At 43.9% G+C, this 144,179-nt stretch overlaps 2 protein-coding genes across 3 annotated transcripts in view; both read left to right on the top strand.

Moving 5' to 3' along the window:
• The first annotated feature begins 61,812 nt into the window (after positions 1-61,812).
• On the top strand, positions 61,813-126,564 carry CNOT2 (CCR4-NOT transcription complex subunit 2). Of its 2 annotated transcripts, XM_066633271.1 has the most exons (16): positions 61,814-61,874; positions 87,811-87,880; positions 94,376-94,498; positions 98,951-99,017; positions 102,492-102,639; positions 105,392-105,574; positions 109,439-109,518; positions 113,498-113,623; positions 115,497-115,621; positions 116,046-116,166; positions 116,277-116,433; positions 120,843-120,904; positions 121,011-121,060; positions 122,668-122,768; positions 124,008-124,152; positions 125,432-126,564. In XM_066633271.1, exons 3-16 carry the CDS (start codon positions 94,388-94,390, stop codon positions 125,516-125,518), a joined length of 1,563 nt encoding a protein of 520 aa, XP_066489368.1. In that variant the 5' UTR covers positions 61,814-61,874; positions 87,811-87,880; positions 94,376-94,387; the 3' UTR covers positions 125,519-126,564. The 2 variants fall into 2 exon arrangements, with proteins under 2 accessions (XP_066489369.1, XP_066489368.1); XM_066633272.1 differs by lacking the exon at positions 87,811-87,880 and having other exon boundaries at positions 61,813-61,874.
• Positions 126,565-139,395: 12,831 nt separating this feature from the next.
• Positions 139,396-144,179, top strand: part of KCNMB4 (potassium calcium-activated channel subfamily M regulatory beta subunit 4) — a 21,974-nt gene continuing 17,190 nt past the window's right edge. Inside the window, exon 1 of the mRNA XM_066634229.1 lies at positions 139,396-139,740. Within this exon, the coding sequence (XP_066490326.1) occupies positions 139,405-139,740 (336 nt within the window). The 5' untranslated portion in view covers positions 139,396-139,404. The remainder of the gene's footprint in view (positions 139,741-144,179) is intronic.

Genomic DNA, 144,179 nt, shown 5'->3' with positions numbered 1-144,179 from the left:
GCAGAAGACCCAGAATTCCGTCCTGCCAGAATCCCAGAAACAAAGTTGGCAACCTTGTCAAGAGAGTCAGTTTCCTCTATGGAAAGAAGAGTTTGTAATTTAAATGAATCCTCCCAGCCCTGCATTTTGTTCAGCAGTGGAGCCAGATAGATCTTACGAAGGGTATCATGGAGTGGGCAGTAAAAAAAAATATGATCTAATGTCTCCACACAATTCCTGTCACAGGTACATCTTCTTTCTGAGTAGGGAATGCCACAAAACCTGCCCGCTAGCAGAGCTGATGGAAAGGCATTGCATCTTGCAAGGGAGAATGCTCTGCGAGCCTGTGGGCACTGCAGATGATAAAGGAAAGAAGCCGGCTTCCCAAAGCTGACTGGGATGTGCAGATGAGAGGGGAGCAAATGGTGTTAGCTGCACAGAGTAGCTCTTGACGCTCAATATCAAGCAATCTTTCCTTGATAGTCCTGTAGGCTTTGCTTAAACCAATCATACCCAGGCTTGCTGTGTCTAGTCCTATCGATTTAAGTTTGGTGAGTAAATCCACAACCTCCACAGGCAGTACTGGATCAGCCAGAAGCTTGTACATTAGCCCATATGGGGCAGCATTGAAGAGGATTGCAAGCCAAAATTTTACTGATCTCAACCAAGTCAATGTTTTGACTCTAATAAAACCCACTTCAAGACACATAGCAGAGTATGGAACACATCTGGGAAAACCCAAGATCCTCCGCAGGAGGAGGCCTGTATGCTCTCAGTTGAATGATTCAAGGCTTTATGTCAGATTGGACAGCCATAAAGAACTTGCGAAAAGTACCTTAGCCTTGAATACCTCTAAAGTAGCAGGGACATATCTGTTACCTTGGCTAAAAAAAACCCGGGAAATTGCAAGGATTTTTGATGCATTTAGGACTGCATTACGATGAGAAACCCACGAATGCTTATAGTGGAAATTAATGCCTAAATATCTGAGTGTCTTTACCTGTTCCATTTTGTTGCCCATAAATGACCATTTAAATGGTTTCCAATTGTTGACAAACACCATGATTTTAGATTTAGAGTAGTTAATCTGTAACTTGTTGGATGTAAAATACTCTATAGATTGATTAAGTAGACGTTTTAAGCCAATTCTTGTTCGAGAAATAAGAGCTGCATCATCCGCATACAGTAATAGCAGCACTGGATGGGACCCAAGTATCGGGCAGTGACCATCCACTGTCCAAGGCTGGGGCTAAATCATTCAGGAATAGGTTAAATAGCATGGGAGCCAAAATGCATCCCTGCTTAACCCTTTTGTTTATAGCAATGGGGTGTATGATGCTACCACTCCTGGTATATCTAACTTTACATGATGTGAGAGTATAAGATCTTAATTAACATCAATAGTCTTTTATCAATCCCCATGCTGGCTAATTTAGACCAAAGAAGATCTCTATCAATGGAATCAAACGCAGCTCTTAGATCAAGGAAAGCCACATAGAGTTTTGCCTTGGCTTTCTTAATCTGTTTATAGACTAGGTGAGATAAAATTAAACAGTTATCATTGTTGATTTGCCCTGACAAAATCGTGATTGCTCAGGACCTAGGATATCCTTAGAGTTGGTCCAGGTAAAAAGCTTATTATTTAGGTATTTCGCATAAATTTTGCCTATTACAGAGAGCAAGCTGATAAGCCGGTAACTCGCAGGGAGCTTAGGGTCACCCTTTTAAAAACTGGGATGATTGTTGCCGAGACCCAATCTTTGGGAACTAAGCCAGTCCTATCGATCGTTGTGAAGAGAGGTGCAAGCAAGTGAGCCCACCATTCAGGGTCACATTTTAAGAGTTCAGGAGGTATTAGATCCGGTCCGCAGCTTTCCCTGATTTCAATTGATCTATTATCTGTATAATCTCCATGGGCATCACAGGGGGTCAGGTAGGTAGATAAGATGAATTGAAGTCGGGTTGGGTATCTGGGGATTTGCACTTATCAAAAAATAATTCTGAAAAATGTTTAATCCATACAGAAGAAGAGATTACAACTGGGTCATCCATTTTGGAGCTAAGAGAGCTGATACCACGGCCCAAAATCGTTTGTTATTTTTTTGCTGTATTGCTTGCAACAACTTGATCCATTGAGCATGGGTGTACTTCTGCTTTTTATCTACCAGTAAGGCATTAAATTGTTTTTGTAGAAAAAATATTTAACTGCCTCACATGGAGCGTTAGACTTTCTGAAGGCCAAATAGGTTGCTTGATCAAAGCCTTGAGGTCTCTGCATTCTTTATCAAACCAGTCCTTTTTATCGGATACACCATGTACAGTGCTCCGCTTAGGGTTGGAACCCAGGGTCCTAAGGATGTGGTCAATTAGGCATTCAAATGACTGGATTTGGGCAAAGGGGTCAGGCTCCTTCAAAATGGATGATAATGAATCTATATTTTGTTGATTCCCTAATTAACAGATGGAAATTTAAAGAAAGGGTGTTGTTCACTATGATTTTGCCACTACTCTCTGTATTTACTTCAACCCCTGGGTGTGCTGGTGTTCTCCCTGAGTGTAGATCAAGCACCAGGGTTAGAGGGAAGTGATCACTAATAGTAAGACCCCGATGTCAAACTCTTTCACATGTGATTTCAAAGACATGGACACGAGAGCATAGTCTACGACGCTTGAACCACGGGGGGGGGGGGGGACGGGACAACATGTATGTAAATTCACCAGCATTGGGGTACTCCTTTAGCCCATTGAGCCAGAGCAGATTAGAAATAACAGAAAATCTTGCAAGGGCCAAGCCATTAGCATTGTAATGAGGATCCTTTGACCATCTATCTAACTTACAAAATGAGGGGAAAGAATCTTCTTCATCCACCATCCATGCTCTAGAATAGATTTGATTAGAGTTTCCAACCCTGGAATTCAGGTCACCCAGCAAAACAACCTCAGCTAGAGGATGATTCCTCTTGAAGTCATCTATACCAGTCAAGAGGTCACTCCAGAGCTGGGATCTCTGAGAACTGTTAAGTATAGGGGGGATATAGACGTTAATACATAATAAGTCAATAGCTTCACAGGATATCATTAAAGCTTGCATCTTACAACACCCCAAAGTTGTGACTAGGGTGCAAGGTTTAAGATGCTCTGCCACCAGTATGGCTAAACCTGCTGATGGGCACCCACTAGAATTAGGTTTAATAGCAGGGAGCAAAAAAGCTTTATATCCATTAAGATACAATTGGCCCTGGACCCATATCTCTTGCAACATAATTACATCAAAGGTTCTAAGATAACTTAAAAAATCGGTGTCATTTTCCTTGCTCCTCTATCCTGCAATATTCCAGGAAAGGATTCTCAAAAAGGGAGAGACCAAGTCAGGAGAAGGGTTGATCAGTCAAGCTTCATTCATGGGCAGGTTCTCAATTTCCAGGGGGGCATGAGACACATAGCTAGATGAGGCTAAGTTTGCTTCCATGAGTAACACAGAATCTCTTGAACTAGTAACATGTTCCCTGGGTGAAGTAGTTTCTGATTCAGGTTGATGGCCCAAAGCTTGCTCTGGAAGAACAGAAGGATGTGTTCTGCCAGTCAGAGTTTCCTCTTAGGACTAATAAGTTCTGCTCTAACTTTATCCAGGCATTTTATTACGTTTGCTTGTTCATCCTTGGAAGGCTCTTGAGGCATTTATAGCTCCTTCCACAATCTCATCTTCTTCTAGAGAAGGGGAGGGAGGCAAATTTCCTCCACCTGGAGGCTCCTGATGGATCTCAGCCTGGATGGGCAGCTTCCGAAGGGGGTCTGCTTCTAGAGATGATGCTTGAGGGTCTCGTGGAGATGAATTCTCCAAAGATGTAGAAGAACATTGGGTCAGAATAATGTTTGTTAATTCCTGCCAAACCATCTCAATTTTTTTGACCATCTGTAACTGCTTTTGTTGAGGGAGAGCTCTGTATGCCTCCAGAGCCTCTCTGGTTAGCGTGTCCTCGTCTATATGCCGTTGGAGCAGCAGGTTCATGACTGGGAGCTTGTATCACCGCTGTGAGGACTAGTATACTGAGGAGACGTTATAGCTTGTGAATCTGTGATATCACCAGTGTCTGAGATCTCTGAGCTGAACACAGAATTCCTCAGAAGATGATTCCTGACACACACTGTGTCTGAGGCAGGCAACTCATCCTGTACCTCTGTGGATGAGTTTGTAATCCTCACAGGGCAACTAGGAATGGCAGGCATTGTCTCCATTGGGCAATCTATTTCTGTGTGTGCACTGCTGACGTCCAAAGGTGCACATGCTTTGCAAAGAAGGTCATTTGGTCTACTGATGCAATTGGCTCCAAGGATACAGCAGCTCCAGTTGTATTCTGTCCGTTCAGAGACCCGTGCAGGTCCTCTTGGGTCTGAAGGTGATGGCAAATTTACTGGTACCTTGGGTGGAGGCTTGGGAACCAGCAATTGATACATACATACAGGCGGGCCGCCTAGTAGGTTATCTCTGCCGGCTGCTCCTAGTCGTTTCTACATTTTTTTCTTTCCTAGATAGGACCTCTGGTTTACTTCTTCTCTGGGAGGTCTCAGTAATTGTCCCTGAACCGAAAGGCACTGGCAGCTCTGTTTTTGCTTACAATTACGCGTGGATTACAGTGGATGGTTATTCCAAATCTTGAAATGCGGAGACCATGTGGAAAAAGAGGAGACAGAGAAACCATTCAGAACATGGTAACTTCCCCGGCAAGTCCTCAAAACAGAGACGCCTGGATGAACTCTCCTGGAAGCAGCATGTGAGTGAGCCTAATTTTATCTCCTCTAATAAGCTTTCTGTCCTTGATGTCCCAAGACACTGCCGTGGAGTCAGAAGGGGGAGACCAACTGCCCCCCTCCCCCCAGCTGGGAGATATCTATAACTCACAGTCGCCACATTCCCCCGCTCTACAAGACAAGCTCTCGCTACAGGAAGAGAGTGCTACTAGTAATCAGTTTTTAACTGTTTTAGGAGATTATTCCATAACAATGGGGAATACGATTGTATACATCTGCCGGCAGTTCAACTCTGTTTTATCAAAGCTGGACTTTGTTTTATCAAAGCTGGATATCAAAGGATATCCAGAGCCCTCCTCTCTCACCCCCCCCAGTCCTGCACAGCATTTGGGCACTCACTTCAGACATCCAAGAACCCACTCTTGTCTGTAGAAAGGGGTGAGTCCAGAACCCCATGTGAACTTGGCCCATCACTTGCTGAGAAACCAACTGATGCTAGTGATCTGGCACACACCCCTTAACTGGGGAAATGGACAAATAAACCACGAGCACTCGACTCACTATCCAGGCTACTCTGTCTCGACATACACGACATTGATTTAATTGAATTGATTAGGCTGCCTCGGTGGCACCAAATGCCACAATGTTCCTGCATCTTGTTGAAATTCAAGACTCACAGGATTCCTCGCTTGCTTCATGAGAGGAAGTACATTCTTGAAAAATACAGTATCTTCCAAAACCGGGTGTTTCATGAAACACATACTACTCCACTACTCCAGAGAAATCATTTGAAGCCTCCATTATCAGTCTCTTCTACAGTTCCAAGGCTGGCCAATTTTGGCCAGATGCCCAGCCCTCAGTCAGGTGATAAGTGTAATCAGCTTGCTGAAAACATGCTGATCCCTGGTCCTCATTACACTTGGATGTTATGTCAACAGTCTCTGATCTAAAAGCGGCCACTGACAGCTTTGCTAGTCTACTACTGAAGTTAAAAGCCTCACTTCCAGTGCAACAAGGCAAAGCACCCAAGGATGCATACAGCCTACCTAATGTCCAACACTTAAAAGCTGGGAAAGGAATGACTAAAAGGAAGAGCCCAGCATCTAGAGCAGCTCCCAGGCTCAATCCCTGCCCCTTGTATAACAGTCTCACAACGTAACTCTGTTGAGGGTTGTGTTCCCCAGGTAAAGCTTCGTAAAACTTAGTGAGGAACTGTTCGTCCTCCAGGATATCAAACTCCGAGGGACCCAAACGTCCTGCCGGATTGGCCTCCGGACCCCTACCCCCGTTCGGCCTATGGGTAACCACCTTTGCGTACAAGAAAACTCCCGGTCGCAGCCCTGGACGCTGCCCACCTTTTTCTCCCCTTCCGCAGATTTTGGCCCGCTCCCTTCCCCCATACACCCCTGGCGACCTTGTACATCCCTTGACCTTTGTTGATCAGCCAAAGTCCCATCCAAAGTTCCAGCCAGAGCGCCGGCCTTCGCTCGTTCCTGCCGATGTCCGTGACTCTCTCCCTCTGTCCCTTTGGGATCATGTCCCACACTGTCCGGTCCAGAGTTCTCTTTACCGCTGAGACTCCCCAATTCAGATCCCGCGGTCACACCTGCAGTTCACTCCGGCTTCCGCTCCCTCTCTGGCAAGAGATCCTTTTTCCGCCAATTGTATGGGTGTTTCCTTTACAGAGGGGACATTAACAACAGAGCCAGTACCCGGTACTCGAGGACTAGCGTCTCCCAACCCCTCCTTTCCCCCCTTCTCCCCTTTTGCCATTTCGTTTCTTCCTCTTCTTCCCCTCTTCCCTCTCCCAATCTCCCCGTCCGTCCCCTTCCATTTCCATTTCCATTTCTGAGCCCCAGCTACTCTTCTTCCGTGTGGATTCTTTTTCATCTTCCCCTCCACCCTCTCGGTTTGCCTCCTGGTTTTCCTCCCCTTCCCTGAACAAACCCCTCCTAATGCCCGGCCCCTCAGAGTCAGCCCCTACTGGTTCCGAAGATAAAGCCAGGCCTGACACCGTAAAGGTCCCCCTCCCTGCGCTTCCAAGCTCACCCATTTGCGGGGACATCCCTAGAACAGGAGATGCCCCCTGGTTGCTGCTACCGGCTCTTCCATTCCCTTCATCATCGGTGCTGTCATCGATCGCCTCACTCCATCCGTTTCGGGAATCCTTTCCTCCCACTCGAGCGTGCGGTCTCATCGATCTAGGCGATTCGTACGTGGTTTTCGGTGGTGACCATCCCTCCCTTCTCAACTCCTGCCTTCTCCGTTTCAAATAGGTCACTAGTTTCGTTAGCCAGTCCATGAATTCTGCCGCTTCCATGACGGAGTACGGATCTCTCGGATCTCTAAGAAAAAGGGGTCTCAGGTGGGGAGGACCCCCCGCTAACTTCTCCCACTGCCGTACAAGCTCCTGGAACATACAGATCATCGCATCCTCCTTCAACCACTCTGGGTATCTTCCCTTCTTTTCCTTTAATTTCTGCATGCAAATGATTTTCCTGATGGCCAGTAAGGTCAGAGCCCTGAGCCTACTGGCAACGTTATAGGACATACCCGATTCCTGTTTTAATACCTGAAGCAGATACATCTTTGTCTTAGTAAGGATCACAAAAATCTTCTCCTGCCCATAACTACTCACGTCCTTGCTCCAATGGACTTTGTTCAGGGCCAAGTGTGCTGCCACATAACCCCATAACTTGACCATATCGTCCTCCTCAAAGGGAGGGTAGAGTAGCCATCGATGGATCTCTTCTACAGAGTCTTGCAGTTGTTCCTCCCATATAAGGATCCTGGGATCACTTTGAGGGTCGGGTCTTTGAACCAAAGGAGTGGAAACTCCACTGCCTCGTTCGGAGTCTCCCTCACTCAAAAGCCCCTCATTAGAAAAAAACTCAGAAGCAGAAACATAAGGATCGGATTCAAAACCTCTAACCCGTGGTCCTCATTTCTCCTTTCCTCTGTAATTGGACTCTAGCTCCTATTCGGTGGATTCCTCTTCAGCCCCCTGTCTCCAGCACCTTCTCTTCCGAGGGTATCTGTCCGGTGGGCAAGTGGGGAAAGTGAGGGACCAGCCTTTCCTCCATCCCTCCTCTTCGGCTTCTTCGTTATTCTTTCTAAATGCCTTCAGAGGGGAACGATCCCTATCCTTATCCAGGCATAATCCAGGGCTCCACTTTGCCGCATCCTGGCCTGTTGCCTTCCTTTTACACCTATCCTTTCCTTCAGAAAAAGCCTTTGCAATACCAGGCAAAAGGGGAAGGGATTGTGCCACTGCCTCAGGCAAGACCTTGTCTAGGTCTGTGACAGGCCAATCCAATTCACTCTCTTTCTGGGGGGGCCCCTTCACAAATTCGCCAGAAATTTCTCGTCCCATCTCTTCCCCAAAGTGTTGGGCATCCATGGTAACAAGTTTCAAATTCTCCGACGCAGGATGGGGGTGGATGGCAGCGGATTCTGCAGCCTCCCCATACTGGGCCTTTACTGACTCACCCATGATGGCTTACTTCTCCTTTACAGGAAGAAAGGCCGAATTTTCATCTGTACAAATCAGCTCAATCCTGGATGTTGGAGTCTCCGTTTTCACCTCCACAGGGGCCGCGGATGTTCCCCTCCATGGACCCTTCTTTTTTGTCACTTTGTCCCCCATTTTTACGCCTCAAAGGGGAGGTTTTTCCCCCCTACCCCTGGGAGCTGGAACAAAGCATGGCCTCCTGCTCAAGAGCTAGGGTTAGGGTTTAGGGTTAGGGTTAGGAATATAGATTTTAGGAATATAGATTTTTTATTGATTTAAATACTATCCTACAAATTCACAATACAAAGATTCTTCATACAGAGAGCATAAAAGACACAATTTGCTCCTTATACGAAAGGACAAATCACTTAAAAACAACATTACAAAGATACAAACATACAAAGCTACATATTACAGTCATATTACCCTACACATTCGTATACATGTCTATGTATTCCTATACCTTTATATATTCAGTATACCTCTAGTACTCTTTGTAACCCTTATAAACATTTTCTTCACATTTTACATTTTTCATTTTACATTTTACATACTTTATACATACTTTATATGCTTTCCATACTCATTACATATTCATTGCAAAAACTTTACCCCTTACATACACTTTACATACACATTACCTACTCTTTGGAAGTTCCCTCTGCGTTCTTATAACTCACCCATAGTAAATTCTCTCTTGAACAGCTGGTTCCACTCACCACGTGTCAATAGTACCTTGCCTTTCATTCATTCCTTACCCTACTATAGTGTCTTTACAATAGTTTCTTTACAATAGTGTCTTTAAGCTTCCATCCCTTCTACTATTTCTACCCCCCTCATGAATGGTGTCTTGAGGTGTAGCCCTACTGTTGTCTTGAGGTGTCAAGACACCTCATGAATGGTGTCTTGAGGTGTCAAGACACCTCATGAATGGTGTCTTGAGGTGTAGCAACCACAGAAGAATCTGTGATGCTCCCCCTTGTCCCCCCGGGATCAGATTGAAAGCTCCCTTCTGTCTGAGACTGCTGGGTACGAAACAGTTGCTGGCTTTCCTCGCTCGGTGTGTCGTAGCTAATCATTATTTCTAACCGAGTTGCATCTCCCTCTGCATGAGTTTTCCCTTGAATTTCTCCTAAATATTCGCTTACTCCATGACGATCATTTACTGGTTCTCTATATATCACCTCCTCCCCTGTCGTCTCTTCCGCACCAGTATGGCTTTTTGGTGTCATAGGATTCATTTTCATTTTTTCCCTTTGTTCTTTAGGACTCTTTTTCCCCAGACCCTTATTTCCTGGCGAGTATATTCCTGACCTCTCTCCCCTCCTTTTCCTTGTAACATAAGAACATAAGAACAGCCCCACTGGATCAGGCCATAGGCCCATCTAGTCCAGCTTCCTGTATCTCACAGCGGCCCACCAAATGCCCCAGGGAGCACACCAGATAACAAGAGACCTCATCCTGGTGCTCTCCCCTACATCTGGCATTCTGACTTAACCCATTCCTAAAATCAGGAGGTTGCGCATACACATCATGGCTTGTACCCCATAATGGATTTTTCCTCCAGAAACTCGTCCAATCCCCTTTTAAAGGCGTCTAGGCTAGACGCCAGCACCACATCCTGTGGCAAGGAGTTCCACAGACCGACCACGCGCTGAGTAAAGAAATGTGTACTATGCCTTTGTCTAAAATCTCCTTCCTCTCTGCTTTCATCCTAAGACACAGAGTCCTCCTCAGATATGTGCTCCTTCTCCATTTCTGTTCTTAAGACCTGGTACTTTGAAGGTCCCACCTAATCCATATCTGCATCATCTGTATCAACTCTTCCCTTTACTTTGTCATAATTCTTATTAGATTCCCTTTGTCTCTCCTTTTGTCCTTCCTTCCTATAGGAAACCATTTTCCACTCTCCGACACCTTGACTACCACTTTCTTCTTCAAAGGACTCCTTATCTCTATGCCCCCCTGCTTGTTCTTGTTGAACCCCTTCTTTTCCCTTCTCCGACAAACTCTTACGCTGATCACTACCACTTTTACCTCTACAATGCGTCTCTGCTACCTGCCTCTCCTTTTCCTTCACCGCTTCTTCTGCTTTTCTTAATTCTCTTTCAAAAGCTTCAGGGTTTGCAACGTTTATGTATGACTCAGGACACAACCGATATGTGTGTCCTCTGCTCTCACAAAGCGTACATCTAACAGGTCTATCGCACAGTGTGGTCCTATGTCCTCTGACACCGCATCGGGAACACAACTCCGATACACAAAACTTTCTAATATGATCAAAGGCACCACACATAAAACACACTGGCGGTTGCCCACTGTAGCGTGTCACTCCCCTGTCCGCTCCCATAAAAAAGAACTTAGGCAGGTGCTTCAATCTTCCTGTGTATGGGTCCCTCTGCAAAGCTATGACAGCCCGGTATTCCCCTGTCCAATAACCCCTACTATCATACTTTTTCTCTGGGTCCATCAGGACCGTGCATCTGCGGCCAAGCCACATCCTCACATCTTGTTCCGGGACCGTTGTTGTCCTAAAGAATACAGTAAGTACCTTCGTTTCCCCTGTAAACAAAGGTACCAATACAAATTCTTGGGAATATCTTTGGTCAATCTTGTAGGCCGCTCTTGTGGCCTCCCAGAACAAATGATAACCATGTTCCGTTTTCATGCTGATATCAATTTCCAGCAGACCTGGGGGATCGATTATTACCAGCACCTCACTTTTCGGGAAACTCAAAAATCCCTCCAAAAAATTTTTCTCTACAAAGTCTCTATCGAATTGTTCCCTTCTCTTGTATATTGTTCCCAATATACTTTACTCTAACCACAAATCTTTGCCTCGGGTTTCTTTCTTGTGGTTTATCGGCAAAAAATCTCTTCAAAAACTCATCGTCCTCCCAAATCGCTTATTCGATGCGATCTCTGTACACCTGCTTACTTCTTTCACCATCCTATCTCTTTCTGATTGGTCCCTCAAACCCCCTGCTCCCCTTTTTTGTCCTACTACAGCGGATGCATAAGTAGGGGCTCGTCTAAGATCTGCACCTACATCGGAATCTACGTCTGACCAAGCTTGCTTCCTATTATCTCCTGTCATGCTCCCTGTCATCCTCCCTCTTATGTCTTATATTCGTCTTATTGCCTGTAATCGTTCTTTAAAGGGGTTTTCATCCATCCGTTCTGCCTGAGGCTCGGAAGGATGGAAACCCCCAGTGTCATGCATTTTACTACTCACTCCCAACCCAGTGTCCTCTTTGTTTTTTCTTTTTTCCTTTCTTTTGCCCCCCCCGGTCTTCATTATCTTGATCCAAAGTCGTGGGTTCATCATTCCTCCCTTTCTGGAAAGCTGAGTCCAAATCCAAATCGTTATCCAAGTCTTTGTCCAAATCCTTGTGAACGTCCAAATCCATCCTCATCTGGTGGGATCGAAGTTGTTCCAATGGTCTATTGAAGCTCTGTCCTGTTTCTCTCGAAGACGACACTGTCCCTGAGGTACTCGGACATGACTCAGGCACCATAGTGGAAGATAACAAAGGAAAAGAAGAGGACAAGAAAGCAGTATCGTGTTCCACAATTTCGTGCCCCACAATATTATCAGACATTTCCTGAGAATCCTGTTGTTGTCTTTCCCCTTCTAATATGTTCTGCCCCCTCCCATGTTGTGACCTAGCATCACTCAAATCCATTTGTGACCCCCAATTCTTAGATGTACAAAAAGATGTATTAATGGACAGACCGTCCTCAGATTCCTCCTCAGAATCCGTGTCCCCTGTAAAACCTCCCTCTTCTTGTGCCTTTTGTGTCCATATCAAGCGTCGCGAGACACTCCCATGAACCTTCTCACTATCCCTCCCCTCAGTTGACATAGTCGTTCCCAACTGATACTTGATCTTACCCATTTGCGGGGACCTCCCCTTAGGAATAGTCCCCTGTTGCGTCAAATGGCTCTGCGTATATTGTCGCCTCTTTGGTACCGCTCCTTCCTGAAGGCCTCGTTGTTTCCACAGAGAGTTTTGGGGAGTTGGATCCATCTGATCTTGTGACAGGAATTCCTCCTTCCGCCTTCTGATTTGCCCCTCCGATTCCAAGGTTTCTGCGAGAGCCGTCAGATCTTCCGCAAAACACCTCCCTGACAGGTACAGCACAGCCTCCCCTTTCATATATCTGAAAGGTGGTAAGTTCTCCTGCAGTCCTTCTTGGTCCCGAGAAAGACACCTTACCCTAGTGTTCCAATACTCAGCAATATCTCGAAACATTTTTGCCAGACCCTTTTCCGTAAGCCAGTTGGGGTAAATACATTTGGGATTTTTACACTTCCTAAAACTCAATATTTTTCTTGCCATCAAATTAGTATCCCTTATGCTCTGGGCTACTGTTTTTTCCAAAACCCGAACAGATTCAGTCAACACTTGAATAATAATGTCTTCAGCTCAAGTAAATAATTGCAATATTTTTGCCTGGCTAAATTTGGTCAAATCTTTATCCTTAGCTTCAATATCTGAAAAAGTAATGTTGTTCACTATTTCGGCCCATAGGATAATTAAATCACTATCCTGCCACTCAGCATTTCGAACAAGCTGAATGCAGTCCTGCAACGTAGTGACTTCAATCTGATTCCGCTCATTTTCAGTATGCACAGTCTTTATAGTTTCCCCCTGTTCCACCTCTTGAAGAACCACTGTGTCTGAGTCTAAGGAGTTTTTCTCAGAGAGTTGATCCTCCAGATCGTCTCCTCGTATAGCCTGCACAATTTCCACATCTGAATCATCACTATCAGCTACCAATCCTCCATGAGGTTCCTTCACTATTCCTATCTGCTCAGACCCATTCCATTTCTTTAAAGATTTTAAAAGCTTTGAAGATGTCTGGCCTGTACAGGCCAAAGAGGCCTGGGGTTTGCTTAATGGAGTTTTCCCAGATACAGATCCCTGTTCTTTTTGGGACTCCAGGGGGGGAGTAGATAAATCCTGCACCTCAATACAGCTTCCTAAGGGAACCCCTGAGTCTTGGGGTGAAATCCCACTCAAAGATTTCCCCACATCCCGGCCCTCCAGCAGGATGTTTGTGGATTCTTCTAGGGCCCCCAGGCACAGCTCACCCAACTGCATGGCTGATCTTGTTAAGATGGCTGCCTCCTCCTCAGCAGAGAAGAAATCCATGTCTTCCTCCTCGATCTTCTTCACAACCCCGCTCCTCATGTTGCTCACTTGGACACCATCAGGATCCCCTGAGGTTCCCCTACATTTTGGGGGGCTTTCTTCCACAATCCCCTCCATTTTTCTCCATCAAAAGGCCCTTTTCCCTGACTTCCAACAGGAGCTCAAACAAAACACAGCCTCACCCTTCGATCAATAGGGTTGGGTTGGGTTGGGTTGGGTTAGGGTTAGGGTTAGGGTTTAGGAATATAGATTTTTTTAGAAATATAGATTTTTTATTAAATAAGTACCATTCTACAACACAGCATACAGTGAAATACAAAAATTAGCATAGATACAAAGAGCATAACCAATTACATATCAAATACCGTGGATTAATTATACAGAGACCACGAAAATTTTCCGATACTACAGCTTACCAGTCCATACATACACGAAATCATTAATACATAAAAAACAGTAATACACCAATACACAAATACATTAATACATCAAAACAATAAATGCACAAATATCCGAATACATTAACAGATTGCTACACTCACACATTAATTCACTAATACATTAATACACTATTACACTGGTCAACAAAAACCTTCAATACAACATAGCATAGCAAAAACCACTTTTACATAAGCCCTCAGCCCTCCCTTTAAACACTTCATAAAGAACACCCCTTTTCCCTACACTATTCTGTACCTCATTCCCACCTTATCTTTCCTTCTCACCTTCTCACACGTCTATACGTTATGCACCTGCCATAACCTCGTGTACCTTGAAACCCGGGTCACACTTAGTTTTTTCCAGGGACTCAGCTCTCCCTTGTTGCAATACCATTCCACAATTCAGCAACCCCATCTCTTACAAAAGGATGCTAATTTTTCCAGGGACTCAGCTCACCCTTGTTACAATACCAACCCACAATCAAGCATACCAGAGAATGCCATGAATTATAACCATACTGTAAATACAATAAACCACTACAATCCAGTACAACTTCAAAAATACTCAAAGAACTCAGCCCACCCTTTTAACACATTGTCTAGAACACCCCCTTCATTTCAATATTCTACGCCAAATACCCCCCTCATCCACACCCATAACCTCATTTACCCCGTTTACCTCAAACAATTGCCATAACCTCGTGTACCTTGAAACCCGGGTCACACTTAGTTTTTTCCAGGGACTCAGCTCTCCCTTGTTGCAATACCATCCCACAATCCAGCAACCCCATCTCTTACAAACGGATGCTAATTTTTCCAGGGACTCAGCTCACCCTTGTTGCAATATCATCCCACAATCCAGCATACCAGAGAATGCCATGAATTATAACCATACTGTAAATACAGTAAGAACTACCTATCAGAATGCAATGGATTCTACCATTCCATTCCATTCCATCTACCAATGGATTCAATGAAAGGCTAACCATTCCATCGGTACCTCAGTACACCAGTACAACATGAGCTCGTTATTACATTCCAAACCACCCTCCATTACCACTTTCTGTGCCAAATTCCACCCTCTTCTACTTCCATAAACCCGTTTACCTTGAACACTGGGTCACATTTAATACTCCACCTGCTACTGACGCTCACCAGCAGCCAGAACAAAGTCCTCTTTACTATGAGGTATAAACCCCTCCTCAAAACATTTCTAGCTTTCCTCAACCAGCTTTTAGTATCGCATCTTTCCTCCTGTAAGGCAGCCCATAAACTTCTGTTGGACCCCCCAAGAGGAAAGAGGCTCATCGACACGTCTTCCCCCCGTAATTCCAAGGGCTCTGTATCCCTCCTACCTCCACCCCTAAACCCTCCAGCATACGAGAGTCCAGGTTTACTAGAACGTCCAGGTGTCTTTTGCGAATTCTGCAGCGTTGTCTGAAGTTTTCCTTTTTCTCCACTTCCGGAGGGAGGAACAGAGAAGCGTCCATAGCGTGTTGCATCTTCCATCTTCACAGAGTTCATCGAATTCCGAACAACTGTCCCTTGCGCATACACAGGAAAAGCCTCGCCCGGTATCACCAGTATCTTATTCCCCTGCCGTACAGCGTCCAACTGCCGACCCGCCCAACTCGTGGCCGCCTCCTCCGTGTTCATCACAGGCTCCTTAAAATACTCAGGGAACAAGAACATACTGGCAATATCTCGTTCCATAGCCAACAACACTTTCGAATCCAGCTTCTCACCCCTCCGTCCTACCTTCTGCTCCCCCAAACACACCCTTCCCCCTCTGCTCCATACATCATACCCCTCAGTACCCTCTCCCAAATACATTCCCTGTCCATCCACCTGAGAACCCTCGTACTCTTCTCCCTCCACCCCTCCTTGCACCCCTCCTTGCAACTTCTTGGAAAACACACAAACATGCTCCTGGGACCCACAATCATCCTCACCAGTTTGTGGGGAGCCCCCCGAGAGGGCGTCCCCTGCTGAATTTGAAGGCCGAAAACACCGCCGGAATCACCTCTGCCATTGCCTCCGTGATCACTCCTCATCTCCCACCTTCAATGCAGACTCCACTCCCCTGCACCTTAGGGTTAGGGTTAGGGTTAGATTTTTTTTTTTTAGGAAATATAGATTTTTATTAAATGAACTATCATACTACAACACCGCATACCATAGAAAATTAGCATAGATACAGAAAGCACAGTCAACTACATATTGTCTGTTCAAACACCTACCACAGGCTACATAAACATTACAGCAGATACACGTTACCTTACATCAAAAGAAATCCCTTTGCATTATGGTACAGTATATTACATTATGTTACAGGATATTATGCCACATTACATTTCGTTTATATAACTTTATATGACTGTACAGAGATCATCATATCATCACATCATCACTATCATAACACATCACACAGTATTACACAGTAGTATATTATATTATATTACACAGTATTACACAGTATTACATTACATTTCTATTACCTTATGTTACATTATCTCACAGTACAGTACTGTACTGTACATTCCTTGATGGTCCCTCGATAGTCCCTCCCTTTCCTTGACCCCAACAAATTGCAAATTGCAGACTGCAAACAACCCCCTATAACTATCTGTCCTGCTGTGAAATTAAAATCGTAGCAATGGCCTTTATCAAGCTGCAATAATCCTATCCACAAAAGTCGAGTCGACCAGAAGGTCACCCTGCTCCTGCTCCTCCATCATCTTCCGAATCATAGAGTCGCAGTCCAATTCGCCCCCAAAAGCACTCTCCAAAACCCTCTCAAAGTCGCTTTCAAAGTCACTATCGCTCTCCAAATCGGTCTCAAAAGCACCCATCCCACTGGGAAGATCTTTCCACCTTTGCTTCCACAGGCATAAAGCATAGTCTTCCCAGCCGAGCCCCCCGCCCATACACAGTTTACTGTTATTTACATGGGCCCCCTGGCTCTCCTTAAACCCCCCCAAGAGTAAGGGGTTCTCTCGAATCGATTCCTCCTCTTGCTGAACCGATTCTCCATCAAGCCTTTCCCATTTAACCTCCTCCCAATGTGCAGATGAGACTTCTTTCTTTTCATCTCTTCTTTTCCTAAAAAACTCCCCCCGGTGCTCCCCAATTCCCTCACTGCGAACTGCCTCTTCCCTATCCGAATCAGCCCACTCCCACTCCTCCTCTTCCTCCTCTTCCTCCTCCACTTGCTGATCTGCCAGAGCCTGAAAAATGCTGTTCCAGTAATCTTCCGAAAAATAAGGTTCCTCGCTCCCCCGTCCTTCCGCCCCTCGCTCCTTACTTGCCTTCTCCCAGCCGTCCCCTGCGGACGCCAGGTCCACCGACCCCATTCCCTCCATTCCACCTGCGGAAGCCCTCTTGCAGCCCAACCGCCGTTGGAACCGAGGCCTCTCCCTTTGGTGTTCCCTCTCCTGTGGACCGCTCATTTCCTCACGGAGTCGCAATTCCCTCGCTCTCTGGAGGTCTCTCTGGAAAGCTCCAGGAAACCTTGTGTTCAAAGCGGACCTGGCACAAAACTGATAAGGGTGTCCAACCCTTGCGCAGAGATTGCATCTGACCCCCCTATCACAGTAAATCGTGCTGTGCCCCCTCACCCCACATCTGGAGCACAGTTCAGCCAAGCAATGATTCCGGATGTGGTCGAAGGCTCCGCATCTGAAACATGCGAGAGGCTGACCGCTGTAACTCATCACGCCTTTGTCGGCCCCCATAAAGAAGTACTTCAGTACGTGACGAGTCCGCCCCCGTAAGGATCCCGCCCCAGGACTATGATCGCGTGTACTCGCCCGTCCAAATGCCCAATTCGTCCCTCCTCTTTTGTGGGCCTCACAACACCTTACACTGCCTACCTAACCACACCACAACGTCTTCTGAATAAGACCGTTAGCACCCTGATGTCTGCCTCAGATAACGGGACAATCTTGACCTTCTGGAGAAAGTGAGAGCCCAAACTGGAGGCCGCCCTGCACAGGTCCCAGAACCTCTGGTAGACAGCCTACGTTTTGAAGCAGACATCTGTTTCCCTGCTGCCTGGTGGGCAGACGATGGTCAATATCGCCTCTTTGGAAAAACAGAGGAAATGTTCCAAAAATTCCAAAAATTCTGATTCTAAATTTTCGTCAAGAAACTCACTCTCGTCTCTACCCCTATGCCTTACCCGCACCGCATACCTCTGCCTCAGGCCACTTTCTCAGGAAGGTGGCAGAAAAATTGTTCCAGGAGTACAGCATCTCCTGCACCTTTCGCATCCGACTTCCTCTGTCTAATCCCTTGAGAGTTTCCCTCCATCCCCATCCTTCTCTCTGCTTCCACTTCCTCCAATAGAATTGAGTCATTAAAATGCAAGGGATTCCACCTCAAAAAAATCTCTATCTCCTGACGGAGGAAACCTTCTGGGGGTTGCCCGGTGTCCTGCGTTCTCTACTGACCCGGCGCCGAAGGCTGGGTCTCCATCTGTTCTGCTTTTTCTACTCCCTCAGGAGAGCCCTCCCAAGGTGTAGCCCTACTTCGCGGCGACGCAGGAGCTGGCAAACCCTGTCCCCCGAGCACGGGTCCGGTCCCTCTGCCCCGTCCGGAGCGAGAGGAGGGTCCAAGGTTTGCCCGTGGTTCCCCTCATTGCCTTCCGTGTCCTTAGCGGCCACCCCCACCTGTGTGACCTCCATCCCTTCTTCCTGAGTGTTTTCCCTCTGTCCTTGAGAGGGTGACACGTTATGCTCCTTCTCTTCCCCCTTCTCCCCTGCCTTCTGCTTGGCGTTCTGCTTAGCTTGAGCCCCTTCAAGCCAGAGGTCCCTGTTCTGAGCACTCAGCTGACCCATGAGCCCGTCCCACTCCTTCTGTAGGGACCAGATTTCCCTTTTCGTCTCTGCAGAGGGGGATTCCTCCATCTTCCTCATCTGAACATCCAGGAAGCTCTCCACCCTCAGGAGCCGAGCGAACACGCTATCCCTCTCCTTGTACCTCTCGGTCTGGGGACCTCTTCTGTCTGTTTCTGGGACAACGAGCCCACCCGTACCTTTTTCCTCTCCTGCTTCCCCCGGGCGTCTCAGAGGGGAGCCCCCCGGCGATCGAAATCGCTCGTTGGGGAGTTAACGCAAAGGTCCCCTTGATGTTTCCTGCCTGTCATTTGCTCTTTGACGGGCTCCTCGCCCCCCCCTTCCACTCCGTCAGTCCCCGTCTCCTGGAACTCTTGGAGCGCCCAAAAGCTGTTCTCCCACGCTCCTTGTTCAGGTCTCCCTCCCCGGTTCCTGCCTCTCCCGGCTCGCCCACTTTTTGGCCTTCTCGAGACCATCGACCACCCTTCAGCACCTCCTGCGCTTGAAGATCTCTCCCCCGGGTCTTCTCCTCCTCCGTCTGCTCCGCCGCTCCCGGGGGCCTCCGGTTGGCTTTCCTGAGACCGTGAAGCCGGCAGTCGGCTCTCCGCCACCGCACTCGTATCCTGCCTCTGGCCGCGAGCCCACCTCCTTGCCTCATCCCTGGCCTGCGTCTCTCTGGCCCTATCCAAATGCCTCTTGAACACCTCCAGGAAACTGTGATTAAAAGTTGACTCGGGACAGAACCAGTAAGCATGGCCCAACGTCCTGCAGAGGCTACAAGTCACGCCTTATTGCAGACCACCATTCTGTGTCCCCTCACCCCACATTTGGAACAGAGCTCTGTCAGGCAATCCTTCCGGATATGGTCAAAACCTCCACACTGGAAGCAGGCGGGGGGCTGGCCGCTGTAGCGGGTGATCCCCCTTTCCGCCCCCATGAAAAAATATTTCCGGAGGTGCCTGACTTGGCCGGTGCAGGGGTCCCGTTCGAGGGCAACGATGGCCCTGAATTCACTGGTCCGCACTCCCCACTCGTCCTTCCTCTTTTCGGGTGGGAGCAGAACCTTGCACCTCTGACCCAACCACATCGTCAAGTCCTCCCCAGGGATTGCCGTCGTCCTGAACGACACCATCAGGACTTTCGACTCCCCCCGGAACAAAGGTTCCATATTAAAGCCCTTTAAACAATCAGGCCGCACCTTGACGGCCGCCCTGCACAACTCCCAGTAGAGCTGGTAACCCCTCTCCGAGATGAAACAAATGTCTATTTCTTTGATCCCCTGGGGGATAATCACCGCCAGGATCTCGTCCATGGGAAAATTTAAAAGTCTCCCCAGGAGTTCTTCCATTACGTATCTCCTGGTCAACTTCTCTGGGTCCTGGCTGCGGTACCTGAGGCGAGCGACAAAGCGCTGCCTCGGATCGCTCTCCTCTGGCATGCAGGCATAGAACTACTGAAGGAAAGCCTCATCGTCCCAGAACTCCTTGCCTAAGTCTATCTCGTCCATGTACTGTTGTCTGCGAGGATCCCCTCCCGCACCCTTAAGTCCCTTCAACGCCGCCGAAGCGTACAAGAAAGGCGGTGGGGGGTGCGTCTGTCCCGGTGTGAGTCCCGGTGTGAGTCCTGGAGGTTGCCCCACTTCCTCCATCGGCTGAGGGAGGAACGGGGAAAGCTCCATCATGTGGTGCGTTATCTGTACTCATACTATCCGTTTTGTCCCACAGCCGTTGCTTGCTCCTGGCTCGTGTCCCGGGCCGCATCCGGTTCACCCGTCGCTTGGGCCTGGTCCCTCTGCGCTGGAGTCACACTCACCGACGCTAGAGTCACAGTCTCGTCCAATGCTGCCTCCGCGGCTCCGGCTCGCCGGGTCCTGTCTGGCTCGGTTCTCGGCTCGGTTCTCGGCTCGGATCTCGACTCTGCCGCCGCCCTCTCCTCAGACGCATGCTCCTTGAACAGCATGGAAGTGGAAAGGAGACTGCCAGTAACGCGTTCTCCCCAACACCCATCCAAGATGCCGCCCACCTCTTCCTTCTCTCCTCCCTCCTCCATCTCCATTTGGGAACAATCTGCCCCTCGCCTTTCGCCCCGTTCCCTCAGGTCTGCTTGGGATCCCCAACTCAGGGGCCTGGAGTGCAGGGACTCTGTGTCCGAATCCCCCTCCACCCTCCGGGACGCCTCCCCGCTCCCCTTTCCTGCCTCCCACCACATCAGCTTCCTGGGCAAAGTGGTCTTTTTCTGCTTGCCCTTCGATCAAGGGGGCAGCCTGATCACCCGACCCTCCTCACCCATTTGCGGGGACCCCCCGTAGAGGGTATCCCCTGATTCGTCATCGGGCTCCTCGCTCCGCCACCGACTCCGCCCGCTCGACCTCACCTCTCCTCCTCCGATTCCAATCTGCCGGACAACAGGTCCCTGCCCCCACAGCCATGTTCGATTTGCATCCTCCTCCACTGAGCGTCCTGCTCCATCTCTCTCCTGCGTCTCCGCCGCAAATTGAGCACCTGGATGAACACAAACGACCAGTCCAGGAAGTCGTCCGTCTGCATCCTGGCGCTCCCGTCCTCACAACCAACTCGGAAACACAGGCCTTCCACCGATCCTCCGGTTGCCGAGGACTGCCTCCCCCCTTTCTTTTCATTCCAGTACCACCATACGTCTTGGAGGAGCTTTAAAAATCCTTCCTCCTTGAGCCATACCGGGTACTCAGACTTTGGGGTCTGAAATTTACGAAAGTTGACTACCTTTTGCGTGGCCACCAAGGTGACGCCTTAGGGTTAGGGTTAGGGTTAGGGTGAGAGGAATTTTATCAGGGGTACACAATTTCTTTTGGGCCCCCTCCCAAAGAGGGAGGGGGTGAAACAGACTGGGGGTGGTGGCAATGGGGGTGGGCAGAATGGGGGCAAAACAGGCAGGGGGAAAGTACAAACAGCCAAGAATAGTCTTTGGAGCCCAGGTCTACCAGTCTTCCCCATGCAGAGCTCATTGACAGCTAGATACAGCATCCCGTGTGGGTGCTGAGCCTGATTGAGCTTGGAAAACGGAAGATCCCAGGAAATTTCTGGGCCCCCTCCTTTTGCTCCTGGGCCCCTTTTCCGACCCTGGGCCCGGGTACAAATTACCCCCTTTACCCCCCTCACCTAGGCCCTGGGCAGAGGCACCAAAGTTTCCTGTTCAGTGTCTGCCCCCTGCAAGATAAAAAATAAGGGCTCAAGCTGAAAGCATCATTAAATGTTAATCTTCCAGGGCTCCCTTCATGCCACCGAGGTCAGTCTCTGTGACTGAATGTAGTGACAGATGGAGTGTCCTCTGTAAAATGAGGCAGCTTTGCCAAACGGTCAGTACATGAGCTGTCTGTCATCTTGCACATGTTCTCACCTTGCACCTGATAAACAGGAAATGTGAGCTTGATGGGGAAGCTCACAAAGGTATCATCCACAGAACTGGATTTTCTCATGATTTTCTCGTTACTAGTAGTAGTTGGCAACCCTTCAGTCTCAAAAGACTATGGTATCGCGCTCTGAATGGTGGTTTTGGAACAGTGTCTAGCGTGGCTGAAAAGGTCAATTTGGGAGTGACAATCCCTTCCACACTGGGAGCAAGTGCAGTCTGTCCCTGGTCTGTCGCCCTTGCTATGGGCCTTCCTTCTTTGCCTCTTTGCCTCAGTCTGTTGGTCAAGTGTCTCTTCAAACTGGGAAAGGCCATGCTGCACAGCCTGCCTCCAAGTGGGATGCTCAGAAGCCAGGGTTTCCCACCTGTTGAGGTCCACTCCTAAGGCCTTCAGATCCCTCTTGCAGATGTCCTTGTATCACAGCTGTGGTCTACCTGTAGGGCGCTTTCCTTACACGAGTTCTCCATAGAGGAGATCCTTTGGGATCCGGCCATCATCCATTCTCACAACATGACCGAGCCAACGCAGGTGTCTCTGTTTCAGCATTGCAAACATGCTAGGGATTCCAGCTTGTTCCAGGACTGTGTTGTTTGGAACTTTGTCCTGCCAGGTGATGCCGAGAATGTGTCGGAGGCAGCGCATGTGGAAAGTGTTCAGTTTCCTCTCCTGTTGTGAGCGAAGAGTCCATGACTCGCTGCAGTACAGAAGTGTACTCAGGATGCAAACTCTGTAGATCTGGATCTTGGTACGTTCCGTCAGCTTCTTGTTGGACCAACTCTCTTTGTGAGTCTGGAAAATGTGGTAGCTGCTTTACCAATGCGCTTGTTTAGCTCGGTATCTCGTTACTGGCTATGCACAAATGTGGCCTTTTGGATAGCAAAAGTTTAGGACCTTGCATGTCTTCATTTTTTTTTTCTTGGAAGAACTTGAATACATTTTAAATATGCCTTTAAATAAGGGTAAATAAGACTCATTCCTATGTCATCAAACCTGTTATGAAAGTTGCTGCGGTATCCATTGTACAGATGGGAAACTGAGACTGGGAATTGGGGGCCTGCCCCAGGTTTCCTGGTCACTTTGTGAACTGAAGGTTTTTACTCAGCTAGGACTCCATAGCATAAGGTATAGGAAGTTAATGTTCCATGTTGAACAGGGTATTGCAGAACCCATCACTTCTCTGACCAGATGTGTCCTGGAGTCCTCCTCTGAGGGTATTGACTCCCTGGGGTATGCCCTTATTGGGGGGGGGGGGCTGAGTGTGCCTATCTCGGATGCAACCCTGCCTTGCCTCCACCTCTGGTCAGTGAGTCCAGTAGTAAATCATGGAAATGAGAATGAACTATAGTCGTCACCAAAGATTATCCACATGTTGGTAAATGTCAAATGTTTCATGAGCAAATTAAACTGGATCAGACCACTGGCCTATCTGACTCAGTATTGTCTGTCAGCAGCCCTCAGACAAAAGCACTTCCAAGCCTTACTTGAGGATGGAACTTGGAACCTTCTGTGCACACCTGATGTGTTCTGTCACTAAGCTACAGTCCTTCTCCTGTCACCTGGCTGGCTTTTGACGTTTACAAATGGGGCACAATAAACAACTGTCACCATTTCCTGTTGTCCTTCTAACCAGCAAACGACATTTGCCAGGTTTTGACAGTTCTCCATTAGATCAATTTTGGGATCAGGTCTTGTTTCCTCAGTGGTGTGGTTCCCAGTTTTGCATGGCGGTTTCTGAAACGAGAGCAGTGACACACACTAGGCCACGTTGGAGGGACATGATGGGGTACTTTCCATGCTGCCACTGTAGACTCTCCCTTGGGAGAAACTGATGGCACCTGAAACCAGTGCTGCAGCAGCTGTGCCACCCTGGGTATCACAGGCATGCCCTGAAACATGTTTGCAGTACTCTGGGAGGAGGCTACGCAAGTAGAAAGGCCTCTTTCCACCAGTGCTAGATCTGGAGCAGTGCCTGACGGAGCAGGTAGGAGCTGCTCTGAGCAACACAGGGGTGGGAGAAGGTGGAAAGGGGACAGAAAGGGGTGTAATGGTACAAGGGGGTGGCAGAGAGCATGGTGGATCAGGCCCAGGAGAGGGGGTAGGATTGGCAGCGCTGGCTTATGCTATATCCTTTTTCTTCCCCCACCCCAACACAGGGCTTCTTGGATTTAAGCCAGCAATTTTGCTGGTGCAGATCCAAGTAGCCCCATTGGGCAGACTGGGGCTCCACATGGGGCAAGGGAAAAAATGTGACCTGAAGGAGGCCACCAGTCTGCTCCTAACCAGTGCTGGATACAGTATGGGCCATGCAGCCCCCATGAGCCAGCCCAGGATAGGATTGGGCTCTTTGAACTACGTCAAACTAAGCAGCTTCAGGTCTGGCTGTCCAGTTGTCTTGGATTGGTCTTTCTCTTGAAGAAGAATGGAATGTACTTTGTACTTGATACAAGGTGATATTTTTCCTTGGATGGGTTGGCTGTGCTTGGGAATGGCCCCCACCTACCTCTTAAACTAAAAGAGTTTTTCTTAGTAGCCACTTAACCAGGCTTAAGGAGTTGTTTTCTTTAAAAGAACATGAACGTGGAGCAGGTCATGCACAATTAAATACATAAATATTTCAAGCTCATGGACTGCAAGGAGTGGGAAGCAGAGATGAAAACACTGTCATGGTAAATAGCAGGTGTTTTGGCTCTATATGACACAAGAATAGAAAACTGACCTGTCATGAGAATGGATTTGCTTTCCCCCTAAAATCTAGTTTTAGGTGTGGAGTGATTTTTTTCCCCCTGCTCCACCCCTCTCTTTTCTAACCTAGGGCATTCCGCTCTCTGCGGAAGCACATGTGGCCTCTGGGAAACCAAGTGCCTTGGGAACAAAGTGCCAGGTAAGGCACCGTGAGTTTAGCCTCAGTGCAAAGAGAGGGAGAAGGCAAGTGGACCTCTGAGTTTTGGGAGAAGGAGAGGGAGGACTCTCTGAGCTGTGAAGAGGAGAGGACGACGAGAAAGAGAAGGTAAGTGTACTCTTTCTAACTCTTTGTCTTTCTAACACTTTGTCTTCTAACCTTAAATCACCATTGAAATTTAGCTTTACCTTTAGCTTAGCTTTACCTAAGCTTTACCTAAGTTAGCACCTAATCTAACCAGAGGGAGGGAGTCTAATGTCCAGCAAGTTGGGGCACAGGAGCTAGGTGAGGGCAACAAAAATGTATACATGAATGTGTACATAGGTCTGAGCAGAAGCAGAGTCCTACTCGTGAGTAAGGGCCCAAGGTACAGGCACTTGGAAAAGTAAATAAAACATAGGAAGATAAAGTAGAAAGCAAGTTTTTCTACTTTGTTTAAATTAACCCTATACTTAACCCAAATTAAACTTAATCCAAGTTAGAACATAATCTAAAGGTTCAGTAATTTGGGACACAGGATCTAGGTGAGAGCAATAAATAAATAAATAATTTAAATTAAAGTGCACACTTAATAAAAGCAGGAGGTATAAATTAATCGGAAGCTAGAGCCCAAACTAAACAAAGAAGAGGGTATTAGGGGGAGAAAGTACACTTGGTGTCTGTTTTGTAAACAGGGCAAAACAGGATTTAAACCTTTCTGTAAGTTCTGCCAAGCCCAAAATACTCTTAAACCAGTGCAGTTTAAACTCAAATAAAAAGCAGCTTGAGGTTAAAAAAAACAGTCCAGCCTAAGAGAACTGAATTAGGAGGTTAAGAACCTAGGAAGGGCCCCTTCCCAGCTAGCCAGGGCAATTTAGCTTAGCATAGTCATAAACTTAGCAATTTAGCATAGTCATCGTCCTTTAGGAGGTGATAAGAGCCCCATTAGGCAAATCCAAGCATCCCATTCAGGAGCCTGCAGAGTAGATTAGGCCCATCAGCAGCCTTTTGTCTTCCTGATCTATTGTAATCTCACCTGGGAAGACCAGCCCCCCCTTCAATCAACAAGGAGGGAGGGAGGAGGAGGCAGCTAGGGGTATAAAGCTAGTGCCTGCCACTGCATGGGCCTCTCTGCAGAAGAACATGTGGCCTCTGGGTAACCCAGTGCCTCGGGAACAAAGTGCCAGGTAAGGTACCACGAGTTTAGCCTCAGTGTGAGTTCAGCAGCAGGGCGAGGAAGCCAGGGCCCCAGACACTGTCCTTCTCTTCCCTTGAGAAGAGGGCTGCTAACCAGTGTAGGGTTTTTAAGTACCCCTAAACAAAAAAAGCTATGCAGTCAGGCAGCCGGCAGCAGGGTGGGGGCTATCCAGTGTTTTGCATCTAATGCCACATGTATGATTATATGCCTCTGGGGCATAAGTCATAGGGGTGTCCTCAGTGCAAGGAGCTCCAGGGTCTCAGGGAACGCGTCCGCTCCCTTGAAGCCTTGGTGGCTGACCTGGAGAAGCAGAGGCAGGGAGAGAAGGACTGGGGGGAGACTTCTGGGGACGATCAGGCTTTGTCCCAACCTCAGGCGTGCAGCTCCTCAGCTGCCCGGGTGGGAAGTCTCGGGGCTGGAGGATGTCATCCTGGAGAGGAGGGAAACAATCCCCTAGGAGGGACCCCTTCTCCAGGGGACGGCGCCATATCTGAACACACTCAGCATACTCCTCAGTGGGAAGGGGGGAAGGGGCTTCTTGTAGTGGGGGATTTGATTATCGGAAACATAGAGAGGGGGGTTTGCGATGGATGTGAGGACCGCATGGTGACTTGCCTGCCTGGTGCGAAAGTTGCGGACATCACTTCTCGTCTAGACAGGCTGGTAGATAGTGCTGGGGAGGAGGTAGCGGTTGTGGTGCATGTTGGCACCAACGACGTGGGCAAGTGTAGCCAGGAGGTCCTGGAGGCCAAATTTAGGCTACTGAGTAGAGAGCTGAAAGCTAGGACCTCAAAGGTAGCGTTCTCGGAAGTGCTGCCTGTTCCACGCACAGGGCCAGCTTGGCAGGCGGAGATCAGGGGTCTCAATGCATGGATGAGATGGTGGTGTAGGGAGGGGGGTTTAGATTCATTAGGCACTGGGGAACATTTTGGGACAAGCAGGGCCTGTACAAGAGGGACGGGCTTCACTTGAACCAGAATGGAACCAGACTGCTGGTGTATAACATTAAAAAGGTGGCAGAGCAGCTTTTAAACTGATCCCTGGGGGAAGGCCGACAGGAGCCGAGGGGCATCCGGTTCAGGACTCCTCATCCCTATGGTACGAGGATGGGGAGGTTAGAGAACAACAAGGTAAAGGCAGAGTAGGAGAAGAAATTGGGAATGGTAGTGTGATGGGATGTGATAGACGGTTTGGCACAGTGAGAGGATGTGGGGACAAAGGAGCAAATAAGCAGCCCATCCTGGGGCATTCCATGTACAAATGCTTTTATGCGAATGCCCGAAGTATCCGAGCAAAGATTGGAGAACTGGAATGTCTGGTGACAAGGGAAAACATTGACATAGTGGGCATAACGGAAATCTAGTGGAATGCGGAGAATCAGTGGGATACCGCAATCCTGGGCTATAAACTCTACAGGAGGGACAGGGAGGGGTGTGTTGGAGGTGGGGTGGCCGTTTATGTTAAGGAAGGGATAGAATCCAGCAAAGTAGAGACTGAAGGTGGGTCCGACTCCACCGACTCCATCGGGTCCGGCTCTGTGGGTTAAATTACCAGGCCTGAGCAGTGATGTAATACTGGGGGCGTACTATCATCCTCCAGACCAGAAACCAGAAGGGGACCTTGAAATGAGGAAACAGATCAGGGAGGTGACAAGGAGGGACAGGGTTGTAATCGTGGGGGACTTCAATTATCCTCATATAGACTGGGTCAATTTGTGTTCTGGTCATGAAAAGGAGACCAGATTTCTTGACAAGTTAAATGACTGTGCCTTAGAGCAGCTAGTCATGGAGCCCACCAGAGGACAGGTGATTCTGGATTTAATATTCTGGACAGGACCTGGTTAGAGATGTAAATGTTGCTGAGCTGTTGGGGAACAGTGTTGGGGATCATGCTGCGATCCATTTCGACATGGACATCGGGGGAAGAATACCAGGCAAATCTCTCACAAATACCCTTGACTTCCGACAGGCGGACTTCCTTCAAATGAGGAGGCTGGTTAGAAGGAGGTTGAAAGTGAAGGTAAAAAGAATCTAATTTCTCCAGAGTGTATGGAAGCTGCTTAAAACAACAGTAATAGAGGCCCAGCGGAAGTGTATACCGCAAAGGAAGAAGGGCTCCACTGAGTCCAGGAGGGTGCCTGCATGGCTAACCAGCCAAGTTAGAGAGGCCGTAAAGGGCAAGGAAGCTTCCTTCTGTAAATGGAAGTCTTGCCCTAATGAGTAGAATAAAAAGGAACATAAAATGTGGTAAAAGAAATGTAAGAAGGTGATACAGGAGGCCAAGCGAGACTATGAGGAACGCATAGCCAGCAACATTAAGGGGAACAATAAAAGCTTCTTCAAATATGTTAGAAGCAGGAAACCCACCAGAAAAGCAGTTGGCCCTCTGGATGGTGAGGGAGGGAAAGGGGAGATAAAAGGAGACTTAGAGATGGCAGAGAAATTAAATGAGTTCTTTGCATCTGTCTTCATGGCAGAAGACCTCTGGAAAATACCGCTGCCCGAATGGCCCCTCCTGACCAAGGAATTAAGTCAGATAGAGGTTGAAAGAGAAGATGTTTCAGACCTCATTGATAAATTAAAGATCAATAAGTCACCGGGCCCTGATGGCTTCTACCCAAGAGTTATTAAGAAATTAAAGAATGAAGTTGCTGATCTCTTGACTAAAATATGCAACTTGTCCCTCAAAATGGCCACACTGCCAGAGGATTGGAGGATAGCAAATGGAGGGACCTGGGAAACTATAGGCCGGTCAGCCTAACATCCATACCGGGTAAGATGGTGGAATGCCTCATCAAAGATAGAATCTCAAAACGCATAGACGGACAGGCCTTGCTGAGGGAGAATCAGCATGGCTTCTGTAAGGGTAAGTCTTGCCTCACAAACCTTTCAGAATTCTTTGAAAAGGTCAACAGGCATGTGGATGCGGGAGAACTCGTAGACATTATATATCTGGACTTTCAGAAGGCATTCGACATGGTCCCTCATCAAAGGCTACTGAAAAAACTCCACAGTCAGGGAATTAGAGGGCAGGTCCTCTCCTGGATTGAGACCTGGTTGAAGACCAGGAAACAGAGTGGGTGTCAGTGGGTTTCACAATGGAGAGAGCTGAAAAGTGGTGTGCCCCAAGGATCTGTCCTGGGACCAGTGCTTTTCAACCTCTTCATAAATGACCTGGAGACAGGGTTGAGCAGTGAGATGGCTAAGTTTGCAGATAACACCAAACTTTTCCAAGTGGTGAAGACTAGAAGTGATTGTGAGGAGCTCCAGAAGGATCTCTCCAGACTGGCAGAATGGGCAGCAAAATGGCAGATGCGTTTCAATGTAAGTAAGTGTAAAGTCATGCACATTGCAGCAAAAAATCAAAACTTCACATATAGGCTGATGGGTTCTGAGCTGTCTGTGACAGATCAGGAGAGAGATCTTGGGGTGGTGGTGGACAGGTCGATGAAAGTGTCGACTCAATGTGCGGCGGCAGTGAAGAAGGCCAATTCTATGCTTGGGATCATTAGAAAAGGCATTGAGAACAAAACAGCTAATATTATAATGCCGTTGTACAAATCTATGGTAAGGCCACACCTGGAGTATTGTCTGGTTCTGGTTGCCACATCTCAAAAAGGACATAATGGAAATGGAAAAGGTGTAAAAGAGAGCGACTAAGATGATTACTGGGCTGGGGCACCTTCCTTATGAGGAAAGGCTATGGCATTTGGGCCTCTTCAGCCTAGAAAAGAGATGCCTAAGGGGGGACATGATTCAGACATACAAAATTGTGCATGGGAAGGATAAAGTGGATAGAGAGATGCTCTTTACACTCTCACATAACACCAGAACCAGGGAACATCCACTCAAATTAAGTGTTGGGAAGGTTAGGACACACAAAAGAAAATATTTCTTTACTCAGTGTGTGGTTGGTCTGTGGAACTCCTTGCCACAGGATGTGGTGATGGCATCTGACCTGGATGCCTTTAAAAGCGGATTGGACAAGTTTCTGGAGGAAAAATCCATTACGGGTTACAAGACATGATGTGTATGTGCAACCTCCTGATTTTAGAAATGGGCTATGTCAGAATGCCAGATGCAAGGGAGGGCAGCAGGATGAGGTCTCTTGTTATCTGGTGTGCTCCCTGGGGCTATTTGGTGGGCCGCTGTGAGATACAGGAAGCTGGACTAGATGGGCCTATGGCCTGATCCAGTGGGGCTGTTCTTATGTTCTTAAACTACAATTCCCAGGAAGCCTTGCAGGTCTCTTGTTATCTGGTGTGCTCCTTGGGGCATTTGGTGGGCCGCTGTGAGATACAGGAAGCTGGACCAGATGGGCCTGTGGCCTGAGCCAGTGGGTCTGTTCTTATGTTCTTAACTACAATTCCCAGGAAGCCTTGCAGGTTATCTGGTGTGCTCCCTGGGGCATTTGGTGGGCCACTGTGAGATACAGGAAGCTGAACTATATGGGCCTCTGGCCTGATCCAGTGGGGCTGTTCTTATGTTCTTAAACTACAATTCCCAGGAGGCCTTGCAGGTCTCTTGTTATCTGGTGTGCTCCCTGGGGCATTTGGTGGGCCGCTGTGAGATACAGGAAGCTGGACTAGATGGGCCTATGGCCTGATCCAGTGGGGCTGTTCTTATGTTCTTAACTACAATTCCCAGAAAGCCTTGCAGGTCTCTTGTTGTCTGGTGTGCTCCCTGGGGCATTTGGTGGGCCGCTGTGAGATACAGGAAGGTGGACTAGATGGGCCTTTGGCCTGATCCAGTGGGGCTGTTCTTATGTTCTCAGGAGCAGAGCTTGGGACATCACCAGGTAAGGGGGGCAGGATTTGGCACACTGCTTTAAGGGTCAGAAGGTCTTGAACTGGTCCTGGTTCTAAACCCCTGAAGCTAGTCCCTGCAGGGCTGTAGCTAGAGGGGATACAAAGCACTAAGTTTTGCAGGCTCCTGAATGTGCTGTACAAGTAGCCCCTCCCATTCCCCTTTGGAGCCATTCTGGGCAGTGGGAGCAAAACGGAGGTATTCCACCTCCACTTTGCTCCCACTGCCCAGAATGGCTCGGAAGGGGAGGAGCCTCTTGCATCAGGCGCCTGCAAAACTTAGTGCTTTGCGCCCCTCTAGCTACGCCACTTAGTCCTCATAGCAATCTAGGGAACCAGCATGCAAGCAGAGGCTGAAACTGGTGATGGGAAGAAGAGGCTGTTGCTGGGCAGATACTGGGTCTCATATACCCTCAATGGATGTATATGAACTGTCCAGATTTCCACAGTGTTGCATGTGCTGGGGAGGCAAAGATGTTGAGCTTGACCTCTATCAGGTGACAACAGCAGTTGGCTTGGAAACCATCTCAGCCACTCCCCATGTATTTGTGATAGAAAGCCTATTGCTTTCCGGTGAGCCAAACGGAGGGTATTTGTAGTTAAGTGCTTACGGCCAGAAAAAGGAGGATTTGCGGCACAAGGATTTTTCAGTTCAGTATTAGTTCTGCTTGGAACAGGATTAAGCATGTACTGAGGAAATAAACTCAGTGTCTAGTCTTTCCACAAACAATGCTGCATTTTATTATCTGAGTGACTTTTAAATCCAGCCCCCCCCCCCCCCCGCTGCAAAATGTGACATCCATTTCTGTCTAAATTCTATCTGGTCTCTTGATGGAAAAGCTGCATTCCCACTTTTAATGTCAATATCTCTTGCCACACATTCAATTATAGGACCCTGTCTTGAAAAGTGTTAACACCAATTTGCTAGAAATCGTGCCAGGAATAATCTTGTGTGGTTCATGTTGAAATTAATCCCATATGACCTTTTCCGCTGCCATGAATGACATGGGTGTATATATATATTGTGTATATAAATGTGTGCCTAAATATGCATATATGCACATTTCTGGCTAGAGTCCAGCCTGTACTGTGCTTTGATTGCCAAGAGGAGGACGTATGGTTGAAATCATTCTTGGTCTCATGGTTGACTTTCAGCACAAATGTTTGGAAAGTATTTGGCAAAGACTACTGATTAGGAATATTTGGGATTATAATCCACACAGAAGACATTTCCCTCAAACGTCACCTGGAATGAATATTTGTGGAAAATCGGAGACAGAAATGATCCAAACATTTGAAGCCTGAAAATGCCATGCTGGACCTGTGAATCCTGCAAGTGAGTCTTGCACTAATTAGTTAAAACTCAAGGAGGTCATTTGATTCACAAATTCATTGGCTGGTGCAATGCCTGAAAATGCATTCCTGATGCATGTTTTGAAACTACGCACCCCCCAAGCACTGCTTCCAGAATGACTTGAAGCCATTCCGAACTTGGGTTTATACAGCAACATATCAACAGGGATGCGACTGGTGTGTGAGCTACACCGGGTGGCGCCCTCAGAAGGCAGGGGGCATCACACTGCCTAGGTCTCTGTTTGGCTGGGCCCACTCCGGGTCCAGCTTCTTCAGGCTCTCACCTCTGATCATGTTTTTGCTGCTCACCAGCAAGAACACAAAGCAACTGGGCTTGGAGTGAACCAAAGCGTGCACTCCTAACCCACTTTCCAGCACTGGCATAGCTGTGTCAGTGGGGCATGTGCTGCATCCTGCAGTTGGGGGGCAGTCACAGGGGCGTCCTCAAAGTAAGGCTGTTCCCTCACTTCAAAGTTGCATCACCCTTATGTGATGTGCTGGAAAGTGGGTTAGGATTGCGCCCAAAGATCACCAAACAGAGACAGTCTCTGCTTCACATTTAAACCAATGCTCTAGCCCAGAAGGTCACCCCTGAACTTCTGGAATGCCTCCCTGCAGAAGGTAAGTGCTGCACTAGGTGAAACCAGCTCTCAGGACCTCTCTGTGTACTTATATTTTGAAAAGATCTTTTCAGCTCCTTGAGCGATAACAAAATTATCAAAAGCTATCAAGTGTCATTGTTTCCCAGCACCTAATGATACCAGTGTTTGGGCCATGATTTTTAGTTTAAAACTCACTCAAGTTAGCAAGCCTACTTATCTCACTGCATTGAGAACAATACTTCCCAAGGGCCTTAGCAAGGCCTTCATTCTATTTCTTTTGATGTTGTTTTTCCTGTTGTCTTTTCATTGACTTTGCAAAGTTTCCACTCGCACCCCTGAGCTTTGTCCCTGCCTCATTTTGAAGGTTGCTGTCCTGCATTTTGGAGACCATGACAACAATTCATTTTTGCTATGAATCATACACCATTTAATGTTACTAAGTATAGTTCCAAAATTGTGCATACTCTGGGATTTAATCCAATTCCTTATTTGCTCTTTGGGGATCATTTAACGCATTGCAGGGGTTTCCTACCTGAAGTCTATGTTCCTCTTTTGATGTTAACTCAGGAACTGTATCGGTGTCCTTGCGGAAATTCATGCAATCTTCCTTTTTTGGGGGGAGAGCAAATATATATGGTTATTGGTGGAAATGAAACACAGGTATTAATACTTTAGTGGCATTGACTGATTTTTCCTGTGCTCAGGATTCAAGGGCTACTTTTTCTGGGAAAACTCTAAATTGATTCTCCCAGGAACTACATTTTCTGTTATCTTACTTTTTGCTGCCTCTCCCTACCTGTCAAAATGAGCAGGCTGCTTCTGCTGTCCAGTCTTATGTCCTACAGTCCATACCCTGTAAGGTGGAGAGTGCAAATGGCTATCATCATCAAACATTAAATGAAGTACAGTTGGATCTCAGTATCCATGGGGAATCCATTCCCAACCCCCCTGTGGATATCAAAACTAACAGATATTTAAATCCCCAGGTTGCGATCCAACAGGGCCTCTGGACATGACCAGAACCATGTGTGGCCTGTGTGGGCCTCAGAGGAGCTCCTGGAGAGTGCCTCTGGTTGCATCTGGGAGCTTAGGTCTGGCTCTCCACTGTGGGTTCGGAATCCATGGTGAGTTAAATCCATGGGTCCTGAATTGGTGGATTAAGCTGGACCTGCTTTTCAAAATGAAGCTATGAGAGGAGTGGAGAGGAGAATGGGAGGAAGCCCAGGAAGCATTAGTGGAGGGTTCTTCTGCATTCTATTCATTAGTTATTTTAGGCATTTAAAGAACAATATTATTATTATTATTATTATTATTATTATTATTATTATATTATTATTATTATTAACAGTATTTATATACCGCTTTTCAACTAAAAGTTCACAAAGCGGTTTACAGAGAAAAATCAAATAACTAATGGTTCCCTGTCCCAAAAGGGCTCACAATCTAAAAAGATGCATAAAGATTTGTTAGCATCCATAACCCTGGAGGCCTGCAGGTCAAGCACCTTCTAATTGAGCTTATAAATGTCATACCGGAGTCTCCAGCTATTCAAGAATTGGCAAGGGACATCCCATCTCTCTCTTGCCAAGCAATGTGCCACCTACTTCAAGCAGCAAGCTCACAGAGGATGCCCCCTGAGGCTAGATAAAAGGCTAGATAAAAATCCCCAAAGAAATATTCTTCACAGCATATCTTCAGGAAATATTTTTTAGCACTCATGATGAGTTCCCCATCTTCTGTTCTAGCCTCGCAAGGCCAAAGAGCAGATAGGGGTACAAGAAAGGAAATCTCAGAAGAGGGTGAAACGAGACAGCAGGTTGCAGCACAAGTGCTCAGCTTTATAACTGATTTTATTATTTTATTCTTACCCTGCCTTTCTGTTTAATCCAACACTCAAAGCTGCTAACAGCACAAAGTGATTCTTTTACAAACCAGCCGGTTCTAAAAAGTAGCCAGTTTTCTCCCTCTTTATAACAACTAACAAATTAACCGCTACTCTTACTTTTTTCTATTTGTGCCAGGTTTTCCCATCAAGGTTTTTCCAATCCATCCAAAGCTAATTTATTCAACCCCACCCCAGTATTTTTTCACCTATATCTAAAGCTTAGTCTCCGTGTCCCCAGCAAGCTAATGTATATGTTAATAATCCACAGGCCCAAACTTTGTAGTGGTATAAAATTGATCCCCAACTTAGTAGGTCTCTCCTTTTATTGCTTCTCAGTGTCAGCTGTTGTTGGTAAATAAAATTGGTCAATGTGCCTTCCTTTTTAAGCCAACCACTAATTTGTTCACAGGCCAAAAAGAGACAACTATTCTCAGTGTCTTCCACAAGGAGGAGCCTGATAAAAATGAGAAATGGTTGGATGCCATTTTAGAAGATTCCATTCAATATTCACGTTTTTTTGCATCCTGTATTTCCTGCTGCCCAATGTGGTAAAGTCCAAGGCTAGGGAATTTTGAACCATCCTTTTCTTGCCTTGCCTCACCTCATGTGAACTTTGTTGAAAAGCAGTATAACCAATACTTTTTTAATAATATACTTTTGCTGCTCGCTAAAAACATGTTTTTGTTTTTCACAGTGTCAATAGGCTTTTGGTATGTTTGATGGATTGTATTCTGATTGGTGTAGCCTCTCTGCTGCTTTAATTGGTTTTGATTTTAAATTTTTCAAGGTGTGGGTCAGTGGCGTAGCTAGAGGGGGTGCAAAGCACTAAGTTGTGTAGGGAGCCTCGCCGCAGCGTGCAAGTGGCTCCTCCCCCTCCCCTTTGGAGCCATTCTGGGCCACAAGGGCAAAACAGAGGCATTGCACCCCCTCTAGCTATGCCATTGGTGTCAGGTTTTTTTTATGTTGTTTCATAATACATGTTAGTTTGAGCATTCTTGTTGTGTGTGTGTGTGAGGGGGGGCATTCCAATAATTGTTGCTGCCCCAAGCCTGTGGCTGGCCAAGAGAGGAAAAGGTAACCCCCACTGCCAAAATCATTCACCAATCAAATACCTTCGAATATGTCATCAGTAAATTTCTATGCTAGCCCTGACTTCACTTTCCCCTGCTTCTCAGTTTTCATCTCCTGTGACACTTCTGTTCTTGCCCTTTGCTTCTCTGCCTTCTGATGATCTTCTGACTCTGCCCCTCTTACTTCCTGCTTGGAACTCTCTCCCAGATCACCTCTGAGATGCTTCTCTTATACTCCCTTCAAATCCTTTTCCCAAAACCAGCTTTTCCAAGAAGGCTTTGGCACAATTTTCTTGTCCCTTTGCTCTACTGCAGCAATTGTGGATCACAACCCGCTGGTGGATCGCAAGTCCAAGCTTCGTGATGCGCTATCTGGGCCCTCCCAACCACCCTTGTGCTGGTTTGGCTCCAAATAGGAACCACTCCCGAAGCCCAGTTACTTAGCAGAGCCTCCAGAGGCCTCTCCCGGACTGGCAACCCACTCTACAGGCCTCTGTGGGCCTCAGAATGGCCTTCAGAAGCCTCCATAAGCTACTTCTGGTTTGCTTCCAAAAACTGGATATGGCTTACGGAGGGTTCTGAGGACCATTCTGAGGCCTATGAGTGGGTTGCTGGGCTGGAAGAGGAGTCCAGCATCACCAGGAGTGTTGCAACCTAGTGCAGAGGACAAGGTGGGTCGTGGCACTGCAAAGTTTGGGAACCCCTGCCCTACTGTAATTATGCCTAAGTACATGCACATGAAATAATCACATATCCTTTCCCTGTTGACATTCTCTCTTTCCTCAGTTGTCTGTCTTGTGTCTGTTTCTAGAATGTGAACCCCTTGGGTCAGAGACTTGTTCTCTTGTCTGTTTGCTAAGTATGTTGATGGTACTAGATAAATTATTTCTTCTCCTCCTCCTCCTCGTGGCTTGCTTGCTTAGTTATTTCTGAAATATTTATACCCACGTTTTGGTTCAATGATGGCCGACAACCATCTTAAAAACCCACAACAAGCATTAATAAAACAGAGAGTAAAACAAGAGACCCAAATCACAGCAACAAGACTCAACTGAAAACCAACAGGGGAGAACAGACCAGCAGGACGTCATCCAATCCAAAGAAACAAGTTACAGCTTGTTGCTGGGAGCTCAGAGCTGTTGCAATGATGCCATCCAGTTGCAGCATTATCGGAGGCTATTGCAAGGCAGCTGGCTGGTGATGTGAGATCTTCACTCCAAGGTGCCCTGGGGAGAGTTCACAGTCAGCAATTTGAGCTGAGGCAGCAGAGAGCATTCATTCATTCATTCCACCTTTATTGGCATAAACAATCCCACAAGAAAACAAAATTAAAACATTCAAGGTAGCCACCAATCATTGATCAGGCAAAGAAATACAGAGGAATTTACGCCTCGACAGTGCCTTAAATATACCGTATTTTTCGCTCCATAAGATGCACTTTTCCCCCCAAAAAGTGGGGGGAAAAGTGTCTGCGTCTTATGGAGCGAATACTGGGGGCAAGGTCTGCACTGGGGACAAGGTCCTCATTTGCGCAGGTGCCACAGGGGGAGGGCAGGTCTACTTTAAAAGTAAGTTTTCCTCCTCTAAAAACTAGGTGTGTCTTATGGTCAGGTGCATCTTATGAAGCGAAAAATACGGTATATTTTGCTACATTTGATGAGCGGCACTCATTTCTCCCATCCAACAAGTACCAGACCAAGTCTGTATCTGAACCATGAAAGTTTTCCAGGAATGGATATAGAAATAGATGGCGTAAATCAACATAGTGGGTACAATGCAAAAGTACATGGGTCAAGGACTCTTTTAAGGTCAGGTCGCAAGAACATGACTGGGGACTTTCCAATGGTCTATTAAATCTTGCTCTTAGTACATTTGTAGGTAAGATATTAAACCTACCCAGTGTAAAGGCTCTACGAATCTGAGGTGAACACACGAACGATAGATAGCTTGAACCCAAATCAGAGGGCCATGAAAGACCAATATTTAGAGGCGAACAAGACTTATGGGCTGCAGCTTGCAAATCCTGTTTCTCTAAATCGGCAGAGAGCTTGTGCTGGTGACTGGCAGGAAGGTTGCAAGTTGTGGTTCTGGAGCTGTGGAGACAAAGCTTGAGAAGATGAGGTTGAAAATAGGGCCCCCAAGTTAGATTTCTACCCCTCCAGAAAGTCCATATGTGCAGAGGAAGTGAGTAGTCCTGCTTCCACTGAAAGGCCTTAACTGACAGCAGCTTGGGGTCCCCCCATTAGGGTTCTGCTGGTTCACAGGTGCAGGTTGATGAAATTTCCTATGACTCTGCTGAGCTGTTTTCATCACCCATTATAACAGCATCCTCAGGGATCTTTTAGCAATCATCAAGGGCTATTGCACACGCAGTGCCATCTCCCTGTTGCGGTACTGCCATTTTATACCTGGTTTTGTTAGGGACTGAATTTCTAAATTTAATCTCACTTTTTTTTTGGGGGGGGGGCAGAATCTAGACATGTAATTATCTGCCTCACTGCAATTTTGTCCAACAGTGCTAGTCTCTGTGTAGGTACGAGTGTCTATTTATGTTTCCTCCTTCTAGCTTTGGGGGGGCTCATTTATTAGCAGGCTTCCATATGCTTATGGGTTCTCCTCCCCCAAAACTATCCTAATACATAAAATAAAGGAATGTAAAGTGGAAAAGGAATGGATCGTACAAGGCAGAACCCCAGTGCTCCCATCAGGGACGTGCGGTGGATGGGGAGGTAGGTGAGGCAGAGCCTCCCCATCGGAGTCCTTCGAAAAGCACCGTTGCGGTATGAGGCAGCATGCTCTGCAAGTGGTTTGTGAGTGCTTGTGCGCCTCACACAGTGGCTGTGCTTTTCTGGTGCGGTGTCATGAATATGCGCAGTTCAGGCCTAGTAGCATTGCAAAGCCTGAACCAAAGTAACCCAGTAATATAGAAGTGGCTTGCATCCTAGCTGCAAGGAATTTACAGCTCATGGAAGGCGATAAATGCAGCACCTCAGTAGCCAGAGTGGCGCCCAGGAGTCTCCAGTGGGGAGGGGGAGAACTAGGAGGACTAGCATCCAGCCCCACTTAGAGAAGATTCTGACCCCAAGAGTTCTGATTGGGCAGTTTGAAATGGGTACAGAGTCACCCCATCCTGTTGGCATGAGAAGTATAAGAACAGAGCCCAGGGGGGTGTCCGGGGTCTTCGTCTTTTGGTCTTTGTCTCTTGGTGGAAAAGGTGGTGGGTGCACATCCTGCCCCGCCAGGACCATGTGGCCTCATAGGTAACTGAGGATCTACAAAAGAAGCTGACCCAGGTGAGAGTTAGGAAATAATAGAGATAGCCCGTTAGCTTTATTATTTTATGCTGATATGTTTCCTAGAAGTTTTCATGCCTCTAGCATTTGCTGCCTTTTGTAACTTTTTGTAACCCTATGTACTTAATAAAGTAAAAATCCTTTTACCATGTTGGTTCATTTTGGGGGCAAAGGTTCAGAATCCTGCCTAGCCGTTCAGCAAGCTACCAAAAATCTTCATTGTGGACTAGTAACTTGAGGACTGAGACTTTAAGTAAAGAAAGTGCTCAGTGCCTACAAGGGATATAGTTAAGCCTAGAAGGTCTCAGTGTCCCTGGACTGAGGCACTGGCACATACATGATGGTGGCAGTACTACCAAACAGGGATCTTTGAGGGCTCTAGGGTTCAGAACCAACAACTCTGAGCACCCCAAAACCCTGGGAGTGAGACCAAGTATACAACATTCGGGAGGCTCTCCCCATCCACGGCACATCCCTGGCTCCCACCCAACCTTGGCAAGGTTCTTCATGAAGCTCGTAAGGGTTCACCTCTCAAGATTTGGCTAAACGCTACACTCCTCATTAATTTCTCAAGAATTGCGCTGAATGGGACTCCCTGCTCTCTAACGGGATTATAACAATTAAATGTTATCATACAGAATTGTTTTTTATAGCCTTGTCATGCTGCAGATTTATGAAACTGTGTATTTTTTATTTATTTTTATGGCCATCATCTATCTAGAAGCGCTTTTGCAACCTATTAGGTTCCTGTTGCACAGTAACAAATGCAGACTGCATTAACCCAAAAGAAGAAACACAAAGCGATTGGCACTGATGCTTGTTTGCTGAAAGCTCCTGTGCTGTTTGTTAAAGTCCTATCTACTTCCTCAGTCTTTATGAAAGCTACAGGCGTTTTGATGTCTACCAGACTGATGTGGTGCTGAACTGAGAACGCTCTTGTTAAGCATCTCCTCTGGAAGTGGTGTGCAAAGCAGAACAGGGCTGCCCCAAATCGCTTCTTTGATTTCAGCGTTTCCCCTTGAAGCTTCTCTTTGGGTGCATGCCTAGAAGAGAATTGAAAAGTGCATCCTGCAGTGAGGTAAGAAGAGAGCAGAGCAAAGCAAAGCAAAGCAAAGCAGGAGTGGAAGATCTCTATAAGCTGATCTTCTTTAGCTGTCGTTTGCTCAGGAAGGAAAAGGACACGGGACAAGGGAGGAGTGTCATGTTTAGGGGTCACTCCATAGTTTTTAGCAGCTCTAGCATGCCCAAATCTGGAGTTGTTCCAACCCAGTTTTTCTCTGGGACTCGTGTTCTCACTACCCTGTCATGAAAACTTGGTGTAGATGTCACTAAAAAGACTTGTTACCCAACTTCTCTCAGTAAAATCACAGTTTCTTTTAAATACTTCTTGGGCTGTTAGGTCCCTGAAGAATCCTATGAGGAGCAGGCCAACTAACCCAAGATTACAAAGACAAGGCACAGCTCAGCCTCGTATGGCACAAGACAGAGATTGAACGCCACACAAGACAAGATGGTACAGGTCCACAAACTGACTCAATAGTGGGCGTGGGCATGTCTGATCTGAGAAGTACAGAAATCCACTTCCACTGCTTATCTCCCTGTGGTCACTTTGTAGGGCATGTGAACATAAGAAGAGGCCTAGATCAGGCCAAAGGCCCATCTAGTCCAGCTTCCTGTACCTCATAATGGCCCACCAGATGCTTCTTGGAGCACACAAGACAACAAGAGACCTACATACTGTTGCCACTCCATCGCATCTGACACTCAGAGATAGCCTACTTCTAAAACCGGGAGGTTGCATATACCCATCATAGTATGTACCCTGTGATGGACTTTCCCTCCATCGATCTGCCCAAACCTCTTTTAAAGACATCTCGGCCAGGTGCCATCACAATGTCCTGTCTGTCCACATCCTCAGGCTTTGTAAACTGAAAAGAATTCCAAGTTAATTGGGCAGGCAGTTGCCCAAGGGACATCTATGGACTCTGTCACTGTGAAGTCAAGTCAAAGCCGAGCGACTTTACTTGCAAAGAACCTTGCGAAAGCATCACAGTGGGCTTTAGAAGACTCCCCTTGATTTTCATGTGGTATTATATGTACCAAACCCCACACAATGCAAAACAGCTCTGCTGAAGGACATTCCGCAGCAGTAATGGCAGCAGAGAAGAAAGGCCTCTTTGCTCCATCACTGCGGAGGAATAGTCATGAAGAGGATTCTTGCCTGAGTTCAGATTCACCCTCCATCTTCCTCCGAACAGTTCTAGATGTCTGCGGAGTTGCTTCATTGCCCAAAGCTTTTCCGTAAACCAAGGAGCTGATTGGACTCTGCAACCCGATTTAAGTTGCATAGGGTGATTTATTGTCAGTACCTTTTAAAATTATCCTGAGCATGGAATTGGCCTTCTTCATGGCTGCCGCACATTGGGTCGACACTTTCATCGAGCTGTCCACCAGCACCCCAAGATCTCCCTCTTGATCTGTCACAGACAGCTCAGAACTCATCAGCGCGTACAACGGGCCCTTGGTATCCAGGACTCCCCAGTGATACTAAATTCTGCAAATAATGACATCTGTGGGGGACCTATAAGGCACCACAATTCCTTACCTGTGGGTTGCAGTTGGTCCTCTGGAGGTCATTTGTAGCCTCCCAGTCTCCTCAGAATACCTCCGGATCAACTGGAAGGCACCTGTGTCTGGGACTGTGAGGCACTCTGAGGCCCTCGAAATGTGGACATGGCATCCAAGATATGCACCTCCATAGATATCCTCATGCCAAATCCATGGATAAGGAGGGACCACTGTACCTGAAATTGTGATTTCTTGCCCCCAATATGCATTACTTTTACACTAACTTACATTGAAGCACATCTTCCGTTTTATTGCCCATTGTCCCAGTTTGGAGAGATCCTTTTGAAGCTCTTCACAATCCTCTGTGGACTTCACCACCCAGAAAAGTTTAGTGTCAAACTTGGTCGCCTCATTTCTTATCCCCAACTCCAGGTCATTTATGAACAAATTGATAAACATGTGTCCCAAACCTATTCTTGGGGAATTTGCTTAGGAAGTGCCCCTCTGCCCATCTCTCATGTGTGTGTGTGGGGGGGACGGGGGAACACTGGAAACGGGGGGCACTTTTATGGAGTGAGAAAGTTTCAAGAAAAGCAGGGTAGGAGCACTTGGTTATTGGATTCACAGAAAGGAAACTGCCTGAACAGGTTGTGAAATACTATTCTGATAATTAAACATTGTTGTTTCTAAAAATAACTTTAAGCACATAGTATTTCAAACAACGGAGCTTAGCAATTAAGCTAAGGGGCTGCGATTCTGTGCACACTTTTCTAAGAGGTTCCTCTGGATGGTCTGAGTAAGCCTGCAGATTATTGCACTATAAAATGGGGAGCTGAGGTTGAAGTCCATGTTGAAGTCACATGGTGTGCACTGAAGACCCTTACCACAAAACTCAAACGGGGGGGGGCAGGCTGGTGGCGATTTGGTGGTAAGCAAAATGTATCCAGCACATTCTCAAGGCCTCTCTTTCCTTGGTTGAAAAGACACACGTTTTTGGACTGAGCGAGGGCACTGGAATGGAGCTCCTCCCTGGCAGAAACAGAACGCTGCCACAGAGTAAGTGGAAATGATCTTTTGTTAGATCAAGTGGCTGCCAGAAATCCACAGAAGCCGGTTGGTGGAAGAGATCATATTTTGTAGGGGGAGGATAAGCAAAGTGACCTTTGAGGCCTGTGCAATCCGAGACTGACTTGCAGACAGATGTAGTCATCCTGCACCTACAAGGGAGAGACAACATTATCTAGCCAGGAAACAGAGGGGAGGAATGATGGGCATCAGCATCTGAGCAGAGGGTTACCAGATACGAAAGGGGACAGAGTGGCTATACCTTTAACCATTCTATAGAAGAGGGAATTTAGGCAGCTGCAGCTTTCTAAACTCTTCCATGTGGAGATGCCCAGCTGCATTTGCCTTTCCCAAGTCTTGCTTCTGAGGTTCAAGTATCCTCCCAGGATAAACAATCTACCCCACTTCAACCTACCAGGTCAGCTTCACCTGGTAGGTTATATTGTGGTAGAAGCTTCCTACTCACATTTGTTCATGCATCCTCATCAAGGCGGTGTCAAGGGTCAGTCACTGACCTGGGGCCCATGCCCATGAGAAGACCGGCATGGTTAGGACCCCTGAATCTTCAGTACCAGTGGTAGCAGTGGTGCCCAATGTGCCCATCAGGAAGTGAGTAAGGGCACCATGCAGTTCCGTCCAGGCCTTTGCCCCAGAGTCCCCAGAAACCCAGTGCTGGCACTGATCTTCATGCCATCTTGGAAGCGTTTGAGATGTCCACCCATTTCAAAATATCTAGGGCTATACTGAAGTTTCAGGGTGAATATTTAAAAGGCTTTGAGGAGCGCTCTTGAAATAATTATTTTGTCTTACTCTATCCCACTTGGCTCTGAAGACATTTAACAAAAAACAAATCAACTAGCCTACTAATAGTGTAAGCCAACTTCCAAAATCTTGTCGGACAAATTCTTTTATCTTATTACACAAATATTCACTGCATGTTGAAAGTGAATGAGTGAGATTGATGTAGCTAGTATACAGGTGTCCCCTGGTATCCACAAGTCTGGTATTTTCAGATCTGGTTTGTTGCAGTTCCCCGCACCCTTTGTTTAGGTGGATTACATTCACGTGAAGTGATAAGGTGACTTGCTTGTGCAAATGCTGTAAGCACAAACCTTATAGGAAGATGAGCAGGCACAGTGGCATCACTAGGGTTTGCATCACCCGGTAACGGAAGGCCAGAGCTTCACCCCCATGATGGACTGCCTCCCATGCAGTTGACAGGGCAATGACCTGGGTGGTGGGCGTGGTGATGTTACATTGCTCCACCCCACTGGTTTTTTGGTTCTATACCTTTTGATAGGACACAGATATTTCAACGTGCAGCATTCTGCTGTAAGTTACACCTCGAATGGTATATAACATGATGGTATTATCCCTACAAACTATGATTTTAGTGATTTTGGTCACTAGTGCAAATCACCCCCACCCCGTGTGCATCACCCTGTACGGCCCGCACCCTTCTGAGCAGGCAAGCAGCCTGTGGCCTAGAATGGAGACTAAAAGCAACAGGAAGCAGGAAATGTTTGCTGTTAGTCCCTTTCAGGCTACAGGCTGCTGACCTGCTTGTCTGCCTATAAGCTTTTTGTGTATAGCATTTCTACAAGCAAGTCACCTTACCGCTTCACACAAATGTAATCCACCTAAACAAAGATACTGGGGAATGGGGGGGGGGGGGCTTGCAGAGATAGGGTTCCAATGTATCTGCAGTTTCCTTACCCACACTTGGGGGGCAGGAATGTATCCCCCTTGCATACTGGGGGAACACCTGTATTCTAAACGTATTCCAAAATAAGAAATATTGTTGGATATACACCTAGTGCAGCTATTCCCAAATTCTCAGGGAGAGTTTGCTGTGCTGTAAGTGCTTGCAAGGGAGTAGAGGGGTGGCAATGCCATCATGCCACTGAAGGGAACAAAGAGTTGTTTTTTTTTAACTTATCTGGGGTCACTATGGCTCTTCAGAGGATCCAAGAAACTTGCTTCCCCTCCCCTGCACCTCCAAACTGCTGTAAAAAGCAAAAAAAAGGCCACCGGTTTTCATCATTGAACCAAACCTCCAGACCTTCCGGAGAGCCAAAGTGACCCCCACATAAGTTAATAAAAAACTTTTGCCCCCAGTGGCAGTGGGATTGTAGTGATTGCCCCTTAAGGGGGCAGCAACAGAGGTTCCCAGGCTGGGGTATCGCAATGTCCCAGTTTGGGAACCTCTGGCTTAGCGAAAGCTTAGCTACATTATGTGAAAAAGCTCCTCGAAATAGCATTATTATTTAAAAAGTGAGGACAGCACTGCAATGACTTTTTAGAAACTCTACCCTTGTATATTTATGTTGGTGAGTGCTGTGTTCACTTTTATTGCCTATTAGTAGTTAGTCCAACATATTAAAAGAGTACTATATTCAAGGGTATCATGAGATTAGCATTTGATGAAAAACTACAGGAATTCTAGATTATTCACATGGGACTCAAGTTGCTTTGGCAAGGACTTGACTGTGATGGATATATTAGTAGGTCACTCTGTTCTTTATTGCCCAGTCAATGAACCCGGGGACATCTGATTAAATTAAAGGTCAGTAAAGTTTAAAGGCAATAAAAAGGGATACTGCTTTAAGCTTCAGATAGCAATACTCCTGATATTCTCTATTATAAGAGGTTGCGGAGACTTGATAATGGAGCTCCATTTTAAGGTACCGGTGGAAAAGGAGCCAAAATGTAGGATCATAGCAAGGTATTAATGGAACCCTTGCTCTCTTAGAGGTAGAATCATGTTATGCCCCAGGAAACTGCTTCAGTGCACTCTTGGGGGGGGGGGGAGTTTAGCTCAAGAGGAAAGCCCATGCTTTGACTGAATGCCCCAGGTTCAGTCCCTAGTAGTTCATTTATATTTTGCCTTTCTTCCAGCATGGAACTCAAGGTGACATTGCTGACCCATATCAACCAATAACTTGATAACCAATTTTAAACCCCCCCCCATTCCTGAATTTGTACAGCAGAGGCACCTCTTAAGAACATAAGATCAGCCCCACTGGATCAGGCCATAGGCCCATCTAGTCCAGCTTCCTGTATCTCACAGCGGCCCACCAAATGCCCCAGGGAGCACACCAGATAACAAGAGACCTGCAAGGCTTCCTGGGAATTGTAGTTAAGAACATAAGAACAGCCCCACTGGATCAGGCCATAGGCCCATCTAGTCCAGCTTCCTGTATCTCACAGCGGCCCACCAAATGCCCCAGGGAGCATACCAGATAACAAGAAGACCTGCAAGGCCTCCTGGGAATTGTAGTTAAGAACATAAGAATAGCCCCACTGGATCAGGCCATAGGCCCATCTGGTCCAGCTTCCTGTATCTCACAGCTGCCCACCAAATGCCCCAGGGAGCACACCAGATAACAAGAAACCTCATCCGGGTGCCCTGCCTTGCATCTGGCCTTCTGATATAGAGAATGTCAGAGGATGGTTCAGCCTGAGCTGACCTGCACTGCCCTGTCTCTCATCCGTACTAGGGCCACCTCTGCTAACTTTGCAGCTGCTGCTATCACCGACATCACCATTGCTGATCATGTTGATGTGGGCAGGAAACATCTTCCTGGCATGCTTTCTAAGACAGGCTTGGTTCCAGCCCACAAAGTCCCTTCAAGACCATCTTACTATGAAATGGTTTATTCGGTATCCCAAGAAAGGCAGGCTACTCCAGGAAAGCACTTTTCTATCTAAAAGCATGGCATGCCCAACATGTCTGTGATTCATTTTGTTCAGGGCCGAACCAACAGCACGTGCTCAGAATAGCAGCGCGAGCAATGACTGGGTGCACTGATTTCTTGAACGGACTCAGGCTAAACCCTTCAACTGCCTTGTTTAAAAGCTGATGGCGATTTGAAAATGGAGATAAAATAGGCAGTGGGCCAAAAGAGCCATTTGTGATGCCCCTGTGTGCTAGCCTCCTCCAGCCACGGCAGCATTTTTTATCCTTTTTTAAAATTCAAAATATTTAATGTGGTTGTTAAACTATCTTGCATGCACTTAATGAGGAAGCACTGTGGTGTACGTGAAAGATGATACAATGGGAAAAGTAACCTAAGGAGGTAATTCCAAGCTTTATCGGATCTTTATAACTGGCCGCAGACTTTAAAAGCTGTGAGGATAAAAGTCTGGGGGGAAGGGAACGTTCCAGAAGTTACCAGCATCTCTTTTTAAACTTCCATCATTTTTGTATGACCAAGAGAATGAATGAAGCAATAATTCAAAAAGCACTACCCGCCCCACACACAGACACCCTCTCTCTTGCACTGACGTGTGATATAAAGCAGTGGTTCTCAAACTTTTTAGCACCCGGACCCACTTTTTTGAATTACAATCTGTTGGGACGCACCATAAGTGAGGCAATAAACCTGAAAGTGATGTCATGGCCAAAAGTGACATAATCAAGCAGGAATATGTTTCACACCCCAGATGACAAAATCACATCAAATTAACTAAGTAAATTAAAAGTTTACAATCAGTTTTAAAATTATTTAAAATAAGGAAGTACCCTCCCAAGCAGCTACTGATCTGTTTTTTAAATTTTCCCCAAATATACCAAAGGCTGCAATCCTATCCACACTTATCTGGGAGTAATCCCCACTGACTATCATTCTTAAAAGCATATACATAGTAGCCTGTTAAAAGTACAGCTCTGTAACAACTAGGAAGGCATAGGATGCAGTTTGCATCCACTCGCCTGCTGCCAAAATGGTGCTAATAATACTATCGGCGCAATCCTAACCAGCACCTACATGGCACAGCAACCACTATGCCAGCCTCGGGCGGCGCAAACATGCCAGAAAGCTTGGTGTGATACCCAGCAAGTAGGCAGCATAAATGACCTATTCTCATGTTTGCTTCCTCAAGTCAAGACGTGTTCCAAGATCTTTTCTTGGATTTACTATTTAAGGCAATTGGAATCCTTGCTCAACTACTGCAAGGCTTTGCTTCTTAGGATGTCCATTAAGATGATTAAGAAACTAATTAGTACAAAATACTGTATGTAAGAGCCCAATCCTACTGATGGGTAGAGCCAGTGCTGGGTGTCGTAAAACACTTTTTGGCACCCAGCAAGAAAGTGCACTGGCAGGAAGGACTGTGCCATCCCATGGGTGCAGCATCTCACCCAACAGATGCCGGGACAGGTAGGTCTTGCATCGGATAGCAGAGTGATAGGGGGAGGATTTTCCAGAGATGGAGAGGTGGTGTTTCTGGTCGGGCGGATGGTAGAACAGGGGGTGAATTGGGCCCTGGGACGGCAAAGCAGGCTGCTGCAGCATCCAAACTCCCATTCCTGGCCTGCCAATGTTACACGGGGCTTCTCAGTTCTGCGCCAACCTCTGCTTCCTTGTTTCTGAATTGTCGAATAATTGCTGTAAGACAAAGAAGCTTCATCGCTGTACTTTTGTGGCCAGGGTTAGAATTGTGCTACAAGAGCAACATCTGGATGCTCGATGGGAATCGTGTTTCATGTGATTTTGTTATCAGAGTAACATGAATTTTAAATACGTGGCAAACTAAGATACAACAGCAGATGGTTTTGCGGGAAGGCAATTTTTTTTTTTGGCCTGAGTCCTCGGAGTCTCATTTTCAGCATTTGATGGGCAAAACTGGCCAGAACTAAATTATGGTAGTGATTTTCTTGTCTCCACTTGAAGGCCCAATTTCAGCTGCAGTGATGCGATTTGCTGTGTTTGTGGCTGTAGTTTAAGGGAATTCATCATATCAAGCCACCCAACTAACAGTGTTTTAAAATTTATTCTGCATTTCAGATAACATCGAGTAAAAGGAATGATTCTCCCTGTATGTTGAGTAGACAGAAATATTTTTTTTAAACAAATGCCTCTGTTTTGCTCCCCTGCCCAGAATGGCTTCCAAGGGGAGGGGGAGGGGCCCCTTGCATGCTGCAGTGAGGCTCCCTGCAAAACTTAGTGCTTTGCACCCCCTCTCGCTATGCCACTGATCCGGATGAATGTTTATGCTGTTGCTGCTCTATGAACCAATATATAAATGTCTAAAAGGTTGCACGATGTCTGCAGATGAAGCCTTTTCAAAAAGTGCTAATTAGAGCTACTTTCAATGTCAAACTTCTTCCATAACAAGCTAGACATAGGTTGGGAATTATCACTTCAAGTTCACTGATTAAGGATTATACATCATAATTTTTACTAATTACCATACTGGGTTAGGGTACAACTAGAGATTTTGTAGAGTCTATACATTATCTTGGCCCCCCGTTTCTCAAAAGTTGTTTTTTTTTAATATGTCTAAGGAAATGAGTGTGTTTCTAAATGAATGATAGGTAGTTAATATTAGTTCACACTCTTACCTGAGTGGTGAGACATTCCAGGGGCAGTACTACCTAAGGTTAGTATCTTCTGGTTAACAGCACTGGAAACTTCAAGTGCCTTTGTGATAGTTGCTTTATTGATTAGTAGTATACAAGCTGAACAGAAATGAAGGCAAAAAGGCACTCCTCCAAGGTAGCGTATCTGCTACCCCACATCACATCCGCAGAGAGAAGCTCTGTGTTCCCAAGATGCCTTTATCCAACTCAGGGCCAAATCCTATCCACTTCCCAGCCATGCCAATGGGGTGTGTGCTGCATCTTGTGGTGAGAGGGTAGTTATGGAGGTCACCACAAGGTAAGGGAACATTAGTTCCTTTGCCTCGGGGCTGCATTGCCACTGCACCGGCGCTAGAAGGTTGGATGGGATTGGACCCTTACTTGCCACTCTCTTGTTCTCTCTGCCCTCCAGCCCAATCATATCCACTACTGCCTCCTGTCAGTAAGGATTGGTCTCTTACTCAGTGACTGGTCTCTAACCCCTGCTAACCGCGTAGAGGCACTTTCTTCAAGTGGGTGCTCCTCTTTTTAGCAGGGGGAGAGTAACTGGCCCTCCTCACCCCAGCACTGTCTGTTTTAGTGGCTGCCTGCTGGTGTTCTTCTGCATCTTTTTAGATTGTGAGCCCTTTTGGGACAGGGAGCCATTAGAGCCATTAGCTATTTGTTTTCCTCTGTAAACCGCTTTGTGAACTTTTTTGTTGAAAAGCGGTATAATAATAATAATAATAATAATAATAATAATAATAATAATACTCAGTTGCCCAGCCAATCAGAATTGAAAATGGGCTGTCCTGACTCCCCCAGACATGTACCATTCATCTTAAATGCCCATTTCTACCCTTTTGGTTTGAAGCTGGCACTGTGTACCAGGAGCAGAAGAAGTATATGTATTGTCCTGAATGACTATGCTTGGGAATTATGGGGTGTGTCGCCATGTTTCTCCAGGTTCTGAAGGCTCAGCACAGGGTTGAAAAGTAGGACCATAAGGCTGCAATCCTAGCCACACTTTCCTAGGAGTAAGTCCCATTGAACTCAACAGAACTTACTTCTAAATAGATTGTGCTGTAAGATAGACAAGATAGAGATAAGCTGCACAAGAGCCATAGAGCCCAATCCTATGCATGTCTACTCAGAAGTCCCATTGTGGTCAGTGGAGCTTACTCTCAGGAAACTGGATAGGATTGTAGCCACAGTTTCTCTTTAAAATTCTCTAGCCATGTTCACATGGCATCATGCATATGTGTGGATGTAAAGGATGGAGCCCATGGGTGCTGTTCTGAGCACCCCTGACTGTGTGTTCATTGAACACCTTATATTGAGTGAACAGGGCTTCTATTCACTATCATACAAGTCCTATTTACACGTTATGTTCAGCACATGTACACTCTGGGGACAACGTGCACATGACTGTTGAACCTCATAATGTTATTCCTACATTATATCTGACACATGTACATGTGATATATACTCTAGATTTTCAAGGGGTCCAGTCCCTGTATTAACTTTTAAAATGAATGTGCATGGGTCACATAAAAACACACGTGCCTGTACAACATAATGTGCAACTCACCTTTCTGTGCTTGAGGCTTTGGGCATCTGCAGAGCTTGATGATGGATGGAAACTAACGTCGCAACTGGTTCTGTTGTTTTAGCATAACAGTAATACAATCATTCACAAGAAACAAAACCATCTTACTCAGATGAAGCTCTCGCTTCCCCCTTCCGCCTCTTTACATTCCCATTTAGAACCAAAAGAAAACAAAGACATCTGCAACTCTTGACGGATCAAAGGCAGGGAAGAGAATTACATCGGCTGGTGAAGGTACACGAGAAAGAGAAATGACACCTTAGCATTTTATCCTGTGCTAATTAAGGGTTGAGGATCCAGCCCTGATCTGGTGCCCTGGAAACCTCTTGCTAGCATGTTTGTGTGTCTGAGTGGAATGCTACTTTGTGATCATATGCATAAAATCTGATGGGTGGCTCGGGTCCGGGAAAGGCAGGATTTGCCGGGCCAGTGTGTACTGTATGCTATTCCCCTTCCCAGGCCTGATGTGCCGACATGGATCAACTTGGACTTGTGCCACCATTTTGTTTGCATGGATCCAAGTAGACCTGTTGTGCTGGAGGGGCTTTCCCCAGGGCAAGGGGATCAGTATCTCAAGGAGACCTCCAGCCTGCAAAATTCACCTGTGGGATGCAGTGCAAGCATTGCACAAGCACAGAGGAGTTGGGTGGTGACTCTGGCAGCTCCTGGTAGTGACTGCAGTATCAAGTGGTGACCTGTATTTGTGAAGCTTTCACTCATGCTCTGCGGGGCCCAAGAGTGTGGGAAAGGGGTCCCTTTACACAAAGCCCAGGATCCTTGGCTGGGGCTGGTCTGGGTTGCAAATCCATTGCCATGTGGCTAAGCTCAGATCATGCTTCCTAGCAGTGGTGTCGCTAGAGGGGTGCAAAGCACTAAGTTTTGCCGGGAGCCTCACTGCAGAGTGCAAAGTTTTACAGGGACCCTCATCACAGTGTGCAAATGACCCCCTCCCTCTCCCCTTCAGAGCCATTCTGGATGGAGGGAGCAAAACAGAGGCATTCACCCCAAGGGGAAGGGGCCACAGTGAGCCTCCTTGCAAAACTTAGTACTAATCCGTAGGCTTGGCACCTACGGATTTGAGCATTTGTTCTGAGGTGCGGAAGTTGCTGGCGTGAACTAGAAGAGTCCAGGAGGCTTCTAAGGAGGTTGGGAGGTCATGTGTGACCTCCTGAGGCCTGGATGTGGCCTCCAGGTAAGTTTTTGGTGCTGTGTCAGCCACCCCCCCTCCAGATTTCATTATTTATGGAGTTCGGTATCCATGGGGGAAGGGGTCCTGGAATGGATAAAAGAGACCACCTTCGCCCACATCACCCTTTTTGCCTAGTAAGGAGGCCTTTAGGTCATCCACTATCATAAGTTAGGTATATGGTGCCAATTCGATCCCCTTTTTCAGCTTGGCTTTGAAATTCTCACCCCAGGAAGGCCTGCCAGGCACAAAGCTACTTCGCATACCAGGTGACAACCTTTTCATTTAGATAATTTATTGAGATCTTTTAGATGCGGCACTTTTAGTGCTGTTTTAACTTGACTTATACCTAGAGGTGTTTCATTTCTGGTGAGTAGGATAGCTACAGCCTACGTCTTACTGAACACAATGGGCTTACTCCTGAGTAAGGTAAAAACACCATTTTTTCTGATGTTGTTCTGTTTTTCAATCATGCATTAACCATTCTGAAAAGCCTTTTGCCCGACAGAAAGGGGTAGTAATGTATTTTTTTAAAGAGTATATAGCTCAGATCCAAGATCCCTGATGGAGCTTGTATCTATCACTTTGCACCTCCTGGAATACACGGCTTGTCAAGTGAGGCATAATGATCTGGTTCATGTGTTCAGTCATCCACTCGTTGATGTAGGTGCACATGCGAATCACCTCTAAGCTTGGGGGTAACAGGTTCAGCTCTGTTCTTCCTTTTTGAGGCAGAAAAACCAGCAGAAAGAAGAAAATGAGGACAGATGGAGGAATTTTGGTTACAACACTCTGAACCAGCATTTCAGCAAGTAAGGGTCTTAAATAATACTTTGGCACTCTGATCTAAAATACAAATAATGACTCCATGAATACACACACACTGCACTTTCAAGCTATTTTCTTTCTTGGGAACTGTCTGATGGAGACATGATTCCTCTCGGAGTTCTGTATATGGCCTGCTAAACATCTGTGTGGAACATGAAGGATTATCCCTGCATGCGACCGTCCTGGTGGCTTCCAACCCTTGCATTAATATGGGCCTTGGAGCCTGTATGTAGCGCCTTGACTGACACCCAGTGCATTTGCACTAGGGACACCTGAAGAGTTTTGTCAGCAGCTTTTGTTTTTAATCTGAGGGGGATTTACCAAGGGAAAGAGGAAATTGCCTTTCTGAGATGCCATCAGATGGTTTTGTTTCATTTTCTCCCAAACAGAGTCTGGAACTTAGCAGTATCTCATTTAAATGCCCTGCTGTGTTTTTTTCAACTGTGTAGTTCTGGTGATGCTACTTTATGAGTCAGGCATTAAATCAGAAGGTGTGATTATTGGTTTCCATGCCACTTCCTCTGTTTTCTGAGGGCACATCTGCACGGCAGCCTCTTAAAACAGAAAGAATAGATTTGTAGCAGCATCTCTTTTGCTTATATTGCAGGGTTCAAAATAGTTCATGAGAACACCAGGCCCCTGCTGGATCAGGCCAAGGACCCATCTAGTCCAGCTTCTCACAGTGGCGCACCAGATGTCTCTGGAGACAACAAGAGACCTGTATTCTGTTGTGCTCAATTGCACTTGGCATTCAGAGACAGGGTACCTTTAAAATCTGGAGGTTGTTTACAGTCATCATGACTTGTAACCTGTGATGGATATTTTTTTTCCTCCAGTCCCCCTTTTAAGGCATCTAGGCTAGGTGTCATCACAATATCCTGTGGCAAGGAGTTTCACAGATTAATTTTGTGCTGGATAAACATTTCCTTTGGTCTGTTCTAACTCTCCTGCCAGTTAGTTTCAGTTAATGTTTCCTTGTTCTGGTATTATACGAGAAAAGAACTTCCCTCTATCTATTCTTTCCATCCCAGGCATAATTTTATATCTCTTAGGCTGCAATCCTGTCCACACTTACCTGGGAGTTAGCCTCATTGACTATAATGGGACTTTTGAGTAGATGTGCATAGGATTGGGCTCTTAGTCATGTCCCCCTCCAGAGGCATACTTTCTAGACTGAAGAGCACCACGCATTGTAGTCTCTCCTCATAAAGGAGCAGCCCCATCCCACCAATCATTTTGGTCACGGTCTTCTTCACCTTTTCCAGTTCCACTTTCATGTACTCTCAGACTTTTTCAAACACTCCAAGTGTATGTACTCGTCAGTTCCATATCCACTACTACTTGCTGTTCTGTGCATTATATTAAGATGTATTTAATGGTTGCCAATAAAAATTTAGATTCTTGGGAAAGCACAGCTTTATGGAGGCCACTAAATAAGGAAGACATTTTACCTGACAAAATGTGAATTGTGTCCAGTGGAGTAGCTAGAGGGGGTGCAAAGCACTAAGTTTTGCAGGCACCTGGACGCGCTATGCAAGCAGCTCCTCCCCCTCCACTTCAGAGACATTCTGGAGGGTAGGAGCAAAACGGACGTGAACATCTGTTTGTATGTCCATCACCCTTCTCCTGTCTTTGGTTGCAATTTGCTGCAGGTGTTAGGGGTTGGGTGTTAGGGGTTGGTTACAAGCAGGGATATGCTGATCCACAGTGGTGAGACTCAAGTTAAGTTCTGAGTTCCCACCCCCTTTTATACAACTAGTGCATGAGTTTTAATAAGTGGCCTTTGGGACTTGGCCACAGCCTTTTTGGGACTCTGACTCAAGTCAGTCTTTTCGAGAAATGAGTCAGGTGCAACGCCACAGAAAAAACAGAGCTGCTGATGGTGGGCATATGTTGGAGTTCTCACTTAACACTCCTGATGTCCCCATCCCATCTGTAAACAAAAGCTCTGCTGTTCATCGAATGAGTGCAGCAGTGCAGAAACTGCCAATCAGTTCCTGATGAACCCCACCAATGAACCCCCCATCCCCATTCACATCATGACTCCTGATTCCGCCCTCAAAAGGAGCACAGATCATGAACGAACCTACAGGGAGGGAGGAGCTCAGCAAGGCAGGAGGGGACGGCAGTGCCATTGAAGGGACTGAAGAGGTGGAGGAGTTTCTGAATCTCCACTTGTTCCTCGGAAAATCTCCCAAGTCCTGAGTCACTTATGGTTTCAAAAAGTGCCTGACTCAAGTCCACAGGAGTCTGGGAAAACGTTTATTTGGAGACTTGAGGATGAGACTTACAAGTCAAGTTGCCTATCCCTGGTTGCAAGTCTCCTGTATACTGCAAAGTCACACTGGAAGGGAAGCACCCACTTTTACCTCTTCTAGGACAATGGTTCTCACACATTTAGCACTGGGACCCATTTTTAGAATAAGACTGTCAGGACCCACCGAAGTGATATCATGACCAGAAATGACATAATCAAGCAGGAAAATTTTAGCAATCCTAGGCTGCAATCCTACCCACACTTACCCAGTAGTCAGTACCATTTACTATCATTGTAAAAAGAATACACATAGTAGCTTGTTAAAAGGATATTTCTGAAACATTTCCCCAAATGCAGTCACATATCATGGCAGTATCAAGTCTAATATATTAAAAATAAAATATTGAAATGGATGGGGACCACCTGAAATTGGCTTGCGACCCACCTAGTGGGTCCCAGCCCACAGTCTGAGAAACACTGTTCTAGGGAACATTCTCTATAGACATGCTTCTCCAGTTCGGTCTTGTTCTTAGGCATGAAACAGAACCCAGAGAAGGCATTCTCCGTGTCAACCAACGATAATGTCAGATTATCAGGGTCAGATAAGATTCCAAAAGGAGCTTTGAATGTCATTGCAGAAAGCAAGCACAGAATTTCTTGTGGAATTTATTTTTCATTTCTAAAAGAACTCCAGTGCCGAACCACATTTCACCTTGAATTTAGCCAGTAGCATAAAGTTATTTTTGTTTGAAGTAAGTACACCGTGCAGATCCGTGGAAGGGAGATTAAACAGTTGAAATAATCTGATACTCTATTCAGCATTCCACTGGCAAAGCTCTTTGCTTTGATTTTAATCTAAGCCTATACAGATCTATATTAAGACAACCGCATTAAATCAGTAAGCAGTTGAGAGTTCCAGTATCTATGGTAAAAAATGTTAGAACCAAAAAAAGAATGTACAGCTTCTGAATCTCACCAAGCACCATCATTCAGTGGCAATGAATGTTTAGGGTATTCATAAAAGAGAATCTCCCACTTTACTCTCAGCCTTTTCCTAGACATTAACTGGACAGCTTTACTATGGCTTTGTTACTCATAATTTCTAAGTCATGTGAGCTTTAGTGCTCGGTGGACTTGCAACAGCTGTGTTATGGTTTAGTAGCTGTCCCACAGATACAAATCCCATTGGCCTCAATAAAGTAAAACTTCACATCAGATTTAACCCTTAAATGGTATGACTCCAGTGCAACAAAATAATGTTTTTGGGTGCATTTCTAGCTTCTCAGCCCCCCCCCCAGGAGTCTTCCTCTAGTGGAGAAGCACAGTCTCCCCCCCATGAGCTATGCCCTATCTCTTTGCCCCCTTGCTTCTAAAACAAAAAACCAGATGGGTTGTCTTTGCCAATTCTTTTCTCTCTGAAAATACCGATGAGTCTTTTCCAGCCTCTTATCACTCAGCTAAGAAAAATGTGCATTTAACAGAGCTCCCAAATATGTCAAAATCAAACCTTTTGTTGCAGCTTTCAACCTTTTTTGCCTCACGGCACACTGACGAGATGCTAAAATTGTGAAGGTACACCATCAGTTTTTGGAGAATTGATAAGGCACACAGCACTGACAGCAGGGGCTTGGCCCTACTAACGCATGATCCTTCCTCAAACTCCCATGGCACACCTACACACCATCGGCAGCAGACACAGGTTGAAAATGGCCGCTTTATTGAGTCTAACCCTTATGACCTTGTTGATGCCTGACATTAATGGACTCGAGTCATAGATAGCTGCAGTCTCTGTGACATCACTGGGTCTCAGAAATTTGTGTGGTGTGTTTCTCCAACTTAGCAAATTTCACTTTTTTAAAAGGTCATATATTAGTAGAATCATTGGGGGGTGTGACACCCTGGCTGGCAGTGCTGTGCCTTGTTAATTGTCAAAAAACTGATGGAGTGTCTTGACAATGTTAGCGTCTTGTCAGTGTGACATGAGATGAAAAAGGCTGGTCTGTTCCTGCTCTTACTCTGGTCCACCAAACCCATTTATCAGCCCAAAAGATTCATTTCCCAGTGTTAAACCATCTGGTCAAAATCTGGCTTGGATACTAACCACATTTATTATCTTACAGTTTGAGCGGTGTGACTTTAATACAAACCTTGAAAATGTGGTCAACATATGACCACAAATGTGGTCAAATATGGTCAACAAATTAATGTTTTTAAAATGTTTTTTACTTCACAAAAGTAAAATTTATTTTAAAAAAGCAACTAGTGTAGTCTTCTCACAAGGCTCCTGTAAATCCTACTCATTAATTATACAATCTGAATGAACACCCTAGCAATTCCTAATGAAGTAGAAAATTGAGTCAATAGGTTTGAAATGACTAGCACTTTCTTATTCTTGGCTACCAATTTTTCATAGGAAAAATTATTAACAAGGCCATCTTATTTCCTTTGAAAGTGGACCACAACTTGTCTGATGAAAGAATATCAGGAAAGTAAGACTGTGGCCTAAGATGTACACAGTGGAGCCCTGAAAACTTTGTCAGTCATCTGTATTTCACCTGAAGCCTGAAAAGAATATTGTAGTCATTACTTAGTAAATATCTAAACATAAACAGAGTCTCTTTGAACTGTGAATTTACAAGAGAGTGACAACTGTATTTACAAGACAGTGAACAGAAGGAAAAGTTAATTCAAAGTCTTTTTTTCTTTTGTAATATATGCTAATTAAAGGGACCTGCAATGAAATTGCAACAGTGAGATGTTGTCTATGGTTTGGTAATTGGAAGCATCCCAACACACTCCTTCCTTCCTTCCCTCTTCTTCTGCTTGAGTTCCCTCTTGCAGTACCTGGATTTTGCTAACCACACTTTGTGTGCACGTGTGTTTTAGCCCACTGGGTAAACAGTCCACTGCAATTACCATAAGTGAAAGAAATTCTAAATATTTCAAATGGCATTAAGTTTTGCTTACAAAGAAGAAAATGGGCTAAGCTATAAACAAACTAACAGCCCAATCCTAATGGGCTGCAACACTGGTGGAACTAGTGTTCTGCCGGTGTTGTCTGCCATACGGCAGCTGTAAAATGCCTTCCAGCAGTGCATGCTGCTGGAGTACTGGTGGAAAGGCCAGATCCTTCTTGTGTGCATTGTCCCAGTGTTGGCCACCCACCACAGCAGGTAAGCCAGCATAGGAGGCAGGAGGGAGGGGGCAGAGGAGGGCAAAACTGGGCAGGGAGAAGGGAGGCTGAAGGAGGGGGTGGATCCAGTGGCAATGGCATGTGCTAGATCCTATCCTCCATTTCTTCAGCCTTCCCATCCCCTTTCTCTCCTTGTGCCAGCTAAAGAGCTGGCTCAGGTCTGAGGAGACCCATTGTGGGGCAGGAGGCTTACAGAGGGGAAAAGGAATTTAAATCCACTTGGTCTTCCCACTGGATACAGCACACACCTTTTTGGTGTGGATGCACTGGTAGGGGAAGAAGGAAAGGATAGGATTGGGCCAGAGGACAATTTGCCATGCTAGGTTCTTTTAAATAGCAAAAATCTTATTGTCTGTCAGATTTCCAGGTAGTACACCAGCTCTATTATATTTCATTTAAACTTCAGGGAGAGTTGCCCTTTCAACTACAGGAAGTCATGATACCCTCCAAACTGAGAAATCACACTAGGCCACTAGAAGCTACGAAAATCTTAAATACCATTTGAATATGACAAGATCTCTCACACACATATAATGAAAAAGCTCCCCTGTAATGAGAATCATCATGGTCAGCAGATTCTGCAGAAGTCACACCAAAGCCTATTGCTTTACAAATGCTGCAGTAGTGCTAGAAGTGGCTTTGTTGTTTTTTAAAACAAACTCTACCAGTAGTCAATTAGAAGTCCTGACAAGAACTTGGGTGAATATGGTCAAGCTCTAGTTGGAATGGTCACACATCACTAGTGCCTTGATAAATTTTGGAAACATTTTTGATGCTTATTTTTGATGAACTCCCAGGGAGTTTGAGAACTGAGGAAAGTTAAGTGTGAGGAAGGGGGGGGGGGCAACAACGCAACTCCAAGTATGCCCTGCTGCCAGGGATAAGGGGGGAGGGGTTTCCTACTTACTGAAAGTCGTCAGCACTGGCCTCTGGAGGTGGGGGTGCAGGGAGTCCTGTGGAGCCCTCTGAGGGTTCCCCAAGCCTCTGGTAAGCTGAGAATCGGGACTGGAAACCACTTCTTGGGGCTGTGTTGCTACCTTCCTCTCCACCCCTTAAAGGGCCAGGGACAGTGCTTCCCAGGCTGGTGGGTCATGACCCACCAGTTTGAGAACCATTGCTTAAATATGTTTAGATAATGCAGTACAATTTTAGGTTTAAGTGTTGTTTCTTGTGTTTTGTTCCCTATTCTTCAGCAGTAAAGTTATGCCCTAAAAAGGGTTTGCTAGACGCTGGCCACAGGCTGGATCTAGTGTTCACCAAAATCCCTCCCCTCGGTGAGCAGCACTAACTGTTCCATTACTCTGCTGCTTCATTCTTCACCCATGTGGGCATAGGGAAGCTCTGGGCAGTCAGTCTATGATAGTGTATGACCAGCAGACTTTGTCCGGGCCATAGATGCAATTGCTCAGAGTGTCCATATGTCCACATGGGTGAAGAACAAAGTGGCAGAGCAGCAGAACAGTAGGTGCTGCTCAGGATGGGGAGGGAGTTTTCAATAGGAAGATGTAATACTTTTCTGATGCTTCTTTCTAAATATGTATCTATATAAATTTTAAAAAACCCCAAAAACAAGAAAATGATTTTTTATATACTACACTACAGTATGTTAGTAAGAACAACAATACTAGTAATATAAAAGGGGATGACAGGTACAGTAATTGAGTGGGTATGCTAGTTGGCCTTATGCTCTGTGGAGGATACAGATTGTAAGAAAGCACTGTGTGGTGTCATGCTGCATGGGCACTTGACTGTGGGGGGCCCAGGGGAAAAGCCCTGCACTAGGCCCTCATGGCCCCCCTGTCCCATTCAGTCTTTGTGGGGGCATGGGCAACAAAGCGAAAGTGCAAGTGCGATAAAACCGGCAATTCCACTTTCACTGTTTAGAAGCTGCAGGGAGCTCCCCAAACCTCCTGGACCCTGGGAGCATGTATGGGTAGCTAAAAAATAGCCCCCCTCCCCCCGCAGGGGCATGATCCTGGGGATTGCTTTGCTGCTTTCCCCCTGCCACCGTTCCTTAAAGGGAACGGGGCATCGTTACACAAACTGGTGGGTTGCGACCCACCAGTTTGAGAACCACTGTTGTACAGTGTTATATAGTACCCACCCTCTCTATGTCACTGGGTAGTGACATAAGAGAACAGATGAAGTTCCACTGGATCAGGCCAAAGGCCCATCTAGTCCAGCTTCCTGTGTCTCACAGTGGCTGACCAGGTGCCTCTGGGAAACCACAAGATACCTACATCTTGTTGCCACTGCCTTGCACCTGGACTTCTGAGGTAGCCTACTTCAAAAACAAGGAGATTTTGGAAGTAACGTGTGATGAATTCTTCCTCCAGAAATCTGTCCAAACCCTTTTCAAAGGCGTCCAGGCCAGATGCCATCACCACATCCTGTGGCAAGGAGTTCCACAGACTAATGCCATGCTGGGTAAAGAAATACTTTTCTTCCAGAAATCTGTCCAGTTCCCTTTGAAAGGGGATGTGCATAGGATTGGGCTCTTAGTCATGTCCCCCTCCAGAGGCATTCTTTCTAGACTGAAGAGCACGTAAGAACATAAGAACAGCCCCACTGGATCAGGCCATAGGCCCATCTAGTCCAGCTTCCTATATCTCACAGCGGCCCACCAAATGCCCCAAGGAGCACACCAGATAACAAGAGACCTGCATCCTGGTGCCCTCCCTTGCATCTGGAATTCTGACATAGCCCATTTCTAAAATCAGGAGGTTGCACATACACATCATGGCTTGTAACCCATAATGGATTCCCCCCCCCAGAAACTTGTCCAGTCCCCTTTTAAAGGCATCCAGACCAGACGCCATCACCACATCCTGTGGCAAGGAGTTCCACAGATCAATGACATGCTGTGTAAAGAAATATTTTCCTTTGTCTGTTCTAACAAACTGACATAGAGCTTCTGGATCTAAGTGCATAAGAACAGCAACCTCCTGCTATTAAAAGAAGGGGCTACCTCAGAAGGCTGGATGCAGCGGAGGGCACCAGAAGGCGGGTCCCTTGTCTGCTGTGCTCCCTGAGGCACCTGGTGGGCCACTGTGAGATCCAGGAAGCTGGACGAGATGGGCCTTGGGCCTGCTCCAGCGGGGCTCCTCTTGTGTTCCTAGACCCAGCAGATGAAGCTCCACGGCGGCCTGTGAGGGCAAAGCAAGGAAAACGACTCTCGACCCTGCGTGTGCTGAGCCTGTGGAACGCCCTGCCACTGGACAGGGGGGCTTCAGGCAGCTGGGCGGCTCCTGAAGGCCTCGTCAGTGGCGTAGCTGGAGGGGTGCGCAGCGGGGCGGTCAAGCGGCCCCCCCTTCGGAGCCATTCCCCAGGCTGGGCGCTCCGCCCCCTCCAGCTCCGCCACCGGGCCTCGTCCCTTGCGGGGGGGCCTGGCCTGGCCTGCCTCCCAGCCCCCCCTGCGCGCCCTCCAGCCCGAGTCTCCCGCAGCGGGCGCCGAGAGTGCGGCGGGAGAGAGGAGGCCGCGCTCCCCTAGCAGCAGCCGCTGCTGCCACCGCCGCGCAAGGGCGACGGCCCCTCCCCTCCCGTCCCGCGGTGGTTGCCGGGCAACGACGGCGAGGTCACCACGGCGACGGCGGCGGCGGGGTCAGAGGGCAAAGGGCGCCCCCAGCATCCTCCGTGCGGGGCGCAGCCATCTTGGATCCTCGGGACAGGAAAATTCATGCGGTGAGTCCGGCCCGGGGGCGCCCCCCGCCGCCGCCGCAGCCCCCGCCGCCCGTCCCGCGGCCCCCCGCGCGCGCCCCCGCCCGGCCGCCGGGGACGCGCCCCCCGCGCCTCGCGAGCGCCCGCCGGGGCCGCCTCGTCGCGCCTGGCCGCCGCTCGCTTTGTCTCTGAGGGAGCGGGGGGGCGCCGAGGGAGGCCGGGCCCAGCGCCGCCCCCGCCCCCCGCCGCGCTCGGAGCGGGCCGCCCCCACCCCCCCCTGGCCCGCCGGGCCTGTGCGCGCCCGCCTCGGTCCTCCCGGCGCCGCAGCTCCCCCGCTCCGGGCAGCCTCGTCCTCCCGCTCCGTTCCCCCGGAGGCCGCCCCCTCGCCCAGGCCCCCGCCAGCGACCCTCGCAGCCCGGGCTCCCAGCCAGCCCCTCGCGCGCCTCTCTCAGCACCGTCCCGGGCACGTCTACTCGGAAGTAAGGCCATTGTGTCCCATGGGGCTTACTCCCAGCAGAGTACGCGCGGGACGGCAGCCTTAGAGCTCCGTCCTATGCCTGTCTGCTCAGAAGTCAGTCCCATTGTGTTCAGTGGGGCTTACTCCCAGGAAAGTGTGGCAGGATGGCAGCCTCAGAGCCCCATCCTGTGCAGGCTTACTCAGAAGTAAGCCCCGTTAGAGTCAGTGGGGCTTACTCCTAGGAAAGAGGGACAGGGTGGCAGCCTCAGAGCCCCAGCCTATGCAGGTCTACTCAGAAGTAAGGCCCATTACAATCAGCGAGACTTACTTTCAGGAAAGTGTGGCATCCTCATTCTGGGCAGGTCTACTCAGAAGTAAGTCCCATTCTAGTCACTGGGGCTCACTCCCAGCAAAGTGCAGAAGATTGCAGCCTGTCCCTGGATCCACCTTCCCCAGGAGGCGCTGCTGCTGCTCCCGAGCAATGTTTTTGTTTTGAGAGCCTTCGCTCCACGGCAGCCAGAGATAAGCTGGGAGCAGGCTGGGTGTAGGTAGTGGGAGTGCAAGTGCCTCTGGGGGGGGGGAATATGCAGGGCGATCCTTTGTCTGCAAGGACTCTGCCCGTGCTGGCCAGATCCCTGGCCAACCTGTCACAGCTTTGGTGGCTTTGAGATGGTTCGGCCCCCCAGAGAGAGCAAGCAGATCCCAGCAGACTTTCATTATGCGTCTCTTGTCAGTAGTTTGAAGACATGACTTTGTATGTAAGGTTTGTGCAGGTTGTGTTTTGTGTCACAAAAGATTTGTGCAGGTTGTGTCACAAAAGTTTTGTGCATGCTGTGTGTTGTGCCCCAAAAGAGATGCTCTTTTCCCTCTCACACAACGGGATAACCTCTCGAATTGAGTACTGAGAGAGTTAGGACAGACAGAAGAAAGTATTTCTTTACCCAGCGTGTCATTGGCCTGTGGAACTCCTTGCTGCAGGATGTAGTGATGCTGTCTGACCTGGATGCCTTTAAAATGGGTTTGGACAAATTTCTGGAGGAAAAGTCCATCATGGGTTACAAACCATGAAGTGTATGTGCAACCTCCTGATTTTAGGCTACATCTGAATGTCAAATGCGAGGGAGATGCAGGGATCTTATTGTCATGTGTGCCCCCTGCAGCATCTAGTGGGCCTCTGTGAGATACAGGAAGCTGTGCTAGATGGGCCTTTGGCCAGATCCAGCAGGGCTCTTCTTCTGTTCTTATATGTTATAGTCACAGTGAGTGTGTCACAGCTTCTACCGTCCTCTACTTTTAAGAAAAAAATTAAGTGTTTTCTTATAATTGTAGCACGTGTGTGATGCAACATTCCAGGGTACCATCTTCTGGAGGCTAGGCCTTGAAGTAAAACTCACAGGAGGGTAGAAAAGGGGTAGCTGGTGGCTTGGGAGCTGTGTAGCCTACAAATATTTAGAGTTAGACATGCTTAAGCCCATTGATTTTGTCAGGCCTTGGCACAACTTGTTTAGAAGCAGACTGTTAAATTCTGAAATAAGTTCATGCTTGTTATTTTTGGGAATTTATAGTATTAGGAATTTCTATTGGGAATTTACAGTTTTGTTTCATTCCTGGTGTTATAGTTTCTTTTCCAAGAAACATGGTGGAAGTTATGCTGAACATGAATTGCATCCCAAATGTGTAAAAAATATTTGGGGAGAGGGGCTAAAATCAGTTCTCATCCCCAGTCCCTTTATAAAATATATGTATAGCAGCTGATATGCAGAAATGGTAAATCTGACCCAAACCTACAAACCAGTACTGAAATGTCTGGCCATAATTTCCTGTTGAGGAAAAGTGAAAGTTTAATGTTTCTGTAATAGGAACTTAGATGTAATATTTGGACTTGAAGATGCTTGAATGCGTGCAGAGAATTCAGGGAACACTGTTTAAGAAAAATCCAGTTTTAAATTTATTTTCTTTCAGCAGCAGTTTTACGAGGTGAAAGTTGTATGTGAAGTTGATTACTGAAAATTATGCAGTCAAAGCACCCTTCATCAAACCTCTTGTATGATTAAGGGTCCAATCTGTCCAACTTTCCAGTGCCAGTGCAGCCACAACACAGCCCTGAGGTAAGGGAACAAACATTCCCTTACCTTGAGGAGGCCTTCATGACTGTCCACCACCACCACAGGATGCCGCACATGCTCCGTTGGCATGGCTGCATCAGCACTGGAAAGTTGGTCAGGATTGGGCCCTTAGTGATGTCTTCTGCATTCAGCCTAAAATTGAATTGCAGCCTAAAATTGTACAACAGCCTATTGAATGTTATTGTCTATCAGAAGAATTGTTTAGCTCCTGCTGAGATTTCCATGGATTCCATGAGTTCATGTTGTCACTGTTCTTGTTGCTGTTTAAATATCGGTGGACAAAATTTCTGAATGAGAGGTAAGTAGCTACAAACTTTCTATGTAGCTACTTAACTATAGTGTCAGAGAGTGTTATTGATCGTGTCTGTCTCGTACTTAACTGTGCTGTGAATATTCTCATTTTAAGTATGGTGAGAAGAGTAGCCTAGTGTTATGTATAAGTGTAACATTGCAGAAAATGGTTAGTGATTAGTCAGGTACTTGACTAGTCTGTTCCTAATCTTGTTAGAAAATATATGTGCTCTGTATGTATTTATATTGCAAGGAGCTGAGAAACTTGCAGTTAGTAATCTGATTTTTCTAAATGTTCTTATATGAAAAATAGGTTATCTGAAAAGTTATCCAGCTGAGTTCTTCCGAGGGCCTTAATGGGCTTTGTGAGACCATAAATTTAGGATTTCCCAGGTGTGGCTTGTAGACACATTCATTAACTGACTGCGTTCAGGTGCAAAAACAAAGCATGGTTTGTTGTATTTGAATGTGACCCCCATAGTCCTAGGTAAGCCACATAACTTGTATACTAAGTTGGTGTAATTTTGTGAAACACTTTTATTTTATGGGGAAATAATTAAATGGAGTACATGATGGTAATTTAAATACATTTAATAATGCAGAACTTTATAGTGTGTAACCAATAATCATGGATGGATGTGTTATTTAGAAATCATGGTATTTACCTCACTAAAGTAGAGTTATCCCCCCTCCATGTTCCATGGTGTCCTGGCATTCTATCACTACTTGAAGCTACAATTTTATGCACATTTATCTGGATGTGAATCCCATTGAAGTCAGTGGGACTTACTTCATATGTGTTTATATGGAAATGTGTTGCACATGAAACATTATTCAGGCTATCTGAAAAAGAGTCTCTAAGGCACTAACACTGAGTTTTTCAGTGGCTCGAAATAAATATACTTTTTCACATTTTGACAACCCCTTTTTTCTTGTGTTTAAGTTCCTTTATAAAACAGTTCGCAATACTTTCTAACCAATAATGCACTAGCAAATTTTCTCTTTATTTTTTTTTTAAAAGTGGGCTTTTAAGGTACCTTGAGCCATAAGCGCATAATGGTTATGATGAGATCTAATACACTGGATAATTATATCAAAAATAATATAGTAGAATTCCAGTAATCCAAAAGCTCTGGGACCTAGATGGCTCTGCATCATCAGGAATGCTGGACTATTGTGCAGTACTGTCTTTCCCTCACTGATCGCAGATCTAGTGTTCCTGTCAGTATGGTAAAGGAGGTCACCACAGTACATGCTTTACGGCTAGTACGCTTGGGTTGTCCCTGAGCAGCCTCTGTAGTCTGTCTCAGTGGTGCCATTGCGAAGCTGGGACTGATGAGACTGGGAGTACTTGAACTGGGAGTGCTCTAGGATAATTTTGATGTCCGACAAGAGTGTTATTGGAGTTTTACTGTAATAAGTATTTATTGTATAGCACTTTTGAGCATTCAGAGCTCCTCACAGGTATTATCTTGTAATCCTTACCACAACACTGTAAACCAGTGACTCCCAAACTTTTTAGCACCAGGACCCACTCTTTAAAATGACACTCTGTTGTACCAATTTTCAACCTTTTTCATTTCATAGCACCCTGAAAGGTGCTAAAATTTTCAAGGCACACCATCAGTTTTTTGACAGTTGACAAGGCACACTGCACTTCTGATGGGAAACTCACGTCCCCCAATGGCCCTATTAATAAATGACTCTTCCCCAAACTCCTGTGGCATACCTGCGGACAATTCATGGCACACCAAAGCGCCATGGCACACTGGTTGAAAATCACTGCTCTTTCAGAACCCACCTAGCTTTATGAGCCTAAAAAAAGTTTCACTTTACCAGTCATTCAAAGTTTAAGCTTTTTCACAGTGCTGGGGTAGACTGCCTACTGGACTGGGACCGTTTTGGTGGCTTTATGTTTCCCTTCACCTGGCCTTGATAAGAGCCAAGGCATGGTTGTCTACTCCTGAGTAAACACATGTGGTGTTCTGGCTTCCCATCTGGCTCAATACATTTTCTTTGTCAGCTATCTGCTTGTCAGTTTCATGACCCACTGGTGTGTCCTGATCCACAATTTGGGAACCACTGCTGTGAGCAGTATTTCCCCCCCCCCTTGTAGGTGGGAGTGGGAGGGCTGAGAGGAATTGGCTTGCCTAATGTCACACTGATTGTCTACAACTTCCCAGAGATAAATATGCATTTTTTGTGATCATCAAATGTTAGGAGTTGCATGTTGTTCCTCTGTGACTTACACAGAGGTATTTATGGGCAGGTTCAGACTTAATGGAAAGCTGTGGATTACTTCAGACCAAAAGCAAAAGGTTTTATAGTCTTGTGCACAAAAGAGGAGATGAGGGAGTGCACTGTGGCATGGCTCTCTGAGAACTGTTCACATAGCAGGAAATCCTGTTGCAACTGTACCACATCAGTGTATTTTTGAAGTTGTCCTCAGAAATTTGCCTGAGCTTCTTGGTTTGTTTAGGTATCTTGGTACACTTTTTGATACACTAGAGATGTCATGTGATAAGGCTGAAGGTGATAAAAGTTGTTTCCTAACCAAAATACCTTCAGAGAATGAGGAAGTAACTCCAGAATTTCAAAGAAGGAATTGATTAATTGTAAATTCTAGTGATTCACCAGCTGCCTCTATATAATAGTAAGGATATTTGAGTACACACCAGAATGTGCTTTAAGTGGTCACTAAAAAAACTTTTAAGTTGCCTATTGTGGTTTTAGTCATGAACACATTGGCTGAAATGATTTCATAAGGTTATCCAGATGTTTGTGATGATATTGACATTTTTATAAAGCAGCCCATTGCACAGCAATCCTCATAATAGCTTTAAGTTCTTCCAATAGTTTTGAAAGTTGTATTTGTACATTTACACATAGTTGAAGATTAGCAGTCTTATCCAGAGCTTTGAAGGGATCTGCCATGCTCACAAGTTCTATGGGAGAAAGATATTCTCCCTTTTACTTCAGAGTAATGGAGAGCTCTGTGCAGAGCTCTCACAAACACAAGCGGTAGCTGCCCTGATAGTGTGATTTTTGAATATTAACTCCTGGATAAATAGTAGATTTTTCAGAGGTGTGTGGTGGCAAACTGAATAATTTAGAGGCATTCCCTCCCTTTTTATCTGAGGCCTGGAATGGAAAAGTGGGGGCAGAAGGAAGCTTGTGCAGTGTCTCTGAAGGTACTGTTTGAAATAATATTGTTACATTCACATTGCTGCAAATATTTGGTTCCAAGAATCAAAAGCAGTAGCGAAATGCTAGGGATGATAGCACTGCTACTACATTTGACTGGATAAATAAACAAGTAACATTCTTAGAACTTGCTTTTGGAAAATTATTTTCATGTGTTGCAGAGTACCAAAGATCTTTGGGAGTTTGGTGTAGAAGTACATTTTGGGAGTCTGCTGAGCATATTTTACCTGCAGTGTGGTGGGAAGGCCTTTATAAAACAGGCCTTGCTTCTTTCTTTCTTCAGTTTCATAGCTGAAAGAAACTGATAAAAGCTGGAAAATGCACCAAATCGGAAACAACTTAAAATAAGAGAAGAATGGAAAAATACTTGTTTCTGTTCTTGCCAGTATTTCATTTTCTAAGACCATGAAGTTCAAAAATAAAGTTCAGAATTTGCTGCTGTGAATTGTGCAGATGCTGATTAGAGAAATAAACTTGAGCTATACTTTACTATTACTTTCATTGGTGTAGTATTTACTGAGGTAGGGCAGGGTATAAATGCAGACAACTGATTTTATTTATTTATGTTACAGTAACACTTGATGTTTAGTAAGAAATCAGTATCTTCAGTAGTATTATAAAAGTGTAGCTGAATATCCAAATTTATTTCTACTACTTAATTGCACTGTTGTTGTGTGTTTTGCCAGTTTATTTATTTATTTTTTAAATATTTCTACCCTGCCTTTCCTCTGCTGGAAGCAGATGCTATCTACATACAGTTTCTAAGTCCAGAAAATACAACCTGCATTTTGTTTGTTGCAGTGTTGACCATTTCTATATTCAACTTATTTTTCTCCCTGTTTTTCCAAATGTCAAACATTAATTTTATATTTAGGTACTTTAGAGGTGCAGTGGGTTGCATCTCTGTCTCAAACTCTGGGTATATTTATTGTTATTTTAATAAAATGAAGGCATTTAGTCATTGGTAAATCCTGTACAGTTTTGTCAGCTAGCTGTTACACATTGTGAGTTGGCTCTCAACTTACCACTGCACTCACAAAATTTGCCCTTGCTCAAGGAAGTCTTCTACTTGTGGAAGGCTGCTTTCTATAAATGCAGCTCTTAAAGGAGGAGTTCTGCAAGCTCAGAGGTACATTGGGATCCACCCTGGTTTGTTTTATGTTGTTTTTAGGTAATAAAATAAATTTAGGCGCCTGTCCGCCAAGCCCCCAATTACTACAGAAAGGGGCAGCTCCAGCCTACCCCTGCACTTCTAACAATTGCCACTAACCAAAGTAGAGTAGCTTCCAAAATCTACAATCTACTGCAAGAACATGAAAACTCAGATTTGGAGGGAAGCAAGTCAAGACTTATTTTACATGCTGTGGAGCAAAAACAAAGCCCTTATCTTCTGTAATCCAAAAGTAAAATATTTGAAACGGTGTCATTTGATAATCTATACACTGCCTAATTATAAGTACTGGTTAATTTACTGTTTATTTTCCACATTTTTATACCACCCTTCTATGACATCAAGAAAATGTTTGTGCTTCTGTTTTACTTGTAAAACATGGAGGCCAAACTCTTTCAAAGCATTCCAAAACCTTGAGGCCCATACCAAATGAAACTTTTTTTTGGTTAAAGTTCATTATATAAATGAATTTACTATGCAAACATCAAAGTAACATCAAAGAGGGTTTCCCTCAATGCAGCGTTTTAAGAGACATAGCGTTACTCTGGCTGTTGGGAATTGTGTTCTGCAAAACTTCTGTTGACAAAATGGCTAGGGGCATAATTCTTTTGTGTTACTTTTTCTGTCTAGTTATCCATTGTTTACTTCATCTCCTGTTTTTAATAAGCTATATAATGCAGCTACCTAGGAACATACATAAGGAACGTACATAAGGAAATATAATTTATGTCTTTATTCTGTGCTCTGCATGTGCAGAACGTAAGGGTTTGTATTTCTGTTGTCTTTTTGCTGCAGTTCTGAAAGCTTTTCAGAATGGAGCATGTTAGACCTGTTGATTTTGCAAGATTTCTTATATTAATCAGCTGCAAGAGTGTTTGTACGATTGTTAATAAGCAAGTGTAGAATTTTTCAGTACTAACCACTGTTAAATTTTCTTGCTTAATAAAAGCTAGGCATAGAAATAGGGATATCACAATTCCTTACACGTGTTGGTGGGGGGAGGGGTCCCCCCAAGCTCCCTGTCTTTGTAATCTTAATCTTTAATTCCAGTTGTCATAAAAGTATGTGTGATGCTTTAGTACAGCGTTTCCCAAATAGTGGGTTGCAAGCTACTGATGGGTCACGAGCCCATATGAGGTGGGTTGTGGGCTGGACCCTCCCACCTGCCCTTGTGTCCAAATGGTTCCAAATAGGAGCCATTGGGTGGCTCCAAAGGCTTCTTCCCGGTTGTGCTGGTCTGGTGTCCCACTCTACTGGCCTTCACGGGCCTTAGAATGGCGTGCAGAAGCCCCCAAAAGCCACGTCCGATTTTTGGGAACAACTTCCAGTTTGGCTATGAAAACTGGAAGTGGTTTTATGAGGCTCCTGTGGGCCATTCTGAGGCCTGCAGGGACTAGTAGAGTGGGTTACCAGCCTGGCATGATCAGAAGAGGCCTGCCTGGCACCACCAGTAGTGTCGTAATCCACTGTGGTGGATGAAATGGGTCATGGTGCCAATAAGATTGGGAACAGCTGCCTTAGCAACCATATGCTACAACTGTAAGATGCCTGAAGAAATGCCCTATTACAGCATTTCTCAGTGTGCTCCTTAAGAACCCAAGAGCTCTGCAAGCACACTGTAAGATCCACTCCATTCCCAAGTGTTGCCCTTAATTCCCCATTGTTTCTCCTTGTTTCTTTTTGTTCATGCGTCCCATCCCCCTCCCTTGGTGTTCATTCCCCGTGCTTTCTTCATCCAGCCCCTTAGTGGCTTCTGCAGAGTTCTTAAAAATCCATCCATTGGATGACTATTAAAGAGTTAGGCTATTGTTTTTAAAAACGGGCACTGTAATCTTTTCAATACAGGTCCAGCCTATTTATACATGGATTTTTTATACACGGATTTGACTCAACATGAATGGCCCCTGCAAATGAGGAAGAATGTACTGATCCCTGGAGAAGGGGAAAAATGCATCTCTTTAAAATCAGTTTTAAAAACTGAACAGTCCTTTAACAGCAGCCTCCTTAATGAGAGAGGGGGGCGCAGGCTAACAATCCATCAATCCTTCTCTCTCCTGCAGACCCCTCCCTTCCCCCAGCACATGAAAGAAAGGTGATCATTTTGCATTGATGAAGGGAGGAGCTGAGTGAAGTGCTGATGGATTGTCTTCTTAATGACTCTTATCTTAGAGTCAAAAGGTCAGCAAGGCTGTTTTTCAATCACTGGAGCAAAGAAACTTTTTAAAATTGATTTGCTATAGTGCGTTTTTTTAAATCCACGTTGAGTGCTTGGAACGGAACCCACGCGAATAATTAGTCTCAACCTGTATAACTCTTCATTGACTACGAACAAGACAATATTCATTGAATAAGACAGAGTTAGTCAGGCATCATTAAGTACGCCTACCTTGAAAATGTTCCCCTCTCTGCTAGCTATGCAGTACAATCCAATGCACTGTTTTCCCAAAAGTAAGTCCCATTGGTTTATATCCAAGTTATGCTTGCAGTAGGAGTTTTGTTGCAAGCTACATTCTGCACAAAGTATGGTACAAATTTTCCTTAATTACAAATATTTAAAATCACATTTCTGTGGGCAGTGTTGGCTTCAGCAGAGCTTCAAGCACTGACACCTTCTCCAACAGCCTGCTCCTGCCAGTTGCCAGTTTTTTCACCTTGTAATGCACCAGGAAATTGTTCCACCATTGCTATCAACAGGTTAAACTCTGTTGAAACTGCTGCTGCCCATTGAGGTGCCAAAAAGTACTTGGAGGCAAACAAGCTCCACAACCATTCTTGAGGTTAAGCCCCCAGCGGAGAATTAAAGTACTACTTGTGTGAAAGCATTTGTTGGTTTGGATTTCTTGTGTTTTCCCAGACATCAACTTAACTTTAAATCTGCTCTTCTATGGGTGTTAAAGCCTCTTGCAGAAGGGCACCTTTTAGACCCAACCCATTGTGTTCAGTGGAGCTTACTCTCTGGTAAGTGTATATCAGATTGCAACCCCAACTTGGTTGCAACAATTATTGTAGCTCTTTTGGCAGAAGTGTGCCCCTATTTCAGCAGAATGCAGAAAGCAGTATGCTGCTCAGAGTTTTAGAAGACCTATACTGAATATTTCTATCAGCAGTGAGGAAAACTAAGCAAAACATCAGTAAACAATCAGCACCAACATTTTAGACCAGAGGTTCTCAAACTGTGAATTGTGACCCAGTTTTTGCCATGAAACTGATAAGGCTGGTAGCTGATGAGGAAATGTATTGAGCCCTATGGAATCTGAAATTGAGCAACACATGCGTGTTTAAGAGTAAGCAAAGTTTCCTTGTCCACTTCAAAGGGCAGGCCGAGGGGAATGTAACGCAGCCAGAATGATCCCAATTCAATGAATGCCAAGCACAACAAATGCTCCAGAAGACACCCCTCCCTGACCGAGACTGGAGCAGCTGGTAAAGTGAATCCTTTTTTTAGTCTCATAAAGCTAGGTGAGTCCCAACAGAACAGAGATTCCCAAAGTGTGTGCTGCAACACCCTGGAGTGTTGCGAGGCACTTGCCAGCAGCGGGAATGCAACACAACCCTGCAAATAGTAGTTGGAGTCTTGGCATGGTGGGCAGAGCTGCTATGCATAGTTTTTGTGCACTTGAAAAGGCCCTCCCGCCTGCAATAACCCTCTTATCATTGTTAGTAGAATCACTTCTGGTCACTGAACCCAGAAGTAGCTGGCAGGGATGTCATTGCGTGATGCGTTTCACGTTAATACCACTCACTTCTGGTTTCCGAGTGCTGCGTCTGCAGCACGAAGGGTGTCACAATCCAGGAGGGTTTGGGAAGAGCTGCAATAAAGTGTCATTTTAAAAAGTGGTTCCCGATGATAAAAAGTTTGGGAACCACTGCTTAAACCATTGAGAGAGGAAAATAGTGTCACTACAATATTAGCTTATTGTACTTTAAGAAGCAAACTGTGAGGTGGAGTTCTCCCCCTCTTGTACATGAATTTGTCACACATATTCAATTTTTGGTTATGTATTGGTATAGAAGCTTTGGTTTTTAATCAATATCCTTATCTGAAATAAAACTGATTTCATCTTTCTAACTTCTGCACAAATTCAGACAACCATATGTAGTGCTGTTTAGGGTTAGGTTTGTAGTTTTACTTAGGAATATTGGTTTCATCTTAGCCAAAATAGTTTGACTGCTGGTATTAATGCTCTTCCCATGTTCTTGTAGAAAGAATTTTTCCCGGATCTTGTTTTGCATCCATAACTTCATGATTCATTTGTTCCAGTTTCTATTTTTCTTAGTTTATGGTGCCTAAGGACACAAATAAAGTTTAAACTTTGTGTATATACTGCCTTTTGATGCAGTTGAAAATGGTGTGCAAGTTATTTTTCTAACATACAGCATGAGGTAGATACAGTATGGATCTAACCAGGAAAATATTTTAAATCTTCTAACTCGTTAAAGTATTAGGAATGCAGTTAACTGTTACCCTTATGTTCATTAAATGTGCCTAATATCAGCATAATGAACATTTTAAATCTTACATAAGAGAAACTTTTCGTCACAGCATGTATTAGAGCAGCCTATTGCTTACTGATGCTTGTTGTTGTAAAATCATTATAGCACAACAGTGGAGTATAATGAAGCTTATGTAGTAAATGTCTTTAGGTAGCCAACGTAGAGCCTAATCCTATCCGATTTTTCAGTGCTGGTGCAGATGTGCCAGTGGGGTGTGCACTGCATCCTTTGGTGGAGGGGCAGTCACTGGGGCCTTCTCAAGGTATGGAAACGTGTTCCCTTACCATGGGACTGCATTATGGCTACACCAGAGCTGGAAAGTTGGATAGGATTGGGCCCATCATTTTGATCATAGTACACTTAATTTTGCTGGCTATCTCAGAATGCCCGATGCAAGGGAGGGCACCAGAAAGTAGGTCTCTTGTTGTCTTGTGTGCTCCCAGAGGCATCTGGTGGGCCACTGTGAGATGCAGGAAGCTGGACTAGATGGGCCTTTGGCCTGATCCAGCAGGGCTCTTATGTTCTTATGCAATTTAAAGGTTATATACCATTTTTAAAATATCTTTAACCTAATTCTGACAACCCAGTTTAAGCATGTTTACATATAAGTAAGTCTCACCGATTTCAAAGTGCCAGACTTCCCAGGAAGTAGGATTGCACCTATTTGAGACCGGCTTTTCAAGTGTTTAGTCATACTTCTTCAAATTTTGCCTGCTAACTGTGTAGAATAGATTTTTTTTTTTTTTAGAAGAATGATTGGAGTTCTTTCTTCATTCTACACAGTGTTTGGCATAGAAAATCTTGTTTTAGAATAGTCAGCACTAAACAGATCATTTCTTACATTTCAAAAATCTATGATAGCATACGACTGTTAATTTATTTGATAAACTTGCATGAAGTCACGAAGGGGTCAACTCAAATGCATATGTAGTTGGAAATTTATGTTGAATATTTGTCTTGCTTCCTCATTTGAAAAATACGAAACCATGGGGTTTATAAAAGCATGTGTCATTAGTGAGTGCAACTTAAAAATTCTATCTCAGTGGTTCTCACACATTTTACACCGGGACTCACTTTTTAGAATGAGAATCTGTCAGGACCCACTGGAAGTGATATCTTGACAGGAAGTGACATTATCAAGCAGGAAATTTTTTTAACAATCCTAGGATGCAATCCTACCCACACTTACCCAGGAGTAAGTTCCATTTACTATAATTGTTAAAAGAATATATATAGTAGCTTGTTAAAAGTATAGATCTGTAACATTTCTCCAAATGCAGTCACATACCATGGTAGCATCAAGTCTAATCTATGAAAAATAAAATATTGAAACGAATGGGGACCCACCTGAAATTGGCTTGCGACCCATCTGGTGGGTCCCGACCCACAGGTTGAGAAACATTATTCAATCTAGTTAGGTTCCTTGCTCTTTTGAGAGGTCTGAAGAAGGGCAGGGAATTTCCTAGATCTCACTCAGATTTTGGCAAGGCCTGAAAAACAGTGAGACATGTTGCTGGATTCTGAGGCTTAGTGATAGGAATGAGCCCCTCCTTGTATTCTTTTCCCATCTCAGACTCAGAGGGTGGGACTTGCCCACAAAGTCTTGTTGGAACTTGGAGGCATTCAGAGTGCCTCCAAAGCTTGGTGTGACATCAGTGAAGAAGACCCCATTCCTTCCTCAGATAGCAGTACCCTTGATAATAAAAATTTTGGGTCGCTGCTGAAGCCAGCCAAAATGAAATGTTTTGATTTCTGCTTTTCTTGTGAGTCACCATTGTTTTTATCCAGATACTGTACTTCACGTTGCACATCACCAGGTTTTGCCTTCATATGATTTGAGGTACTACCTCAAATAATTCATTTGCAATATTTTTGTTGGTGTAGCACCTGTGCTTGCCTAGTGAGTGGTAACTCTTAAAATTCAAGTTTTTGTTTGCTCTGTGTGTGGGTGCAACTGTTAGAATTTCATTTAACACAAATTCACCTTCTTGTGGGGAAAGTGAGTTTCAGAAGTACAGTTTCAATGGGAAAAACGCATATAATAGGTATGAAAGATTACCAAGGCTTACGTTTTCAAGATGTTTTTTCTCTAAATAGTTTCTTAATGCTTGAATACATGTGTGTTTTGGTGATGGGAGCACACCATTGAGTGATAATATTTTTGTTTCTTTTCAAGCATAAGCTACAGCTTAGTCCTTTCCTTAGTCTGTTTCAGTCATATAGGTTTGAGTGAAAGCAAAGCTTACCACTGTATCAGTTCTTAGAACACATGTTTAAACTAAATCTATTCATTTCTGCCCATGTCGAACTTTTCTAGAGGAAAAAAAAACAAGAGCAAAACATGTTATTCATACATAGTGATCAGACCCAGACTAATGATGGTAAAATGGGATAGTTTTGTAGCCAGAGTGTTTGAGGTGGAATGTTAGTTTGATGATAGGATGATACTTAGCATTTTTGAAACTTTTCAGTGTTTGAAGTGCTTTATGTGTATTATCTTATTGTAATCCTTATAGCAATCCTGGAAGGCTGAGGTTCTCAAACTGGGGGATCACAACACAAGAGTCCAGCTTCTGGCCCCTAATGAGACAGGGGAAGGGGAAGGCAGCAATCCCCAGGATCACATTACTTGCATATGAAGACTTGCATATGAAGCCTCCAGGAGGTGTGGGGAGCCCCAAAGAGCCCTCTGCAGTGCTCCCCAGGTCTCCAAATACTAAAAATAAGCTATCACAAACCATTTGTGGTTTCGCAATCGCAAGCTGGAAGTGGTTTGTGATTGCTTATTTTTAGTATTTGCAGACTTGGAGAACCTGCAGAGGGCTCTTTGGGGCTCCCTGCACCTCCTGGGGGTTGCTGCCTTCATAAGTCAGTAAAAAACTACCCTTGCCTCCCAGAAGCAGCGTGAACTTGGGGATCACATCACTGCCCTCCCTCCTGTACATACTTACCTCAAAAGCTTTGCTCCTGAGAAATTTGAGAACCCCTGCTGCAAGGTCAATAAATGTACACTGGGGTTAGGTGAAGGTGCACTGCCAGTGTAATGCTTGGCTTTGCTTTTACAGGTAGGGTGGCTATTGAGACCAAGGAAATTTTTCATAGATCAGAGTTGCTAGTGGTCCTGTCTTATACTTTGCTCTGCAGTGTGTGGACAGTATTGTTGATGGAACAGTATAGTTACTGATAATGTTTTTGTCCTTCAGCATGACTGGATTTGCATACTTTGGCCTCTTACAGTCTGTTAAGGACTGAATATGATTCATATAGTGGAACATTTCATACATGTTACCTACTTTCAATTTGTCCTAGGGAGCAGTTGCAGCTTCACTGTTCTTTTTCATGGTTGTATTCATCTTTTTAGATTGTGAGCCCTTTTGGGACAGGGAGCCATTTAGTTATTTGATTTTTCTCTGTAAACCGCTTTGTGAACTTTGAGTTGAAAAGCGGTATATAAATACTGTTAATAATAATAATAATAATTTTCATGGTTGTGCTCCTATTTGTGCTGGGACTTCTAGGCACTCTAAAGCAGCAAGAATCCCATGTGCTGCTTCTGCCTTCAGAGTCTGATGAGTGAGCAACTCTCCTCGTATTTTACTTTGAAGGCACTTAAAGGCCAAATCCTAATGCCAAGTAAGAGAGTGACCCCTCAAATGTTTTGTTTGTGCCAGAGGAGCTTGGAGTGGTCACAGGGGATGACTGACTATGAAGGTGAGCCAAAGTTGGTGAACCCTCGCTCTGAGATGTTTTGTTATAAATGCAATCATAGATGTGAGTCAACTTCAATTACCTGGATTAATTCTTGATGTAAATATGATGTAAATTGATGTGAATGCAAACAAATACTGCATTTCTGTTATCTTGGGGAGTGTTCAATCTAGCATCCTGATCCTTTAAACATGGTTAAGAAATTAACTGCCCAGTCCTAACCACTTTCCAGCACCAATTCAGCTGTGCCAACAAGGCACATTTTGTGGTGGAGGAGCAGTCATGGAGGCCTGCTTGAGGTAAGAGGAAGTACTGTACTGTAGTTGCATCAGCACTGGAAATTTGGTTAGGATTGGGTTGTAAGAGTATTGCACCTTAACTAACTCCCTTAAAAGAAAGAAACTTATTAAAGTACTGTATATACTTGTGTCTGTTTAGAGATTTTAGTCTTAAATTTTACCCTGAAATCCTGAGATCCTTTTGGGTCAGGGAGACAATAGGATAAAATCAGACAAAATTATCTAATTCACAGAGTTCTGTAAATCCCTAAGTTTTATACTTGAAACTTTTTGACTTTTGGGTTTTCCCCCCCTCAAAACTTGCCCTTGACTTACCTATGAGATAAACTAATAAATGAGTATATACAGATACTTGTGATATCTAAGCTGTTATAGCTCCATCTTCATAAGACAGTTATATTTAAATCTTATTTATATACAAGAATAAAAACAGTGAAGGCTGTCTCTTGTTTGGCATACTCTGGAGTTTAATGTGTCATCATTAGCTGTCAGGCTGCAATCCTAGGTATGCTTACTTGAGGATAGCATGCATATTTTTTTAAAAGATTTATATCTTGCATTTCCCATGCTGAAATAAATGCCCAAAGCGGCATAGGATTGCACTATGCCATTTCAGATAATGGCATACCTTGCACCATTTCAGATAATGCACTTGTACCATTTCAGATAATGAAATGGGCAAGAAAAATTTTAGGTGAGTAAATCTTCTCTGGGAACTGTTCTGCTGTATGGTATTGCAGAATCCCGAAGACTCTGCTGTATAGATTAGTTTAACTTATTGTTTACATCAGGGGTCTCCAAACTTTTTGGCCAGAGGGTGCATCAAATATCTGGCACGGTGCAGAGGGCCAGAAAAAAATTTAAATATAAAATTATATAAATAAATTAGAGATGGAACTTAGATGAGTGAATAACTGAATGAATGGGCTCATTCATTCAATCTCTCTGGCCCTTACAACACCCTCCAGATGCAACCAGAGCACAGCTCCAATCATGTTCAGTCAAGTGGCCCAGAGGCTTTGAAGGAACAAGAGGCTCGCCGTGGGCCGCATCTGGCCCCCGGGCTAGGGTTTGGAGACCCCTGGTTTACATTACAGTATGTACTGCTCATCAGATAAATTGTATAAAATGTCAGGTGTATCTGTTTCATAACACTCTGCAATGTAAATTAAAATATTCTGAAATCTTCTACATTATGTATCCTTTAATTGAGTATAGACATAAATGGATTAGTCCAGATTTTGTAGCAGTTGGAAAGAAATTCAGAAAAGTTGACCTACCACCTACTCTGTTTATTATAGTCACTGTCTCAACTACAGTTCCAACACATTTTGATGTCCTCACATTCTCTTGGCACCATCATATTATATTACATTGTTCATTGTGCCAGGACACTTGCAACAATATAATTTTCACCAGTTAGTGTTTCTATCTGCTCCCTGAGTGCCAAGAGGACAGCAAAGGTGACAGCACACTACAAATGTTCTCTTCTAGGCTGATTATTCTAAGCTTGTCCTCATAGGCAGTTTTTTAAAAAAAAAATTAGTTAACCATTGTGAAAGCTGATTTGAGGCAAGTAATTTATTCCTTAAGGATCACATATGGTATTTGACTAACCAATGACACTACGGTCAGTTAACCCACCCTAGATAATCTAAAAATTTGGGCTGCATTTTAACAATATTTGTATGCTTAATATGTGCTGCATGTGGGTTGAATATGTTGTGCTCCTTTATTTATATTTGGTTTACATGTTGCAAAGAAGCAATAGTTTCTCTGTAAATGGGCAGTGGAGGAGGGAACGGAAGTAAGTTGTTTCTCTCGAGTTGATTGCCCCCGCTGATTAACTTCCTGGGTATGAAAAGCCAGTTTGATTATTTAGGAAGTCAGTGATGGAAGAAAAAGTGTAATCATTTGGTCCACTTACTATTTTGAAACACTACTATTTCCTAGGTGAGTTCATTTTTCAGTTTCAAATATACGAAATGCTTGTTAGTTCCTTTTTGTTGTTGCTTCCAGCTGGCCCCGCATAACATAGTTAAGAGTTGTCAAACTCTCATGCTCCTTTAGCATCAGCTGCATGACAAGCAATATTTTGCCGTGTTGTGTGCTGTAACTGTGTCTGAAACACTTTCAAGAAAAGGACCATATAGGTGAAAAGTTGGTGGATTTCTGTGCACATGTAACTGCGTGCATGTAGATGCATGATTTGTGAGAGATTTCCAGCCCACTCCTTTGCTCATGCCAGCCACATCTTTATATTTTGTATTTTGCCATGTTGATATGAATGAGAATGAAGAGATGCAAGTGTTGCAGCTGCTTGGTGCATGGCCCTGGCCTTTCCCAGCTGGCTATTAATGGTTGTCATCTTATCCCCAGTCTTCAATGTAATCTTCTGCATTAATCAGGGGAGGGTTGTGATGGTCTTGTCCTGGTTCTGAGCTTACCAGAGGCATCTGCCTTGCCACTGTGGGGAAACAACATGCTGGTCAAGATAGATCCGTGGCCTAGTTCAGCAGGGCTCATTACGTGCTTATGGCCTTAAATGGACTTAGTTGAATGATCTACATTCTGTTATCTACAGTTTTGGGCACAGCAGGGTGCTGGAATTCCCTAACTGGGAGCAATTTAAATAGATAATTAGTTTTCAAGTACAAATACTAATGTTAGATCACGCAGGTCACTTTTGGAAAAGAAGCCATGTATATAGTGATTCTACAGTCGCTGATAGCTTTTTTGTGTTTTTCTCCCTTCTCATCTTTAAGCCTCTAGAGTTTATAGGCAGAGGTTTGCCAGTGGGTTATACCTTGCGAAAATGTTAGTTGCATATGCTTCAGTTTGGGAAGAATAGTTCATGTTTTACACAGAAGTCTTATACTGGAATGAAAAGTTTCAGATGATTAAGTTCCAGTGTTAAATGCCCTAGGTCAGTGTTTCCCAAACTGTGGGTCGGGACCCCACCAATGGGATGTGAGCTGATTTTTGGTGGGTCGCAACAAGTTTTTGAAAGATTAAAAAATTAGTGATTCTATTTTATAGTGTTTGCAACAATTTTGCAAACACCCTTGCCCAGTTTGCAGAAGAAATTGTTGGCTGGAATTCTGTGTTATGAGGTAATTTTCATACCCTCAAATTAAAATGTCACATTTTCCAATTTTCACTAGTAATTGGTGTACCATAGATCACGTGTGAACACAGTTTCAGCCTTTTGACTGGCCTAGAAGTCCCTCACTGTGTATCTTGCTCTCCAGCCTTCAGGGTACCCTGGAATGATTGTAAAGGTTTGGGGGAACAGTCCTTGAACTCCCATTTCTAGAAAGAGTCTAGCAAATGTATTATTTATAATATTTTATTATTAAAAATAAATAAAATATTATTTCTTTTTAGATCTCTTTTTTTTTGTCTAGGGCAGGGGTCTCCAGAGGGCCACATGAAATATATGGTGCAGTGCTGAGGGCCGGAAAAATTTTTAAATATAAAATTTAAATAAATAAATCAGAGATAGAACTTAGATGAATGAATAAATGAATGAGTGGGCTCATTCACTCAGCCTCTCCAGCCCTCAGAACACCCTCCAGATGCAATCAGAACATAGCTCAGGTCATTTTCAGTCAAGTAGGCCAGGGGCTTTCAGGGGACAAGAGGCTAGCCACGGGCCAGTTAGAGGCTTGCTGCGGGCTGCATCAGGCCCCTGGGCCGGGATTTGGAGACCCCTGGTCTAGTACAATAGGTTATTTTAAAATGTAGGTCCTGGTGCTCAAAAGTTTGGGAAACACTGCCTTAGGTAGCTGTGCTCTGGGATTTTTTTCTGTACTCTGTTGTTCTCATTTGAATGTACACGCATTCACATGTGCATCCAGATAATTTTCTGTAATCTTTGTGTGTAGTTACCTAGAACCAAACCTTAGTCAACATAGTGTTGACTTAATTCCAAGGATACATACACAGTGTCATGTTGCAGTTTTTATACAATGAAGTATGTATGAATTAGAGCTCATTAAAATGAGTGTATATTTTTTGAGATGCCCTGTATTTATATAATATACATGACTGTGGACCTTGTGTAAGTAAGAGTGAAAAATTAGGTCTGTCCAGTCAACTTGAGGAGAGAGGGGGATAAAAGCAGGGCAGATGGGGAAGCATGTACAGTTGTTTTCATTACATGTATAGTTATAGTAGGTAATGTGGTTTAGAGTTTGTTGCCAAAGACTTCAACAGAAAAAGTGGGTTTTAAGAAGGAATTTGAAGGAAATAAATAAGGAAGCATGACATAGTGTTCCAGAAAGCAACGTTGAGCATAAGAGGAAACAAAAGAGGATAGGTAGCGTCACTGAAGGAGCAGGAATCCTTTGGTCTCCATCATTTATGCAGTCTTGAAATAAGAGATGTACTCTCAAGGCTAGAATTTATTTCAAAAAATAAATTTGAGACAGTGGCATAGTTAGAGGGGGGTGACTACACTGGGTGATACCCTTGGTGTGTGTGACATCACTACTGGCCTAAATTGTGGAAACCTTGATATTTATGAATGTCACCATCATGATATATATCTTGAATACCTCCTATTGGTGAGGAAAGGTGGAATAGAAATTTTTTTGAAATCTTAAATGCCTGACAGCAACCATTTGTAGAGATTGTTGTATAAATAGAAAAAAATTTCTTTTAAACATTCCTTTTTGAGAGGTATCATTGTTCGACCATATGCTGAAGTTTAAGGTTTCTTGCAAAATTTGCAGTGCAATGGAGTGAATAGGACCCCAGAAACTGAATTTGGAGGTATTTTTCAGCATACACTCTGCAGACAGCTATGATGAAAGAAACAGTTTTGCTGAGTCACAAGGAAAGTTGTAACTAAAAAAAAAAAAGGCTTTGAAATTCAGGTTTCAAAGGATACTGAGGATTCTGCCTGGCTCTAGGACCACTTGTGATTTTAAAAAAGTGAAAATTGGGCGTATATTATATTATCATTATCCTCTGTGATATCATTCCTACAGATAGAATAATGAAAACATTAAAGAGCACTGTGGGGGGTCACTTTGACCCCTATGTGCAAGGCATTTCTGTTTTCTTATACTGCAGTACTAGATATGTGCATAGGATTGCAACCTTGGTCATTGAAATATGGGTAGAAGTGACTCCTCTCTCCAAATTATAGGAGTATGTGTACCAGTTGTTGTTGTTTACTAAATCAGGAGTGAAGACCCTGAAATACTGCATGGCAGTTCAGACTTCATAGTTGAAGAACACCTGGAGTGCTGAGTTGCAGAAGACTTGCATAAAAGTGTAGATTTTTTTTTCCTTTCAAGCACTGAGTAGCCCTTTAGACCCTATTTTTTGCCCCTGGGTTAAAAAGTCCTTCAGTGTATTTCACAAAATATAAAGTGTTGTTAAAAACCACCAATTAATACTTTTATAATTTAAAAGTACAACTGTAATGACTATAACGCAGTTGAAGTCAAGTATTTTACATGCATAGTTTTATGACTCTGTGTGAATCATGGAGAATTCTCTTGTTTACACTGTCTCTTTGGACTGTCACACATCCCATAGTCGGCTGCTGGTTGCTGTTGCTCACCATGCACTGCTTCCCTTGTGAGTTTGGGATGCTGGAAAAGCATTGCTGGGGGAACATGTTTATAGATGCCAGTGAATTTTGCTTCTTCCCCTTCCTGCCTGGGAATGAAGATGCTACTAAACGAGTACATTTCCCATCTCCTCCTTTTCTAATAATTATACTATAATGTATTGACTGTTTGTGGTTGTTGTTTGCCTTGGCATCAGCCTGAGAGAGGGTACAAAATGTGGAAACCTGGATATTCTTTGACTTTTGTTGTTCTGCTGTAATGCTTGTGATTCTTGGATGGAGTTGTTGCTTTTAATGTCACTTAGCTACTGAGGGAGGTCCTTGCATGTATCTTACACATTGTTGTGGTGAGAGGGAACCCGCCCTCATATGGGTCTTATAGAAGGAAGAGATTGAGAGCTCAGCTGTCCTTGGTCTTTAAAAAAGAATAAAACCTTTTTTCATCTCATTGATGAAATCAAGTGGATTGGATTGCAGACTACACTGTTTTTTGGTTTGGAGGTCCTTCAATTCATTTCTATACGATTTCCTAAGTACTGCTGAGGCTGCAATTCTATGCAAAACCACCTGGGAATTTATGCCGCTAAAGTCAGTGGGGCTTGCATAGGAAGGGGATGCAAATCTCATTTATTTCTGTTAGATTTAAATATGTCTTACTGTACACTGGTTTGTGGCCTCTTCTCTGCAATCTTGAATTACATATGCCTGGGCTGACTGTGCTGCATTGTGCCTTCTGCATATTGTTAGAAAATAACAGATTAAAGGATGTGAATCTGGGTCATTTGCTTATCATAAAAGAAGACTCAGCCCTGTGGCAACTGTACTGAGTCAGAGAGTTCTCTGTCTCTCTCTGTGTGGGAGAAAGTGGCAATTCCCTCACATTGTATGTATTTCAGACACTTGGATTATTTTGGGGAGGAAGGCACTGGCCTGGGGGGATGGGAGGCTCATGGAACAACTGCTCCTATTCACTGATTTTCTGTGTGTTTGAATAGTAGCAGCAAAAGGCTTGCCAAAAGTCTCTGATGGTGGTGTTCATAGTGTATTGGGATTATTTAGTGGATGTGTATAGGTTGAGGAATCAAGGGAGATGAAGAAAAAAAGATTACCATTTAGAACAGGGGTGCCCAAACCCCGGCCCGGGGGCCACTTGCGGCCCTCGAGGCCTCTCAATGCGGCCCTCAGGGAGCCCCCAGTCTCCAATGAGCCTCTGGCCCTCCTGAGATTTGTTGGAGCCCACACTGGCCCGATGCTACTGCTCTCAGCATGACGGCCAACTGTTCAGCCTTTCGCATGAGCTGTGGTATGAGGGCTCCCTCTATTGCTTGCTGTTTCACATCTGTGATGCAGCAGTGGCAGCAAAGGAAAGGCAAGCCTTGCTTTGTGCAAGGCCTTTTATAGGCCTTGAGCTATTGCAAGACCTTCATTCATTCATATAAGTTCATCTTTAATAAATTCATTTATGTAAACTTATGTAAATTTATTCAAATTTTAAATGTAAATTAATTCTTTTTTTCCCTCGGCCCCTGACACAGTGTCAGAGAGACGATGTGGCCCTCCTGCCAAAAACTTTGGACACCCCTGATTTAGAATATACTTATATTCAAATACCCCTTGACAGTGTGAATGCATTTAAAATGGTTCATGGAGCACCTGCATCAAAGAAACAGTCTCTTATAGAATGTGAGCATTGACCTGGTATGCCTCCTAGGTGGTAGAGAATATACTTTTATACCTTTTCGGTTATAGGTATAGTATATGCAAGTCATGTGCTTGCCTACTACTCTCAGGCCTTTTGAACACTTTTGCTCTCTAAGGATTCTATAAATCAATAGAATAGTAGTAGAGTAGTAGCTCTCTACTTGTCAACATTTTGAAGAGACCCTAATTCTGGTGTCAAACATAAAGCCTGGGGGCTGGATGCAGCTTACTGAATCTTTTCATCTGGCCCTCGAGCTCTCAGCTGCTGAGCAGTACTGAGGTGGCACTGCTGAAAGGGTGGTCTGCATGTCATGAAATATGATCAAGATTTGCACATTTTCTCTTCTGTCATTTGCAGCTAATGAGTTTCTAAGTGAGAAAAAGTGCTTATTTCTGATTATGACCTGTTTAATGACATCACTTCCTGCCTGATGACATCATCATTAACAGGCATCATGAAGGCTCTTCGGTCTACTCTATGAAATGAGTTTGACACCGCAGCCCTAATTTTTTCTCCTCTTATAGTTGCGCTAGTAGTGCTGGCTACCTCAGAATCCCATATGAAGAAATCATGGCAGAGTTAACACTATCATATTGGCCTCTAGAAGTAGGGGAAAATTCTCTTGCAATAACCTTCATCTATTACAGGTTGTACCAGTACTGTACTAAGAATTGCATGCAAACCTATGGATAGGGTGTTTATACAAATTAATCTTAAAGTATCTTATGTGCTATAGAGGCAAGTCTTTGCAAGGTTGTAGTTTCACTGGTTACCATAGCTTTGGCATATGGGCCAGAGTTGGGTCCTAGTAGCAAACGGACTTACAGGAGTTTAATTTTGTCCCAGATAAACAAATGGAAGACATTATTCAGGCTAGAATGAAGATATGCCCCTGGGTATCTGTATTGGTGTGAACTCAGTATAACTTAAACGTCAAAGTTGGGGTGGAAAATCAAGTGGCCAGTTTCCTGAGTACTGATATTGACTACCCAGGAATAAGATATTCAGTTTATGATAGAAAGCTCAGTGGGTGTTTTTCATATGCTGCAGCTGTAAAACAGTGAATTTATTTTATTTAGTAGACATAAACTGGCAAGCACCGTAATGCCATAAATCCATTATGGACCCATCTTAAGAATTTTCTGTACTGTTCTGGTCACCCTGTCTCAATAATAGTACAATGGAGCTGGACAAGGGCAATTAAAATTATGCATGAGTTGGAGACGATTCCTTGTGATACAAGGCTTTCAGTGTTGGTGATGAAGAGGGTGGCAAAGAGTTAGAGATGTGTAAACCTTGGAACATGTGGGGAGAATGAAAAGAGATGTATTCTCAAAACATGACTGCAGGTCATCCAGTGAAACATCACCAGTCGCTTCACTGTAAACGAAAGGAAGTTGTGTTTTTCTTGGAGCATGGAATTCCTTGCTACCAGATTAGCAATGGCACAAACTTTCAAAAGTACTCACCCACTTGTGATTGCTGCTGAAAAGCTTGTGCTTGTGCTGATGATCTTTACAAGGATTAATCGAACTTTTCTCCCCTATGTGTCAGTCCAGTCATATGCAGTCTTGGCACCCAGCAACAATTTCCCCCAGGACCATGTGAAGCTAGAGTGCTAGTGCTATACGTTGGCAATTCTTATCCCCGCTTCTCACACCCTACTGGGCAAAGAGGCACCTTTTAAAGTAGTGTTTCTCTTATCATTAGCAAGAGAAGAGCAATTATTTCTATTCATCCCAATGTAATGTCTTTTCCCAGTAACTGCTGGTATCTCAGGTCTTTTTTAGATTGTGAGACCTTTGAGAACTGTTTTGTTGAAAAGAGGTATAGAACTATCTGTAATAATCAAAAATATAATGCAGCTAAATTCATCTTGGCTTTTGAACACCTTGAATTGTGTATTGACAAGTGACTGGTGCCAGCCTCTTCAATTTTTGTAAACATTTTTTGCCATGCCTTGGCAGGCAATAGCAATTTCAATGGCTGACTTCTGCCAGCTACCTTTTTTTTTTTTAATACATCAGGAAATGGGCCCATGTGAAACTAGTCCTTGGATTATTACTTACAGTGGAAAATGAAATCCAGGGGCAATACCAACAAACGGGGAGAATACAATCTCATCATGCCCTGTTTTGGAGCTTCCTAATGGCTTTTGTCTAGATCAGGGGTGCTCACACTTTTTTGGCTTGAGAGCTACTTTGAAACCCAGCAAGGCCCGGAGATCTACCAGGGGGGAAGGAAGCGTCTGACAGACACCCCCTTTAATGTATGGAGCCCCTGCTGGAGTCTAGTCAGTTTCGTCAGTTTTGTTGCTGCATGCCTGAAGAGCAGCTAAAGTGTCAGTTTCAGTGTCAGTTTAGTGTCAGCTAAATATGTCAGTTTCGTCTAGTCACTAGACGAAACTGACATTAACAGTTTGGAGAGACAGGGCTCTGCGATCTACTCATTTTGCCTCGCGATCTACCGGTAGATCGCGATCCACCTATTGAGCACCCCTGGTCTAGATACCGTTGGAGATACTATCATGGACTCTTGGTCTGATCCATCAGTGCAATTCTTATATCTCAAATAATGTCTTCATTTGTTTAAAACATACCCGCAAATAAATAGTTATTAGGTAGAAAACAGATGACTAATTTTGAATAACCTTTTTAAACCCTGTAAAACAGACTCACTGGCAGTATAATTTGTTTTAAAAATTATCTATGCCCATGTTACTATTTTACCAAATTTAATTTTTATTTTCAAAATAGTTATAACCATAATGTTTAAGACCCTTTCAAAGCTTCTATAAGTAACCTGTTTTGAATTTTTTGACTTTACTGCAGTTTTTTGTTTTATAGCAGAAGTTAAACCTATTGTATTTGCTGATATTGTCAATTCACAGAGCTACTATTAACTTAAATCTACTTCATTTACAGGAAGTGTCCATCAAAGCTTGCTTGCTTCAACAGACACAAAAAATTTAATGGGCAAAAGTACAGTTTTTAGGTAGGTAGATATTTTTCTAGTGTGTGTTAGGTTTCTCTAGGAAAATTCTTAAATTATTGTATATAGATGATAAAATGAAGTATTTTCATGCTAAATATTTGACCAAGTCTGGGATGAAAAATGACATTTCATTTGTAGGTGTTTTTGTGACTTTGCAATTTGTTAAAGTATAGGGGTATTCAGGGGTGTGTGTAAGAGATCAGTGTTTTCCCTATTAATAAATATAAAATATTGGGAGTGGGGTGGGGAGGACATGCTCAATGGGAATATTTCTTCTAGTTTTGTATAAGGCAGTGGTTCTTACAACACATTTTTAAAAGCAAGCAGGTAATAGTCTGTCGCTGTGTGGTTGACTTGCAATTTTAGTTGATCTTGGCTATTTTAAAAATTGTAATTGTGGTTAAATATTTTTAATAGTTTTGTTGTCAAGCATATGTAAGCTGCCTTTGGGGCGCATTGGACTATTTACTGCGATATAAGTATATAGGTAGCAGAAGCAAAGGGAAGCATTTTCTGGTCTCTGTCATCATCCAAAGGTTTAAGGGTCATTGGGAGGTTGCACCCTGTATCTCCCAGGAAGAATATTGTGGAATGGGAGTAACTAGCTTATTCTTAGTCATTTGCGTGCTTCCTCCATCCCTGCCAGAAAATAACGTTCACTTCCAACTATAAGTTGCTCACACCATCAGAAGCAACAGAAAGACCTTCTGGTCTTGGCCATTGACCAGAGAGCTAAGGGCTGCTATGTTGCATATGGGCTTTGTGTGCATTTTGAATTATTAGTGCAATTCATTGTAAGCCATTTTGAGGGTGGTTTGTCAAAAGGTGGGGTATAAATCCTTTAAGTTGTTAAACATACTAAACTTTCTCTTACCAAATTCTGATTAACTAAACATTCTAAGACTAGCTTTATTTTACTATGTCATTAAAATATTTTTTTTATAAAGACCAAAAAATTAAAACAGCAGCACAAAGATTTTTAATGATAATTAGTTTCTTTGTATAGGCAGTTCAGAATAATGCCAATTGCACTTATGATTTTGGAATATGTCAAACATTATTCACAAGGAATGGTGTTGCTTTGTTGAATTGCTATATGAAATATAAAAAATCATAAGTATTCTTATTCTTATTAATACCCCAGTAATTTCACTCACCTTGTTCTATATTTTGGGTTTCAAGCCTGCTGAAGTAGGCTTATGTATGTGTGTCATCTGCTGGATGGACAACTGCATGCTCAGATTTCCTCGCTGATCCATTTTTTAAAAGGTTATGATTCTACTGCTCAGCTGTTTGATAGGGTATTGGGGAACTGCATTCAATCTCTTCATTCCCTACCAAATTGCAGACTGGCAGGATGTTTTTGAAAGGGCTTTGCATATTTAGTCCTGGTTGCTCTGTGCTGCTTCAGATTGGTTCAACTGTCTAGTATTATGGAAAAAATTATTCCACTTTAAGGAACGTCTTGACGCTGAAAATTGTGAACAGTTTGGGTTTCTTTTGGTTGAAGCAAACTCTTATTTCCATATGTGCCTCCTCAACCAAGGTGTGGTTTTGCTTTTTATGTCACCACCATTGTTTCAGGGCCTTAGCTTCATGGAATGCTTAGCTCAGTGGTTTTGATTGAAGGATTATCCAGGTATCTTAGAAATGTAGGCAATTGATTGACTTTTCATAGGTAACTGTTTATTAAAAGGGCAAAGTACTGTGGCAGATTATCAGAAACATGGGCAACATTTCAGTTACTTAAGAGCACACATCACACATAGCTAGGCACTTAACCTCAGCAGACTTGGGGCAGAAGAAAAGGCCAACATTGTTAGGTGTCAGAATCAAGTGTTGGTGTTTGGAAAACTATTCACTGAGATTCTTTCAGGTCTGATCTACATAATTAATCTAATATTTAAATTAAATACCTTCAAAGATGGATCTGTGTGTTCTACAGTATTTTAAACATATAGATAGCTTAGGGATATACATCTTTATGTACACATCCTGCTTATCTGACACTTATTAGTTTGCTAACCCCTCAAATATTTTGGGTTTTTTCATATAAAGATTTTTTTCTTAAACTCTCTTTCACGATGTGTTCTCAGACAAACTCCAGGTTAGTTGATTGTGCACTACTTTATAATTTGAAACAAATTGCTCCCACAACTTTATCTTTGCTACTGTTGCACAGCCACATAGCAATATGTGTGACTAAGCTTGGTGAGGAAAATCTCTCCTTTTGAATCCTGAAACTTAGTCAGGTAATTTTTTTTCCCCTTGCCACTTAGTAATACATTTTTGTTTCATTGTTATTTTGCTTGTGGGAATGCACTTGGAAGCAAAGAAGCGACGAAGGGAGCACCTAAGCAAGTCTTGCTTGTGTGAAAACTTGGTTTTCCAAGTGTTCGTAAGCAGGTTAACCTGCCTGTTACAAATATGTTAGTAGATTTTGGTACAAGTCCTGGTGATATTATGTACTAGAAAAGCTGCACTTGCGGACAGTTACTGTTGATAGCAAGGACAAAGGTGTGGTCTTTATTACTGCATGGTGTTTTGTTTGGAGGAGGGATTTCCAAACATTCACCTAGTGCTGTGATATGAGAAAACACCCCATGCGGCAAGGAAGACCTATAGCTTAGTGAATTGCAGAAAATCAGATCTAAATACCCCCCCCCCCCATTTTTAACAAAGCAATCCTAAAAGATTATAGGAAGATAGGATTAATTTTCACTGAAGGAAGAAAGCTCTTTGATCTCTGAGGCTGACATTGGGAAGATAAAAATAATTTAACTTAATGAAGATTCTTCAAAGAGAGAAAGAGAACTCTTGCAAAATAGATTTAAAAAAAAAAACCAAATTAAATGTAAGAACATAAGAACATAAGAACAGCCCCACTGGATCAGGCCATAGGCCCATCTAGTCCAGCTTCCTGTATCTCACAGCGGCCCACCAAATGCCCCAGGGAGCACACCAGATAACAAGAGACCTCATCCTGGTGCCCTCCCAAACCTCCAAAGTGAATTATATACTTTGTCTTCCCTCCCAACCTCCAAAGTGAATTATATACTTTGGACAGAATAGGGGAACACCAGAGTCACACAGGAGATACTGTAGGTTGTCTTTGTTTCTGTAGTAGATGTAGATGTGGCATCATCTGGGCTCAGTTCCTTATGTTTACTGTAAGTGAGAAGTAACTAGAAGTAAACTAAAGGAGTTCCTTTGGAACTGAGTGTAGAAGCGATGTGACTGTTAAATAGAGATTTTAACTAGAAAAGTGATAAATTGGAAATCAATACAGATTTTTTAAGCTTTGTGTATGAGAGTTTCCCATAAGACATAAATTAGCACCCATATTAGTTTTGATTAGTGAGATGCATCAGGTAAAAATGATACCTGAAGGACCAATTTCAGGTATTTAGTTCAAATGTTTGTATTGTTCACATACATCTTTCAGGCAGAATGAAAAAGGTAGATAGCAGTGGCTGCCATTTAAAACAGGTTTATGTCAGTTAGCAAGTATTGTGAGGAAATTTATCAAAGGACTTTTTGCTAGCAATCAGCAAAATACATAAAACATGTTGGCAGGTAGCTCAATCCTAACCTGCACCGGTGCGGCAGGGCAAGCATGGCCTCTGCTGTATCCGATGCCGATGATGAGGAGGCTGGAGGATCTCCTCAGGGTAAGGCAGTATTTTTCGCTTTACTGCAAGTAACGCTTCATCCTGCCCAAAGGGGCAACTCGGATCTGCACCAGCTAAATCACTGGCACAGATCTGGGCAGCCCCATGTAACGCTATCAGACCTGAAACGGAGTTACAATACGGCAGAGGCCTGCTCTGCTGATCTCGTCCTTGTTCAGATCTGTCCCACCTCCCTTCCAGAAAACCTCTCTCTCCCAGCTCCTGTGCCACTTGGCACTTTACCTTCACTGGTGACCAGGGGCGTCCGGATACCGCACCAGTGAGATGGCTCGGGCCTTCCCACTGGTGCTGCTTACTCTAATCACGAACGTGTGATATGGCAGGATTACTACACTCTAAGCCAGCTCAGCACCACTGCTCTGGTGGAAGACTTCATTAGGATTGTACTGTGAGTACACTAATGGGTTGCAGACTATTTTACTGACCCTAGATATCAAATTACATTGTTTCTGCAATCTACATTGGTACAATACAAACTTCTTTTAGGATCACAACCCAACTAGATCTGCTGTATTACCACTATTGACTTTTTTTTTTTGCTGGTCACATGTAACTCTAGTTATGTTATTCAGATGCTTACAGAAATGTTTCCCAATCCATACCAGAATTCATTCTGCTAGTAACTGAAAATTTACACACACATCCACCTACCTGCTGCTTGACTTCCCATAGTGCTTCTTATAGGAAGGGCAGGTAGAGCAATATGAAAGCTCTTTACAGCACAAACCTTATCTCCTCAGAAGTAAGTCTCATTGTGAAAGCCTCCCAGGAAAGTATGTATAGGATTGCAGCTTCCGTTTATTAACAAAGTAGAGTAAAAGTTACTTGTATATCTATAGCATCTATATCTATAGCATTATATCTATATCTATAGCATTTCCCCAAATGCAGTCATATACCATGGTTGCATCAAGTCTAACACATTAAAAATAAAATATTGAAATGAATGGGGACCCATCTGAAATGGGCTCATGACCCACCTAGTAGGTCTCGACTCACAGTTTGAGAAACACTGTTATTGGTCACTGTTTTCTTTGCACTCTAAGGGGTGTGTGGCAGCCTGATAGTACTCTGTTATTTCTTTCCTCCTTCCACCCAGTGTCTCTCTTTAAACACATTATTATTATTATTATTATTATTATTATTATTATTATTATTATTATTATTATTATTATTATTATTATTATTATTATTATTAACAACAGTATTTATATACCGCTTTTCAACTAAAAGTTCACAAAGCGGTTTACAGAGAAAAATCAAATAACTAAATGGCTCCCTGTCCCTAAAGGGCTCACAATCTAAAAATATGCAAATGAATACCAGCAGACAGCCACTAGAACAGACAGTTCATTTAAAATACAAGACTTCTGTAGATTTGTTCACCAGTGTCTTGTGATTTAAAAATGTCATCAGCTGAACTGCATGTCTTGGTTACACTTGGGATTCGACTATTTCTGTTTTAGGAGGGACAACTATGAGGAGAGGTATTATTGTTTTATTATCTGGAATGTAGTAACTTGTTACTCAAGGTTACGTCACATCTGTTTAAAATGGGTGGTATAGTAGAGAAATTCATTAAATTAGGACTAGTGATTAAGTAGGCTTCTAGCAGAAACATAGGTTTTTATCCTAAGGAGCAGATGTGCAAGCTGTGTCTCCCCTCCCCCATCCCTAAGGCAGGTCTCTGGGCTCCCTGAAAAATTGTTCCTTGAGGGCCCAGGGGGTTATGTTTCACATATTTGCATAGGATGTGGCATTTGGAGGGGCGTGGAGCTGCTGCTGGAGAGAAAAATGACTGAAAATGGTGCAGGTGAAGCTACTGTGAACTGAGCTTGATGTTTCAAAATAGCACCTCACAAGAAGGCTCAGTTTGGTCTGGTGCCATAACAGATAAGGAGCTTTAACTCTCTGTGCCCACATTTTTGCAGAAGGGGCAAGGTTGTGGTTAAATCCTAAAATCACAGAGTGTTGTAAATGGGGGAAGATTCAACCTGGCAAGGAACATTCTCTCCTACTTTTATCACACGCAAGACTGTTGTTGCCTTGGTTGACTCTGCTCTTCTTCATCCTTTGCAAGGAGCAGCTTCGATCAAGGATTTCTCCTCTCATCATCAATTTGCTCAGCCAAAGTAAAAGAGGAGATAATCCCCTTAGCCTGTTAAATACTGCATTTCATTTTGTAGGTGATAATTACATTCTTAGGGGATTTGTGCAGTGGGATGTGCCAGTAGTGAAGTGAGAGCACTAGTTAAATGTAATGGGAGGTGCTTCTTTGACCAAATGAGTTTATATGCAGTAGTTTTTACTGAACCAAATTTCATTAATAATTGAATGCAACCAAAGCTGGTCCAACATGGGCATCACCTACTTTCCTTACTGTAGGAGGGGGGTCAATTTGCACTGCAACCATATCTCAAACAGATAGACCCACTTGTGGATGTTGTGTTAATGCCATGGCTAAGCTCAGATTTGAATTTATCAGTCAACTTCCATTGCCCATCAGCGACATAACAGCTGTCCACCTCACTGGGTGACTGTGATAATATATAGATAGTAAAGCACATTGTACTTGTTTATATATAGTTTTGTGTAAAAATGGCTGTTGTCAACAATTCAAGCAATGCCACCAGAGTTGTATAACTTGTGTAGAATTTTGTTTTATAAAAGCTACGCATGGTGTTGAGTTCAACCATTCCCTCATGTGGGGGAATAAGAAGTAACTGCGTCAGTAAACTGAGGAGAAATTGATTTCTTTTACAAATAAGCATACAGAGAATAATGTCTTATTCTTTTGATCTAGGTGACAAACAGCATGTTTGGTGCTTCAAGAAAGAAGTTTGTAGAGGGGGTCGACAGCGACTACCATGATGAAAACATGTACTACAGCCAGTCTTCGATGTTCTCGCATCGATCAGAAAAAGATGTAAGCTTTGTGAATGTTAATTTTTTTGTGTGTGTTTTTAACTGGTTAAAAATGTATAATTTAGGTGCATGGAACTAAAGCTGTATCCTGTAATCAAGACTGTCTCACATATTTGTTACCTGTTCAAAGGGCTATGGCATACAATGATAAAACACGATGTTCTCGAATTATCCTACAATGTAGGACCTACATGATGCTCAGGCATATACCTAAAAGCTTAATAAATAGGAAAGTACAAGTTCTTGCAGATGAGCAATCATAAGCTAGGACTGAACAATATTTCATGTTCCTAGAAACCAGCAGTGACATGTTCAGTACCCAGTACTGGATTTTAGGTCGGTGCCTTGAACAAGAAAAGGAACATACCGTGGGCTCGCAATACCAGTGGTTTTGGAACCTGTGGATTTAATCTGGGTTCTGAACCCATGGATTTGGGCCCACCTGGATCCTCCGAACTCAACTGGAGCTGTGCTCTGGTTGGGTCTGGAGGTTTTGGGGGTGCTTAAATCAGCTGATTTGATCACTCACAGATTTTGGTATCTATGGGGATTCCGGGAATGCAACCTCTGTGAATAATGAGGGGCCCCCTGTATTACATATTTATAAGATCCAGTGGCAGATAGATAGGTACACAGGTAGTCTAGTCCTTGAGAACTTGCTTTGCATTTTTGCTATGTGACTGTGGCAGAAGGTTCTATGGCAATATGTTACACTGTCCTAAAATTCACTCTGGGTTCCTGTTCTCCAAATATCTAGGACACAGACAGCCAACCCGTGGCATGCATACCATTTAGTGGCATGTGGAAGTGTGTAGAGTGGGACATGTGTAGCATGGCATGTGGGCTCTACGTGCTGGAGCGCTTAGACCCCTGGTTCTACTTACACTGGTTTCCTGGACTCACTCGGGGCAGAGGCAGGAAAATCCAGGGTGTCCATTGGCTTCCTTGAATTGTAGGGGTGGGATGTAGCTGTTAGTAGGGCCATTCTGGCTGCCCAGCATCAGACCACACCTTTGCTGCAAGCTGGGAGGACAGGAGCAACTTTCCTAGAACTAGAAAACATGTAGAGTGTGAATGTGTATTTTAAGAGGAAAGTAGAATGTACCAGGGCTCATTGAGCACTTCTTGCACAGGACAAAAAAGTGAGAAGCTTCTGCTGTCCCCAGCATGTGTTGTCTCTAAACACTGTCTCTAAAAATGGAGGCCCCATGTTAGTCATAGCTAGAAACCACTGATAGATCTGTTCTCCATGACTATGACAAAGCATTTATATACACTTATTCAGAATTTAATGGTTCTCGTGCTTATTATATTCCCATGATTCCTGTATGCACACTTTGATTGAAGAATTGCACTAAAATGCAAAAGAGAGGTCCTTTGTGAAGGGGCCTCTTAGTGTTCCTTTTGGGATGGAAGGTAGTTAACGTCTAAGCATTAGGCAAGGGAGTTCCTTCCCCCTGGAATGGTTAGGAACTTTGATGTGTTATGCCTCCCCTTGGGGTACAGGTCGGGGTCAGAAGGAAGGTAGAGGGTGAGTAAGATTTCCCCTTTTTCGAAGTGGATCTGGGAAATGGCAAATTTACATCCCCCAGCTGAAATGTCTGAGATTATAGCAGCCGTGGAGCCATATCTGTGAGTTACTCCCTTTTTGGTCTTGTGAGCAGAGGGAAATGGAGACAGGTGTGCCTCTTATCTAATGAAAGCATGGAGTAGTGAAGGCCAGGTGTCCTGAAGTGTCAACTGGATGGATTCCAGAGTATCCATCCTGGGGTTGCCTACATACCTGGAAGACATGTAGAGGGCATGAGTTAATAGATGAGTTAGAAGGCGAGTTAATAGAATTAGAGATTTATTTTAAGTGGGTCAGCAAACTATAAATTGAACGCTTGAGTCCAACTTGCCGCAACTGGCCACAACTGCAGGTGGACTCTGCCTTGACTGACCAATGACATCCTTTCACATTGGTGTCTTAGAACAGACCAAGAAGTATGTTAGCTTAACAAGTTAGACTTTGTTATTAACTTGTTGCCTTAAAAATGGCATACTCTTTACTCATTTTTTGAGTAAAAAAACTCCTTGGGGGAATCCTGTCCTTAAAGTCAGGACAACTTCAAGCAACAAAACTTCCTTTTAATGGTCTGTCCTGTGTGTGTACTTGTATGGTTCTTGGAAAAATACATACACACCTAAATCCATCTTTAGTTGCTTGTCTGAGTTACTGTACTAGAACACCAAAAAGGCTGCTTTTCCTTCTGCCCCTTCAGGAGGGGAGCCTGGTGGTTGGGGGAAGAAATATTGGTGGTGGCAGGCCGTCTACTAGGTGGAAGGTGCCTCTAGAAGCCCATTGCCCCATGGGGTTAATTGAGGTAGGGGACTGTTCTCCCCTTCACCAACTGTGGAAGCTCTGGAATTCCTTGGAGGTGTGCTGCTGGAGGAGGGCACACTTAGCTGGGCAATGCATGGGAACTGGCTTGGGAGTGTATGCAGCTAAGCAGTCACCGTGGTTGGAAGGAGGAGGTGGTTTTGCTGAGGGACTGATGGTGATCACTGGAGAATCACCTTGTTGCCCAGATCTTCCCTCCTCCACCGTTGCAGATCCCAAAAATATTTCTGCATTCAGAGATTCTGGTAGATGGAAGTGCTGATCATGTTTCGGGAAGCTTTCATTGATACAGAACTGTATGGTTGGATCTGCTTTGCAAAGAAGTCCACTAAAATTGCTTTTTTACACAGTGTAAGGTGTGTTTCAGTGTTGCCCAGCATACACACCTGTGTTTAGCACTTGTTGCACATCAGTTGCCTGAAATGGAGAAATATCTTTCGTTCTGAATTACAAAAATCTCCGTGCCTGGTTATTTGAAGGTGACTAGGCTACTAGTGACTGAGTGAATTGTTATTTACAACCTGACCTGTACCATTTCAAAAAGAAATCCCTCCACATAGAAAACTAGCATGTCAGGAAGAGGGCTTAATCAGAATATCCTAGCATCTAGTTTTCCATGTGGATTTTAAAAAAAATAGGAAGAAGGACTCAGTCATGTGTGCTTCCACCTGCAGTCTGAAGTGGAACATCCCAGCTTCATGAGAATTAAAGCCAATTATACTTGGCGATTCCAATAATCCTTGTGTGTGACAGGAGTATGCTTCTATTGTAGTTGCTAATGGTAACACTGTTAATGAGAAATGTGTGCATGAAACACATGTTGATAGTGTGTTACAGTGTTGTGTTTTCTGTCTTCATGAGTTTTGAATTATCACCTTGGACTTCAAGAAATTATGACAAATAATCCTGAGTGTTAATAAATCCACACATTACCTGTGCATTCTGAATGTCTTATTAAAAGTTGCTTCCCTTGACTATAAAGCTTAGGTCAGTTTATTAAGAGTTTAATGGGTTAAATATTTGTTTTGGTACTATTATTTGTTTAGCAACTAACTATGTTCAGGAGTCCAGTTGTCCCATCCATGTTTCCAAGTGCACCTGCACATTGGGACTTATTCAATTTCCTGTTCCTACTGCAGCTCCTTATGGTGTAGTGAAACTTCTCCTGAGTATCACCTGGCTTTTGTAGAGCTGGGGGTTAGAAACTCCTATCCACAGGAAAAGCTCTGCCTGTAGCTCTTTGGATCCTTTCTACTGTTTTAATACCACACCAAGAACATTCTGAAAATTGATTTACTTAAATGGAGAAGTCCCTTTTGCAGGGGCCATTACCTATGGAGGCAGGAAGGACAGTGGCAAGAAATAGAGCATTAACAGTACATTCACATAAGGTACCAACCTTATGGGAAACTCCCCCCACCCCATTTACAAACTGCTCCCTCCTTAGAGGCTTTCCAGTGAAGCCTAAAGATATTTCTTTTTAGATTAACCTTCTGAGTTCTTGGGGTTTTTTTATATAAAGACTGGGCATCTGGGTTTTTTTTATTTCCATACTGATTAGATTTTACAAGCTTTGCCCTTTCCTAAGAGATTACTCTTCTGGTTTTGTGCTTGTGATTTTAAAGTTGTTTTAATGTATATATGTAAACTATTGTTTTAAATGTGGTTTTATGTTCTTATAGGCTACCTCAGAATGCTAAATGCAAGGGAGGGCACCAGGATGCAGGTCTCTTGTTGTCTTGTGTGCTCCCTGAAGCATCTAATGGGCTACTGGGATAAAGGAAGCTGGACTAAATGGGCCTTTGGCCTGATCCAGCAGGGCTCTTCTTATGTTTTGTCAAGCCACTCTGAGTGACTTTTGCTGAGAAAAGTGGGATACAAATTGGGTAAATAAATTTACAAGTACTCAGTTTCTGAACTTATAGCAATATATTGCTAATATTGCTGCAAAGCTCCTGCAAGTTGATGAATGGAATTTAGAACTGTCTTTTATTACTCTACTTTCAGAGTTAAATGTTGCAATGCTTTATGATCCTGTCATTGTTTGACTTCTTAAATCTTTAAATACAGATGCTGGCATCACCATCAACATCAGGTCAGCTGTCTCAATTTGGGGCAAGTTTATACGGGCAACAAAGTAAGAATTTTATTTGTTATAGTGTCCCCTTTCTGTGTGTGTATGTGTTGAGTGATTTTGAAACAATGCTGGTTTGCCATGGATTTCCTCTCTCTGTGATTTCAGCCTTATCCTTTTTGGATAACTTTATCGTTTTGGAAACAGGGTATAGGTTTCTTTTCTGGGCTGTGTTTAAAAGTGACTTATTTCAGGTGAGAAGATGAAAGTTTTGCATCCTAGAAAATGAGGCTTTTGCAGGATAGCACCACACACAGCACAGAGTTTCTTAACATCCTGCTGTCGCTAATGATGAGTAATAGTTCTAGACCAGGTGGTCGGCAAATTGCCCAGTACACAGGATTATACTGAACATGTTCTGTCATCAAACATACAAAATGATGTATTGGTGGAGTTATCCTGTAGGAAAATAATTTTATTGGGGGGGAATTCCTTGTAGAAGAAACATTAGGTTCGCTGTTATAGTATTTACTTCATATCTGATTATTGTAGTCTGAATCTTATCTGTGAAATATTAAGGCAAACCCAACTTCGAATCTAAAGCAATGACTTGAAAAGGGTTAGGACTATGCCCTTATGGGTAAACCAATAAATTATTTAGGGGGGGAGACCAAAGAAAAGATACATTGTTCTCCATTATCAGTTGGACTCCAATTATTGATTTTTTTTATAAGACTGTATGACTACTTTCATGTGTGCAATCTTATTTTATGCTGTTATAATTAATACCTGCATTCCTTAAACTCCTTTTGTTGCAGCTGCAAATAATCATGTATTACTTGATATTGAACAATATTAATAAGAGAAAGAAAATGTATTAGGTTATAAGAGAAGTACATGGAGCTTCAAACAGAATGCACGGTGTCCACATATTTTCTACCCTTTTGTTAGGTTTTTTTCTGTTTTCTATCTGACATGACCCACTGTTCATCTTTTGCACAGGACTGTAACAATCCTTTAAGTAGCAGTGAAATGTCTTTTTTCCTAAAATAGGGGTTTGGGAATGGGTTGGCTTGGGATGGATGGTCTTTAGAAAGGCAGGAAAAGATAACTGCTATCCACAGCATATATTCTTTTTGATATACAGCATAGCTTATATTTTTCTTCATTTATCTTACAGTAATTGTAAATAACGTAAACAAAATTGCTCTCATGATCACTATTTAATTTTTGCAGTCCCCACCCACACTAGGATATCTTGAGATTCTACACCACCCCAAAACACTGCTCATGTTGGTAGCCAGAATAATTTTTTTCCCTTTCTCTCCTTCCCCATGTTCATCAGCATGGTGGTATTTGTAGTTTAAAGATAACACCTTTTCTTCCTTCAAAGCTGTGATGTGCAAGGAGGAGTGGAAGGCAGTAGAAAGCTTGGCAAAGCCATCCAGGTGAAAAACATAGTGTTTACATATGATGTGGTAGCTACTAGAGCTTCCCACAACAAATGATAATGGTATAAGCAGCATGTGACCTTCCTAACCTGTGGGGTGGAGGCTGGAGACCCAGACACACAAGGGTGAATTGGTTCTTGTAGACAGTGATATGGGCTGTGCTCCTTGCTCATCTAGGGAGATAGCAGTATGTGTACCTTTTGAGCTCTTTGCTGGAGCTTCCTACGGCAAAACAAAAGGCACCTACGCACTGCTTTTTAATTGACTTTTTATTGCACCAATTAATCAGTACTTTCAGGACTAATATATGTGCTGCGGAATGTCTAAATTAATGGCTGTAACATGGTTTATTGGCTATACTGCATGTTTGATAGGGTGGGGGAGGGACTGATGTTTCTATTTCCCATATTCCTTAAGGTAATAAGATAAGCCTCAATGGAAAGTACAGTATTGCATAAATTAAGACAACTCTTCGCTTAAGTATAACAATTCTGGGCTTTTAATGTTCTATTTTAACTTAACAATTTTGAGGACATGCTCTTTTATCCTAGAGTATGTTTACATGTGAGTCAGAAATCTGTCTTTGGAAACAATGCTTCACAGGTCTAGCACAAAGTTCTCTGACCTGTTGCGAAACAGCCCAGCCATTTATAGCAAGTTGACTACAAATTGGCTATATGGGTAATATGCTATGAACTTCCCTGGTTTTTCACACAGACACAGACACAGACACACACACAGACACACACACAGACACAGACACACACACACACACACACACACACACACACACACACTTTTCAGACAAAAATTTTTTAAAATAAACTAATCCTAAAATGCTGATTTAGATTATTGAAACAGAATATTAGGACTCTTTTTTATTAATGGAGGTAAGATAAACTTTTGTTTTCCTGCCATGTTGAAATTAAGATCATTTTTTAATGTACTGTATAACAAATGCATATTTTAGCATGTAGAAGAAAAAGCACACAAATGATTTTCTTGCTTCCTTAAAAATAAGCTATCCAATCAAGAAGAAATTACTAAAACCCAGGTTCCCCCCAAAGTCTTCATTTTGACTCCCCAGCCCCAAGTATTGTGAATTTCATCTATTTTAATCATGGTTGCTTTGTACTGAAGGTATCGTCTTTTTCTGGTTTTATGAAAGCTTAGTTCTGAAGCCATGCCTTTTTAAAAGTGAAGTTTTGACATAGGCCTCATGAAAAGTACACTAAGAATCTTACGTATGTAGTTAGGTTTCAGGTGTCTGTACGTAAGTTGAAATGTACATAGCTTAAGACATCTGGCACTTGTCAACTCAATGCTGTTTCACATGCACAAAATCATCACTAAAGAACTACTGGGCATCTGTGAAAGTACTGACACAGCTGTCCATAACTTGAGGAGCCAGTGTGTATTCTTTTGTTTCTGGACAGAACACTTTCAGTTATGTGTAGCCAGAGTCTATGCCTGTTTACTGAAAAGGATGTTCCAATTAGTTTAGTGACTCTTACTCTCAAAAGTGTATTAGGATTGCAGCCCTGGTGTTTTCTCAAACATCAGTATGATAAATTTATACGTACTAAAAACAAAGACATGGTACACCTTTCAAAATATAATGCCACTTTCTCTTGAATAAATAATTTCAGTTGTTTAAGTTGTTGGAAGGTTGATCATTGATTAGGATGGTTCTGGGGTCTTTCAATTTTCAAAATCTGTGTTAGCGTGGATTCTGCCAGAACCTCTGGATTATATCCCCCTTCCTCTAATGGAGGAAATTGAGAACAACCCCTCCTAATTTTTATTAAAGTTACTTGATCTTGTCAAAAAAGAAATAGATTTTTAACATGTATAGTGTTATTTTGATACCTCATAATCTCCCAAATGAATACATAGATCTCCCAAATGAAAAGTTCTTTCTCTGAAATCTTTAATAAAATCGTTGGGAAGCTTGGAACCGTTGAATTGATTTCTAATTTCATACACTGTTTGTGTTTTTAGTGAATACCAGTTTGGGTTTTCAAATCACAAAACCATAGTTTGTTCCTGAATTTTGTACATTCCTCTCCTCTAAATTTTTTCATAGGTGCACTAGGCCTTCCAATGAGGGGAATGAGCAACAACACCCCTCAGTTAAATCGCAGCTTATCGCAAGGCACTCAGTTACCAAGCCACGTAACACCAACAACAGGGGTACCAACAATGTCACTTCACACGCCTCCATCTCCAAGCAGGTATGTATTTCTTCAAGTCCTCTTTCAAGTATGCTGCATATTTTTTACTTTAAACTATTCATATTCCAGCTACTTAAAAAAGAGCGGGGGGGGGGAGTTCTAACATGTGTTTGAGGATACTGGTGAAAAGCTTGTAATGCAGCATTGATTGCTGCCTATGTTAAAATATTACCTTCTTGTGTGTAACAAAGTTAAAATAGTGTATGTTACACAGCACACACAATCAAGTAGCCCAGTGTTATTCAAACTGTGCGGCGTAGCTCTTTAGGGAGGCACCAGGAACTCAAAGGGGAGGCGCGGGATGTCCTCTCTCAGCGATACAGTCACACCCCTGGGCAGAATACAAGCCTGTCCTCTGCCCGTCATCTGCGCTTTTTTTTAAAGCAGAAGAAATGGGGGGTTGCTCAGCTTCGAGAGTGGCTGCTGCTGCCCCGCCCTCTTCCGAGCATGCTCGGCTTGCAGTCCTTAACCCTCGCTGATCCTTGTCTGGTTGGTTCCTAGTTCCCAGCCTGGGATCGCTTCTCAGCAAAGTGAAATCTCTTTTCAACCCCCTCCCTCTTCCACTCCCCCCTTTCGATCTCCAAACTTCCAAACTTTCCCACTTTCCTCCCCCTCCCCAAATAAAACGCTTCCTATTTTACCGGTCATCAGGACTGTTAAAGTTGCTTCCATGCAGTTGGCAAAGGGGGGGGGGGAGAGAGAGAGAGACAAGCACACACTTCACTTTGCCAGGAGCAGAAAAAGGGTACTGTTTTTAAAGTGATGTATTAGTCTTGTTGTTTGACTGAAGAGGAAAGGTTGTATTTTTAAAGTGATGAATCTTGCTATTTGAAGGGAATACTTATCAGCCATTGATGAAGTGATTGCCAGCCCAATCCTATCCATACTTTCCTGGGATTAAGCTCCATTGACTCTAATGGGACTTACTTCTGAGTAGACATGCATAGGCTTGAGCTGTGCACCTCCTAGTATAGGAGACAAATCAGCTTCCTAACCAAACCCTTATCAGCTCTGATATATTTTCATGGTCTATTTTTGTTTTCCCCACCAGCTGCTGGAAAAATTTAATTTCATTAAATTAATAAAGGGTTCAATCCTATCCAAGGAGAATGGGAGAAATGACTACAGGTGCAGCCTTTTTATCCACGAATTTTTTATCTGCGGATTTGTCTCAACACGAATGGGGTAGGGTACTGAATGTCACACACACCTTTGCCTCCTTTGCCCTGCACTGGCGTCTCCATTTCCAGGCAGCCCAAAACATTGCAAAAAGGCTCCGCCTCCCCAGGCAGGGAATAGAAGAGGTTCCCCTTGCAAAGGAACAATAACATTCCTGGAGTCCCTGAGCCAGCCGAGCCTGGAGGAAAAGGGTGGGCAAGAACCTCTGTAGCCAGAACACGTGCAGTGAGGTGGAGGTGGAGGTCTCTCTCTCTCTCTCTCTCTCTCTCTCTCTCTCACACACACACACACGAGATTTACAGCCCAATCCTCTCCACACTTTCCTGGGAGTAAGCCCCATTGACTGGAATGGGGCTTACTTCCGAGTAGAAACACATAGGGCTGGACTCTTAAAAGATCAGCATCCCACCTGTGAAAGAAGCCGGCTCTTGGGAAGCCTTGGAGAGGCAGGTGAAGGTGAGCAGAGAGCCGGACTACAAGTCCCAGAATGCTCCGGGGCAGAGGAGTTTCCATGATGGTGGTTGGGAGGGTTGCAGGAAGAGGAGCAGCGAAGAGGAGGAGGAGAAGAACCTGCAGCGCTGTTGGGAGGCCGCCTGGGACACAGAGGCTTCCCAAGCAAGCTCACCATTCCAACTGTGAAAGAAGCAGGACAGCTGGCAACAGGAGGGCTGAGTACGGAGGGGAGGGAATTGAAAACAGCTGCCTTAGTTTCCTTCCAACCGGAAGTGTCAGGCTGCAACCTGTTTGCTCTATGGACTCTAACTGTATGGACTCAGCACAACGCATTTTTTGTTAATCGCGCCGAGTCACGGAACGGAACTAACGTGGATAAATAGGCTCCACCTGTAGTTGGATTGGGGTCCGCGGGGGTGTGTGTGTGTAATGTTGGTCAGACTGGTTGTTCACAAAGTTCATTTGGTAAAACAATTCTATTGGTATGCTTACAAAGTTTAAAAAAATGAGTCCTCCTGGACCAGACAAAATCTACCTACTCCAGCATCCTGTCTCCAACAGTGATCAGCAGCTGATCATTTATAAAGCATGTATATTGCTGTGTATTAATAATATATTTTTAAGATCTGCATTTAATTAATGATATAATTAATATTAATATAGTTAAAATATATTTAATTAATATTATAATACATATAATATTATAATATTATATTTAATATAGTTAATATTTCTGGCCACTTCCTGTTTAATGATGTCACTTTCAGCCCTCAGGAACATAATGGGGAGTCATGGCCAGCAGCCAAGGGGGTCAAGGGAGCCACTGGCCGGAAAGGTTTGAGTACCACTGGAGTAGCCCCTTGTGGAACTAGTTTCCCTTACTCGGGGGAAGGGGACGAAAGTCCCCTTCTCCTGAGGAGATGGCAGTGACTGCCTGGGGCATACGGGATGCTGCGGTAGCCATTTTGGTGTCGCGGCAGCCCTGCACTTCAGGCAGCTCTGGTTTGGGATGTCAGTTAGGATTGGACTGTAAGTAATAACAACCATAAACAGAATTACATTTTGCTGAATGTGTCATTATATAATATTATGTACACACTGTATGGATTGTCTTTTGCAGGGGTATATTGCCTATGAATCCTAGGAACATGATGAATCACTCCCAAGTTGGTCAGGGCATTGGAATTCCTAGTAGGACAAACAGCATGAGTAGTTCAGGATTAGGCAGCCCCAACCGAAGCTCACCCAGCATAATCTGTATGCCAAAGCAGCAACCTTCTCGACAACCTTTTACTGTGAACAGGTAAGGTGGATTCAGTATTGCTAGGTATCTGATACCATTGGCTAAACAGCATGTATTGGCATATGCATACTGTAGGCTAAAACTTGAGGTCAGTAATACTTTATGGGAGAAATACATGAATTTGCAAGAACAATGGGAACTTTTTGGAATAGTCCTACAAACTTGGACATCTTGAATTTTTCACTTAATGCACTGACTCCTGAATATAACCCTCGCGTAAGACAAGGCGACTGTATCCAAAGCTGCCTTTTGGAAAATTTGCATTGAGAATTGGGAGTTCTCATAGCCAGGTTTCATCTGAAAGGAAGGCCCATATATGTATTCAGTGTTGCTTCTGAGTACTCCTCTATCACTTTCCCCAGCTCAAACTTTTTTTGTCAGAATTAGAAGGGGCAGGTTTTAGATAAATACATTCTGATCTTCAAACTTCCTTGAATATGGATATGTTCTTTTCCTTGAGTTGGGCCAATCATATTCAGTCTTTGTGCATGAACAGAGAGCTGCACTTTTGGGGATCAGGAATAATTGAAACCATTTTATATCATTATAGGATAGCCAAGTTAGATCTGCAAATAAGGATGCAAGTATGTGATAGATATGTTTGCAGTAAGCAAGCTCTGAATCTGAGGAAACTTCAGTACTTACGTAAAGGTGCTGCCCAAATCTTGAGGAATTAGCTGCTAGAATCCACCTCTCCTTTTTGCTCAGGTCCTAGGCTTAGACATTGAGAAACCTTTTCACTAGCTGAACAGTTTTGTTTGTGCAAGAGATTCATTATTTGTATGACTTTGTCTTGGGAAAATGAGTGTTTCTCTACCTAGAATGTATTTAGATAAAAACCATTGTTACGCTGAAGCCCAGTTTAGCCACCAGTCGTTTACTGACAGTGACCAATACTGAATACTTCAGAAATTCAGCTCAAGAAATTGAGATGTTAGAATGTGACCTGGTTAACTCCAGTAGTTCAACTCTGTTCACGTATAGAATCCTGGTTTGTGAATCTGAATATCAAAATTATGACAGAGAACAAGTCAGTGACTTTATTATAGCTGTCATCTCCCCCCCTCCCCCAACACCCTATATGGGTAAACGGAATGGGTATTTTTTTCACAGAGTGCCCGTAGTGTAAATGAAGAAGTGACTAAATGGAAAAATAAACAGTGAGGGGAGAAACAGGAAGAGAAACAGTGTAGAACATGTCTCAAGCCTGAAACAACTAAGATACTTTCTTTTTTATCACATACTGTTTGTGTTTAGTATTATACGTGCGATCTCTGCTTCCTCAGGAGGTGATTGGCTTCCTGTGGTGCTTGACAGCTTGCTTGGGTGACTAAGCTTTGCATAGATTTTGCTTATCCTTAGAGTTGCACTTCACACCTAGTTCTGCTCAGAAGCTGTCATTTTATCAGCAGTGCCTGCCTCATAGTTTTCACAACAGGATCTGTTCCAGACAAAACAGCCTTGAAGTGCATTCCTTGCTTAAATGTGTAAAACGCTTTGCTGTGTCCGGTTCAGTTTTCAGTTCTTAGCATTTTTTAGTGCAAAGTTTTATATATATTTTTTTATCGTGTACATTTTAAAGGTAAATTCTTATCTTTAAATCCCTGTGCAAGACTTTCATCTTGTTTTACCCTCCTCATCCAAACCAATTTATAAAAATATTGAACATTACAGGGCCCAAGGCAGCTCTGTTCAGCACTTTAATAGCATTAATTGGGAACAGGTCTAGCTTTGGACCCCGTAATGGTAGTACCATGTAGTCCAGTGGTGTCGAGCATAAGGCTCTTAGAAGCTATTTACCTGACCCACGTGATCTCCCAGCCAGCTTTTCCGGGATTGACATCAGGCTGATCGGTCTGTAGTTTCCAGATCTTCTTTTCCCCCTTTTTTAAAGACAGGGATGAAGTTTGCTTGTCTTCAGTCGCCTCCGGTAGTTTTCAAAGATTATGGACAATGGCTCTAAGATCATATCTGCCAGCTCCTTCACTATCCTGTAGTTTGTCAGGTTCTGGAGACTTAAATTAAGCTAAAGTGACTAGGTGTTCCCTTACCATCTCTTTATCTTTCTTAAGTCATGATGTCCCCAGTTCTTTCACGTTGGACCACCTCTTGTTGGAGAAAACAGTTGCAAAATAAGAATTTAGCAACTCTGTCTTCTCTCTGTCATCTGTTACCATGTCCTCATCTTCTTTATGCAACCACCCTACTGCTTCCTTGACCTTTGTCTTCTTTCAGACATGCACACAACCCCACCCCTTTTTGTTGTGTTTGGCATTCCTCACTAGCCCCACCTTACTCTGTGCTTTAACCTTACTGACATCCCTGCAGGTAAGGGTTATAATTGTGTGCTCTTCCTTTGTTAACTGTCCCTCCTTCCACTCCTTGTACATGTTCCTCTTGCTTCTCAACTTTTCAAAACTCCTTATGCAGCCAGACTTGTTTCCTTAGATGTCTCCCAACCTTTCTTTTCCTGGGAACTGTTTGATTTGTACCTTCAGTATCTTGCTTCCCATTCCTCTTGGACCATTTTCTCCTCTACAATACTTAATTGTTCAATTTAAGATACAATTTAATTGTAGATGCAACTTAATTGTTCTCTGAGCCCATTAGAATCAGCTTTCCTATAATCCACAGTCTGTATCTGACTATTCTTGGCTTCCCTTTCTCTCGATACCAAGAATTCCAAGATGACATGGTCTCTTTCATCCAGCCGCTTCTGGATTAAATCCAGACCAGTCCTTCTCTGGATTAAAACCAGGATAGCAGACCCCTTGTTTCTTCCTTCACCTCTGAATGATGATGTTATCTGCAAGGCAAGTTAGGACTATTAGACCTTTTTTGACTTCCAGGAGACCTCCTTAGCCATTAGACTTCCAGCAGATGTGAGAACAGTTGAAGTCTCCTTTACCACTGTGGCTTGCCTTTTGGAGAGCTTGGTAATCTGTTTTCAGATTGTAAAGATCTTGTGTAAAACTGTAGATTGTAAAGATTGTGTAAGATCTTCTGCAACTTCTGCTTGACCAGATGGTCTGTAATAGATGGTATTGCTCTTATTTCTCTTTCCACCGGGATTGTACCAGGTAGATACTTTACCAGAACTCCTTGCTCAACTTCCTGGATTTCTGTACAGGACTATACATTCTTTATACACATTGCACCTCCCACTCCCTTTCTGTTGAATCTATTCCTTTTGAACAAGCTGCACCCTTCCAATTCCATCTGCTACTAATAGATCTCATCCCACAAAATTTCTCTGATCTTATTAGCCGTAGAATTTCAAGTTTGTCTTATTTGTTTCCCATGCTCTGTACATGAGCATAGACATCAGAGACCACACGCAATGCCTCCTACTAGCTTCCCTGGTGCAACGTCTTATACTAGGTTTCCAGTTTTGTATGTGCGTGTGTTGATTGTTACCTTCTGAACCTCTAAACTCTAACAGGATACAGGTCTCTTGTTGTCTTGTGTGCCGAAGCATTTGGTGGGCCAGTGTGAGATATAGGAAGCTGGACTAGATGGGCCCTTAGTCTGATCCAGCGGAGCTCTTCTTATGTTCTTAAACTCCACATAGAGTTAGTTAGCATGGCATTTATTTTAGTTAATGCATTCATCTTCAGTCATAGGAGCAATGCATACTGAGATTGAACTCTGGAATTTTATTTCAGCTCATTGGCTTTGTCATCCAGCTAGGCTGTACTTGGACTATTGTGTTATGTTTGCAGGGATTCAGTCTACTTTTTGGTATATAAAAGGCAAAATAATTATAGGGTGCTTGTTACATACTTTTCTTCCCCCATATGTTAAGATAAGATGATTTAAATACGTTTTATTTAAAGTTCCTTTTACCCCCTTTTTGTTTGTCAGTATGTCTGGATTTGGAATGAACAGGAATCAGGCGTTTGGAATGAATAACTCTTTATCAAGCAACATTTTTAACGGAACAGGTAAGCCTACTTTAAACCTGCATACTTTGTAAACATGATTGGAAGCATGTTTGTGTATATTATTGTCTCTTTCTAACTATAAGGGTTGCAGAGGAATTTATGCTGTTTTTCCATTTATTAAACTATGAATGATTTAAGTTTCAGATATTTCTTGGATCCTAGTTGAAACAAATCTGTCTGTATTCCCACTGGTAAACTGCTCATGTGAATTTACCTACCATAGATACTCACGTATAGTACGTGAAATTTTTGCCAAGTAATCAAGCTCCAGTTCTCACTTCGCCTTATCTCTGGGTCAATCAAAGGGCAAAGCCTTTCAACTCTGAAAAGTTTTGTTTTTCAAGGGCAGACAGACAAGCGCCAAGTTTCTCAAGCAGCAGGCAGGCACAGCTCCTTAGAAGCAATTTGTTAACCTTTTATTCTCCTTCCTTGCTTGCAAAGCAGGTCTGTTTTTTGAAACACCAGGATGGGAATCCTCCTTTCCATCTGAAGCAGGCTACAATTCAATGCACCCATTGAATAACAAGAATAACACCCATGGAAAGAATAACACCCATGGAAAGCAGTGGGTCTACTTTTGAGTAAAAAGGGCTGCAAATATATGTAGTTGCATCTCTCTGCTGTGAATTGAATTGCACACTCCCAGTTATGTGTTATATGCTGTTTGTAGAGCTTCTGGCTTAACACACCAGACACCTTAAAGGTGGATTTGATTCATGGTTCAACCTTTTTCACTTGCATATCCCTTGGCAGCCCATTTCCATAAACTGTACCCTTCCTATTAGCAAAATGTTTGTAATTAGTAAGACAAGCCCTCATCTCCTCCATATGAAAGCCCAGACTTCGCGTATTCATCACATATTTTCTCTTTTTATCTGTTTGAAGAACAGAAGACTCTGCCTTTGCACTGTTTTGCACCAGAAGTGTGCTGAGAAATTCTGGGTGATTGATCACTTTCCATATTATGTTTCAGCGTTTTTACTGTGCTGGTTTTCAATCACTGGTTCATACATAAATTGATGACCAAAAACTAGCTATTGGTGGGGCTTTCACAGCCAACTAGCTACCTCCCTTCCAGGCCGTGCATTCTGGAGCACAGCCTGCCCTTTTCTGCCGTTATTCCATTCTTTTTCAAGTACCCTAAAGGTCCTGTGGAGTGTCCCTGGGAGTAGATGAATACCAGCTTGGGAACCACTGGTATGTTGTTTACAGTGCACTTACTCTGATAGTGTTTACAAAAAGGTGGTGAAGACCAGAATTTAAAAAAGAATAAAAATGTATCTTATGATCTTTTACTGTGTTTTTAATAAATTAGAGACTACGGTTCTTAGGTAACAATTAGTGGTAGGTTATTTTTCAGGATCTGGCCTCGGGTTAAAGCAGACAAAACTATTGTCAGACACCCCCCTAAGTTTAACCCCTGACTTATCCGAGGGTAATAGAAAATTCCATGATTGTTGACTCAAAACTTGCCCCCGACTTATCTGTGGGGTCGACTTATCGGCGGGTGCCTGCGGTATATGAGGTATGTCTATAAAATAACGAGACTGTGATTCCACCTAGTAAACAAAGCAGTCATAACTGGTTATAACTGCATACGTAGTAACCTTGAACATGTCTGAACCTGCATGACAAGCAGCAACACTCTATGACGTTCAGTTGATTGTGAGTAGCCATTTAGTTTGGTTGTGTTTTCTGTAGAGTGCCGAAAAAATACTAAGTTTAAAAGTTGAACGTGTCAATTTGAAATTTTTAGTAAAATTGCACAAAACACCAACAGAATTGGACGCAGTTCCAAACCTGTTTCATAAAGTAATCACTTGTGATGAGACCTGGATCTTCCAGTACGATCCTGAAACCAAAAGACAGTCAATGCACTGGAAAACACCGTCATCACCAAGAATGAAAAAAGCTCATCAAATCAAGTCAAAATTCGAAGCAATGCTCATTGTTTTTTTCAATATCAAGGGTGTAATTTTGGAAGAATGGGTTCCAGAAGGCACAACAGTTAACCAGCATTATTATAAGGAAGTTTTGAAAAAGCTGAAAGAGTCAGAAAGAAACGGCCGCAACTGTGGAAAAATGGTTTCGTTCTTCACCAGGACAATGCGCCTGCTCACACAGCACTTTCTGTGAAGCAGTTTTTGACCGACAGTCACATTACTACACTTGAACATCCTCCATATTTGCCCGATTTAGCACCTTGCGACTTTTATCTTTTCCCAAAAGTTAAATCAGTGCTTAAAGGGACACATTTTGAGTCAGTTGATGCTGTAAAGAAAAAAATGGCAGATATGTTGAAACAACTGACAGAAATCAATTTGCTCCATGCCTTCAAAAACTCCATTCCATGCCAGTGGAAAACAAGATTACAGCGATGTATTAGTGCAAATGGGGAGTATATTGAAGGGGACAAACATTAAATTTGTAATACCAATAAATAAAGGTGAGTTATTTAATCAGTCTGGTTATTTAATAGACATACCTCGTATGTTGTCGCTGATGCCATGCCTTCAGCTCATAAAATCTCTTGTCAGCTAGCTAAAGCCACAACAGGTTTTTAGTCCGGCATCTTTTTGTTTTAGATCTGCTATTTTAAAGTGTGATGCCGTATTCAGGAACTAACATATTGTTTTCACTAGTTTAGGGTGTCAAACATAAGACCCTAGAGGCAGATATGTCCCCCAGAAGCAATTTGTGCAGTCCCTGTGATAATTGGCCTCTCCCAGCACCACCATTAGCTGCTGAACTGCAAAATGATGCATCTGCAAAAGCCGCACTGCTGAAAGGGTGACTCTGGGACAGCCCAATTATCATGTGGGCCACATTTTTCAACAGCCCTACTTCTGCTGATGTGTCACTGCTGAAAAGACAGCCAGCGTGATGTGCCATCCTTGTGTGATGGGCTCTCAGTGCCATCCTTTCAGCTTCTGCTGAGATGCTAGGAAGGAGAGATAGAAGGAGGCCTCAGAAGGCAAGGAATGATACAGAGGATGAGGCAGACCAAGAGAGGTGAGAGAGGAGAAGCTGCCAAAGCACTAGGAGAGCCCAGTTATCATACAGGCCACCCATTCAGCAGCTCTGCTTATGCCATCACTTTGCAGAGCATCTTATCTGCTGAGCTGAGACAGAAGTAGTGCTGCTGAAAGGGCAGCTCACAGGTTATTAGGCTCTCCCAAATCTTGAAAATATGATCACGGTTTGCATATTTTCTCCTCTGTCTTTTGCAGACAATGGGTTCCTAAATGAAAAAAGTGCTTATTTTTGGTCATCACCTGCTAAAATGATGTCCGTTCATGCTTAATGACTTCACTTTTGGCCCTCAGCAAGCACCATGAATGCTGTTCAGCCCAGTGCATGTGATGAGTTTGACACCCCTGCACTAGATGGTTAAATCTCCCCCTTTTTTTTTAGTACGAGTCCCTCTCTAACATAATAACAATAACAATAACAATAATAATAACAGGTATTTATATACCGCCTTTCTTGGTCTTTATTCAAGACTTTATTCAAGGCGGTTTACATAGGCAGGCTTTATTTAAATCCCTTATTAAATAGGGATTTTTACAATTTGAAAGAAGGTTCTTTCTTTCTTTCAAGAACCACTGCATTCAGGTGTTTCATTCCGATCTGGCTTCACATTCTGGCCTCCATCCTCCCACGCTCAGAGCAGATGGAATAGCTTGGCTTCAGCTTGTCAGCTGCTTCAAGGTCGCACGGTGCCAGTGGCCTCGATCTGGCGACCTTGTGGATGTTATCTTCAGGCAGACGGAGGCTCTACCCTCTAGACCAGACCTCCTGCCCATTTGGAGATCTTTATTTTTCCTGTGGTGGTGGTAGAAGGCAGCAATATAAATATTGTGTATTGTATCTTGCGCTCACCCCCTTTTAATGATACAGTGTTTATTTCTCTCTCATTGTGGGGGGGAAGGACACCATCTTTGAGGAGAGTGGTAAATAAGAATGTATTTATTTTTAGATGGCAGTGAAAATGTGACAGGACTGGACCTTTCAGATTTTCCAGCATTAGCAGACAGAAATAGAAGGGAAGGAAGCGGGAACCCAACTCCATTAATAAACCCTCTAGCTGGAAGAGCACCCTATGGTAAGTCTTCTACATAAACCTGGAATCTCTGTAGGGCAGTTTCCTTTTTCATCAGCACAAGATGCTGCAACCATCATAAATGGGTTTTGTTAAACCTCCAACTTGACATTATTCAGCTTTGTTTTTGAAGCAAAAGAGAAAAAGAATTCCTATAGGATTCCTACAGGAGTAAAGTTAAATGTAACCTGTTGGTTTTTAAGGTTTGTTGTTTCCAGCAACCCCAATTCTTTTGCTTTAAGTGCAACTGTTTTTTGTGCTCTTTCTACTTGTTTTTTATGTTAAATAGTTGGTTTGAACTTTGGAAAATACTTTCTGTTTAAATTTACTTTGACTGATTCTAGGACCTACATAGTAAATAGGACTTTGCCACAAGGTCTCTAACATTGATGAAACCAACTAAAAGCTTAAGGAGCAAAAGATTGTAAAATATGTGGCAAGTGAAAAGTGCCATATGAATTATTAGATGTAGTATTCCTAGGCAGAAAAAATTGTGCACTTGAGGACACTCGAGGAATTTTTTTTACGTTCTCATTTCTGAATAGTTAAGGGGGAAAACTGCTGGCTCATTTGTGCGTTTCAAACCTGCTAGAAAGTGTACTATAGTTCTTTGTCGTTCACTTTTTCATTTCCACATCTTCTGTCAAAGCTGAGTTATGTGCAGCTATGGGCACAATCCTAACCAACTTTCCAGCACCGAGGTAAGGGCAGTGTAGCTCCGAGGTAAGGGAACAAACATTCCCTTACCTTTAGGAGGCCTTGTGACTGCCATCCAAATGCAGGATGCAGCACACGCCCCATTGGCACAGCTGTATCAGAGTTGGAAAGTTGGTTAGGATTTGGGCCTATGTGTATTTATTTTTATATACGAGCAAAGTAGCTGGCTCTGAGTTTCTTCTTACATTAAAGAATATTGTTCTCCAGTTCTAGAATTCCGTATTCCAGTCTTGAATGGATTAGCCTGTGGAATCAAAGCATTGGGGCTAAAGAGTACCTACAGATTTGCTCATTCAGTGTTTGCAATGTTCTTTTCTCATTCATCTCACCACAAAGCATTACTCAGTGATTTCTTGTGTTAATTATCTGTGTGGGTATTAGAATATATAGCTGAGGAAATTTAACTAGACAGTTTTCTTTTTTTAAATAATACAGTTGCCATGGCTTCATTTCATGTGGTTTGCTGTTAAAATTCTGTTTAAAGAAATGTATGACTTTTGATTTCCTCCACAAGTAGTACAAATACTTCCAGAGGGGTAGCCATATTAGTCTGAAGCAGCAAGACCAACAAAATATTGTGGCACATTTAAAGAATAACATATTTATTATATCATAAGCTTTCGGGAGCTAGAGTTCACTTCATCAGATGAAGTGCTTTCCTCAGTTGGCAGGTGATAGGTGTAGGATAATCCTTCAGGTATTTAATGAAGTGAATGTGTTGCACTAATAAAATTGTATACTGGGGGCTGGATCAGTCATTTTCTGCACTTGTAATAGTTTCTGCAAACAGTTGCAATGAAAAAACTAAGGGCTCAATCCTATCCAACTTTCCAGCTCTGGTGCAACCTCAGTGCAACCCAGAGGTAAGGAAACAAATGTTCCCATACCTTGAGGAGGCCTATGCGACTGTCATCGTCCCCTGCCCAACCGCAGGACGCAGCGCACACCCCATTGGTATAGCTGCACCATCCCAGGAAAATTGGATAGGACTGGGCCCTTAGTCTAAAATGGGTGCCCCTTATAGGCTGATCAGTTGTTCATTCGTTCTTTTTATAATGTTTCAGAATCTGTTGGGATAGAAACACTTGCTGTTGGAGTGTTTCTTAAATTAATACTAACAGAGAGGTGTGCGATAATATCTAATATGTTTTCAATACAGTTGGAATGGTAACAAAACCAGCAAGTGAGCAAACCCAAGATTTCTCAATACACAACGAAGATTTTCCAGCATTACCAGGCTCCAACTACAAAGATCCAACATCAAGTAATGATGACAGTAAATCTGTAAGTGACTCTTTTTTCAAAGAGATAATGCAATGCAATAATACAAAACAATAATAAGAAATTCTAGTTGTAGCAGATTTCCAAGAAAGAAGAAAATATGGTTTAATTCATGTAAAGTAATTTGATCATACTATTAAATCTACTGAACAACTAACTTCTCTACGGGTTACTGCATAAGTTAGAAGCCTTGATCCACATTCTCTTTGGAACTGGTCTCCTGAGTGTCTTTTCCAGTTGTGACCCACTGTTCTGCTAGAAAAGTTGTCCAGGCTTAAAGATTTAGAATTACCTCTTGACATAATGTGAAAAGTTAGGGGGAAAAAATCCCCATACATCTATAAGGGGTCTGTAGATTGCAGCCGATGTATACATGCCATCAAATGTCTCGTGATGCCACATTTCTCACAATGTTTTCTCTTAATAGAATTTGAATATATCGGGCAAAACATCTTCTAGCGCAGATGGGCCTAAATTTCCTGGAGACAAAAGTTCGACAACGCAAAACAACAACCAGCAGAAAAAAGGGATTCAAGTGTTACCTGATGGTATGCATAGCAATTCCACCCATACTCTTCCTCTTTTTACATCTCTTATATTTTCAGTATTTGCGATTCTATATAGTGTTGAGATGACTTTTTACTGTGCTCTTGTGTAGGTCGGGTTACCAACATTCCTCAGGGGATGGTGACGGACCAGTTTGGAATGATCGGGTTGTTAACATTCATCAGGGCAGCAGAGACAGACCCAGGCATGGTACATCTTGCACTAGGGAGTGACTTGACAACACTAGGTCTCAATCTCAATTCTCCTGAGTAAGTTATGTTCAGCTCAAATAGCATTTATGTTGTTGAATGGCTTCAAATAGTTCTTGAACATCAAAACTTCAGATATTTTGCTAAGGAAAACTGAAAATTTAATTATGGTGAAGGAAACCTTGTCACAATTTGCTTCAAGTTTAAATTCAGATTTATCAGATTACCTTTACCAAGGTAAAGTTCAGATTTATCAGTGAGCTACCAGTAAATCAGGATTTTTTTAAAATTCCCTTCCAATTTAAGAGTACAATGCATTGTAATTGATACATTTCACACATTTGAAAAATACAAATTCACCACATCTGTATGCAATTGTGAACAGCCTATTTTCTTCTGCATATAACAAGAAATATGTGTAATTGTACGGCAGCAAACATTGGGTACCAGGTCAATGGTAGCTTCTGCTGTCAGGTGCCCCCTCTTCAAATTGAAGCTTATTTGTGGACAGAAGGAATATTCTGCTCATGGATGAGGCTTCCATTTGTGGAAGGAGCTCCAGATAGTGGAAGCCATAATTGCGATGGTATCCATTACCTTTTATATACCAATAAACCTATAAGGATTTGTTTTTCTCTTATACCATGCTTTTCTTGAATCATTTGTTTGCCTTTACTGGGATAAATATGGCAGATAGAGATGGGACCTCATTATCTACTGATTTGGTTTCCACTGATTGACTTGTCACTGATACTGAGGTCCACCTTTCAATGCCTTGTAACAAGGAAAAAAGCACCAAAATCCAATGTCCTACCTTTCATTCCATTCGGTTCATTATTCACCCCACCTAGTGGCTGAATACAGTATAGCGTCTATATCAGTGCATCCTGGGGCGACATTAAAGGAGCAAGAAACCTGGAAGTGGGTCTTTAAAGCTATTTTTCCACTGATTTGGTATCCACTAATTTTTTTTTAATCTACTGGGTTTTGTAGAACAAAACCCAGCGGATAATGAGGTACAACCTGTAGTTTACAAGATAATCTCTACCACCCATATTACTATAGCATATGAAGGAGAGTCAGTGATGTACAGTTGGTCCTCATTTTATGTGCAGTTTGCTTGTGCAAATTCAAATACAAGTGCTCAGCAAACAAACAAAAAGGTCAGAGACACTGTCTACCCTGCTATCAGCTGTCCAGCTACTGAGAGTCTTGCTGATTTTGAATTTGTTCTGTGCTGTATGTTACTTGGCTTTGATATTTTATTGCATATGACACTGGAATTCATTTGTTTTGCTTATTTGTTTTATTTAAGGAATTTCCACCCTGCTTAAGAGCCCTCAAGGTGGCTTACAAAATGATAATACGATAATACATAATACATAAACCAATGCTAAAACATTAATATAAAAACAATTAAAACCATAAAGCAATTAGAACAATAAGACACAATGAGCTCAGTTGGATCACGATTAAAATGATGTCTCATAAAAAGCGCTACCTCCCCAATGTCAGCATTTTAAAGCTTCCCTAAATAAGTCTTGAGGCCCTGCCGGAAGGACTCCAAAGAAGAAGCTGTTCTCAGTTCCAGGGGGAGGGAATTCCACAGATGGGGAGCCACCACTGAGAAGTTCCTATTTCTTGCTGCCATCCCCCTCACCTCTACTGGTGGCAGCACAGTTAGAAGGGGGTCCCTCGGATGATCTGAGAGGATGGGTAGGATTGTTGCAACGCATTATTTTAAGATAAAAGTTAAAATTTGTTTAACTTTAAAACTAGTCATGTATGTTTTGCACATGCACTGAGATGTGACATGTGAGGCTGGGAGACTGTGTGCATCCATCTCATTCACTTGTTCCTTACCACATTGCTTATCTCTTCAGAGCATATTTAGTCTTGCTATACCTGTTAGGTTTTTGTGATATATTTTGCATAAAAAGTGAATAAAATACGCAACCATGGCCTCTAAAGATAATGGTGGAAAAAGAATAAAGAGTTGAGTGTTAAGCAGAAGTTTGACTTGATTCAGAAGTGGAAGTCTGCTGTTTTGGTTGCTTGGCGTGTGTAGAATACGACATAAAGGAGCAAATCATATCAGACACTGGCAACAGCAAAGAAAGGCTTAAGCCATTTTAGATAGTGTGGATGCTTCTTAAAATGGTTTTGCACTTAGTAGCAGGAAGTATATGAAAATGATGCTAGACTGAGGTGGTGTATTTAAGTGGTTTATCCTGTTGCAGGGTTCAAGAAAGCAAGACTCAGTATTCAAGGGTGATCGTTTGCAGGCTTTATTTCATTGCAAGCAACTGGCATCTCATGGGACTAATGTCTCAAAGCATGAGAGCAATTTACCAATGTTAACTGGACCCTTTATACAATTCTGGGTCCTTTGTTTGAAAATCTAAACTTCCCATTGGCTGAACTTTGACATCATAGATGGGGCTAACTCTTAATAGGCTATAGATAACTTTAGAGATACCTGATAGGCTTATTTCAGGTTACAGTTCCCATAAAAGGTAAAATTAAACATATTGAATTACAAAGTTTTCAAGAACCAGCAGGGGTTGCTATAATATCATTTTATCCAGTACTGACCCTTACTTGCATCCATCAATCCAATTAGGGGCTTCCTTGACAGGTCTCCATACCATCCTCATTAAGACATAACACAATGTATTCTGACTGGTACCGTTATCTTTCCTCTGCATGCCTTTCTCCTATGCCAGAGGTGCCCAAACCCCAGTCCCGGGGCCACTTGCAGCCCTCAAGGCCTCTCAATGCGGCTCTTAGGGAGCCCCCAGTCTCCAATGAGCCTCTGCCCCTCCGGAGATTTGTTGGAGTCCACACTGGCGCGACGCAACTGATCTTAGCGTGAGGGCGACTGTTTGACCTCTTGTGTGAGCTGTGGGATGAGGGCTCCCTCCACTGCTTGCTGTTTTACGTCTGTGATGCAGCAGCGGCAGCAAAGGCCAACCTTGCTTTGTGCAAGGCCTTTTATAGGCCTTGAGCTATCACAAGACCTTCATTCATTCATATAAGTTCATCTTTAATATATTCATTTATGTAAACTTATGTAAATTTATTCAAATTTTACATGTAAATTAATTCTTTCCCCCCCCCCCCCGGCCGCTGACACAGTGTGGCCTGACACAGAGCTGATGTGACCCTCCTGCCAAAAACTTTGGACACCCCTGTCCTATGCTAATGTCAACACAGAAACATCTGTGAAGCCTTCCTGCAATGTTAAAGCTTTTGTCTGTTCTTAAGACTTTTCTAAAATCAAGCAGCAAAGGTTGCTGAAGACTTATTTCTAATGACTACTATGTCCCCATATATGTTGGTTACACTTTAGGGCAAAGACTATTTTACCTATATGTGTCTTTTCCTTTGAAAGCATGGAAGAATAACAGTTTAAAACTATAAACAAACACAGGCAAACTGTCCTTGTTAGGACTGCCAACAAGGCAAACTGTCCTTGTTAGGACTGTTGGGGCCTATCTGCTCGTTACCTAGCAATTTTATCTATTTGCATTCCAAGGTGTTTATGCCTAAGCAGCTCTGTGAGAATACAATTTTGCCTTTAAATGAAGTCAAACAGCTTCTTCTATTCTGTGTTTTTCTATACTTTTGCAGTGTGGCTTTTGCTTTTAAAATGATTCTTTTTTTGCTTATACTTATACTGGGCTATCCAGTGACTTTATAGTCTAGGATCACGGGTCACTGTGCCTCAGTTCAGCAACACTAATTTGGTGTTAACATGCGTGGTGTTTAACTTTGTGCTGCTATGGAATACAGTGGAGTAGCATATGAAAACAAACTTATAATCAACTATGTTGGCTAATGTGAGAAATGGCCATGTACTCTGTTCAACATCATAAAAACATTTGGGTTTAACTGACTTTGGGCATTAATGGGCAACCTCTCCCCCCTCCCACCATTGATCCTTTTAAATTGAGGGTTCTCCGCATAATGGCCTATAGTCTTGTGTGGTGGATTTATGCTGCATTTTAGTATCTGGTGATCTTTTAAATTGGAGACTTGCCTTCGTCCAAACACTTTCCATTCCAGCAGAGACTGGGTAAGCAATAACTTCAACAAAAAGGTCCTAACTCTGTCGAGGTCAGAACAGGTGTTTCCCCTGCTTCTTGATAGAAGGAGCTTTGGGAATGGTGCAATTCCGTCTGCAGGAATGGAGAAATAACAGTATGATCCTTCTCAGGCCTAAGGTGTAGCACTGGTATGAGAAGTAATCAGGAAACCAACATGAATGGCTGTTGAATACATTACCACTGTGACGTGGAGCCAATCTATACAAAATAAGTTTGCAGTGACTGCCATGTTGTCTAGATTATGGATAATCTGGCCTTGGTATGTAAGTAGGAAATTGCATCGTAAAAAAATCAATAAATAAACTTTGAAAAGAAGATGGATCTTTATATCAACTCAAGTCATTTTTTTTTTCTGTGCAGAAATCTGTACCCCAAATTTGCATCGCCTTGGGCTTCTTCACCTTGTCGACCTCAAGATATAGGTAGAGTTGGCGCACGCGCATTTGTCTGACATAATTATTAAAATTATTTAAGTGATAGTCTGTGTCATGGGTTAAAAATTAAGTCACTTCTCATTCCCTTATCTAGACTTCCATGTTCCATCTGAATACTTAACGAACATTCACATTAGGGATAAGGTGAGTGCCCTTTCTTGTCCCCTGTCAAAAAACAATTGGAATAAGAGACGATTTTTAAAAGATGCTGTATTTAGAGGCTAAGGGTGTGAGCTGCAAGTGATGAAATCCCAGTTCAAATCTCACCTCTGCCATGAACTTACTAGGTGGTCTCAGACTTGTTCAGCCTCAGCCTTCTCTCTGCCCTTGCTTCAAAACCTGCAATGGTGAGATGCTAATGCAAACAACTTGGTAGACTTCTTGTACACTACCGCCATAATCCTTAGGTGAATTGCTTTGGACACTCTCTAAAGCATTATACATACACATGACTAGTATTAGGTAGCTGTTCATATTTGGATACCATTTCACAAATAGGATATGTTCTCTGGTGGAATCTCCATGTCAGGGTCAGTCCTTGGATTCCAAGGTAGCTCCTTCCTCTCAGGTAGGCGGGTCTTCCTGAGGGGAGGGGTTGCCAGTCTCCCCAGACTGACCTAGCTTCTCACCGTAGCAGGTCTAAATTTGGGTCAGCTCATTCCATTTTATCAAATTCCGTACTTTGTTTATAAATTTTTATCTACCATGTTTATAACCTGCTCTTCGTTCAGGGAGCTCAGGGTGGTATACGTGGTTTCTCCCCCTGTCACGCCCAAGGTCACGCAATGCATTTCAACCCTGAGCAAATATTTTAATCCAGGCCCCCTTGCAACAGGTCCAGTTTTCCATCCATTACAATGCTCAGTAAAACGATTGCATCCCAGTTTTTCTATATCAGGCAAATGGATGATAATATCTTTGCTAATATATTTCCCGACAGTTCCAGTCATGATCTTCTGGAAAGATCTTGTGTTACCAGTTTTAGAAATAATAATTATTACTAAGCAAAGTAGCAATCCATCCAAATGACTAATATTTTTGTTTGTTTGTTTGGAACCAGCTAATAATGTCAGCTCTAAATGGGTTTTGACTACTTCTTCTTTACAGTGATTTTTAATTTTTTTTGTTTTACTATCTCTTGGCTAATACCTCTTAGCAGTGACTCTGTATTTCAACAGTTGTATGTAGAAAACAATGCTACATGTTTTCTGTGAGAAGGACTACTGAATTAATGCTAGTTATGTAAACAAATTATCACTGTGTCTATGAACATGCAGGGAAAAACAAAACTATAAGGCTAAATCTTAGTATCTCATTAACCCTTCTACTAAATAGTTAAATTGTGCCAGAGTGGGAAATTATTTCAGTGGTTCCCAAACTTTTTGACTGGTAGCTCCCTTGACCTACTGGGCCATTGGCAGTGGCTCTCCATTAAGGCTTCAACCCTGTACATTGTTTTTTGGTAGGATTTTCACGAGGATTCTGTTGCTCCCTGGGTCACCATGACTCACACTGGCTTATTTTATTATATTGCTAGAAAAAACAGTAGCAACATACTTGGAGACTGATTCACAACCCAGTTACACTGTTGTCTTATTGAAATCAGTTGGAATTCTGCCATAGTAATTTGTCTGTTAACAGCCCTCTTAATGCAGTACTATAGCTAAATAAAAGTTTCCTATAAAATTGTAATGTCTTTTATCCAAACCCTTTCTCTTAAACTCTTCATTTTTTTTCCTTTCCCTTTACAGTTGGCTGCAATAAAGCTTGGCCGCTATGGGGAAGATCTACTGTTTTATCTCTATTACATGAATGGAGGAGATGTATTACAGCTATTAGCAGCAGTAGAGCTGTATGTTCAGACTTCAGTGGATTTCGTTGGGACTGGGGTGGGGGGAAGAATCCTGAATTGCTTGAAAACGATTGTTGCTTCAAATGCAAGTTACAGGCATCCCCCAGTATCCCTGAGGGATATGATCTTGCTTCTTCCCCCTCCCCACTGATACCAGAAACCGTGGATAAGGGGAATGCTATTTGCAGCCCTCCATTACCTTTGTTTGTTAATTAAATTCCCCTGCAATGATAAGGTGTCTTGCTTGAACAAACACTCTAAGCAAAAAAGCTTAGTCAGATTAGCAGGCAAGCAGCCTGCAGCCTAGAAGGAAGACTAAGGGCACAATCCTAATCAGGTCTACTCAGAAGTAAGTCCTATTTTGTTCAGTGGGGCTTACTCTCAGGAAAGTATGGTTAGGATTGCAGCCTAGGGGCCCAGTCCTATCCAACTGTGCCAAAATGGCATGCACTGCCTCCTGCTTTGGGGGAACAGCCATGGAGGTCTCCTAAAGGTAAGAGAACATTTGTTCCCTTACCTCAGGGCTGCATTGCAGCTGCATTGGCACTGGAAAGTTGGATAGGATTGGGGCCTAAAAGCATTCCTACTTCCTCTGGCCATGAGAGTTGCCTGCAGGGTTCTGGGGATACTGGGGGGCACCTATACTTTTATATGGTATGTACAGAGGAACTTCTTGTCCAGCAGAAGTGATTCATCAGTGAGAACAAGGTTCTGCTTGCAGATTTCCCCTAGCTGCACTTGCAGGAATGAGCACCCCCACAGCATCTAGCATATGGGGTGTTCATATGCTGCCTAATACTCACCTGTTAAATTGGGGTCAAAATTGGCACTGTGAGCACATGTAGGTGTGTCAGTATAGGGAACGGTCCTGCTTTATTGCTGAATCAGAGTTATTCTTCAAACATTTACCTGCTAGCCTGGAATCTCTGCTTTTACAGATTGTAGTTCCCCTATGAGGACTTTTCAGATTTTTATACAGAATTCTGGAGAAAAAAGGAGGCATTGTCTAATGAATAAGGCTTCTGATCGTCCTGTGCTATATGCAAAAATGGCTTAGTTTTAGAAATATATTTGGTGTTTGAGATGCAAACTTTGTTTTAATAAGTTGATTGTGGCATATGTGGATGATTTATAAAGCAGTATGTAGTGTGAAGTACATTGTGCAATTTTCCATTTTTATTTTCTTCTGTTGACATCAGCTGGACTAAGAGAATATTTTGCTTCCCGATTAAATAATAGATTTAACCGAGATTGGAGATACCACAAAGAAGAACGAGTATGGATTACCAGGGCACCAGGCATGGAGCCAACAATGAAAACCAATACATATGAGAGGGGAACATACTACTTCTTTGACTGTCTTAACTGGAGAAAAGTAGCTAAGGTATTTTCTTCTTTGAGCATGTATTTGAAACCTCCATGTAGTGTATTATAGAATGATGTGGGTAAGAGTTCCACTAGTATTTATGTAAAAGAGCAAGTATAGTTAAAATTATACAGATAGGAGGCTCTCCCGAACCACACATTTCTGATTACATAGATAGGGAGTTTGGGGTGGGAAGGGAAAATGGATGCATTCTAGCATTCATTACCCCAGGTGACTGCATTTTTACTATGACCCACCTTTGACCAGGACAAGGGCCATGCTGCCTTTGGGGGGCAAATGTAGCATTTACTCAAATGCTTATTTCTGAGATGAGCCAGAAGATCCTCTAATTGTTTTTTTCCCCCTCATTTTCAATTTGTTTCAACCCCTGGTTGTGCAAGTGAGAATGATAGTTCAAATGATGACATCTTTATGCCAGTTTCAAAGAAGGCTATGGGTTGTATCCTAAGTTCACCTTCTGCAAATAGAAAAAGCCCTGTTTGCTCAAGAGGTGGTTTTCGCAACTTTCCTTCCCACTGCATGCATCCCCCCCTTCCAGATTTATTCTAAGGGTTCTGACCATCCAGAGCAGATATTTGTATAAGCAGATATGGTGCTGCAGAGTGACATGGAGATGGATGAAAATCACCTCTCTTATACAGAGTAGACCTTAGGATGTATCCTTGTAAATTGTAAACTTATACCGAAGAAGGCAGGATGTAAAACTCAAGAGATGGTTGCAAATTATTAATTAGCACTTTCCTCATTGGGAATTTTGTGCTGCACTACTACAGAAAATAAGAGCAAACCTGAAGAGTTTTTACAAGCCCATTAGTCCAAGCAAGTATGTTTAAAGTTGCTGTCTTTAGATTGGTTTAGCGTTGTGTCTGAACTGAGCCACAATGTGCTTTATAAAATGTAGTTGGTATCAGAAGTTACATGTTAGCATAGCTGATGAATATGCAGGTTTTGCTGTTGGAATGTTCACTGTCCAGCCTTCCAAATAAGTCCACAGAATGTTTTAATAGTAGCCTGTCTTCCACATGCACCTGGTTAAAGAAAAATAATCTACTTTTGTAAAAATTCCCCTGCCTGGTCACCTGGAGAGAATTCTGGCCAACTTTACATAATGCATATTATAATATTTTTAAATAGAATTAAAGTATATTGGTTTTTTGTTTTTGCCCTAATCCGGAAACGGTTTTCTTTTTCCTTATTGTCCACAGGAACTTGCAGCATTTATTTAGTGGATCTGCTATGATGATGATAAAGTTAACAGCTTTCCATTTGCTTGTAGGAGTTCCATCTGGAATACGACAAGCTAGAAGAAAGGCCTCATCTGCCATCAACCTTCAACTACAACCCTGCTCAGCAAGCCTTCTAAAGACTTCCCTTGTCTTGGGGTATGGCTGTCTCAGCACAATACTCAACATAACTGCAAAACTGATGTGGCTCAGGCATCCTGGTTTTAATTCCTTTTGAGGATCTGGCAATTGGCTCATGCAAAGGGGTCACCATTTGAAGTCCTGCCTTACTAATTATGTGCTGCCCAACAACTAAATTTATCGTTTGTTTTTCTTAGTTTGAGCAGGGTCTGATTTTTTTTTTTATTATTTTTTTTGCCAGCAGACAAGCTTGGGTCTGTAAAGACAAGCAAGTACACTGACAAAAGTTTACCACTTAGTTTCCAAAATGTAAAAAAGAAAAACAAGAAATAGACAACAAAATTTGCATTGTTCATTGTAGCACTCTTGGTAATAAAAAGAAATGTTTGTGCATTTTTATGTAAAGATCCTTCTCGTATTTCATTTGGAAAGATGAGCAAGGCCTGCTTCCTTCATTTTACTCCCCCTTCAGTTTTGGAAAAGGCAGTTTCCGCCACCTTAATGCAAGAATATCTGACTGTTTAGAAGAAAGATACTGCCACAACCTCCGGTTCATTTCCAAGGTTGTGTGTTAACTGAGCTTCATCTTTCCAGAATGAGCAAAACACTGTCCAGTCTTTGTTACGATTTTGTAATAAATGTGTACATTTTTTTTAAATTTTTGGACATCACATGAATAAAGGTATGTATGTACGAATGTGTATATATTATATATATATGACATCTATTTTGGAAAATGTTTGCCCTGCTGTACCTCATTTTTAGGAGGTGTGCATGGATGCAATATATGAAAACGGGACATTCTGGAACTGCTGGTCAGGGGACGTCTTAGTCGCCCTGTGCACTAAAGGGCCAGATTTCAGCAGCCAAGGACATCCATACCCAAGTGAATGTGATGGGACTTAACAAAGTGAACTGAAGACAATTCACTCTGGCTGTTTGAACAGCAGCGTTTCATAGGAAGAGAAAAAAAAAGATCAATCTTGTATTTTCTGACCACATAAAGGCTTCTTCTCTTTGTAATAAAGTAGAAAAGCTCTCCTCACTGCAGTGTTGACTTTGATTTGAGATTGTGATATCACTTCTTCAGCAATGAAAAAAATATGGAAAAAGTTGAAGTATTAAAAATATCAAGTGACTGTGGCACTTAAAATGAAGAGTAATTCTGGTGCTGGCACTTCATTGAATACGCGTTGCATACCTTTCCACTGTGGGCCTGAACTCATGATCAAAGTTTTGTCTTGTCTGGACAGGCTAACATAATAGAACATTGTATGGGAATAATAAACAGTGGGGGGTGGATAACATGGGAAATAATGGAAGATGGTCCAAAAATTCACATTGAAATAAGTTTCTTTTTGTCATGGGTATGTTTTAAACTATTGAGCAGAGAAGGTACATTTCATTTGATGCCTGTTTCCCCCCTCTGGAGGTCCTAAACTCAATAAACCAATGTGCATATCCTTTTTATTTGTGGAAGACACAGTAACATTTCTCCAGGTGAAGGGGAAAAGAGATGGTGTGTGTCCCTTTTTTTATTAACACATATTTAATTCAGTCAACTGTGAATTATATTGCAATCTGAAGTTATGGGTTCGTAGACCATACCTAGAGTTACCAAAGTAAGTAAAGGACAGCAGAATAATGCCAGCAAAATATTTAAACTTTTTTTTTCTGTGAAGTGCTAAAGAAACTTTCTGGGTTTTTTTCTCTCAAATGACATTGGGAAATCAGTCTAATCACATTGCTAATCACATTGCTAATCAGGTGTATGACAAATATAAATTCTTCATTGTTATATGTATTTTGGGTTAAATGACACATAAAAATATAAATTGGTAACTGTCATATTATTTTTTAAAGCAACCTGAATAGTGTCAATGCTGTGGTGGCAGAGATTGTGAAGTTGTTTTTGCTTCTCAGCTACTACTAGAAAGTACTTAGTATAAAGATTTTTAAAAGGGACAACACACAAAATATTCTTCACAACCTAGCAATTCATGAAACACTGACCATCTCCATAGACAGGCTGCACAAACATTTTGTAACTAAAGCACCAGCACATTTTTGTGGTGTGCACATTGGCTTCCCTCATTTATGGTGAACCTGTGTATTCAGTTGCTCCATAGAATTATAACTGTGGGATGTTTGCAGGAGACTTCACTGTCTAGCTGTGTACTCTCATAAAGACTGTTTCTATTTCAAAAGGCGGGAGGGGGGAGAATTGCTTTTGGTATTTTTTTAAAACATTAATTTTAGATGCACTTTATTGTGGTCTAATTTGCAATATTGTACAAGATCAGAACTTTGAAATGAATAAATCAAGAACAGGATTGAGAATATCTGGATGCTAATGCTAACAAAATAAAGCATTACATGCTGCCAAGAATATCATTCTATTTTAGACTGTCATTCATATGGAGCTGAGAATAGACAATGGTGACTTTTAAAATATTGTGCCATTAATACATGTTACCTATTTAACATTGAATTGGATTTAAGCAAAATGTCTGTGTATGTTTGGAAAAGATTTCTGTTTCCCCCAAAGTTAAATACAGTGGGTCCTCTTTATCTGTGGATTAAAAACCCATGGGTTACAAACCCACAACTGGAGGACCCACTGAGGACCTCCTAGACATGACCAGAACCTTGTTCCAGTCGCATCCAGGAGGCTTTCTGAAGCCCCTGGAAGCTTCAGAGGAGCATTTGCTCTTCCAACACTTCCCAGGGTGTTTCTCAGGCCCGTAGAGGCTTTGCGCAGCCTCTGTAGGCCTCAGAATGTCTCCAGACATGACCAAAACAAGGTTCTAGTCTCATCTGGAGGCCCTGTTTGACCAGAACCTATGGATTTAATTATCAGTGTCTGAAGAAGGTCTAAGAACCAATTCCCCACGTATACCAAGGTCCAGCCTGTATCTCTCTCTTGCCTCATTCAGTTTCCTTTCTTGGAGTGGTGTTCCTGGAGCTGCAAGTCATTGATCTATTTAAACCATTTTTATGCCAAATTGGGGGAGAATTTCTTCCTCCCAGGTTTTACATAAAGCACAAAATTTAATCATGCAATACCTCATAGGCCATATGGATATGCATCAGTTGACATTTTTTTCTGTTTTTAGAACTAGCTCTTACATTATGGCTGCTAAAGAGAGAAACTGCAGCTGTTTATTCCAGAGCAGTTTCAGTGATTTAATGGGGCTGTGCTGGAGCTTGTGAATTTGTGGGCTGTGGTCTATACTAGCAGTTCCCAAACTGTGGGTCTGGGACCCAGCAATGGGTTGCAACCCAATTTTTTGTGGGTCGTGAAACTGACATGCTATCATCAAGGGTTAAACAAGCTGCTACTTGGGGGAGCACTGCTGCCCAATTACCATTCTAGCCACACTCCTTGGCATTTATAAATCAGGCAGCTCCTCTAGGGTAAGGTTGACCAACCCTCGGCATGTCATGTGCCATTTTTTATGTACCAAATCTTGAATGTGCCACTCCACCTTATTTTGGCCCTCTCTGAACCTGCTTGGGTGGTTTTGCCAGCCCACAATATCTACCAAGCCTCTGTTTGGCTATCTTCGTCCAGTCCAGGGAGAAGTGCTGTGCACTCGCTGTTGTGGAGCGCTGCATCAGCCAATGCGGCAGTAACAGGCGACTTAGTGTGTGCCACTTAGGAAGTGTCAGCTTACCACTAGTGTCACAGGTTGGCCACCCCTGTTCCAGGGCCTCTAAAAAGTTTGGGAACCATTGGATACTGATTTCATGTTTGCACGTACACAGTAACAATTCCATGGTGATTCATATGGTCCAAAAAATTAATGGCAATCTTTAATTGATGAAATAATACAACACACAAGGTAAGTTGTTGTTTTTTTTTTAAAACATAGCAATATCACAGCAATTGTAAAGCGTTAATATTTTCCAAACATGTTGACAAATGCTCTGTCATCTTGACATAAACCCCCTCCATTGCAGGATACAAATTATATATATATATATTTTTTTATACTGCTTTTATTCATGGCAATCATATTCCTATCTTATAAAATACATAAAGGAAAACTACTGAGTTATTTTTTAAATAGTTTCTGGAAAAAGGCTTGATCAACACAGCAGAGAGTGGACAGAGATGTTCATAGTTGTCCTAAACCTAAATCCTAACCCCTTATGTCAGTGCTTTCCAGGACTGACATAAGGGCAATGCAGCTCCAAGGTAAGGGAACAAACATTCCCTTACTTTGAGGAGGCCTCAGTGAGTGACACCCAACTACAGGATGCAGCACATGTCCCATGAGAAGCACTGAAATAAGGGGTTAGGATTGCATCCTTAAACTGCACTTCCTTTTGAAAGGCTCAGAATAACTTGTATGTAGTTCCTAGAAAGTTTTCAGCCAAGGGTCAGATATGTTTAATTTCAGAAGTACAACTACATCATCTGCTCTCAGACCATTTTGGAAACTACAATTGGAACATCAGCAAATTCATGTAGTTACAAAAATATTTCCAGGTGTTGAAGGTCCAGAATTCTGTATTACAGGTTCATAAAGAACTTCACTAGTTTGAAGAGTTGGATAAATTTATGAAGGTCACCTTGATACTTCAGTTGTGATTCACTGGGCTCAGAATGAGGTGATAATCTTTTCCCATCCCATATTATCGGGGAGGCCATGGGGGCTGCCAGAACTAGGTACGAAATGTTAGGTATTATAAAGACAATACAATTTTTTTTTAAAGTGATTTAGATGGTGTTCTTTGTGCTTGCTGTCTGGCTGAATACAGCGGCCCCAGTCAAAACAGTTGCACTTATATCAACTGGATTTAATCATGATTACCTTTCCCAGTTTGGAACCCATGTTTGCTGTCAGGAATGCATATTCCCCCCCAACAGGCATGTACACAAACATGCAGGTCAAACGTAAGTAGCCTTGCAATATTGAACTTGGCTCTCTTGGTTGACTACCTTGCTGTGATTACACCTGGTCTGTCTTTAGATTGCATTTTCAGCTGGATTAATTTGTGTTTGTGGGGGGTCCTGTTAGGTGGATGCTCCAATCAGGGGAAAGATAAGAATTAGATAAACTTGAAGAACCTTTTGCCTCTTCCTTATAATTCAGATTATCTCACCCAAAGGAAGAAGTCTAAATGTCAAAGACATTAAACCTTGTAGGATTATCAACCATGATCGAACTTCTGAAGTACTTCATATGCCATTGGGACTTGAGAACCTCTGCAAGTCCTCATAAGAAGTTCTACTTGAATCATTTGCGGAATGTGAACAGTGATCTATCCACGGTGCTGTATTCTGCCACTAAACCCACTCCTGCCCCCAAAAGAATAAGCTGCAGTTCTGAAATGACTTCCTCATATGTTGCCCCAGTTATTTAGTTTTTAACAAGTTTTGGGGTATGGACCACATCCCCTGAATTTTTATTACACTGGAACTGCAATACTGTAGATTTTTTTTAATACTCAATTTTTTTTCTTTGCTAAAGTCTATTTAAGTTGACATTATTGACAATTCAGAGGTGGCAGCCAATTTCTAAATAAAATTGCTGATCAGGTATCTATCTTGCTCTAGTGTAACTGTCTTTAAATTAATTTCAGTGCAGTTTCTATAATGTTTAAGACATACTATATTTACAACGACTAAAATTAAATGAAATCTTTACTGGCAGTCTGCCTTGTTCAAGAAGTCTTCAAACTAAACATGATAATTGTTCTGATATGGGACTTTAACATGGGTTATAGTACCATATATTTGTTTTATACACATTTTTTTCTGAATTACATCAAGTGTTATTTTACTTAAATAATAAGCTTGAATAGACTGAAACACGAAACACTTACTTGGGAGTAAATTCTACTGAACGGGATTGTACTCACTTCTGAGTAAACATGCTTTGGATTGCACTGCACCACACCCTTATGGAACCTCAGCCAGTGGTGTAGCTAGAGGGGGGTGCAAAGCACTAAGTTTTGCAGGCTCCTGAATGCGCTGTGCAAGTGGCCCCTCCCCTTCTGAGCCATTCCAGGTAGGGGAAGCAAAATGGAGGTGCTTCCCTTGTCCAGAATGGCTCCAAAGGGGAGGGGCTGCTTACACGGCACATTAAGGCGCCTGCAAAACGTAGTGCTTTGCACCCCCCTCTAGCTACGCCACTGACCACAGCACACCTGAGTTCCCAGTGGAGTAGATGGGACTGCTAACTGCACAGTCCTCAGCAGGTCTACTCAGAAGTCCCATTGAATTCAGTGGGGCTTACTCTCAGGCAAATGTGTATAGGGTTGCAGCCTTAAACTCCTGTGGTTTTTCTGCATCAGAAATAGAAATAATGAGGGAAACAAAATGTGTTTGTGTTATAGTCCCGATAACTTTTGCTTTTGATTAAGAATCAGTCCAACAAAGGAGCAGTAAGGCAGGAACACACTTATGCAAACCGAAAGATACCTTTGGATCTTAATGTAGATTGGAAGGATCAACCAGTGACAAAGGTAATGTTTTGTTCCGTTATTGCATTGCTTGTAGCTCAGCCTTTCCTAAAGTGTGGGTTGAGAGCTAGAGTCCTTCTGGAAGCATTGGGTGGCCCTGGAGGCTTCTTCCAGGTTGTGCTGGGCCGGCGACCCACTCTACTGGCCTCCACTGGGCTCAGAATGTTCCACAGAATCCTCAGAAAGCCACTTCCAGTTTTCTGAGAAAACTTGTGGTTTGCCTCCAAACACTGGAAGTGGCTTTTGGAGGTTTCTGCAGACCATTCTGAAGCCAGTAGAGTGGATTGCTGGCCTGGTGTGACTCAGGCCTCCCCGATATGACCAGGAGCATCATGGAGGACTAGGTGGGTCACAGTGCCATTAAGTTTGGGAATCTCTGCTGCAGCCTATAAAGTTGTAGCACTTCTAAATGAAGCAAATAGGAGAAATTAAGAGTTGAGAGAGCCCTGCTGAACCTCATATCCCAATAATCACCCCCCAGTCACTCCAGGCAAAGGCTTATGCATCCTTATGAGTCAAAGGTGATTGCTTTTTCTACATGAGTATGCTTATCTCTCCCTCTTTTCCTTGGTTTTAGGTTGAGCATAAGTTTCCTCAGCACATCTCGCAGCTTTTATTTTTTCTACAAGGTTGGTCCTCCTTATCTGCTGAGTTGGGACCCATGGATTTGATCCACCGAAGGTCCCGACCAGCAGGTCAACCTTGTACTTCCTGAACGTGACCAGAAGAGTCTTCTGGTCCTCTGTCAATCACCACCAATCTGCAATATTTTCTAATTACATAGATCAATAAGCATTTCAATCATATAAACTTAATTTCTTCAGTAAATTAACCAATGACTGATAAATCATCTGATTATCCACTTAGCTCTCAATCAATTCCATTCCATTAATGGGGGGGGGGGGAAATCAAGTAAAATGAAGTTTATGGGCACTTTAAACAGTTATATGGTCGTAGCTATACGACCTTATTATAGTTGTGGTCATATTATAGTTTGTATGGTCAGTTTAAATCCATATCGACTGGTTTTAAAAGTTTTCCAAATTAGGATTCTTTGAATATTTATTTTAAAAATTTCCATCCTTTTTTCTCTCTCGTCAAGATATAATATGGTGTTAAGTTGAGCACTAGTAAAACATACTGGAAAGTCTGACAAGACTGATGCAGTTATCTTGCGTACATTGCTGAAAGGTTTTTTAATGCCCCCATCCTAGTAACCATATGATTCATCTTTTGCATAGCAATGCAGCCCAGTGACACCTGGGTGTTGCAAAAAGCTTCATCGTCTTGGGGAACGTGATGAAAGGCCAGGCATGTATCATTTGTTCCTCAGGTTCATGTCCTTCCCTTGAAGGCTCGCAGCATGAATTGCTTATGGCATTTTTCTGCAACTGTTAGCTTGCTATGCCATTTGTCAGCCTATTTAATTTCTTACTGCCCGATCTCGTCTGATCTCGGAAGCTAAGCAGGGTCAGGCCTGGTTAGTACTTGGATGGGAGACCGCTGGGGAATACTGGGTGCTGTAGGCTTATACCTTAGTCTTCCGAGACTGAAGGTTGCCAACCAGAACCTGATCTGAAGAGGAGTGGGGCACAGGGCTGATTCACTACACTATGTAGATAGCTTTCCCCATAGCCCTATCAAGGAGTCCTTAATATTAAGCAAAACAGAAAATTTATCTTTCATTTCCCCATAACTTAGGCAACTTTGTTTCGAGCAACACCTTATTTGGGTCACCAAGATCTATGTATGCAGCCTGATTTCTATGATTTTTTTTTAAACCCCTTCCACAGCCATTCTTATCCTGTTGGATTGCACTGGGGATGAGGAAAGGATCACCCCTGTGGTGACCTAGTCCAGTGGTTCTCAAACTTTTTAGAGGCCCAAGAGGCTGCTGCCTGATTTATGTATACCAAGGACTGTGGCTATAATGGTGACTGGACAGCAGTGCCCCTCCCCCGAATTGCAGCTTGTTCAATCCTTGATGCACCAAGTCTAATCTCCCGTCAAATTTGTGAACCACCAAAAACTGGGTCACAACCCACTGGTGGGTCCTGAACTGACAGTTTGGGAACCGCTGCTCTTCTACACTCCTGACAACATAGCAATGTTGATATAATCTTAAATTAAGTACTGTGCTGTCATTAGACTGGCATGGAGGGGGCATGGTGCAGAAGAGCGACCATCATAGCTAGTGTCATGTCATCCCTCGGGCACTGGTCATGCTACTGTAAAGCTAGGCCACCAAAATACGTCCTAATGAAGTGCACATTTATTTGAATCAACGACGAGCTCATGGTGAACATCCTCCCAACCACATTAGAGGATGGGTCGAGGAGCCTTCCTAACTGCAGCCAACTATAGAACACCAGGGTATATCAGCCCCAGCAAGGGAACACAACCTGTGTCTCAGGATAGGGGGGCACATCATTCTGATCTGATATATTTAGAAGACTGAGCGCACATTTGGGTTGGGGACAATAGCGTGAGAACAAGGCACTGGTAAGAGAAGAGCATGCCTCAAAGCTTGACTCCTGAATATTCTTGAAAGTATTGCACAAAAATGTCTGTAGTAACGGACTGTCTTTCCATTCCTCGAGGAGAAATCTGTATTTAGTATCTTCAGTACTAAAACTAGATGGTAAGCACTTGGACAGTTGTCATAAGGGGAAACCCACTGCCATCAAATCTCCAAATGTAGATAAACCAACACCAGAAAAACCACTTCTCCATCAGATGCCACCTCTTTGGTCACTGGGTTCTGTTCCTTTTGGACAGAAAAGTAATGGGTGCAACTATACCTAACTTGAAAGTGATGCAATGAGGGGAACAGGTGTACCTTTGTCTGTGGCACAGCTTCCAAAGGAACAGGGGCTTTGCAAGAACACAGAAGTTAGAAACACCATGTGTCTGTGATATGTCCCAAATTTACGCCCCCACTGATAATGTATTCTAAAATATTTGATGGTTCAGCTGTTTCTCTTCTGTGGGGGAGCAAGGGAACCCCCCTTTCCTCAGTACAGATAGTTCTGATCCATTGTGAACCCCTCCCACATCAGGAGTTGGGTTTTCATTGGAAGTCTTCCCAAAATTAAAGTATTTTGGAGAATTTCAGAGAATTTCATGGGCATTTCAGTTCAGCTTCTGAGGGTAAGCAAAATGCCCTGATCATGAGTGGTTCTAAGCATAACTTATCACTAATAGGAGAAGCATAATACAAATACATTTAGCCTTCTAACCTTTCAAAAGAGCTTTCTGATCATTCTCATGTGATGCTGTTTGCCTTCAAAATATTTCACTTGATGCCTCTTCATTGAAAGTGTCTGTCTCTCTGTATGACTAAAAAAGCAATCCACAGATATATAGATATTCCAATGGGTTTGTTTCATGGCATTCTGATTTTAATTACCTTTCCAATGATATATAATATGATGGAATTATTTCTACATACCAATTATTTTCACAATTTTGGCCACTGGTGTCAAGCTCAGCTTGTCACCCGGTGCAATTGCTACCATTTTAGTGCCTTGTCAGTGAGATGAAAAAGGTTGAAAATCACTGCCCTGCACTCTCTTAGCTATGCCACTGAACTAGAAAGTGGACAGCCAAAGTGATCTATGGGTTATTGACTACCTGGAGTATATTGCTGGAGTCTAGTAGTAAGAAATTAACTGTCACGCTCGAAATGGTTACGGGTGAAGAATGCTGATTGCCTGTAGAGGAAACAGCACTCTCCTTGTTAATTCTGGAACACAGCAGAAAAGCAAGGCGGGGAGTGGAAGGTTGCAGAGGAAGCCTGGTTCTCCTCTACCTCCTGCCTCTCCCTGCTCTTCTTGGCCCTAGTGAAACTGCAGCAAAATTAGAGCGACAGAGAACACATTTCCAAGCCTCATCACAAATTAGGCTGCCCTTCCCCAGCCCCTTTTCTTCAGAAGCTGCAACTCTTTGATTAGCTTTCAGATTAAGGAACAAAAAGTACAGAACTGTACACTGAAGGAAATTTTTGGTTCCGGAATTAAACTGCTCCAACACATTGTTTTAGGAGGGAACAGAGAAGGCACCACTGAATACTGATTTTGCCTTGAAACCAGTGACACATCAGTTCACGCCCTGCCTCCGCCATAAACTCCATGGCTGGCCAGAGGGCAGTTCTTGCTCAGCCTTGAGGGCAATGTGGGGCTCATACCCTTTTTGTAAGTATGTCAGGATTATACAAGTAAAGTGCTCAAAGTGCTATACAAATGTGCCTTATTATTAACAATATTTATTACTTACTAAGAACATAAGAGCATACTGCTTAATAAATAACAATCTTCATATTAATAATACCAATACCAATTTATTTATTTATTTATTTATTAGATTTCTATTCCGCCTTTCTCCTTGAAGGGCACCCAAGGCGGCTAACAATCAAACATTAAAATACAGAGTAAAATACCAATAAACATTAAAAATAAAAACAAGATAAAATTAATTAATGCTATTATTAATTAAATAGCATTGGTATTACTTAATGCTATTAATATTGATAAAATATTAATATTAATAATATAATAGTCTAAGAGAGAGTGCATTGAGGCATTCATGGTTGATTAATTAGAAACCCTTTCCATTTAAAAAGTCTACAAGAACTTACAAATTCCAATTAAAAATACTCTGCTATTTTCTAAAATTAAGCAAAAAAAAATCTGAAAGCAAGAGAAACAGTCAAAAGAGAACAGAATTCATATATATTATTATTAACATTATTATTAACAGTATTTATATACCGCTTTTCAACTAAAAGTTCACAAAGCGGTTTACAGAGAAAAATCAAATAACTAAATGGCTCCCTGTCCCAAAAGGGCTCACAATCTAAAAAGATGCAAAGGAATACCAGCAGACAGCCACTAGAACAGACAGTGCTGGGGTGAGGTGGGCCAGTACATATATAAAATGTAAATGAGATTTATAAATGGGATTCTTTTTTAAAGCACTCTTGTACCGTATTAATTTACCGTTTAAAAACTGGAAGAGGGGAGCCAGAGTGTGTGTGTGTGTGTGGGGGGGTTTTCTAGAACACCCCCACCCCCTCCACACTGGGCTGTTGGAGTCCCATGGGGTGCTTCTCCCTGTGACAGCCCGCTCCTATACCTTTCTACTCAGAAGTAAGTTCCATGAGAGCCACTAGTCAGGCTTACTCCTAGGAAAGTGTGGCTAAAATGGCAACTTTAGAGCCCACTCCTATGCATGTCTACTCAAAAGTAAGTCCCATTATGTTCAATGGGGCTTGCTCCCAGGCAAGTGTGGCTAGGATTGCAGCCTTAGAGGGCCAATCCTCTACATGTCTACTCAGAAGTAAATCCCACTATGTTCAAAGGGGCTTGCTCCCAGGAAAGTGGGGCTAGGATCGCAGTCTTAGTCCACCAAGGGGGGGGCTGCAGCCAGGCGCCTCCTTTTGCAGGGGCTGCTTCGGTTTAGCACCCTGGCTGCGTTCAGACGGCAGATCTGCCCCCCCAGGCACCCAACGGCGGGGGGCGCCCCGGCCAGTCCCCTCGGGCTGCTACGGGCAGTGGCGCGGCGTGGCTGCGAGCGGTGGGCGGAGCCGCCCCGGAGAAGACGCGCCATCCGACGCAGAGCTCCTTCCCCGGGCAGAGCCGCGCTGCCCGCCCCAGCCTGAGGCTGCGATCCTCTCCACGCTTTCCCGGGAGTAAACCCCATTGACTGTCATGGGGCTTACTTCTGAGTAGACCTGCGGCGGATTGGGCTCTGAGGCTGCCACCCTAGCCACACTTTCCTGGGAGTAAGCCTCATTGGATAAGCCTCACTGGGACTTACTTCTGAGTAGACATGCCTAGGAGTGGGCTCTGAGGCTGCCATCCTATGAGCAAGCCCCAGTGACTATAATGGAACTTACTTCTGAGTAGACCTGCGGCGGATTGGGCTTTGAGGCTGCCATCCTAGCCACACTTTCCTGGGAGCAAGCCCCACTGGAACCAATGGAACTTACTTCTGAGTAGAGATGCATAGGCTGGGGCTCTGCTGTAATCCTCTCCACACTTTCCTGGGAGTAAGCCCCGGTGACTATAATGGGATTTACTTCTGAGTAGGAAGGTATAGGCTGCCACTCTGTCCACACTTTGTTGGGAGTAAGCCCCATTTAAGTTAATTGGACTTACTTCTGAGTAGGCATGCAGAGAATTGGGCCCTCAGGCTGCAATCCTCTCCACACTTTCCTGGGAGTAAGCCCCATTGACTGTGAGCGGGCTTACTTCTGAGTAGACATGCCGAGGCTCGCAGCCTGAGACGCTCCCGGGCGGTGCTCTGGGCTGCGATGGTTGGGGAAGGGGGGGAGAGGTGGCTTGAATGGGGCTGCGGGGCGGGGGAGGCTCTGCCCGGCTGCGGTTCATAAAAAACGGGCCGGAGGGTCACGTGCGCCCCCCAGCCCTGGCAGGTGCCTGAATGGGCGCGCACGTGGTGGGGCTGCCCCCATTCAGACTTTCATGCCTTCCCCCCCTTGGATGGGCTTAATCAGGACTCGCAATCGGAGTTTAAGCCGCCGGGGAGGGATAATCCCCCCTGGGCCAAGCTGTCCCGCGCCCTCCCCCGCGATCAGGGTCCGGGAGGGGCGGCTGCCGGTGGCGTAGCTAGAGGGGAGCAAGGCGCTAAGTTGTGGGGGGAGCCGCAGCCGGCCCCCCTTCGGAGCCATTGCGGGAGGGGGGAGCAAAACGGGGGCCAGTGGCGTAGCTGGAGGGGGGCAAGGCGCTAAGTTGTGCGGGGAGCCTGAGCCTAAGCCGGCTCCCCCTTCGGAGCCATTCCGGGAGGGAGGAGCAAAACGGGGGCCAGTGGCGTAGCTGGAGGGGGGCAAGGCGCTAAGTTGTGCGGGGAGCCTCAGCCGGCCCCCCTTCGGAGCCATTGCGGGAGGGGGGAGCAAAACGGGGGCCAGTGGCGTAGCTGGAGGGGGGCAAGGCGCTAAGTTGTGCGGGCAGCCTCAGCCGGCCCCCCTTCGGAGCCATTCCGGGCGCGGGGGGCAGAACGGAGGCGTACGCCCGGAATGGCTCCGAAGGGGGGGGCGGCTGAGGCTGCCCGCACAACTTAGCGCCTTGCCCCCCTCCAGCTACGCCACTGGCAAGTGCTGCTGCCCAACCCCCGGGTCACTCCCCCTCCGCCTCTGGTGGTCCGTGGCGAGCAGCAGCAGCCCCCCCGCCGGACAGTCAATGACGGGGGGAGGAGGAGGAGGAGGAGGCTGGCTCGTCCTCCCTCCCTCCCTCCCGGCTAAGGCGCTTACCTCGTGGCAGATGTGGTCGGGCTGCCCTCCAGCCAGCGGCGGCGGAGCAGCCCGTGGGCGCCCAGGAGGAGGCAGCGCGGGAGCCCGGCGGGGCGTCGCGGGGAGCATGCCCGAGCGCGGCGGCGGCGGCTGCTAGGCGGGGCGATGGCGCGGCTGCGGGTGGCCTACGAGTACACGGAGGCGGAGGACAAGAGCATCCGCCTGGGCTTGTTCCTGATCGCGTCCGGCCTGCTGGCGCTCTTCATCCTGGGCTTCTGCTGGCTCAGCCCGGCGCTGCAGGACCTGCAGGGCACGGCGGCCAACTGCACGGTGCTGTCGGTGGCGCTGAGCGGGCAGCACTTCGAGTGCACCTTCACCTGCGGCGCCGACTGCAGGGGCACCTCCCTCTACCCCTGCCTGCAGGTCTACGTCAACCTCTCCCAGGCCGGAGCGCCCGCCCTGCTGCACCAGGACGAGCACCAGCTCCTCGCCAACCCCAAGGTGAGTGCGGCCCGGGCCTCTGCGCACGTGCAGAGTGCCTCGCCCGCTGGCTAGGGGTGCATGCCCCCCCTCCCAAGCTTCACCGCCAGGGTGGAGGCAGCCCAGGTCTACCCGGCAGGTGGAAAGTTCAGCTGAGAGCCCAGGTCTACCTGCAAGTCTGGGTGGGAGCTCAGATCTGTTGGGCAGTGGAAAGTGCAACCGGGAGCTCAGGTCTGCCTGGCAGGTGGAAAGTTCCGCCGAGAGCCCAGGTCTACCCACTGGTCTGGGTGGGAGCCCAGGTCTACCCGGCAGGTAGAAAGTGCAGCTGGGAGCCCAGGTCTACCCAGCAGGTAGGTCTGGGCTGCAACCCAGGTCTACCCACTTGGTTGACCCCGGCTCTGGAGTTAAGGTAGTACTCGTGCCCCCCCAACACAAACACTGGATCCACCTCAGCTGGGGGGGATCCAAATTGGGAGGGCAAAGCTTGAGAGCCTTGATCCCGATCCCTCTAGTGGACCATGGACTCCCAGAGGGACACCTAGTCGGGCAGAGTCCAACCACACCTGGAAAGCCACCTGGAGTTGGGCACAGACTTGGGGTATCCCTGGCAGAGCCATGAGGGTCTGTCCGGATCTGTTCGGGATGGAGGGAGGCAAAGTGATTCCTCCAGCAGGAAGGCTGAGACCTCGGCACTTGGGGTGTTCAGAATCATGCCGCTGGGACAGCCTCTCACCCACCAGCAGGGCAGACAGACAACCATTCAATGGGATGGGAAGAGTGGATGGAGCCCCTGCATGTATTGCTCCTGAGCGCTGAGTGGTCTGTGCAGCTCATCCTGATGGCAGCCTGTTGCTCTTCAATTACTCACCAGCCTTAGAGCTCAAATCTGATACAGTTCTACTCAGGAGTAAGTGTGATTATGGTCAATGGGGCTTACTCCCAGGTAACTATTGATAGGATTGCCCCCTAAGGGCCCAATCCTATCCAACTCTCCAGTGCTGATGCAGCTGCAGTGCAGCCTTGAGACAGGGGAACAAACATTCCCTTACCTTGAGGAGGTCTCCATGACTGCCCCCCAACTGCTGAATGCAGTGCATGCCCCATTGGCACAGCTGCATCAGTGCTGGAAAATTGGATAGAACTGGGCCCTTACCCACTGGGCTTGATGCTGCGGCAAGTGGGGGGGGGGGTTTGCAGAGGGAAGCCTGTCAGGATTCTGCCATCCTTTGCTCAGACCAAAGGCAGAGCTGCTGGCAAAGGATCCCCCCAGCACCTTGGCAGAGGTCTCTGGGAAGGACCCAAAGTGTGAGCCCAGAACACGATGTACTTGGTATACATGGCCACCGCTCACACGGTGTTGAATATGGGCACTGGAGCCTTAAAGTTAGGGGTTGCAGTTGGAAAGGTGGAATTAGGGCTCTTAGGGCTGAGAAAAGTTGTGCCTGCTGAAATCTGTCACAAAATTGGATAGGCAGAGGAGCGCTGACCACAGTTGCAGCTGGTCCCCTGTCCCAGAGATGGATGTCATCAGTGGAGTAGCTAGAGGGGGGTGCAAAGCACTAAGTTTTGCAGGGAGCCTCAGTGCAGTTTGCAAGTGGCCCCTCCACCTCCTCTTCAGAGCCATTCCAGGCAGTGGGAGCCTGGCTTGCCCAGAATAGCTCAGAGGGGGAGGGGTCATTTGCATGCTGTGGTGAGGCTTCCTGCAAAACTTAGTGCTTTGCACACCCTGTAGCTACACCACTGGATGTCATTGTGGATCATCCTGAAATCTGCCTTCACCCCTGGAGTATATGAAATGCAGAGGTTGCCTCTGAGCATGTGCAGAATATGTTTCCTCCACTGCCTCAAAAGAGTGGTGACTCAGATCCTTAATGGACATTTTAAAGTCCATATCCACATTTCCTGTGAATCCCAGTTTTACTGCCAAGTCCTGGCAGCTTCTGTGCCTGCTCAGAGTTTGGCATGGAAAGGCACATGGCTCCGAAGGAGGAGCCGGGTGGATCCTGATTAAAAGGGAAGGAGATTTCTAATTAACTTTGGGGAAGGAGCCAAAAATGGATTGGTGGTAGGATCCATTAGGGGCTGTGGAGGCGATGGTGACCGGCTTGGCCCATGAGATATAGGAACATCACTCAAATGAATTGCAGCTGCCTCTTGGGGGCAATTGGCCTGTCTGAAAAGGGAGATAAAAGTGACTCACGAGAGAAGCTGGGATGGGGAGAAGTGGCCAAGAAAGAGCTGGGTCTGATGGAGAAATCAACCATTGCTTCCAGCTATGTTGAGGAGTTCCCTTGTAGTTTGTCTTGTTAGGTGCCCATTTGGTACAGGGCAGGGTGGCTAAACCAGCCACAGCGTGCGATTTGACAGGGAGCCATAGTCAATGCCAGGGGTGCAACAAGATTGTCCCATAGGATATGTGCGGTGGTGTAGCTAGAGGGGGTGCAAGGCACTAAGTTTTTCAAGGAGCCTCACTGGTGTGCAAGGGAGCCCTTCCTCTTGGAACCATTCCAGGTGGTGGGACCAAAACAGAGGTCTCCATTTTGCTCCCATCACCTGGAATGGCTCCGAGAGGGAGGGGCCCCTTGCACACCGCAGTGAGTCTCCCTGAAAAACTTAGTGCCTTGCACCCTCTCTAGCTACACCACTGATTGGAAGATGTATAGGATAGCAAATGAATTACAGAGGCTTTTTTTAATAGTGCCTTGAAGAAATGGGAAAGCTTGGGTGGCACAATGATGGCTACCCTGAAGCAACCTTGAAATCAATATTTCTCTCTCTTCCTGTGCTCACGTCAAAGATCTCATTAAATGGGTTGTTGACGGTGAAGGTTCATGCCCCAATAAACTGCTGTACTTAGTCTGGCTGTAAAGGAGTGGCAGGTCTCCTTGGAGTTTTAGTGCTACAGTGAAACCTTGGCTGTTGTTGGTGAATTGGCTTCTTCATCAGTGATTCTTGAGTAGCAGCTTGGAACAAGCTGGTGGGTCTCTAAAGCCTGGTAGGTGGGTCATCGGTTGATTACTGGGAGCATTTAGTCCCTCTAGCTCAGGGGTGTCCAAACATTTTGGCAGGAGGGCCACATGATCTCTCTGACACTGTGTCAGGGGCCGGGAAAGAAAGAATTAATTTACCATTTAAAATTTGAATAAATTTACATAAGTGAATATATTAGAGATGAAACTTATATGAATGAATGATGGTCTTGGAATAGCTCAAGGTTATAAAAGGCCTTGCACAAAGCAAGGCGAGCCTTTCCTTCACTGCCACAGCTGCATCACAGACGTGAAACAGCAAGTAGTGGAGGGAGCCCTCACCCCACAGCTCAGATGAGAGGTCCAACAGTTGTCCTCATGCTGAGAGCAGCTGCATTGGGCCAGTGCAGGCTCCAGCAAGTCTCTGGAGGGCCACAGGCTCATTGGAGACTGGGGGCTCCCCGAGGGCCTGATTGGGAGCTTCCGAGGGCCGCAAGTGGGGTTTGGGCACCCCTGCTCTAGCTTATTGATTTTCAACTGGTGAGCCGCAAAAGGTCCACAGGTGTGCCACGGGGGTTTGGAGCACAGAGGTGGAAAATCTCTAAAAAAAAAAAAACAACTCCTCAGGGTTCTGCGGCCCTGTTGATAGGGCAACTATCTGTAATAACAAATTATCTGTCCCTCTTCTTCCCCTGGCTCTGCCGTTGCCCTAGAATGGGCAATCCTGCTCTAGGGCAATAGCCCTAGAAACAGAACCAGAGAACCTGAAAAGTGTTTCCCAGAAGCTGGAACTGACATCCCAAGAGATGAAGACCACAGAGGTCAGTGTGCCATGACCTCTGTGTGAGATGAAAAATGTTGAAAATTGCTGTCTTAGCCATGGTCTTGGGAAGGGGGATGCAGAGGGGAAATTGTCCCTAAGCGCAGGGTCAAAAGGGGGCCCCGAAGCCAAAGGAGGGGGCTTGAAAATTAATAATAATAACAATAATAATAAAACTTTATTTATATCCCACCCTTCTCCCTAAAGGGACCCAGGGCGGCTAACAACATGTAAAAAAAACACATTTAAAAACATAGATTAAGACAAATTGCAGATAAAAACATTAAAAACACATTAACAGCGACCTTAAAAAACAGTAGTCAGATTAAAAGACAGAATAAAAAGAGTACAAAAGAGCAAGTCACAGAGGAGTCAGGCCTGTAAAAACTACAAAATGTGTAAAAAATGTTAAAAAGGCCAAAGAATCAGAAGGCTTGAGTAAACAGCAGTGTCTTCAGGCCTCGCCGGAAACTCTCAAGAGAGGGAGCCATTCTCAAGTCAAGGGGAAGGGAGTTCCATAATGTTGAAAATTCCATAATGTTCCAAATTTCCTGTGATCTTACATTTTCTGATCTCACCAGGACCCATGGAGGGGTTGCAGGGGGTACATCACACCTGGGTTGGAGTCTAAAGGGGGGCCCAAGAGCCAAAGGACGGGCGCTGGAAATTTC

The sequence above is a fragment of the Tiliqua scincoides genome, chromosome 7 (genome assembly GCF_035046505.1).
Source record: "Tiliqua scincoides isolate rTilSci1 chromosome 7, rTilSci1.hap2, whole genome shotgun sequence".
Lineage (NCBI taxonomy): Eukaryota > Metazoa > Chordata > Lepidosauria > Squamata > Scincidae > Tiliqua > Tiliqua scincoides.
This window is presented reverse-complemented; position numbering and strand designations above follow the sequence as displayed.

Coding starts and splice junctions, on each gene's coding strand:
- CNOT2 (XM_066633272.1), top strand. CDS start 94,388: ATGTTTGGTGCTTCAAGAAAGAAGTTTGTAGAGGGGGTCGACAGCGAC. Junction 109,519..113,497: donor CAACATTTTTAACGGAACAG/GTAAGCCTACTT, acceptor ATTTATTTTTAG/ATGGCAGTGAAAATGTGACA. Junction 116,434..120,842: donor CTCAATCTCAATTCTCCTGA/GTAAGTTATGTT, acceptor TTTTCTGTGCAG/AAATCTGTACCCCAAATTTG.